Source organism: Sus scrofa, chromosome 1, assembly GCF_000003025.6.
Source record: "Sus scrofa isolate TJ Tabasco breed Duroc chromosome 1, Sscrofa11.1, whole genome shotgun sequence".
Classification (NCBI taxonomy): domain Eukaryota; kingdom Metazoa; phylum Chordata; class Mammalia; order Artiodactyla; family Suidae; genus Sus; species Sus scrofa.
The window spans coordinates 97,755-238,647 of record NC_010443.5 but is presented as its reverse complement, the minus strand read 5'-3'; the positions used below and the strand labels follow the sequence as shown (position 1 = coordinate 238,647).

Genomic DNA, 140,893 nt, shown 5'->3' with positions numbered 1-140,893 from the left:
GAGCTTCTTGACCTGGGTTTCATGAGGCACATCAAGTGTGTCCACATGTCCCCACACACTCAAGCACACACATGCTTACACACGAGCACACACACTCACGCGCGCCCCGCATGTCAGCAAGCTTCCTTCCGCAGAGCAAGGAGGCCCCAGGGCAGACGCCCATCCCAAGAGCCACCTCCGCTCTGTCGGGACCTCTGCTCAGGACCCAGGGCTACAAGCCTCCCCGCTCAGCGCCCACGAGGTGGCAGGGACAGTCTCCTCTGGGAGCCACAGGCCTTGTGCAACAGCCCGAAGATAAAGGGGCAAACGACTGCCCCTCACAAAAGGACGGTGGATAACGTGTCCACCCAACCAGGAGCCTTTCGAAATCTCACGTTTGGAATTGGCTGACATCAATTATTTAAACACAAATTGAATTAACAAAATATTCAACATGTGTTCTCCTTAAACTCTGCTAAATCTGATGGGACATCTAGAAGCCGATCGAGGGGTCAGCCTGAGGAAAGAGGGGAGAGGCCGGGGGAGGGGCCGAGGGAGTAAGCGGCCCAAAGTGGCTTAATGCTGCAAGGGCCGAACTTCCCAACCCCGAGGGGCGGGTGATTAATGCTGCCACCAAATGTATGCCCGTACCTGACCCTGATCTCATCAAATCCTGCTGCCACCATCTGCTGTTTTTAATTCCTCTGCAATATTTGTATTTGCTGCCTCCCTCCAACAAAGGCGGGGGCGGGGAGGGCTCTTCCCCGCTCAGGGTGGTGTGAGCTGGTTGGCTGGCGGAGCCTGGCCAGAAGCATCTGTTGCTCATAGCCCTGCAGCATCTGCTACTATTTCTCACTTTCCCCGCACGCTGTGGGATACGGTTTCTCCCAAAGGTGGCCTTTCCACGCTCACTGTCAATCCCATCATTGTCCGCCCCGCCGTTCCCACGGTGCTGGCCTCGTTACCATGCTGCCGGCCTTTGCTCGCTGGCTGTCTGTAGCCCGAGATATTGTGTGATTGGGTTATGCCGTTAACCCTTTTCCTACGCGTCAGGACGTTCATTAAGCCTGGCAGGAGAAGCAGACTGAGAGGGAGGGCCCATTTCTAGGAAGCGAGAAAGTTTACAGGGATAATGATGACAGCAACCAGCGAGCACCGTCAAAATAGCACTTACGTTCAGGGAGCCAGAGAGGCTTTTGGACAGGCAGCATGCTCCTCTCTCCCGCTAACTGAAAATGCTGTCAAAGGGTGCCCTGTTTTTCTCCTGAATCCTGATGCAGCCATTAAGCCCTGTAATAAAACGTCTGTGTCAGTGCTGTGATTTATGAGCCTGGTCTTTGAACACCTTCTGCTAACGGTGCAGCCTGATGCTTACAGCACCCCAAGCTCTCATTTTTCGTGTCCTTCTGTCAAACCCGAGCGCATCAAGGGCGACTTTGGAGGCGATGCCTTTCGCTCCCGGGAGCACAGGCTGAAGGCAGAGAATGACGTGCCCGGTGCTCGGGCAGCTCCGAGAATCCCACCCGTGCCTCCCTTGCCAGAAGCCCTGCACTCCACCCTGTCCCACGTGAGAGGCCGTTAGACCCCAGGTGCCCCCTCGCGCCGTCAGTGTGGGGCTTTGTTTCAGGCTGCTGATTTTAGGCCACGTTCAAGGTCAAGGTACAGGTAGATTTGGAAAGTCGGTAGTGAGAAGGGAAAGATTTTCTTAACCTAAAGCATGTTTACTGCTCCGAGGGCACACCGCATTGGGTGTCCGCTCTGTAATTCCAGATGCTCTAAGTGTGGGAATAACTGGCAAGTTGAAAAGGGGCATTTGTACTAAGCTAGCTGATCCGCAGAGGTTACTAAGACTGTCCCTGGCCTCTGGCAGGGTAATGTGGTTGTGTCCACGCTTTCTCAGAGGCAGAATCGGGGGCAGAACTGCCATGCCAGGGTCCGGGACCTGCTGCTGTGAGCACAGCCAGCCCTTCCCACGGTCTTTGCTGTGTCGCCCTGCAGGGTTCTGCTTCCAGGAGGGATTTCTCGCTGCGGCCCCAGCCCGGCCTCCTTGGGAGTCCCGGGCCCGGCCCTGGGGGGTGCAGCGGGCGTGAAAGGAAGCCATTTGCATGGTGGCTGTGCCCCCGCCCAGGTGAGAGCGTGGGAAACCACCTTTTACAAGTTTGGTTGTTTCCCTCACAAACAACGTGTGATCGGCCACTCGGGGGTCATTAATCCCAGCGTGGCGGGTCCCAGTTGGCGTTTCACTGCTGTGTAAAAGGCCGCATGAGACCCAGGATCTCCTCTGCCCCATCTGCGGCTTCTCACCCGGAGCGTTTTGGTGTCTGGGAAAGGAGCGCCCCACTCAGACCGTGTGCCTCTGTCCCAGCCTCTTTCCATCTTTGCATCTAACTGTGTGACAGACAAGAACAGGAAAGGCGGGGCCTTCCTGGCGGATTGGCGGCGGCAGGAAAGACAGCGTGTGGGCGCCGAGGCCCGTCTCTGGAAACCATGCGGGAGCAGATGCCAGGGTATGGCTGCAGGCTTTGTCGGGTGGCGGTCACGGGGCTGTAGCGCCTCGTGAACTTAGCCCGGACTGAGGGGCCGAAGGGCCTGTGGCCGTGAATGCTGGCGGCACGCACAGGTCCACAGTGGCCTGGGGAAGACGGGGCCCAAGGTTTGACTCCAAGTCAAGCAGAGGTCACCACAAGCAAGAGTGACTCGGACAACTGAGGGTGGAGAGCTGGGAGGGGGGTCGTCTGCCCCGGGACCCCCCCAGGCTCTCAGCCCTCAGCATTCCAGTTCTCCCTGATGGCCCCAGCTGCTGAGCCCCCACCCTCAACCTCCCCTGCCTCTCCCCCCACTCTGTCTCTCTCTACCTCTCTCTCTCTCTGTCACACACACACACACACACACACACACACACACACACACGCACGCACTCTCCCCTTTTGAAGGGCAGCCCGCCCCTCCCAGAACCTGGACGGTGCCCACCCCAGGCCTCCTCCCCCCGCCTTGTCACCCCTTCTCGCCTGGAACCGCACAGACATCCACATCTCCAGCCCCCGGAGGGAAGGGGGAGGCTCTGACTCCACCACCCTGCCAGCCCCGGCCCCCAGCGGCCCCCAGGGTCAGGCCAGCACGTGTGACCGTGAGCAGAGGGGGGTCCGTTGCACAGCTCTCAGGCACCCCTTCCTCCAGCTGTCCATCCGGTGGCTGGGGTCCCGGGGGCCAGGGACTTAGGTGGTCAGCCTCTGAGCCGGGAGGTGAGGAGAGGCCTTGCGCTCTCCCCGTCTCCTCATCTCTCTTTACAGGGATCGGGAGGAGCCCTCTGTCCACAGGCCCTGGACAGGCCTCCATCTCCGCACTCCACTGGCTGCTAAACACTCTCATCAGGACCCCCAACCCGGAATCCAGATGGCCTTTCGGGCCCAGGCCTCAGGAGACACAGACCAAACCCCAAAGCCCAGACCAAAAGCCAGCCTGAACAAGAATCGTCCCATAAGCTGGGAAGGATTTAGCAATGGTGCCACCACGACAAGCTGCCGTGGCCAGCGCTCGCCACACGCCATGGTCTCCGTGGAAGATGCTCCTTGCAGAAGCCCACTCCCATGAGGGCAGAGTCCCAGGACCCAGTCACGACCTTGAGATGCCTTTGTGGGGAGGAGGCGGCTGTGGGCCTGTGGTTCGGCTTTGCAGTTGATGCGTTTCTCTCTGCTTCACTTGTCTGCTGTGAGAGCTGCCTGTACTGGGTTCTATGGAGGCAAATTCTGCTCATCTTCGCTTTTCCAAGACCGCCTTGCAACGGAGCAGCACCTTGCAGAAGCAAAGCACCTGTGTCCTGCCCTCCCCTGCCCACCTCGGGCAGGAGGACCGTGGGTCTTGCCCAACCCGAAAAACCGCTCACCCACAGGCCTTGTCTCTGGCACCAGGGAGCTTTCTCATTTCCCTTAAGAGCTGTTAGAATTTACCTAAAGAAAAATAATTTTTATTTACTTAACTTTGTTAATGTTCCCGCTGGACACACTTTACTTTTCAGAAAGGCATAGAGTCATAACTCCAGGCTCAGAGACCAGCCCCTGGGAACACAGGACCCATCGGTGACACTGAGAGGGTCAGGATCACCGTGGAAGACACGGGACACGGACACAGGACCCAGACCTGAGACACGGACACGGGACATGGACGTGGGACACGGACACGGGACCCGGACATGAGACACGGACACGGGACATGGACGGGACACGGAACGGGACCCAGACATGAGACACGGACACGGGACATGGACGGGACACGGACACGGACCGACATGAGACACGGACACGGGACATGGACGTGGACACGGACACGGGACCCGGACATGAGACACGGACACGGGACATGGACGTGGACACGGGACACGGACACGGGAACCGGACACAGGACCCAGACTGAGACACGGACACGGGACATGGACATGGGACACGGACACAGGACCCAGACATGAGACACGGACACGGGACATGGACATGGGACACGGATACGGGACCCGGACATGAGACACGGACATGAGACACGGACACGGGACACGGGACACGGACAGGGGACCCGGACACAGGACCCGGACATGAGACACGGACACGGGACATGGACATGAGACACGGGACGCGGACATGAGACACGGACACGGGACATGGACATGGGACACGGACACGGGACATGGACACGGACCGGACATGGACACAGGACACGGAGACATGAGACACGGACACGGGACATGGACGTGGGACACGGACACGGGACCGGACATGAGACACGGACACGGGACATGGACGTGGGACACGGACACGGGACACGGACCGGACACAGGACCCGGACATGAGACACGGACACGGGACATGGACGTGGGACACGGACACGGACCGGACATGAGACACGGACACGGGACATGGACGTGGGACACGGACACGGGACCCGGACATGAGACACGGACACGGGACATGGACACGGGACACGGACACAGGACCGGACACGGGACATGAGACACGGACACGGGACATGGACACGGACACGGACACGGGACATGGACACGGACACGGACAGGACCGGACAGGACACGGACACGGGACATGGACGGGACACGGACACAGGACCCAGACATGAGACACGGACACGGGACATGGACAGGGACACGGAACGGACCCGGACATGAGACACGGACATGAGACACGGACACGGGACACGGACAGGGGACCGGACAGGACCGGACATGAGACACGGACACGGACATGGACATGGACACGGACGCGGACATGAGACACGGACACGGGACATGGACATGGGACACGGACACAGGACCCAGACATGAGACACGGACACGGGACATGGACATGGGACATGGACACAGGACCCAGACATGAGACACGGACACGGGACATGGACGTGGGACACGGACACGGGACCCGGACATGAGACACGGACACGGGACATGGACGTGGGACACGGGACACGGACACGGGACCGGACACAGGACAGACTGAGACACGGACACCATGGGACACGGACACAGGACATGAGACACGGACACGGGACATGGACGTGGGACACGGACACGGGACCCGGACATGAGACACGGACACGGGACATGGACGTGGGACACGGGACACGGACACGGGACCCGGACACAGGACCCAGACCTGAGACACGGACACGGGACATGGACATGAGACACGGGACGCGGACATGAGACACGGACACGGGACATGGACACGGGACACGGACACGGGACATGGACATGGGACACGGATACGGGACCCGGACATGAGACACGGACATGAGACACGGACACAGGACACGGGACACGGACACGGGACCCGGACACAGGACCCGGACATGAGACACGGACACGGGACATGGACATGAGACACGGGACGCGGACATGAGACACGGACACGGGACATGGACACGGGACACGGACACGGGACACGGACACGGGACACGGGACACGGACACAGGACCCGGACATGAGACACGGACACAGGACCTGGACATGGGGTCCAGACATGAGACATGGACACAGAACATGGACGTGGGACATGGACACAGGACCTGGACACGGGGCCCAGAAATGAGACATGGACACAGGACCTGGACACGGGACATGGACACAGAACATGGACACGGGACATGGACACAGGACCCAGACGTGGAACCCAGCCACAGGACCCGGACATGAGATATGGACACAGGACCTGGACACAGGACCCGGACATGCGACATGGACACAGGACCTGGACACAGGACCCGGACACAGGACCCAGTTGCCCACTATTTTGGCCTCTTTCAAGGGAACCCACAAATCCTGAGGCTCTGGTCCTCGCCAGTGATCCTCCCAGCACAGGGCAAGCGTGTGAGCCACAGAAACCCATGCTCCCAGAGGCCAGGGTGGCTGCAGGTGCAGAACCAGGAGCTGGCGCCCTGCTGGCCAATCTCCCCCTGCTCTGCTCGTTGGGACCCACGGATGCCGTGCAGACCTTGGTCAGCCACCAGGGCCAGGGCCGGCTGTGCCGTGAAGGCCTCCACAGCACGCAGGACTGCTCTTCACCCTTGAGGCCTCCTGGTGGCTGTGGCGTGTTGACCCCAAGTTCAGCGGCCTTGACAGATGGCAGGGGCTCTGGTCATTGAGTAAGGAGGGCCCTTGCCCTAGGAATGACACACGTGTCTCCAAAGACAGGCCGTGTCTATGGCGGCTGGTCTGCCATGTGAGAGGGGCTCTAACCCAAGAGAGAACGCCCAGGAGACCTTGGGCTGGGCAAGGGGCCAGCCCCCGCAACAGGTCCTCCGGCTGCACCTCCCTCTGAGGAGGCCCGGCAGTGCAAGCGCTATTCCAGGAGAAGCTGGGGAAGTCACTCCAGCTCTGCCTGGGACCTCCCACGACCTCTGACCCCCGTCTTCCCACGACCTCTGTCCCTCGTCCTTCCATGACCCCTGCCCCCCGTCCTCCATGACCTCTGTGCCCCGACCTCCCATGACCTCTGTCCTCCTGTCCTCCCACGACTGCAGGTGGCCCAGAGCCGGGCTTCAGTCTGAAGACCTGCACTGCCCGGGCCCCAGGAGGCCCCTCCGAGAGGCTGGGCTCTTCTCACAAAGGTGAGAACATCCCCACAATTCCATCCGAGCACACGTCTAAACACGCCATGATAAACAAGAACAGCAGCTACATTTTAAAATTGCACATTTACACAGCCCAGCCGCAAGGCACCACTGGCTATGCTTGTAGAGGGCAAGAGGTCCATCAGCATTTATTAAGCACCTACTGTACACCACCTTAGTCATAAACACTGGAGATGAAATGTAAAAAATAAAATAAGCTCCCCACCAAGGAATCATGACCTCACACCATCCCCGGGGCAACTCCAGGGCCGGGAGACTCTCACCCTTCCAGTGGTAGATGGACCATGTGGGGCCTGAGCACTTGGGGACCAGGCAGGCGTGGGTGTGTATCTGTGAGCCAGCCAGTCACCCAGGACAGACCCTCCAAGAGTTCCCAGTGGTTTGAACTGTGCGGCTTCCTGAAAATTGAGCCCCAGCACCTCCAGGGATTGTGCTGTAAAGACAAGGCTCGGGGGGAGCCTACACACCCCATGAAGCTGAAGCCTTGGGGTAGTGAGCCAGGGGGCAGAGGGGGGCTGGGAAGGTCCCTCCAGACCCTGGGGGCAGAGAACCTCCCGGGAAGCAGCCACAGAGGTGGGGGATGAGCAGCCCAGGAAGCTCTTACCTGCTCAGAGCTTGGCCTGCAGGGTCCCTGGAAGCTGGGTCCCTACAGCTGAAGGGGGGCTGATCCAGGCCCAGAATGGCAGAGGAGCTAGGCTGGGCACACCTGTGCGTGGGCAGTGCTCCCCCCAGGTTCTCCAGTCTCTGTCTGTCTCTGTCTCTGTCTGTCTGTCTGTCTCTGTCTCTGTTTCTCTTTCTGTTTCTGTCTGTCCTTATGCTCCAGAACAGGAGAAACTGCTAGACCCCAGATTGCAGGGCTGTTGTCATGGCTCAGCTCCGTGTCTGGTCACATGACCTGTTTTCTTACCTGTGAAATCCTACCTTCCTTGTTTTGAGGTTGGATACTTGGCATATTTAAATGCCTCCCTCCATAAATGTGGCCTTCCTGATAACCACTGCTGTTCAGCCTCTCTTCTGAGGCTGCTCTTCATAGAACAGGGTCAGGATGGGAGTTTCCCAAAACTCTGAGCGGGGCTGTCCATCCCTGGAAGAGGAGCGAGCGCTAGGCCTCCAGAGCTGGGGAGTCGTGCGCTCCAGGTTAGTAAAGCAGCTCCCTGGAGAGGCCGGCCTCGGCCACGAATGAGGTCCGGGTTGCCCGGCACAGCTGACGCCGCACACTCAGAGCCTTTCAATTATTTGCCAGAAATGAGTTCTGGTCACTGCTGGGCCTTGTGGTCCGCTGGCGCCCCTTGAAAGTGACAGGCAGACTCATGGTGCAAGAGAGTCGCTCCCTAGAAATAGGCCCGCCACTTCAGAGAGAAGAAACATGTGAAGCTCAAGTTAAGCCCTGTCAGTGGCAGACGCCTAAAATATCTCACCTTGTGTTACTATAAATCAGTCCCTCAGCCTTCCTGGACCTACACCCGTCAGTCAAATCTCTCCTCTGTCACCCGACACCCACCCCCCTCCCCGGCCGGCCCTAGGGGTCAGCTTTGTGTTCTGGGCCATTTCTCCTGAAATGAAGCTTCAGAGAAGGCCCTCGGAATAGTGGCCAAATTTAGAAATTAAAAATACAAGACATACAATTAAATTTGAATTTAAGATAAACAAAGCATTTTTTTTTTTTTTGTCTTTTTGTCTTTTTGCTATTTCTTGGGCCGCTCCCACGGCATATGGAGGTTCCCAGGCTAGGGGTCAAATCGGAGCTGTAGCCACCGGCCTACTCCAGAGCCACAGCAACACGGGATCCGAGCCGCGTCTGCAACCTACACCACAGCTCACGGCAACACCGGATCGTTAACCCACTGAGCAAGGGCAGGAACCGAACCCGCAACCTCATGGTTCCTAGTCGGATTCGTTAACCACTGCGTCACGACGGGAACTCCAAACAAAGCATTCTTTAGCATAACTTTGCCCCATACAATCCTGGGGTCACACGTTACTAAAAACTCTACAGTTTATCTGAAATTCAAGTTTAACTGATCTCCCATTTTCATCTGGCAGCCCTGCCCTGTCAAGTCTCTTCGGAGTCTCCTCCCTGCAGGTGGGGTGAGCATAACGGCCTCACCAGGGCCCTAAGGTGCTGCAGTTCACTGACCCCGAGCAAACATGAAACTGCAAAGTTGGTAGAGAATGGCAGTGCTCATGCCAAAAGATATATTGTAAATCAACTATACTTTAATTTAACAATAAATGGATAAAGAAGATATGGTACACACACACACACACAATGGAATATTACTCCCCCACAAAAAAGAATGAATGTCATTGCAGCATCGTGCCTGGGCCTAAAGTATGACACAAATGACCTTATCTACGACAGAGAGACAGACTCCCAGACGTGGAGATGAGACTTGTGGTTGTCGAGGGGAAGGGGAGGGGAGGGAAGGACGGGGAGCCCGGGGTCAGTGGAGGCAAACGAGTGTCTCTACAGGATGGAGAAACCACAAGGCCCTGCTGTAGAGCCAGGGAGCTCGAGTCAGTCTCCGGAGATGAACCACAGCGGAAGAGTGTGAAAAAGAACAGTGTGTGCGTGAGGGAGTCACTTTGCAGTACAGCAGAGACCAGCACGCCATTGTAAATCAACTATACATCAATAAAATAAATTTAAAAAACAAATTGTCTAAATTGGAATGAGGAGTTCCCGTAGTGGCACAGCGGAAACGAATCTGCTTAGGAACAATGAGGTTTCGAGTTCAATCCCTGGCCTCGATCAGTGGGTTAAGGATCCAGCATTGCCGTGAGCTGTGGTGTAGGTTGCAGACGCGGCTCGGATCCGGTGTTGCTGTGGCTGTGGTGTAGGCCAGCAGCTGTAGCTCGGATTAGACCCCTAGCCTGGGAACCTCCATGTGCCGCAAGTGCAGCCCTACAAAGCAAAAGACCAAAAAATAATAATAATAAATAAAAAACAAATTGGAATGACACAGGCCAGGAGGTGAGGGCCCCAAGGTGGGGTGGCCCACCAGACAGGCTCTGTTACAGCGACATCTGACTGGGCAAAAGCCACCCACACAGCACTGTGTCACAGGACTTGAAGAGGCTACTTCCAGGTGCGGCCAGGCCAGGCCCTGCCTCCACTCAAGAGCCTTGGGGATAAGGAGGGCTTTCTGCCCAGAGCCCTGTCCTCTGTGGGCCCAGCAGGCTGCATGTCAGCTCCCCCTGCCCCACCCCCAGACACAGGAAACAGCTTGTGTGCAGGCTGCACCCACCAGCTCCCAAGCGGGGGCCCGGTGCCTGAGCCTCCAGCAATGGGGACCAGTGTGGGATGTGCCCTCGGGCTCCCAGAAAGAGCCTGGAATCTAGAAATCTAGTTTGGAGGACACCTCACGTGCCGGAGGGGGTCCTAGGAACTGCCAGGACATCGGAGGAGCAGAGACAAGCTGCCCTACACGCAACCACACATAGGATCCCGAGGCTCCTGGTCCCGGTGACACTATTTGTGCTTCCTAAGCATCACGGGAATTAAAGGATCCTGGTGTCGTGACACATGGGCCTGGCCAGGACCCAATAAGTGAAGTGTCCCACAGACATTTCACTCACGTGGACAAGACCCAGCTGGGCAGGGTCAGCCAACGGCGCCTGGAGGACGGGGCGCTTCCCCAGAGCAACCTTGGACCGTTTGGGCTGCGCCTGCACCCGTGCTCACAGGGACCAGCCAGGCTTCTCACTGTCACCGTTCTCTTCTGGGCTGCCTCCTCTGGAATCACCATCAGAAGAAAACTCAGAAGAAAGGTCACAGTTCCCTGACCCCTACACTGACCAGCCCAGACCCTACCCTTGCTGCCCCCATGGAGGCCGCCATGGATTGGTTCTGGAAGCTTCCTCTCCCGCCCCCTTCCTTTGGGACTGCATTTCTGCCCCTGTCAGCTTTTGCTTGGCTGCGTGTCCAGCATATGTCCCAGCAGAGCCACCAACGGCGGGGGCAGCAAAGGTCACAGAGACGGGAGAGTCACTGCTGCTCAGGAGCAGGACTTCTCAGGCGCTGGGCCACTGAGGACAAGACACTAACCCGAGTGGAGACCAGAGGAGAGCCCTTCACAGCACTGAGCTTCATCAGCCCACTGTCTCACCTGCCTTCCGAGACACGAGAGACAGAGACGGCAGCTTCCAGCTCATCAGGTGGGGACAGCACTTTGGGCAGACGAGTCTGTGGTGCCTGGGCCTCGGGACTCTGAGATGCAGATCCGGGGTGGGGAGGCCAGATTCAGAAGCGGGGGAGGGCAGAGCCAGACTGGGGGCGGATCCAGACTGGGGTGGGTACAGATCTGGAATGGGGGGGTGCAGATCGGGCTTGGGGCGTGGGGGTGGGAGGTCCAGACTTGGCGGGGAGGGGAGGGAAGACAGATCCAGATTCGGGGTTGGAGAGGCCTGCATTCTGGACTCCCTCCCTCCCAGAGACACCGAGAACACGGACCACTCACCTGGACACTAGAAGACTGAGTGGCACAGTGTTCTGAAAAGACACGTTGAGAGAAAGACGAAAGGGGTTATGACTGTGCGATTACTCTATTCTGGAACTGATAGTCCTGCTCGCTAAACTTCTGGCTCCCCCAGGACACAGCTGGCCGGGGGGGACGCTGCTTTTGAAGTAGAGAAAGAGCAGAGGCGGGGTCGCCAGCCCTTTCTCAGCTCCCGACCTGAGCCCTCCCCCCCCGCCCACCTCCTCCACAGGTGAAGGGCATGTAAGATGCCCCCCCAGCTCCCCCCGGGGGCCACCTCCCAAGTCCAGGGGTGTGAGCTGCCAACACTGGAGGACGTGCTCGCCTGTGGGGATTTCATCCGGTTGGAAAGCGGGTCCCGGCGCTGTGCAGTCAGCTGCTCCCGTCCGTCCCAGGGCCAGAGCACAGGGTGGGGGGGCTTCGGCGTCTCCAGGGAGCTCGAACCGGTGGCTTCCTTCACCACAACGCGGCAAAAATAAAACCTCCCACAGTAAGTGACCGAATCAAAATAGCGTTTCTTTTTTTGGTTCATGGCTGCCCCACAAAGGCCTGGCTTCACGATCCGCCGACACCAGGGCCCAGAGCACCTGGTTCCCCCTGTCCCGGCCGAGGGTCCAGGTGGACAAGAGGCCTCCTGGGGCAGCCGCCTCGAGCTGCCAGCTGAGGACCTGCGGGGCAAATGTGCCCAGCCGCCGCGGGGGCGCTGCCCGGGCACAGACACGGGCGCCCACGGCCGCGCGAGGCCAGGGTCCCTCCGGCCAACATGCCACATGGACCAGGTGCAGCCACTTCAAGGCTGGGGCTGCGGGCTTTCCACGCGGACGCCAGCAGGCTTCCCTGGGCGCCTCACCGCTGGGGACGCGGGGCTGGAGACGCTGAGAGCCGCTCTGGGGGCAGAGACGAGAGTCAGCACACATGTCCTTCACGGAGCGCGTCCCCCGCGTCACCTCGCAGCCGCCGCAGCGGGAGACGGGCACCCCCATCCTCAGATGGGGCCTGGAGGAGCCACGCCCGGCGGCCAGCCTGCCCCCGGACTCCCGCAGCCCTTGGCTGCTGCCGTCCAGAAAGGCCTGGCGCCTGTGGGCCCGGACCTAAGGGAAATCAACCACTCCAGCTGCCGAGGGCTGGCCCCGCGGGGCCGGCGTGTCGCCAGCCCGAAGTTCAAGCCGCAGAAGCCGGCCGTGATTCCACCCACCTCGTCTACGCGGAGGCGGAGCATCTCGGGGCATTTCCACGAGCTCCCCAAAGCCCGAGCCCCAGCTGACCGAAATGAGTGCACGCTGGGGCTCTGAGACCGGCCCTCCTCACCACTTGGGGCCTGGGGGGCAGGACGGAGGGAGGGACCCCTTCTCTCTGTGCGCCCGCCCCTCAGGAAGCCAACATGCCGGCAGCACGTCTGCCTGTGTCCCCAGTGGTCACAGGAAGAGGATGGCACAGGTTGGCACCGCCTGAGCTGACCGTCTGAGACCCCAAGCCATTGTCCAACCGGCACAGATTAGTTAGAACAGGGTCTTTGCTTTTGGTGGAATTATGTGGAATCAGATTTGGGACACAGGCCATCCAACACTCCACAGCTGTTCTCTTTGGCAATGAAATATGCCTTTGATGGGCAAAATGGTAAAACATATCAAAGTAAAAATGAGCATAGGTTTATGAGGAAAATAATAAAAGTTCTTTGATGATGAAAAGATTGAGAATATCACTGTTCTTGATAAATTCAGATAACTCTAGGAAGCCTGAGGATTGGAGCAACTTTGAAAAAGGGGCCACTCCTGATGTGATGAGATCAAGCAAACGGGTAGGGAAACCGTTCCTATTTAAGGGTGAAAGAAAATTATGAACAGCCGGACTTGCTCATGATCAAATAATGTAATTAAAATCATCGCTTTACCCATTATGTCGTAAAATATCCATGATGAATTGTGGTAAACAGGCTTTTCATACCTCAAGGGCATTGACATCGGTTGTTTGGGGGGAAGAGATGTGACATTTGGCAATGAGTGCCAAGAACAAAGTCACACTCAGGCTCTTCGACTTAGTAATTGGTGTGGCAGCTGGGAGAGCTGTTGGCCGGTGTTATTATAGCAGCAGGAATTTCCTAAATAAATGCTTTATGGCATATTAAGCAGTCTTTTAAAATGATGTTTTGAAGACTGTAGTAATCATATGAAGACGTTATCATATGAAGCTGATGAAATTCCCATCCAGTCCAAGGCTTAGGCAGGAAGGCCCCATTAGTGCATGAGTGGCTGCAGCCTCTCACGAGCAAAGATTTTGAAACCTCAACACCTCTGACTTCATCCCAGCCAGAACCCAGATTGGGACTTGAACCCATGTGCCAGGACTCGAATCCAGCCAAAACCAAATTTGGGACTTAAACCAACAGTTTTTAATTAAAATCACTCACCCAGTGTCTGGACTTGCTGAGGTCCAGGTTCTCTGGGTCTCAGTGCAGAAGGAATTCAGCAGGAGACAAAGCGCCAGGCAAGCAGTAGATTCATTCAGACAAGATGCTTGTGAGAGGAGTTCCCGTCGTGGCGCAGTGGTTAACGAATCCGACTAGGAACCATGAGGTTGCGGGTTCGGTCCCTGCCCTTGCTCAGTAGGTTAACGGTCCGGCGTGGCCGTGAGCTGTGGTGTAGGTTGCAGACGCGGCTCGGATCCCGTGTTGCTGTGGCTCTGGCGTAGGCCGGTGGCTACAGCTCCGATTCAACCCCTAGCCTGGGAACCTCCATATGCTGCGGGAGCGGCCCAAGAAATAGCAACAACAACAACAGCAAAAGACAAAAGACACAAAAAAAAAGATGCTTGTGAGAGATGCCAGCGGGCAGGCATGGAGGCTCTGCCCCGAGGGTCAGGCGGGCTGCAGTTTATCCCCCAAGGCACGTGGGGAGGGGATGAGACGGCCTCGTCCTCGTCCTCGTCTTGGAGTCCACGGCAGGCCGACATCACCAGCTCCTCCTTCGCATCTGGTGAGAGCGTCGTGGACCCTGTGAGGTCAGACCAGGGCTGTCAGGGTGCTTGTTCCCATCCGCGGAAGGGCGGTAGCAGATGCTCAGATATGTAGACTCGTCTCGGGTTTCCGTCTAGTGAAGCTGTCCCCCTCGGAATGTCATCGTCCCCCAAACTCCGGTCCTTGGTCCTAAGGACCGTTGTCCTGCTGGACTCGAGCGCAGGCTGCACTGCATCTTTCACTTGATTACTCCACCCAGTCTTCACTGCTTCTCAAGCGGAGGATGTGAGTGGACCCCACAGCCTTCCATGTGTTCAACAAAAGAGGAGGTAAGGGGCGAGGGCCCGCACCCGAGCTTTCTCCTAAAAAGAAGGCTCACGGGCTGCGACGGAGGCCTGCCCCTGCCAAGGGCCATAGTGAAGCTGCTACTTCCCGTGGCTAGACTCCAGCCCCGTCAACAGAACGCCCTGTCTTCAAATATTCCAGGTTCTGTCTCATCCGTGCCATCGGTTAAAAACAAGGAAAAACCTTACTGGGGGGATAGTTATCAAGCCCAAGGCCGAGCCCAGCACAGCCCTTGTGGCCTGGCACCTGGAGCCTGTCACCCTCCGCTGGGCTGATGCCCCAGGCACTGCTCCCCTCTCTGTGCCAAATCGCAAGGAAGAGTCGGGGTTGTGTCAACCATCCAAACCGAGGCATCTGCGCACAGAACGGCCTGCGCTGCTCTGGCTTAGGCAGGACGTTTTCAGGGTCCCTGTGGTGTCAGTTTCGAAGGCAGATGTTCTGTTCTGCGGGGATGAAGCTGGCGGTTGGCGACGAGGACAGTCGAGCAGCGTCCACCAGCCCCGCTCGAGGACGTGGCCGGGTCTCCACCAGCAGAACCAGCAGAACCGCGGGACTCTTTCCATTTCCCTCATGTGGGTGGCCCCTCGGCTGCCAGGCCATCCCCAGGTTCCACAGGTGGAAAGTGTGGGGTGTCTGTCCCCCAAGCGACACCAAGACCTGAACACTCGCTTTGTGCAGAGACTCATGTTTCTCTGAGCTGTTACGGAAGTAACTGCCAGCTCTTCCCTTCCTGTGCTGACCCCGGAAGGAGCTCTCTTTCACACGTGTCCATTCTGAGGCTTCCGCTATCTCCTGCTGGCCGTGTACTCCCGTGGAAAGACCCAGCTGGGGGAGACCCTGGCTGTGCCACTCGGGGCCGGTGGCCGACACTCCTCATGGCCAGCTGGGACCGCAGGGCTGAGTCGGACAGCAGGAGTGGCCTGTCTTCCACCTGTGAAACGAGAGCCTTTGGCAGTGGTCACCCCTCAAGGGGACTGTCAGTCCTGGGGGCGGGGGGTGCAGGGGCTGTCTCTTAAACACCAGGGGAGGGAGGCCAGCCCTGCCCAGAGCAGCCCTCACACCCCCATGTCCCTGAAAGTCCATGGGAGGCCGAGAGTCCCTTCAGAAGGAACATTCCAGCAGCCCCAGCCCCTGGACAAGGGAATCTCACAGGTCTAGAAGCAGCTGTTATCCAATACGTGCCTCTTAACAGTGGCAAAGGCTTGACGATTTCCGAGAGAAAGTTCACCGTGTTAATTAGTGCATTTCCTGGGCATTACTTACCTTCAAAACAAAGCCTAAAGACCCCAGAACATAGGCGGTTGAGAGGGAAGAGGAGGAAAAGGTGGATCAGCTGCCCACCTCTGCTCCAGTGGGGGCAGAACAGCCCAGCGTGCAGGAAAGCCTCCCCCACCCCCACCAACACCCCATGTTCTCCGTCTCGGCAAAAGCCTCCCCTGTGCAGCCAGGGGCAGGGGCAGGTGGTGCCAGGCCTGCTCGCTGCTGACAGGCGGCACTGCCCAGCTACAGGCTCCAACTGGGCCCAGAGGATTCGGTCCATTTGATCGCTTTCTTCTTTGTCGTTCAAAGAGGTCAAAGGCTGCGGACTGGGGGCTGAAGAGACTGTGGATTCTGAGATGTGGTTTCTCAGAAAACAGCCCCCGCCCCCCGAAAAATACTTCTGTGACAAAATATCAATGCTAACGAGATGTCACTGGATTTTTGCATGTGTCCCTAACAGCTGGCAAGAACATCAACTCTGTTTATTCGCCACAAGCATACCCTTTATCTGCGTGTCTCCAGATAAAGGGATTTAAAATCCTATTTGTCAGTAAGGGATGGTGAAAGCTGTGAGATGGATTTTTTAGACTAAGAGAAGGGCGACTTTCTTCCCTCCTGCCTGGACGTGGTCTGGAGAGACCAGACGGCCGCTCCAGCCTCCGGTGATCCCAAGAGGTCCCTGGATGATGGCTCGGCCACCTGTGGGTCCTTCAGCTGACCCGGAGGTGAGGGCCTTTGCTACTGCCTTTTCCCTCCTGGGTTTTTGCTTTTTGTTTTTTGTTTTTTTGCCTAAGACCATTCTCCTGACAATTTAGAAGCTTCCCATCATTCCTGCAGTGTCTGTTGGCACACGGCCAGTCTAGAACACTCCATCGTGTGTCTGCTCACAAAGACTGTCTTGGGGTGTCCTCCTAGTTTCACATACAGCTTCCACATTCGTCTTTTCATGAAAATTGTTTTCTATTTCACTCATACTGCCTGCGCTTTGAACAAGTAGGTCCTCAGAAAATACTCCCTGAGGAAAATGTATAACAGATACATTTTTTTTTTTTTTTTTTTTTGTCTTTTTTGCTATTTCTTGGGCTGCTCCCGTGGCATATGGAGGTTCCCATGCTAGGGGTCCAATCGGAGCTGTAGCCCCGCCTACGCCAGAGCCACAGCAACGCAGGATCCGAGCCGCGTCTGCAACCTACACCACAGCTCACGGCAACGCCGGATCGTTAACCCACTGAGCAAGGGCAGGGACCCGCAACCTCATGGTTCCTAGTCGGATTCGTTAACCACTGCACCACAACGGGAACTCCAGATACACTTTCTTAAAAGCCATTTTCACGGATGGTAGTGACAGTATCTGTGCTTGCTTAAACAGTGTCCTCCAAATGCAGCACCTCAGCGGGGGAACTTGTCTGTAAACAGGGTCCTTGCAGACAATCCAGACGGGGACAGGCTCCCTGGACCAGGGTGGGCCCTGCTCAGCGAGCCAGGGTCCTCACAGTGGGAGGAGAAGGCCGCAGGGAGGGGCGTGGGGCAGAGACCACGCGCAGGCCCAAGGACACGGGGCTGGCCCCCACAGGGAGGGAGGGCAGGCACAGGGGCCCCTCGGCCCCACCAGGAGCCCTGCCCTAGGATTCCGGCCTCAGAGCTGTGGGAGAGCACATTTCTATAGTTTAAACCCACTAGGTTTGAGGTGATGTGTTACGGCGGCTCCAGGAAAGAATCCAGTGCCCAGGGAGCATGGGAAGGGAAGCAGCCACACCCAAGACAAGAGCCTTGGAGACCACCGCCGCTTTAGAGTCACCTCCCGAACAACCCTCAGGTCACCCCCTGCCCCGGGGGACCCCTGCAGCCTCACACCTCTGCACGAAGACCAACCCCAGCTCGCCCTCAGGGGCTGCCCTGTAGGGTGCGCTCAGGCCCTTCACGGCACAGGCTTGGGGGGGGACACAGGACCCCCCAGCACCCCAAAGTGATGGCCCCCCAGCAGCTGTCTAGGAGTTTGTCACTTGAATTAATTGGAGAGTTTCCCATTTCGCTTTGAATTGATCAGCAGCAGCAAAGGGCACCTCAATGCTTTTTCTCCTGCTTCCAAAGGAGCCTGGAGGTTTTAACTCAAAGTCAGAGATTTGGCTGCTGGTTCTTACCCACGCAAGACAACTCACAGACCACCGCCTGGAAGCCTGGGGCCTGGAGCTCAGGCTGAGGCCACGCGAGCAGCGTCTTGTTCTTTATCTCAGACATCCAAGCCCCTGCACTGAACACACCAGAACCGTGATAAACAGGCCACGCCAGCTACTGCAAAACACTCTGGAGAGCAGCCCCCGCCCTTTGCCAGTTAGCGTGTCCACAGCCCTCGCCCTGAACCAGCTGAGTGCCAGGGCCACGGGGTCAGGAGCGGCGTTTGCATCATCAAACCAAAGGATCAGCCTAATGACTCAAGTCCCACTTTTAGGAGGTGACAAAAAAGTGAAGGATCAGAGGTCCCTGGTGGCTCAGGAGGTGAAGGATCCAGCATTGTCACTGCTGTGCCTCAGGTCCCTGCTGTGGTGCGGGTTTGAACCCTGGCCTGAGAACTTCTGCATGCATAGGGCGGGGCCAAAAAAAAAAATGGATGAGAGAATCAAGTAGAAATTCTTGGTATTTGGTAGCCCAGAGTCTAAGAGGACAGAACCCAGCTAATAACAGAGACCCCAGGTCAGTGAATACCTAACCTGTGGAATCGCTGGTCCTGGGAACACAACCCTTACGTCTGCCTCAGGACCACAGACGCTCTGCCAGGAGCACCAGAATCCTCTTCGCTCTGCTCATCAAGCTTGTGGCCCAGCAGAGCAACACCGAGGGTGCCACCTGCAGCCCACCTGCCCTCAGGACAGACCCCACCGGACGTGTGGGAGTGCCAGAGAGCTGTGGCCCAGAGAGCATGCCAGCCAACCACAAAGGCCTCTGAGTCAGGACCCCGCGTGGGGCCTCACCCACCGACACCCGCGTGTGACGCCGCGCCGTTTACACAGCTCTGGGAGGCTGTTCCAGCCTGGGTTTGCCTCTCAGAAAGATGCCGGGAAGAGCCACATGCCATTTCAAAGCAACAGCAGAGGCTGCAGTTTCCATGCTCCTCTGACCCGTTGTTTCTCCAGCTCTGTTGCAGGTCCCATGAATCAGCTCATAAATATTAAAACTGTTGCTGTAATAAGAAAAAACAAGAAACATTCCTTGAATATTTCAGAGCAAAATGCTTCTGAAAGCCCTTGATTCCCCCACAGAAAACATATTTAAAGAAGGAGCGTCATGAATCAGTAGCAGCTGCTCCCGGCACCTGTTATTTGTTCCCATCATTAAGGTTCTCGGGGCGTTTCAGAAAGAACGGAGCATTTTCAGTGCAGAAACCCTCTGGGTTCTGGAGCACAGTTGACGGCGCCCAACTGCTGCTGAGACAAAGGACCTGTGAGGTGCGTCTCGAGCAGAGCCAGCCTCCCCCAGCCTGCAGGAGCCGTCGCCCCCCGCCAGCACCCTCACCCTGTGTGGGTCCCCACCCTCCACTCTGCTCCCCAGACACTGCACGTGCCTGTTTCAGCAAGGACTGAGGGGCAACTTATCTGGACTCTTCACTCCTGTAGGAGGTCTGGGGTGAGGAGACAGGGGACCCGACCCGGACCTTGGCTGCTGGTGAGGCCAGAGCCAGCTGGAGCCGTGTTCACCCCTCTCCGTCTGTCCTCGTTCCCTCCTGAGGAGACAAACCAGGGACCAGCTTCTTCTTGCTGCTGTAACAAATGGCCACAAACTTGGTGGCTCAAAGCAACAAATGTATCTTCTTACAGTTTTGAAGGGCAGAAGTCCCACATGCGAAATCTGAGCCTCAGCAGAGCTGATGCCCCTGGGACCTCCAGGGCAGAACTCTTTTCCTGCCTCTTTGGGCTCCCAGAGGCCAGCACATGGCTTGGCTCCTGGCCCCCCCGTCTTCCTGCCTCCATCTTCCAAACCTCCACTTCCATCGTCACATCTCCTTGGCCGCTACCCTGCTCTTCCCTTCTTAGGATTTAGATTGCACTGGGCCAGCCAGTAAACCAACAAACTCCCATCCTAAGGTCGCTGATGGGTCACAGAGGCAGAGTCCTGTGGCCACAGGAAGCAATGTGTTGCAGGTTTGGGGGCCTCTTCTGTTTGCCCTCTCTGGGTCAGTTTCTGTCATCCACGCCCCTAACACCCTTCACCGAACCGTTAGCTGGGTTCTATTTCTGTAGGACTCTGGGGTCTAGAAAGGACAGCCAAGAAGGGGTCTCTTCCATTTCCATCTTTCTGCCAATAATTTGTTCAACGCACACGGATGAGCACCCACACGTGCAGGAGGTGGGCAGGGGCACAAGGAGGCCTCAGAGCCCGGGGCTGGAGGCCCAGGGGGCAGGAGCAGGACACCACCTGAGAGACGCACACATGATATGTGTCGTCCGGCTTCCAGGACAGAGCTGCCCTGACACCGGCTCCCTGGCAACCTGAGCAGTGACGCCCCGCAGGCGGCACTTTCTCTCCAGTTCTGTGGGAAAATGCACCAACTCCCTGATCTGAATGAGTGTCACATGCTAATTGGGAATTTTCACTTCCTCAGGAGACCCAAGCAAGAAAGTGAAAGTGAAGCAAGAGGTCAGAGCCTACTTCCCAGAACTTGGCACATTTCGAGGTGGATCCACCTCCTTCAGAGGCGGAGGCTGTCATGGAGAGAAGAGCCCAGAAAACCCTGGGATGCCTGCCACGCCTCGGCCTCCCCGCCGTCACCTTGGTTCCAAGTCACGTCTACAGGGTCTCCCAGCCACCTTACGCGCTGCGGGTGATTGAACATGTATCCGGTTTTCCAGCTGTAAAGTGCCTAGCGCAGCACCAAGCCCCAGCGAGCTCTGGGTCAGGGCTGTCAAGTCCCAGGTCAATTCCGATCGTTTCCGGGAGACCTAGTCCCGGGACTCAAGGGCAGGAAGACCTTGCTGAGAAGATGTGCTCCGAGCTCAGCACACCCAATGGATGGGTGGACAGAGGACCAGCAGTGACCCCTCCCCTCTGGCAAGCAATACAAAGCCCAGTGTCGCAAGGAGAGATGAGAAGTTCCCTTCTTCTCCTTCCTCTCTTCCAGGGTTACCGGGACCCTACAGACGGCAAGCTCTCTGCGGCGAGGCCAGGCTCGGAGGGGGCGTGAGCCTCACGACCGCCATAGGGTACCGCGCCTCCTGGGCCCTGGGTGCAGAGCTCGGCACCACCCCGCCTGGAGGCTCGGGGAAGAGGGGCAGAGGGGTCAGCAGAGGATCGGCTCCTTCGGGGAGCGGGGAGAGTCACTGCGGATGGAGACAGGCAGACCCGCTCCCTGTCCCAACCCACGTCTGCCTGGTGACAGGGGGGAAACTGCACCTTCTGCTTAGAATCCAAGATTCTCACAAGTACCAAGGCTCTGTGGACCGAGCCCTTTAGAAAAGATATTTAAATGCGGCCCCGGCCCCAGGAAGTGGCAGTGGGGAAGGTCAGAAAGCTCTCTGTTGTCTCTGCTCGTGGTGTGGCCTTGAGAATGAGGACTCAGTGAAATCACTTGGTGGAAGCCCATGCAGGGCAGTGGCCCTGCTTCAGGGTGGACACTTGATGGCAGACTGGTGGCTTGGGAGGCAAGGAGGGGTCGGCTGGCCTTGGGAGGGCGTCTGGGCATAGCAGGGCACCTTGGACACTGCCCTCTGTGGAGTCATCTCAAGCGACTGGCATGGGGGCCGCTGATTCCTGCTCGTGCTGACACTGCAGCAGCTTCTGCCGCTTTCACTTCCAGTCCTTATGGGACCAAATGCTGACAGTCACTGTCGTTCTGAAACTGCTTCCCTCCGGCCATGGACACCTGACAACCCAGTTAGATCTCCATGAAATTGTTAGCGTCCCACTCCCGACTATTCTGTTTTCACCTGGCAATGCTGAGCACAACACAGGACGTTAGCAGCACGAGTTCCAAAGGGGGTTTGCAACACAGGTCCGTCAGTGGGATCTGGCCATTTGAACCGCAGTGCTGAGGGGAGAAATTATCCAAACGCCACCTCACTCTATCAGGTGCAAAGTGCTTGGGTGGTGGGAACTCCAGCCAGTGGTATCCCCTCTGCAGACACAAAGACCCCACTGGCATGTGACTGGCGCCACGACCCGGCCTGGGCACGTCACCCCCACCTCAGGCTTCGGGAGGCTCAGCATCCACCGCTCGACGCCCTGGCTGCCTCCTCTGCCCAGACAGTGGCACTGGCCTTGCTCCCCTGGCACCGCAGTGGCCTCGGCGAGGACAGTGCTGCCCTTCCTTTCCCTCGGGTGTGTGAGAGCTTCTCCACGGCAAGAGTGGCCAGGAGGCTGCCACCAGAAAGCTCATCCTGGCTCTGCTAGAGCAGGACAGCCTGGCCCCTCACTGCTTCCGTCTCCAAAAAGGGACAAACTTACCGCCCGACTCTGCCATCCAGCCTCGGGAAGGGCGACAGGCCAGGAAACCCCGCTTGTTTCCCTTTCCTGCGAATGTTCCTGTGCTCTCCTGCTGCTGGCCCCCCAGCTGAGAAGACGCAGCGCCAGGTCCCCCAAGCAGCTGGCGGCACATCCCACAGTGTCCGGAGCTCCGGAACAGCATGAGGACCCACAGGCTGGGCGAGGGTATGACTCAGCCGCGATCCCAGCACGCAGGTGAAGCCGCTCAGGCCCGAGGCCCAGAGGCTGGGAGAAGCAGGGGAGCACAAGCACCCTGATTTAAACCGAGTTAAGGTAAAATGGAATCCAGGGAGACCTCTTCTCTTTCACCAGACGGTCTTTCTAAACAGGTGTCTTTGTGTCACAAAAACCTTTGAAGGTGCAGAGGGGCTAGGGGTGGGCAGCGAGGCCAGGGGCTGAGCCAGGACTGCTGCTGGCCTGTGCTGAAGAGGTAGCTTCACACTTTCTCTGACAACAACCTGGAAGGTGGTGGGAGGGAGCAAAAAAGGAGAAGCACACTCTTTTTATTGCTGTCGGTGGACGTGTGGACTTTGGTTTATTCCACCCAAGCAAAGTTGCCTCCAGGCCTCCCCTGCCTCTGACCCCCTCAGCATGAGCCCCAGTCCTGCCTTCACAACCTGGACCCAACCGATCCCTCCAAGACCCTGTTCTAGGTGCCGATGGGTGACGGGTTACTGGACACCGTGAGGGACAGCACAAGGAACAGCAGGGCCACCACGGCTGCTTCCTAATCCCTCTGTGAAGCCACCTCAGAGAGGCCAGCTGCTCGGCCATCCCCATCCTGTCCTCCCAACGGCACCAGAGACCCCACTGGAGGCCCTGCCTCCACTAAGAGAGGCCTCCAGGAGCAGAACAGACCCAGCCTGTGGAGGAGCTGATTGCAGCCCCAGAGAGGCTCCAGGGGCAGGTGGGGACAGGAAAAGGAAAGCTGACAGGGCTTGGGTAAAACAATTCTTACAAAATTCCTAAGCAAGGAAAAGTGATGTGTGTGATGCGGGAGCAGAGCCAGGGCCCACAGGGTGGGAAGGGTCCCTGTGCATGGACCCCCAGCACCTCCGCTACTGGAATCCGCTGACTGTGGGTGGGATTGTGCAAAGGGCTTTCAGGTCAATGGGGGGATGGGGGGGCCTCCATCTGGACGGTGGGGCTGATCTCCTGACAGTCCGTATTTCTCAACTCGTCCAACTCTGTTTTTTTGTTGTTGGTGGTGGTGGCATTTTTATGGGTTTTTTTTTTTTTTTTTTTTTTGTCTTTTTGCCAGTTCTTGGGCCGCTCTCACGGCATATGGAGGTTCCCAGGCTAGGGGTCGAATCGGAGCTGTAGCTGCCAGCCTATGCCAGAGCCACAGCAACGCGGGATCCGAGCCGCATCTACGACCTCCACCACAGCTCACGGCAATGCTGGATCCTTAACCCACCTAGCAAGGCCAGGGATCAAACCCACAACCTCATAGTTCCTAGTCGGATGCATTAACCACTGCGCCACGATGGGAACTCCCCAACTCTGTTTTAATATGTGTGCATCTTATTGCATGTAAATTAACTGTGAATACAGGAGTTTAAGAAAAACAAGACTGGAGTTCCCTTGCGGTTCAGTAGGTTAAGATCCAGCACTGTCCCTGCTGTGACTTGGGGTTCAGTCCTCAGCCCAGGAACTTCCACATGCCAGGGTTGCAACCGAAGTGCAAACAAACAAACAAAAATTAAGACAAAAGTACACCCACCTATAAAATAAACCAAGACACCCAGAGTCCTGGCCCTGAACACACGCCGGGTGTGAGGGGAGAATGCCCACACCAGCCCTCCGGGGAGAAAGTATCACACTCAGAGCTGGCCCTTCACGGAACCTGGGGCCTTTCTGTGTCTCAGGAAGAGGAAATAATTCTTCCCACCCCAGAGCGTCATGAACTCAAAATGAAAAACGTCTCCTGGACACGTGATGCCCAACCGGTCCTCACTAGTGGACAGCAGGGGCCTGGCGCAGTGGGAAGGGTGGGGTCGCCAGGACTCAAGCTGAAGTTCAACGGATTAAGACGGAGTAACTCTGGTCACTGCTCACTAAGCAACTTGGCAAACGAAGTTTCTAATCGTGATTCATCTTGTTGGTGAGGGGCCCCTGGTAGGGTTACACATCGATGAGACTTTTCTCCGGGGATTTATAAACAGCCTTTAAGATGTTTATTCCCTCCCAAAGACTAATTCCGCTTCTAGAAACTTTTCGTAATGAAAAAGAGACCCAATCACAGTGATGTGTGTAGAGATGTTCGAGGAAGCCTCGTCCAGACTGACAACCGGGCAAACGGCTCAAGGCAGGTGACGTTCAAACACCCGCGGCCCGGACCGGGGCAGTGGTCCTCCTCTGACCGAGAATCCTGCCCGCTCCACCTTGGCGCCCCCACCCCACGACTGACGAGGAGAGGGCCCTCAGGAGCCAGGAGGGTCCTGGCCACCTTGCACCCAAAGGGACTCTCCTGGGCTGTCAGGGAGCAGCCCGAAGATCCCACAAATAGCGGACAAATAAGAATCGGACACTTGGCTTTGGAATGAGCTGCACAGCAGGAAGGAGGAAAGAGAGCTGCAACCCACTAACCTTCCAGCTTCTGTTTGGGTTGGTCCGTTAGCCTTAGTGTGCTGGCCTAGGAGGCCCAGCCACCAAGATGGACCCACAAGGTGGTCCCCACCTTGAGCCGTGGAGGAGTGAGCCCCCCCCCCCGCCCTTTCTCGGAAGTCACCTGGAAGAGTCCTACCTCCCGTGGGGCCCTCTTGGGTGTAGGACAAAAGGTTGTGCCTTTGGAATAGGGTGGGAGTCAGCAGAGGGGCCTGAAAACCAGGACCAGGGCCAGTGCCTGAGAAGACCAGGCCCGGATGGACGGGTCCCTGCATTTGGAGTGTCCATGACCTGCCCCTTTCCAGGGGCTGTGCTGTTCCTCTGTTCCTTCCCTGCTTCCCGCAGCAGCACCTGTGGGGTCAGGACTGCGGGTTAGGACTATGCCTGCAGAACCTTTCCCGCTGCTGACACCTGCAACCCTGCAGAGCTCACCAGCCTCCCTTCCCTCCCTGGAGCCAGAGCAGCAGGAAGGGACCTCACCTTTGCTTTTTCATCTCAGCTGAATTTCCTCCGAAATGTGCGATGTTCTTCCCTTATAAATGCACCCCTTTTAATATTGCACATAACTTAACTTTGTATTCCCAAGTTGTTCCTAAGCATCTAAGAAAGGGCCGAAATCCCAAAGCCCCGGAAACCCATTCTAATTCTTAAAGGGGCCATGCCCACACCCATTGAGAGTTCTTGTGCACCCCCTGAGCAAAAGGAGAGTACTTCCTCCCACCTCGGAGTGAGGGAGTGCTGCCCGAGGGGAACGTGGAAACATCACTGACGTTACAAAAACACGTCGCAAGTGTGTTCCTTAAAAGTGGAGGCGACTCTAGACATCCGGCCAAAGCTGTGCACGTTCTCCTATTAGAATAAAGGTAAAATAACATGGTCTCCCACTCAAACAATACCTACGTTTGGCTTCGTCCTATGGTCCCAAACCAGTAGTGACATTGGGAAGACTAAAATATCTTTCGTGACCAAATCCCCACACAGATGCACCCATTTCCCTCCCGAGTGTGCGAGAGTGTACGCAGATCACTGCTCCCGTGCGTTGGGACCCGGTCTCACTGAAGCCCCAGGCTGGGACTGGGCGCGTGAAGAGCCCTCACTCTTCCGGGACACCCGACCACACACAATCACTACACAGACTATTCAGCCACAGGCCAGCTGAGGAGGGCAGGTTGGAGAGGGCGCCCCCCCACCTGCCACCCTGCAGGAGGAGCCGGCCAGCAGGAGGGCCGCGCTTTCCAGCAGGTGGATCTGAGACAGAGGTCTCGAAACTGGGGAGAGGATACAGAGGCAGGTGCCAATGGCCAAACCAAAGGGGCAGAGTGGGGAAGAGCAGAAAGGGAGGCGGGAAGCCAGCCGGGAGCCAGCTTACATGCAGGCCCGACAGCCCAGGTTAAGGATTCTGACTTTACGCTGGAAGCAGGCAGAAGAAGTCAGCTGGTCTCAAGCGAGCACCTGCCCTCAGGTTTGTGCTTCAGGAGCCTCTGTAGCAACATGGAGACAGAGATCCTTGCAAGGCGACAGAGCAAAGACCATTACCGTCTTTCCTTTGTGGGCTTGACAGAGTCGATAGTCCCTGTGTCTGGCCAGCACGGGCAGAGCCTGGGGCTGGCACCAAAGCCCTAAGCAAACCCCACTGTGTCTTGACCTGTGGGATGTGCATATCGTTTGGTCTTATACGATTTCTCATCTGATCGTGCAGGGACGGGAAGCCTCCCTGTAACCCACTATGCAGCCTGTACGCATCTGCAAGACACACATTACACACACGGTGGTAAATTGTGGTGCCTGGGACATCTTCTCCCTGGGGAAGTTGTCCCAGGGCTTCTACTCATGGGAGTTTTGCACCCACACACAGGAGGGTGGGTGCAAAACTCCTCTCCAGCACCAGCCCCAGCGACTGTCCGCTGGTGGCCCTCTTGTCTCATCTGCCCCCTGCCGCTGCCCCCACCCCACAGCTTGCTGTTGTTAAGCAAGTACCAGGCTTAACATTGTTTCGCCCATAGCATTTCAGAATTTTTCTCTGAAAGTTAAGTCCTCTTTTTGGTTTGACCTAACGGTAATGACCTCTCACATCTAAAAAATGTCCAGGTACTTTTTAATATCATTAAAACATCCACTCAGTGGGTACACTTCTCCAGCTGACTCTGGAATTTTTCAAACTGTTTTTAGCTAAGTCTCTTCCAATCTTTGGGAGCTCTCCTCCCTCTCCCTCGCCCTGGATTCAGCAGAGTAGATCCTAGCGGTGTCCTGACCGCGTCCTCCAGCCCCTGGACGCCTGTAAGCCAGTAATAGATCAAAACATCTGACCGGGTTCAAGTCCAACTTTCTTGGCAAGAACAATTCCTTGAGGGCATGGCTGGGTGTCTACTCAGCCACGTAGAGTGTGCGTGAGAGTCAGTCACGCCCGCTCGCCAAGGCTCCACTTGGAGCTCCTACGTAGGTCACCTACTTATGCCCTGTAACTGCTGGCTGCTCCAAGGGTCCCAAATACACACATTGAGAAAGACGGTGAGTAAACCCTCCACCAGAAGGAGTCAGGGCTTACTGAGAAAAGGCGATTCCAGAGCAGGGGCTGGGGAGGGCAGATCAGGGCAGGCAGCCAGAGGGAAGGGAGCCACTCCACCCTGGGAAAGCAACTCGTTTCGAGCCGCCGACTAGGAATAATGCTGAGTCTCCACAGACGTGGGTGAGAGGGGACGCTCGTCCTGACTGCAGACAGCCTACGGTCCGTGCAGACGCGGGGACGGCAGTGACACCCACTGTAGTGATGAGCATTCTCTGCACGACTCTTACAACACGTCTGCCCGTCCAAAGTCATGTCCCTATGAAAAGTTAGAGGCAAACGTCTCAGGAGAAGTCTGTGTGACTCGCCTTCCATGTTCTGGGACGGCAGGAAAGGGTCTGAAGGAGAGAAGGGGCTGAGGTCTGCTGGGCTGGCGTCACCCACACTCGGTGTGCTCCTCGGAACCCAGGAGCTCAGGCCCACGCCAGCTTCACCCCCACTGAAGACTCCGCCTCTGCCTCATGTTTTAATGCACCATTGTGCCTTCCCTCCTGGTTCCTAGCGGCCAACTTGGAGAACACGACCCCAGCATTACTGGGCCTAGTGAACACAGCTGCTCTGGATACCCATGTTTTTATGCGGATGCTGTTGACTCCTGTACCTGAATTTCCTGCCGCAAATGACGTAAACCCTAAAAGCCGAGGAACCATCTGATTAAAGGTCGAATTAAAATGTGAGTCTCAGAAGCGACTCAGGGAACCGCTTGCAGCAAGGGCTGGGAATTGCAAAGCTGCCCTGGAAGTCTCCGGTTTGCTCATAAGCAGGCTGCTTGTCCAATGAAAGCTGACTTTATTCCCTGGTTTTACAAGAAAGCTGAGGAAGGTGACAGTGAGAGTATCTTTAGGCACTTTCAGATTCTTTCATGGAACAGGCTTCACAAGAATCCCAGAATATTCATATTCTTGAAAAGAGATAAGCCATTTAATTTATTACGCAAGTCAGGTCACTTCTGAAGGGGTGACAGAGCCATTAATTGCTCCAGGCTGGCACGTATAAGCTGGCACGGGGTCACGCCACTCCTTTACTGGATCCTGTGGACTCCTGAGAAAAACTTGATGACCCCTCAGTTATTCTAAAATGTGTTGCTACCCCTTAAAGTAAGCAGGGCGTGGTTTCAGGATGGTTAGGGTTAGAAGCCTAGATCTCCCTCAGGCACACATGGCCCTTCCACTGACTTCTTTCCAGGGACGAGATCTTGGCGCCGGAGTTCCTTCGCGTTAGCTGTCATTACCCGGGGGCTGGGGACAGACGGGCTGTGTCCAGATATGGAAGCTCCAGCCGGCTGGCTTCCAGGTGCGGTCTCGTTCTCCAGACGCTGCACAGGCATCACCATCCTTAATTCGCACCTGAACGGACGTGAGGACTCAACACACAGGTGCCTCGCTGTCCTTCACAGAAGATTCCAGAACTTCTGACTGTATAGGAACAACCAATGGGCTAAACCCATCACAGTCACTGGGACAAGAGCCAACGTCTCCCCTGTAATTAATTAAGCCCAGAAAGTTCGGGTTAGTCTCTCTGACTGTTCCCCTCTGATCCCAGAAATAAACCACTTTTTCCCAACAGTGACTTTCTTAGCTGACAATCTGCATGGATCCTTGGGACCAAATCGCACCATGATTGGGTCAGTTAAATCCCCATCTTGTTCTCAGTAAGAAGCTGAATTTCTGACAAATAATGATCAAACTGCGGTCTGAAGCTGGACTGCCCAGACTTGGACGCTGACGTTGCCACCTAGAAACTCCGAGCAAGTAACTTCACCTCCCCAGGCCTCGGCCTCCTCCGCCTGAAGACCAGGTCACAATATACCACCTCGGGGTGGCACCGCCGGTTAAGGAGACCATGCAGTGGAGGCAGGCCTGGCACGCAGTAACCACGCAAGAAGAAAAGGCTGTCCACCTCTTCTGTGGCCTGTCCCACAGCAACTGTGGGTGAATTAGGAGGCAGCGAACTCTTTTGAATGAGCTAGAAATAACCCCACAAACAAATGGATGAGTAAGTATTATTCTAGGACCCAAAGCCTTTGCCATGGCAACATAGATGTGCCTCCTGGGTATCTGATCCCAGATGAGGCTTTGTTCCAGTGCTGATGAAAGGAAGCCTCAGAAGGAAGGAGGCCAGCTCTGAGGTTCCCCGGGCACTGACCGCACGAGACGGGGTGGTGCCTGTGCGGCTGCTCGGGAAGCCCACCCACCAGCAGCCGAGCGTCTGCCCCTTTCCTCTTCCTGAGGGTCACCTCTGAGGTTCTCCAAAGGGGCAGAGGCGCGAGGGAGGTTGCTTTTAACCCATTCAATGAAACCAAGCAAAGGCCTTAGAAACGGAAGAAAAGAGGCCGTTTCTGTCCCAGGGCCTCAGGTAAGCGTGAGCGCAGGCCGCGTCCACGCAGAGGGGTAGCAAGTACACCTCTGGTGTTGTTCATAATATTTATTTTGGAAAAATATTTTAAAAAGCAATTTCTTCATTAACAAAACAGTAAAAAACTCAAATAACATTTGCACAATATTCCATAAATACATTTATATACAAAAAATATAGTCACATAGCCCCGAAGTGCCTTTGTACATATTTACCACAAATTTAAATTATAAAAAATGAACATCACAAAATACTCAAGCTTTACAGATATCATGAAAAATATTTTTACAAGTCCCAAAAATAACACACTTTTTTTTCCACCTAGAAAAACCACATTTTAGTATCAAAAAGTACAATAAAGGCAGTGTTTGTGATTCTAATTCAAGAAGACTGGCTCGTAAGAATCCAAAATATACACTTCAAGCAGTGCATGCTCCTTATGCAGTAATTAAGTCCATTCATTTAAATATATATATTTTTAAAAGCAACTGTCCATAGTGCAATGGAAACGTCCTAAAAAGGCAGTGCAACAGGCCCCCGGACGCCCGCGGCGCCCCCCGAGCAGGAGGAGGGCCTGGCTTCAGCAGCAGTCCTGGCGCGCTCCTCTCCTCTCTCAGCAGCATTCGTTGGGGCATAATCCTTGGAACTTATTTCTTCTAAGAGAAACGGGAATGTGCCACATCACCTCCACTTTACACCTAGAGGCCACAGACATGCGGCGTGAGCGCGACAGAGCCCCGCGCGGACCCTCGCCCCGACCCGGGCCGCCGCGCACGCGCACTGACCTCGGTGGCGATGACGCACTCGTCCTTCTCCTCGGATATGACGTACACCGACTGGTACTTGGTGTCCTTTGAAGCGGCGTACACAGAGTCCGGCCTCTTTCTTTCAGGTGCTTCTCCACTAGAAGGAAAATAAAAGAGAACCAAGTCAACACACGAAAACATTTCTTAACGGGAGGCTCGATGACCAGAGCTTGGAGCCACACCCTAAGCTGGTCTCCTGCCCAGCTAGCCTGGCCCCTGGCAGCCCCTGAGTGTGGGGGTGCCCTGCCCAGCTGACCCCCAGCACCTACTGAGTGTGGGGGAGCTCTCCCCAGCTTGACCCCCCAACACCCCGAGTATGGGGGCGCCCTGCCCAGGTGACCCCCAGCACTCTGAATGTGGGGGAGCTCTCCCCAGCTGACCCCCAGCACACTGAGCGTGGGGGCACCCTCCCCCGCCTGGCCCTCAGCAGCCCCCGAGCGTGGGGGTGCCCTGCCCAGCTGGCCTCCCCGCACATCCCCTCCAGCCCCCAGCACGCACCCCCTGAGTGTCAGGGTGCCCTTCTCCTCCCCCGCAGAGCCGTGGGGCTGGCACTTGGCATCGGGCTTGCTGTGTGGGTCCCTGGTGGCAGCAGCACCCTTGAGGTCCTGCAGCAGGTTATAGCCCACGGCGGGATCTCGAGCCTTGAGGCCATTCTTCTCCGAGCCGGGCTCTGCCTGGAGGTCCACCTTCTTGTTGGTGTTCTTGATCTGCGTGGCCCCAATGACGCTGACAGAGATGTCCTTCTCCCGCTGACAGTTGGCCAGGTTGTTCATGGTCTCAGTCTCCCCCCGGCAGGGGTCGGCGGGAGGCCGGCGCTTCTGCAGCCTTAGCCGCGTGCAGACCACCACAGCGGCACAGCCGAGCAGCAGCATGAGGACGAGAACCACGCCCGCACAGACGGCCACCCAGGGGAACGGCCCAGTCTGGCCCTCCACGTACTTCTCGGTGAGGTCCACCACCACGGGGCCCGGGGGTGGCGCAGGAAGCAGGAACTGGCAGTTGGGGCCCCCGTAGCCCCGGGCACACTCACACAGGTAGCGGAGGGCCCTCTCGTGGCAGGTGGCCCCGTTGTGGCAGGGCGAATGCTCACACCTACTGACGGGGGCGCTGCAGTTCCTGCCCGTGTACCCGGGGGGGCAGGTGCAGGAGTACTCGTTCACACCGTCCCTGCAGGCGCCTCCATTGGCACACGGGGAGGAGGCACAGTCGTCCACGTTGTCCTCGCAGTGCCTCCCAGAGAAGCCAGCCCGGCAGCGGCAGAGGTAGGCATCGCCGAGGTCCACACACTGCGCACCTGGAGCAGGGCAGAGAACACCCTGAAGCATCTGCTGCCTCTGCTCCTGCATCACACCAGAGTAGAGACACGGGCAGACCAGACGGCCAGGGCCTAAAGGAAGCCATTGCTTAAGACAACAAAGGTCAGATGCAAGCCCACGGGGGTAGGGGGGAGAGTCTGGTCTAACTCCACAAATTAGGAAACCACAAGCTGATACCGCCTGTCATGCACCATGCAAAACGCTTTGCCTGCATTACTATGTTCATCTTCACAGCAAACCCACTAGGGATCCAGTTTACGGAGGGGAGAAAAAGACTTAGAGAGCATGGCATGCTTGCCCACTTACAGCTAGTGAAGAAAACAGAAAAAAAGAGAAGAGAAAAAAGGAAGGGAGGGAGGGCACGAGGGACAGGTCTCTGTCATCCCAGAGCAAGCCTGCTAGTCTTCCTTTCTCAAAGGAAACATCCAAGTTTCCGTCGTGACTCAGTGGTTAACAGATACAACCGGGAACCATGAGGTTGTGGGTTCGGTCCCTGGCCTCACTCAGTGGGTTAAGGATCCCGTGTTGCCGTGAGCTGTGGTGTAGGTCGCAGATGTGGCTGGGGTCCCGAGTTGCTGTGGCTGTGGTGTAGGCCAGCAGCTACAGCTCTGATTAGACCCCTAGCCTGGAAACCTCCATATGCCATGGGAGCGCCCCTAGAAAAGGCAAAAAGACCAAAAAAAGAGGAAACACCCATGGCTCTATCCGTTCAGTGGCAGGAAACAAACAAGAGAAGGCGCTTGACCACAGGACGACCACACTTTCTGGACAGCACATGGAAAGCAGAGCAAAATGATTTCTCTCCACTGATTATCAAGTCTAGCAGAGAAGCTCCAGAAGCTTCCAGAATGGTCTGGCCTGCCTGGGGCCCAGCTTCCCTCCCTGCGAGTTTGCCTGGGGTATCCCACCACTCACAGAGACCACGCTTCCTCACACACACCAGACAGATGTACTTGGTGACAGAATACAGCTGCGCTTCCCTCCTAAAGCAGAGAGGCTGGGCTGGCACTGGCGCTGACTCGCGGATCCCTGGGGTCTCCCGCACCTGAGGCACCAGGAGAAATCACTGCATCTCTCTGCCTGAGGCATCCTCACAGAGAAGGAACACACCTGCCTGCCTTTCTCACTCCCTGGGTGTTCCCAGACTCCAGGAAAGACTTGCTAGGAAGTTTCTCACTGCTCAGACAAAAGAGCTCCTGAAATGCAAGGTAGCTCACAAAGTGATGAGCTCAGCATAAAACTAAGGTCCTGTGCTCCTGCCACGTCCTCGTCAGTGTCGACCAGCTGACCAAGTCTCAAGTGGGTCAGGTGGCCCCCTTACCATTGGAACAGGGTGAGGAAGTGCAGGAATCCATCTTCTTCTCACAGTTAAAGCCAGAGAAGCCCCCAGGGCAGCGGCAGGTGTACCCTCCCTCGGGGTTGTCAGAGCACCGGCCCCCGTTGAAGCAAGGGCCGTCCGCACACGCCATAGCACTCAGCTCGCAGATCCTGCCATAGAAGCCAGGTGGGCAGGTGCAGGAGAAGCTGTTCTCGAGGTCCTGAGGGACGGAGAAGTTGAAGAAAGCTTTTCCTATGTTGCTCCAGGGACCCACATGGTTGGCGTCAAACCAGGGCTCCCAGTTCAGCAGCAGAGCCCGCAGTGGCAGGACTCACCGTGCAGCTCCCTCCATTCCTGCAGGGGCTGGCCTTGCACTCGTCCACCTCTGTCTCACAGTTGGCCCCCGTGTACCCCGGCCGGCAAGAGCAAGTGTAGCTACCCTGGCCCGTATTGGTGCAGGTGGCCCCGTTCTTGCAGGGCTTGTGGTGTGTGCAGTAGTTCAGATCTGCCAGGGCAGAGACAGGAAGAGGAGGAGAAGGGAATCCCAGGGTTAAATTTGGGAGACAGGACTTCCCTGTGACAGAGTGAGGGGTGCCAGGCGGCCTGTAAGGGGACAGGAGACTTACCCTGGTTGCAGAAAAGGCCCCCCCAGCCTTCCTGGCAGTTGCATTGCCAGGGCTGCTGGCAGGTGCCGTGGAGACAGCCTGGGTACCGAATGCACTGGTCACAGTACCGGCCCTGCCAGCCCACTCTGCACCTTAGAAGAGAGGACAGAGTCAGTGGATGCTGCTGCTACTGGTTCACGAGGACACCGTTCCCACTGATGAGAGCCTGGCTTCCAGCAGCATGCTGGTCCTCAACTAGGCGGAACACTGGACCATCCTCGGGAGCTTTGAAACACACGGTACCTGGGGGCCCCCCCTGAGGGTCTGAATCCTGGCTACCAGAGCAGCATCTCTAGGTGATTCGAATGAGCTGGCTGCAAAGTCTGAGAACCAACTAACCCTTCTCCTTCTGTGCCAATTCTTTTTAAATTTCCATCTGTAAGTTCCACAACTGCTGAAGAGCTCAGGTGGACGACAACCCTTGACGTTACACGTGCCCATGTATCTATTAAGCAGAAACACCAAACAGACCCCCCTCAACCAGCTCATCTTACCTGAGCTTTTCAAAAGATCATCTAGAGATGCTTTACAGACACACTACGTGTAAAAGCGCAACAAAAAGAAGGAGGAAGAAAACAACTTTTACAAACTTACTTGCATTCCCCTGGCTTGTCACAAAACCCATGCTGCTCGTCGCACCCCGGCAAACAGATGGCTGCAAGAAGAAAAGGCGCAGGGTCAAGCCCACCAGAGTGCCCCCCAGCTTACAAGGCTGCAGGCCAGGCCAGCCCATCAGCGAGCCCCACGAGGAATCCTGGTAGCGACCATCCTGCCTGGTAACCTCGGCCTTTACTCAGCCCAGGAGGAGCGTTCTTCTTAACACCGGGGCTCAGGGACAAAAGAGCACGGAAGCCCCCACCCCCACCAGCCCCTTTTCTTCTAAGAGAGGGTCAGAAGTCCTTCCCCCTCCTCCTCCCCCACTTCCCAATTCTATGCACAAAGCTCCACCTCTTAATACCCAGAAAGTGTGTGCGTAGATAAGGGTGGACAGCTGGTGTGCAGAGTACCAGGGCAAGACAGCTGCTCTATTGTCTGTCCTCTCCCAGCAGCTGCCCCAGTGCAACAATACCAGCCTCCCCCTCGCCCCCGTGCCCCCACCCCTCTCTCTCTCTCACACACACACACACACACACACACACACACACACACCACGCACGCGCGCACACACGCGCGCGCGCCACCACACACACACACACACACACACACACACCACGTGCACCCTTTCCGCCAATGGCCACGGGCGCCCTCCCAGCCGCCTATCCCTGGAGAGAGCTAATGCAAGGCACGCGCGAGCTGGGGGCGGGGAGACTCCAGTGTTTGAATAAGAAGAAAAAAGTTTAAGTTTATGGCTACCCCAGGGCGAAGGAGAGGGAGGGGAGCCAAGAGGGAGGCAGCAGGCAGGCCAGGTTCCCGAGGGGGTGGGGGAGGCCTGGGCCAGGCCTGAGCTGGCTCCCTTCTCAGGGTCAGGAAACTCATTAACAAGCCGCTCCACAAGTTTTTAAGACAACAGAGCCGCTCAGGCCAAGGCAAGCTCAGAGGAGCTGTGGACACTCAGCTGAGCGCCTCTGACCTCCCTGCTGCAGAAGCAAAAAAAAGTGGAGAAACTATAGCTCCCAGAGAGGCTCTGTCCCACAAGAGAAGATTCCCTGCTCTGGGCAGAAGGTTTCTGGGGAGCTCCAGGGCCCACCCCCTTGCCCCCAACTATGGAGCCATCCGACCCGGGGAGTGTGGGGGTGGCAGTGAGGCAGCGAGGGTCCAGACCTTCAGGGGCCTCACAAGCCCCTGCCCAGGCTTCCTGAATTCTGGGCAGATCCCAGCCCACCCGGAGAATGCAGAACTGCAGGCAGCAGGGCCTAAGTCACTTTGGTAAAGGTACTTCTTCCTCAGGCAGGGAGCTCCGTGAGCCCCCCCAGGAAGACAGGCAAGGGGCCCCGTCCCCACGGGGGCTGGCAGACCCGGGCCTCAGCACACACCCACCCTCAGCCATAGACCCCACGAGTGAAAAACGTCATAAGGAGTGTGTGTGTGTGTGTGTGTGTGTGTGGTGTGTGTGACATGGAACGTTTTTAAGTACACTGTCTCTGCAGAGAGGCCGGGCCCAGCGCCGGAGCGAAGATGAAGCACTTTTCCATGAAAAGCTGTCTCTCAGCAAAGAGAACTCCTTTGGTAAAAGTATGGCCTACACACAGCCTCCTCTCTGTTCCTCTTCCTTCCTCCCTCCCTTCCCTCAGGCTGACTTCCTGACCCCTGGCCCTGGCTCCAGAGTCCTCCCAGATGAAGAAAGGCAGCTTCCCATAGCGGAAGTTCAAGCGGCTGAGTAGACCCCAACCCACCACTGGCTCACTGTGAGGTACTAGCAAGGCTCTCTGGTTCCCTGGCCTCGGTTTCCGACCAGAACGCCCTTCAGGGCTGAAATCCCAGGACCCCAGCATCTCAGAAACACTGCCCACTCCCCCCCCCCGGGGGGAAGGGAGGGGGGCGGCGGCCCAGGGAGCAGGCCCAGGGCAGCGGTGGCCTTCCGCAAGGACTCACGCTCAGTGCAGTACTGGCCTTTCCAGCCAGGGTTGCAGACTTTCTCGCCTCTCTCCCCGCAGGTGAAGTGGCCAAAGGCGTCGTCTCGGGGGCGGCAGAAGACAGAGCAGCCCTCCCCATAGTAGTGCTCGTCACACACGAAGCGGTAGGAATACTTGAGGTCCGTGCGGCCACTGCTGTGCAGGTCCTGGGACCACTCCTCGCCCACGGTGAGGTGCCTCTGTGTGGCCAGGCGGCTGATGAGTCTCTCTGGGTTTTCTGTGGGGAGAGGATGCCTATTGGTTCTGACTGGGAACTAAAGGCTTGAGGAATGGCGGGAGGTGAAAGGAGGCCGAAGACCCTCGCCTGAACCTTCCAGAGGAACAGGCAGAATGAGAGATGTAGACTTTGTTTCTCAGGAGATCTGAAATCATAGCCATACTAACTGGAGAAGTAGTTTGCAGCTTTGGAGGTTTTTGGCTTGTTTTTACCTGTTGCGAGGTCATCGGGAGAATCCGTGTGCAGAGCTTCAATGATCAGAGAGAAAGTTCCCTGGGGAGGAGATGGAAGATAAACCAGAAACGTTTTTAAAAGAACCAAAGCATTTGGAACAATCAGGTGGTTGCACATCTGCGAGCAGAGGGTCCTGGGAAGGGTCTCTGTACCTGTCTTGCCTGATTTCACTTTTCTTAAGGAAATGGGAGAACTTTTAAAAGAAGGGTTTCTTGATGTCTTTTTTCAGCCTGATAATATAGGACATTGCGTTTTTACAAAGAAAGAAAGTAAAAACACAGCGCGGAGCAGGAGGGCCTGGAGGGGGTTGTGTGCACTCTTCCGGCAAAGGAACCCTGCAGAGGGGACTGGACTGCGAACTGTCAGGCTAAGAGGGTGACAGAACGACCAGCGGGTCCGGGAGCTGGGGAACTAGAACTTTCCCACGTGAAGGGGCCCATTCAACCTGAGAGCTAGGCACAGAGACCGGATACGGAAATGTCCCCGGTCCTCGGCCTCTCTGTCCACTCTACCCCGCTGTCATCCCACAACCCGCCCCGCCGCCTGCAGGTCATTCCGGGCGTGGAATCGGTATCCCCGGGCTCTGAGACCGCGGCTCCCACCCGCCCGGGCCCACCCGCGCGCCCCCGCAGGAGTTCCGAGCCGGGCAGGTCGTCGCCTCTTTCCCCACCTGCCGCCGGCCCCGCCCGCCCCGCCCCCGCAGGTGCGGCGCTCACCGGCCAGGTGAAGCCAAAGGGGAAGCGGATGGGGTTGCTGAAGGCGGGGTCGGCGCCCGCGCCGTCAGGGAGGCTGAAGGAGTCGACGCCCAGCACCGGCGTGACAGCGCTGCCGTAGGTGCAGGGCGGCTCGGGAGACACGCTGGCCTGGTAGTGCTTGAGGCACACGCGGAAGAAGGTCCTGCAGGCGCACGGCGGCGGCCCCGCGCCTCCGCGGCAGCAGTTGCGGTTTCCCAGCAGCCCCTTCTTGTTGACGAACTCCTGCAGCTTCAGCTCGAACACCCCGGAGCTCCAGACCTGCGGGGGAGGTCAGGGCGTGGGGCTCTGCGCGCCGGGAGCCCGCCCTGCCGCGTCCTGCCCTCGGCCCAGTGCCCCTCAGGGTCTGCGCCCCGGGTCCCCACCTGACAGCACAGGGCTCCGGGGCACCCCGCGGGCAGCCTGCGGGACAGCGCGGCCCTGGGGACTTCACCTGGCAACTTACCTGGCACAGCAGGGCCGAAAGCACGGCGAGGGCCAGGGCGCACCGCCGGCCCATGGTGCACCGCTGGACGCGCTCGCTCTCTTCGCGTCCCCTTCTTCTTAAGTCAGCAGGGAATGCTTGGGGAGGAAGGTGCCCCCAGGAGCGTGGGCGGGAGAGAGCGGCCGCTTTGCCTCCGGCTGGTAAAATCCGGGCTTCTCTCCTCGAGGGTCCGTCTCCGGCTCCTTTGGAAGCCGAGGTCCCTTAGATCCGCCCAGCGGAGACGATGGCAGCTCCGGGGATGCACGAGAGAAAAAGGCTCCTGGAAGAGACTGCTCCTGGAGCAGCAACTTTCGGTTTTCCCCTCTTTCTTCCAAGCCACCAGTAGGTAGGGGTCGTCTGCTTCCTGGTTTTGTCTTAAGCTTCTTCGCAGGAAAAAAAAAAAAAAAAAAAGAGAAGGAGAAAGAAAGAAAAAGGAAAAGAGAAAGAAAGAAAAGAAAAGGGGGAGAGGAAACGTCCAAATATTTAGCTCAATTCCCAAGGAGCTGCAGAGCTGCCCGCGAGTCCGATTAGCGAGCTGCGTTCTGGAAATCCCACGCGCGAGGCGGTAATCCGAGGCCGGCGAGCACCCGCGGGTGCGGCCCGGCTGGCTCACTCGGCGGCCGTGGTCCGGGAAGCGCCCTGGACCTGAGTCTTTCCCAGGGACCCAGCCAGTGCCATCCAGGTCAACACCCGGGGTCTAGGACCGGGTCGCGGCGAAGGCTGCGCGCCAGGCTGCGCGTCGGGTGCGGCGCCGGCCGGGGCTCCGCGGGCGCGCAGGGGCTCGAGCTCACCCCGCGCCGCCGCCTTATATCCAGCCGGCCGCCCGCATGGCTAATGAGATGCAAATGAGCAGCCCCCCAATCTGGCGAGAGCTGTCACAAAGGAGCCACTTTTCCAAACCCTCCTCTCAATGGCTCGCCAAATGGTCAGTGAGCTGTAAAATGTGCAACCCTCCTCCCCGCCCCCACCCTCCCCGCCCTCGGCCCTCCCCTGCCCCCGCCCCCGCCCCCCCATCCCACGAAACGCACTCATTTACATTCCTGCAAAATGTTCACCGCAAGAATCCCCTCTGCGCCCGAGGCTGGTGCCGCCGCCCGGGCTCCTCGGCGCTTCCTCCCGGCCTCAGACTCGTAGAGGCCCGGGGACGCGCGGGGGCGGCGCTGCGCCCCTGCCCCGCCGCGAGCAACCCGGCGGGTGAGGCCGCGTCCGGCCTGGGGAACTCTCCCGTCGCCGCGGCGCCCGCCTCCGACCCGCTCTCTGGCCGCGGCCGGGGCCTGGGGGGGCGGGTGCGAAGTCCGAGGCCCAGTTCCCGGTGGGCCGCCCCTTCTCCCGGGCAGCCTCTTCCTAAGGAGGAGTCTCCGGGGCGGGGGACCGGGGCACAAGAGGGAGGGGGCGGGCCCGAGCAGTGGGCAGAGGGTGGCGAGAGCGCAGCGGCAGTTTCGGGAAGTTTGGGAAGGTCTGACACCCAGACGTCTCCCGGACGAGGACCGCGACTCCGCGTCTGGGAACGCAGAAGCGAGCGCGGCGCCCCGGGGACCCTGTTGCCTCGCGCCTGGGGTGTTCCCGCACCAATCCGCAGCCGCTGGGGGGCGGGGTCCGGGTAGCGCGTCCCCCACTGCGGGGGGATCCTGACGCAGTAAACTACCGCCTCCCCTCCATCCCCAATACACACACCCTTCCGGGCTCGATTCTCGGCCGCCGCCACCTTTCCGGGGTCCCCAGGACCTCTCTCCTGGGTATTCCCCCCTCGGCCTCCCTCTGCTTGGTAAAAAGTGAGTTTGGTGTGTGTCGTTCGCGTGGCTGTCATTAAGGCAGTCTGTTATTGTGCGAGGCTGAATCAGTGGCTCTTTGTGCGCTCAGCTGTATGGTAATGCAGACCGCACCTGCTCCCCGCACAATGCAGAGAGAAAGAGCTCCCCTCCGCGCGCGCCGCGGCCTCTGCAACAATGTCCGGCACATGTTCTAAAGACCCTCCAGCCTGCCCCCCCAACCCGCAACCTTTGCACAACCATCACCTTATTAGGTTTTTACACGTCCATCAGACACTAGAACTTTTGTTTTCATTTTTTTTAAAGGGAAATGAGTTTATTGGGAGGGCCGAGAACACACGTTTCACACAATGAGGATCTAAATTGCTCTCATGCTTGCGGCCGCGATGCAGAATTAAGGTGGGCCATGGACTCCTACTCTGGCATCCAGCTTCGTGCTGGGCGGCTTCTATCCCACCCATATCTGCTCCTCCCTTGACCTCCCCCTCCCCGACACCTAGGGCAGCTTCATCCGGAGGAAAGGTGTGAGCGCTGGAGTAAACTCCACTTTGTTGGCAGCACAGCTCCAGGGCGCCGGGCCACAACAGCCTCGCTATAGGAGTGCTACAGCCACCTTACTGGTGAGAACGTGCACTGTCCTGGCAAAATGTGACTGTCATTGCAGCAGATGTTCAGATCACAGTGTACCGTCTAATGAACAAGAAGAAGGAAAATTCTCAAATACCAAGTAAAACCACAGTAGACAGCAAATCTAAAAATCAGTTGAAGTCTAGGGCCATCCCTCCACTAGTTAGGCAGCAGGCTCCCGAATACCTGTCAAGATTCAGGATCAACAGATTTTAATTGTTCCACTGCTGCTTCCCGAGGGAGCAAAGAATGAATTGAAAGTAATGCGTGTATAATGTTTAAGGCTGAAGTGAGAAAGGCAGACTTGGACCCCACAAGAACCCCATACAGTTTGGTGCAGAACAAATGGAGACTTCAAAACCTGCTCTGCCCCACCCCCCATGATGGTGGCAGTACAAGTGTGGCCGCCCTGTGGGGATTTTGCAAGGACTCGCTGCATCACCACAGGACCGGGCCAGATCGAATCCTAATTTAATCTTGCCACCTAGTGTCAGCATCCTTTTTTCACTATATCCATGTTTCCTCTGAAAGCTCATTTCTGAGAGCTCTGCTCCCTACTGCAAGGAAGGTGGGGGTGGGGGGGAGAGGTGGGTGGGAGAGAGGTGAGGCAGTTCCTGGAGCAGGAGAGGGCAAAAGAAGAAAGGAATGTGAGTTCTAAATCCTCTGTGCTCTGAGACTGAGACTAGATTTCAGTAAGAAATGAAATATCAGGAACCTTTTAATTAGAAAATGGAAGTGAGAAACAGGCTTATTTGAATGCCTTTTTAGAAAACTGAAATAAAAGTTCCACGCGCAAGGGCTTAAACCTTGGGGGGGGGGCGGGAAGACCTGCCCCAAATCTTTAACAAACCCCCCTCAGTATCAAGTATTTGTTAAATTGACATGGCACAGATTTCTCGATTACGGCGGCAAAGCGGAACTGAAAGGCATCGTAAAATCCATCAGAATCCTGCCCAAAGCGTTCATTCTTTTCCAACTTAATTTATGCCACACAATTCTGTATTGGGGAAATCAAGCAGAAAGCCCTTTTCTTGTCTTTCCTCCTCCTCCTGCTCTTCTTTCCTCTACTTTATTCTTCCTCTTCTCTCTCCCTCCCTCTCTCTCTCCCTCCCTCCCTCCCTCTCTCTCTCTCCCTCTCTCTCTCCACCCACCCTATGTTGGTTCCTCTCCCCCTCTCCCTTTCAAAGCTGAGCTGGGAGACTGTTTAACTTCAGTGTTTCTATAGGAGTCTGTTGTAGTTTAACTCCTGCACACCAGTAGCTGAGATGAACAAAGGAGAGACTCGAGGTCCAACTATTCATCCTTTCTTTGCACTTTAATTTTCATTGATTGGAAAGACAAGGGGAGCCCTTAGGGATTCAGGCTGAAGGGGGATGACACGCCTTTAGACGCCATCAGCCCCCTAGCCAGCCATCTGCTCCGAACCAAATGGCGTTTTTTCACTCCCTAACTGCATGTCTGTATACTCCTGCAACTAAGCGCTCTGAACCCCCCAAATGCAGGAGGGAGCTTAAGCTAGAGTATGTTAAATAGACTTGCCTCCATGTTGGCCATAGCAGCCAGAGTCCCTCCTCCCCACACACCATAAATCCTCACCTTGCTCATTAGGAAAAAGCAGGAAACTTTCTTTTAAATACTTTTTGATGTCTCGGCAAATTTACTGTACAAAGTGAGGCTCATTAGGGCTTAGAAGGCACCCAATATATCAGACATAGGAGTGGAGAGAGGGATTTGCCGCCTGGTGTTGGTGTTTTATTTTTGCCAAGCATGCATAGCTTATGGCCTGAATGACCCCAGCGGCCCGGGTAGCCTCGGTTGTATAATCAGAACCATGGCCACAACAGCTACAGCTGACTTCTGTTTGTTGGAGACCCTAAGTATTTTACCCACCATTTTATTAGGCCACTTGGAAATAAACACCTCACGACCATCCTTTTACCAAATTAAATACGCCCATCCTCAGAGGTGAATGTAAGCTATAACTCTGGTCACCCAATCTGTCTCCACCCCCCTGGGCTAAAGAAAGGTTCTATTCCGGAGATGTGTGTGGGGTGCAGGTTGTGACTGGAGGGAGGAGGGTCTGGGCAGATTGCAGCAAACAATGCCTAGAATAGGCTCCAGACTCTAAGCCAGCCCCAGGTTCAGTTTTCTGTGTAAACAAGTCTGGAGACTTGAGTGGAGTTTGTGTTTTCTTAGACCAACTGAATACTGTATACCCAACAGAGAGGTTCTCTAATTCCTTAGAAGAATTAGGGTCCTTGTTTAGAACAAGAAAATGAAAAACTTCCAGGCAGAAAATCTGGTGTTGATCAAACATGCCAGCTTATTTGAAAAAGAAGATGAAGGGAACCTAAAGCAAGTTTATTAATTGGTATTAGTTTCACACGCCCCACCAGCACACCCTTCTGCTGATTCTCCATCAGTCACGGGTTTGGATACAACAGCAGGGAGAGTAGCAGAGGAACTGGCCTGCTTGCTGGGCACGTGGGAAGCTCTTACTGATGTCTATGGGTAAAACCTCACCTGTGCCGGTCGCCAGAATGGGTATTTCCTTACTTCTTAAGGACGGAACCCCGTAGACACATGAACGTTTACAAGACACACTGATCCGAACGTATACACGGTGTGTTTGCACCTGATAAAGGTATGTCCCTATCGCCCTGCTGGAGATACGTCCTAACCCAAGCAGTCCATTTGTCCAGTCTACGGCGGGAAAGAGGGGCAGGTCTGGCTTCTGTTCAGGCGCCAAGGCTTTCTTCTTCCTGAGGATAAATGCTACTCAGCACCCAGGGAGGCCCCACAACTCAGCCTCCCCAGCCCTGCCTGGGACATTTCCCTCGGAGGAAGGGCTGTCCTCAAACATCTAGGACCACGACCTGGCTGGCAGGTTCGCGCGGGACAGGGGGGCGCGGGGACCGGAGCACCGAGCCAAGGATGACCCGGTGGGCCTGACGGTACCGCCCCCGCCCCCTCCCCCCGCGGTCCCGCGCCCTCCCTTCACCCGCCGGCGCAGACAACCGCGGCGAGGGGAGGAAGGACAGCCGGGCCACGTGGTCTGGAGCGGGAATCCCGCGCCCTGGGGCGCTGCGCGGGCCTGGGTTGCGGAGGCATGCGCTGGTTTGCATGAGAAAGGCGGTCGCGTGGCTCAGCTGGCGGCGCGGAGGCCGCTCCTCCGACCTCGGGATCATCTGCCCGGCGGTCCGCGCTCATCTCCATGACAAAGCACTGTTTACCTGGCGCGGCTCCGGGAGCCTTTGTCCGGATCGGATGACCGCGCAGCTGCTCCGCGCCGGTCCGAGCGGCCCCCGACTGAACGCGCCGGACCGGGCGCTCCGGAGGGCTGCCTGGAGGGGAGGCGGCGCCGGTGGGCGCTCCAGAGGGCTGCATGGAGTGGGTGGTGGCGGCAGGCCCGACACTTACCGCAGGGGCGCGCGCGCTGGATTGGGAGGGCCAGGTGTGTGGGTGTGTGGGGGGGTCACCCGGTCACCTGCACCCAGGCGCGGCTCCACCTGGGAGTCGCAAGCCCCCGACCGCGTCAGACAATGACGATGGGAAAGAAAGGGCGGCGAGAGCGCCGCGGGCCCTCCTGAGGCCTGGTTCCAGGACGCGCCCCACCCGGAGGTCGCGGGCACCTGTCGCGGGTCCCGGCGCCCGTCAATCACCCGGCCCGCGGGGCGGAGCGCGGGCCGAGCCAGAACCGCCCGGACGCCGCCCCGCCCGCGTGTCCCCGCCGGACCGGAGCAGCCCTGCGCGACTGCGCCGTCCTCCCCTGCCTCCCACCTCCTTTCTGCGAGCATCTGCCCGCAGAGGAACAGATGTGGGCACCTGCGGTGACAGGCTGCATATGTTCCATCCTATTCACAGGCATTCAGACGTGGCTACAATGAGCGGCCTTTGTGCGCACAGTCACTAAATATATTAATCTGCACTCCCCAGAGCACCGGGCTGTTTAATTTTTCACCAGCAATAACATCTGATCTAATCCTTAAATCGGCTCCCAAAAGCCTGCCCTCCCGCCCTCCTTTTTTCCTCTTTCTCCCCTCCCCCCTCCCGAAAAACGTGTGAAGCTATTCAACCTTCCACCTGTTGCCTGCTGAACTGGGCGTGGGTTCCTGCAACATCTGATGTTGGTCCGCGCAGGGGTGGGGGCGGGGTGGGGGCGGGCGTGGGTACTTGCGGGGGACGCTGCTGGGCCACATGAGCACCACGAGGGCATGTGTACCAGAAGGAAAATAAACACAACGTGCGAGGGTGGCTCCCAAATGTTGTGCAAACAAAGAACGACGATTATGAAACAGCTTTCAAAGCAACCCAGCAGACCCATCCTCTCTGTGGAAGCGCCTTAAAAATGTACAAGTTCCCATTTATCTTTTTGTTTATTAAACTCTTGTGGTTATTATAAACACCGGTCAATAGGCCACACAGCCAAAAGGTAACATAAATCTCAGATGTACGATCTAGATTTTTTAAAGCAATTTTGTTGCATGACTCTTTTATCTTAGCATCCCCGTATTCTGTTTTGGTTTGTTTTCGGTCACAATGAGTCCCTTAGTGCCATTGTGGGTGTCACAATGCAGACGGACATCAGGCTGTGAATGAAGACAGAGGCAGTTTAAACAAACCAAGCTCTTTCTTTCCTTTCCGTCCATTGTACTCTGAATGGGCCTTCTGCATCGGCTGCTAGGAGACGGCTTTGCAAAGCCCTACTCCAGTAAATGGGCCGGAGAGAAAGGGACCCCAATAAACAGCCTAAGTATTGGAGAAAAAAGGGGGACAAATTTTTCACCTTCACAACAACATATTTCCTGATCTCAAAATGTAAGACATACTTTCTAGCCTTTGGGTTTCCTTCCTTCTGTCATTTAAATTCTTACTACCTCCCCTCTGCCACCTCCCTGGAAACACGGAGTAGGGGCAGCACTGGCTCCCCGTCAAGGTCGATTTTCAGAATACTGTTTTATCTTAGGAAAAGGGAAGGGAGCACAGGACTGGTTTTCATGCATCATCCCCAATAAATGGTTGTAAAATGCTCTTGGAGAGGACGTACAGTGGTGCTGCTAAGGAGAGGCCTGGCTGGTGGGTCTGGATATTGAAGGAACACTCATAAACTATAAATTGTTTTTCCAGTAGTTGGAACTGTTCCTGCTAACATTAGTGGGTTAATTGAGGCAAGAAATGGAGCAGTTTTCAGGTCAAGGGCCTGGCCCGAATGTGTTATAGGAATGACCCACCATCACCACCTGCATTTCTCCGGGGCTAGAACCAAGTTTCGGGCCACCACTGCACCAAACGCAGTTAAGACAAATAAGAAAACCACCACTGGCTCATCTCAATCACAGTTCACAGATGGGGCTAGGGTCAGACCCAAGCACACGGCAGTGAGAAGCCCAGTTCATTTACTCATTGACTCACTGCTCACGGGGCTGGAAGCCCAGAGTGAAATCAGACCTGCTGTCTGCCACCAGAGGAGTTGTACGCCAAGTAGAGAAGGGTTCCTTGGTCTTTTATTTTCGGAAAGAGTTTGTGTAGGACCAATACGTCTCACCACCAGTGAAACCCCTGCGGCTGGAGTGCGGCTGGAGTTTTCTTGGTTGGAAGGTTTTAACTTACAAATTCAACTTAATAAATCAATATAGGGCTTACAAAATACAGGGATACTCAGCGTTTCTATTTCCTCTTTGGTCAAGTTTGGTGACTCATATGGTTCGAGGAATTTCTTCATCTCATCTAAAGTTGCGCAAATATTGGGACTATATCTAGTCACTTATGATGGAGCATGGTGGAGGATAATGTAAGAAAAAGAATGTATATATGTATGTGTGACTGGGTCACTTTGCTGTACAGTAGAAAATTGACAGAACACTGTAAACCAGCTATAGTGAAAAAAAGAAAAGTCATTTAAAAACTTAAAAAAATAAAGTTGTGTAAATAGTCTCTTTTTAACCCCTTCAGTGTGAGTAAAATCTGTGAAATCATCTTTTATCCTTTGTATGAGTAATCTGTATCTCCTTTTTTTAATCAGGATCAATGTAGCTACAGGCATATCAGTTTAATTGACCTTATCAAGGAACAGTCTTCTTTTAAGAATCTCCATCCTTCACTTCCAGTTGTCTACGTCTGAAAACAGTAATTTCACATACTTTGTATAGTGTTCAAGCTGTTTAGGTACAAGGGCAAGTTCTGTAGGAATTATTCCTTCATGGGCAGAAGCTGAAACAGAATACTTTTGGCTGCAAGTAACAGAAAACCTGAATTCAATACTCTTAACTGTAAGGAAAAAACACCACCTCATAGAATGAGGAGGCAGAGCGGTCTCAGTTAATTTTCAGCTCAATCATGTCATCAAGGCGCAAGGTACCCTCCGTCTTTGTGCCCCACAGGTCTTGCTGTGATAGCTTCCAACGTGGGTTCACTCTCTTGTGACTGTAAGAAGCCTGCAGGCCTCCAAGAAGCTGCAAACAGACATACAGACGACCCCTAGAGGAAGAGGGACAATCTCTTTCTATGTGACCCTCTTTCTCGGCAATAAAACAGTTCTGTAACAGTTCATGTGTATACCATGTAGAAGTGTGTTTTTATGGTTGCGACTATTTTTCTTTCCCAATTTTTAAGAAATACTTTACTCTCCCTTCATTCCCAACTTCTCCCTACTTTCAACCTAGAGTTTTCTTTTCTCTTCCTTCCTTTCCTCCTTGTTTTTCTCTTTTATGTAAATCCTTCCCCCGCTTTTAGATTCTCCCCTAAACCGACAAATCTGATGTGTACGACAGGGTATGGGAAAGGGCCCTCAGGTGGCGACACAGGAGGAGGGAAAGGAGAAGGATGGGAACAGCCACGTGCACATTTTCTTTTTGCTCCTTTTACACTGCTTTCTGTGTCCAACTTCCAGTCTCCCAGAAAAGAGACATGGAAGTAATCTTTGGGTTTTCCTTTCCGTCACTGTGGTCATAAAAAAATTCTAAAAAGCCTTCAGGATTTGGACAGATTTGAATTTGAGTAATAACTGTGCCACTCACTACCACTTGTACTACTTACTAAATCACTTTTTAAAACGTAAATCAACTCTTTTCCTTTTATCAAAATAAGGTATTTAGAGTTTAAGATTCAAATAGTACTTCCAGACTTACAACAAAAAACAGCAGTTGCCCACACTGTGTATTCTCACTCCCAGTTTTTTCCTTTACAATTAAGTCTACACGGGCTGCATGTGTGGCACATGGAAGTTCACAGGCTAGGGACCAAATCTGAGCTGCAGCTGCTAGCCTACACCACAGCCACAGCAACAGAGGATCCGAGCTGCATCTGACACCCACACCAGCTCACGGCAACGCCAGATCCTTAGCCCACTGAGCAAGGCCAGGGATCAGACTCCCGAACCCCGGTCCTCACGGATACTAGTCAGGTTGGTTACTGCTGAGCCACAGCAGGAACTCCATCTCATATTTCTTCATAAAGAAATTTATAATGCTGTGTCTTTCTTTTTTTCAGTTGTGTCAATTGCTTTGGGCTTCCTAACTCTGGAAGATAAAGACTTAACACTTCCACCTGATCTCCTAGACACATGCATGTTTATGAAACCATTTTAAAAAAAATATTTATAACATCCTTTTGATTAAATTGCCATTCAGTATTACTTCACTAAAATTACGGAATCATTATTCACAGGGAGGCATACGCTAGGATAACATTTTCTTTTTTTTTTTTTTTTTTTGCTTTTTAGGGCTGCACTCGCGGTATGTGGAAGATCCCAGGCTAGGGGTCCAATCGGAGCCATAGCTGCCGGCCCACGCCACAGCCACAGCGACCTCAGACCCAAGCCAAGTCTGCGACCTACACCACAGCTCATGGCAACGCCAGATCCTTAACCCACTGAGCAAGGCCAGGGATTGAACCCTCAACCTCAGGGTTCCTAGTTGGATTCATTTCCGCGACACTGCAACGACGGGAACTCCTAGAATTACATTTTCTCTTTGCTGGATTCAACAATTGCCTAATTTATTTGCTTATTGACTTTTCTTTGTACCTGTTATGTACTGTCACCAAACTCTGAAGAAATCCTTTTAAAATACTCAAACACATCAGGCATTCCGTGGACTGACTTCTTCCTGAAGCTTGTCTGCAGAAGGCCTCCTACCTCGGTCTGCATGGCATCTTGCTTCCATCCTGGCATTTCTGACCGCTCTCTTCGCTTGGATTCGCTACTGTGTGGGTCCTAAATATTCCTTTTTCTTGACCCCTTCATTGTAGAGAATATCCTCCAGCAGCTTTCAGATATAAAGTATTTGGTAGATATTATTTTTGGGCTGTGTATCTGAAGATATCTTTTTTTTTGTCTTTTTAGGGCTGCATTCGTGGCCCCAGGCTAGCGGTCGAATTGGAGTTGTAGCTGCAGCTGCTAGCCTATGCCACAGCCATAGCAACAGTGGACCTTTTAACCCACCGAGCGAGGCCAGAGATGGGACCCACCTCCTCATGGATTCTAGCTGGGTTTCTTACCGCTGAGCCATGATGGCAACTCCTGTATTTGACGGTATCTTCATTCTACCCTCACACTTATAACCGGTATTTTGATTTGAAGTAGAATTTCATGTTAGAATTTTCTTCCAAATTTTGAAATTTAGTGCTCCATTGAATTTTAGCTTCCCGGAATTCTGTTGAGAATTCCATGCTGTTCTGATTTCTATCCCTAAAGGTGATCTGTTCTTCCTCATGGAAACTCTTTAGGATGCTCTCTCTATCCCTGGGGTCCTGGCATTTTGTGGTGATGTGTCTCCTCATGGATCTTCATGGGTTTGTTGTGCTGGGCTTTCAATGCACCCTTTTCATATGAGAACATGTCTTTTAGATCTGAGAACTCTTAGATTATTGCTTGAGTAGTTTTTTCCTCTTTCTGTTCTCTTTCGTGTAACTATTTTTCAGACATCAAATTTCTTAATCTTTTAATTTTGTCTCTTTCTCCCTTTTTGTTCTAACATCTGAGAACTTATCAAATTTATCCTTTATCAATTTTTAAATTTAAATTAATGCTTTAGGAGTTTCTGTCATGACTCATCAGGATCCATGAGGATAGAGGTTCGATCCCTGGCCTTGCTTCATGGGTTAAGGATCCTGTGTTGCCGTGAGCTGTGGTGTAGTTTGCAGACTCAGCTAGGATCCTGAGTTGCTGTGGCTGTGGTGTAGGCAGGCAGCTGCAGCTCCTATTCGACCCCAGCCTGGGATCTAGCACATGCCGAGGGTGTGGCCCTAAAAAAAAAGAGACTAAATCAGTAAATAAATTATTGCTTTAACTTTCAAGAGCTCTTATTTTCTGAATATTTTTATATAACTTTTTCTTTCACTGATATATTATCTTCAGAGACTGCAGATAATAAAGTTTTTCATAACATTTTTTCCTCTTCCTAGTGTTCTGTTTTCTCCCCCCCAACTTCCTCAAATGTCGTGGACCCTTGGTCATCTGTGAATGTGTAGAAGGAGGCAGACAGTGCTCTTTGGAAGCTCTGCGGGGTAGAGCTAAGTGCTGCCAAGGGGCAAGACTCATACAGGCACTCGGTCGGGGCTATGGTCCGCCTGCCTCCTCTGCCTCCACAATCTGGCCCCACGTCTGCGCTGTCTGTCAGTGAGGCTTCTGCTCCTAAAGCCTGGAGTCCCTGGCTGCTCCCTCACACCAGCTGAAACCCTGGCACTCTCTTTCCTAGGTTGCTCCTTCTGCCTCTCAAGTCGTTCCTCCGCTGATCTTGTCTCAGATCCTACCCATCCTTCCAGGCTCAGCTCTCATGGTCTTTTTGCTGCCTTCTTCACCCTCCATGTTATAAAACTTACTCTACGTTTCACTTGTTCCCTCATCTTTGAGGTGGGTATTTGTCTCCCCAACCACATGTGTGCTGAAGACTAGAGACAATTTCACACACTTGTTGGTGTTGACCCTATGGTGCCCAACAAGTATTTGGTGCTGAGAACTGTTTTCTTGATGTTAGGGGGAAAAAAATCGACAGGAAATGAAAGCCGAATGCAGAGATTCCTTTCCAAACTGTCTAATACACACATACATCCGGTGTCACTTCAATTTGGTAATGCTTTTTGAGTGCTTGATCTGCAAGAGACTCTGCAGGAACAATATCTGACCATCTTACTTCCCTGATTGTAGCCTCTAGCCCCTGGTGCTTACGGCAGCCCTCCTGAGGTATGCCATGTGTAAAGACAGGTTTTCCGATGTACCTTAAGTAACTTGACATTATTAATACATTAAACATTATTTACTTAAAAAATAAAAACTAGATTGGCTGCCAAAATGTTCTTTTGGTTGTAGAGAAAAGGGTGACATTGTGGCCAGAGGAATGGCAACTGTGTATAATCGGAAGCCTGCCTTATCTCCCAGCCTACTGTGAACTTTACTGGTCTTAAGGCAGCTGCAGAAACGAGGTCGAGGTGACTCGCGTCCTCGCCTCCTCCCCTGCGGCGGCTGCTCGTCCGGAGCTCTCGGCTCTCTCGCCCCGTTCCAGATCCGCAAGCCTGCGCATCAACAGCTCTGGGCTCCAGGGCCGTGGTCACAGCAATGCTCAGAAGCTCCCCTTCATCTGGAGCTTGCCGTGCTCTGCTGTGTTCGTCGGCGCGCTCCGGGAAGCGCTGTCCTCAACGCAAAAGGCCATCGTCTAACCAAGGTCCCTCGGCCGGGAAGCCCACGCGTTCAGGCCCGCCTGCCTCCTGCGAGGGCCGGGACTCAGGGACTTTCTGCCTTCTCCCAGCAGCGCGCCCCGCCCTCCGAGCGCCCTAAAGCCGAGCCGCGGTGTCAAGACCCCAGCCGGCGCGGCCGGGCGAGCCTGCGGAAGCCGAGCGAGGTGCGACCCCGACCTCGGAAGAACCGCGAGGTTTCCGCGGCGACGGCCGCGGCGCCCGCGCATCTCGGCCCTCCCCTTCCTCCCCCCGCCCGCCACCCGGCGCCTCCCGGGTCCGTCTCGCAGGCCCCGCCCCAGGGCGGTCCTTCGAGCGGAAGCGCCCGAGCGGAAGCGGAAGTGCGAAGCGACTGCGGCGGGCCGAGAGCGGCGCGGGCGCATCTCTGTGCTGGCGCGTCTCTAGGTAGGGCCGGGCCTGCGGGCCCAGCGCGTCCGGACCGGCTCTCGGCCGTCGCCTCCGCGCGGTTGGCCGAGCTCGCGGTTCTGCGCCGTCACGGTCCCTGGGCCGCGTGTCCCTGACCGTCCGACCCCACAACCAGGCACCCTGCCTGCGCCTTCTGGCGCCGTCTTGGCCCAACCCCTCCCCAGAGAGAGGTGTGCAGTTCCGGGTCGGCGTGCGGTCCCTGGACCTAGTGAGCCGCATCGCTGCTCCTGCCGTCCCCTAAGGAGGCGTCCTCTGATCTCTCCGCTTGGTCTCCGAACTCGGGCGCCTTCCCTCACTCGTCCAGCTTTGCTGAGCCGGGGTCCCAGCACCCAGCAAGCACCAGTTCTCCAGGGAAGGAAAGGCCGGTGGGATGACGCCCCAGGAGCTGAGAGGATGATTAGTTCAAGTTGGCCGACGAGGGCCCAGAAGTTTCTGTATGGGGGGGGAGGGTTGAGCTGAATTTCCCATAAGAGTTGGGAGGTGCTGAGGAGCAAGAGGCCGTTGATTTCCAGCAGAGGGAACAGAAGACATGTGGGATTGAGACAGTCTGACGTGTTCCGGAAAGAATGTTGCTTGGAGATAGGAATGGAAGGATGCTCAAGAGATTTGGGAGCAAGGAAGTGATGTGATCCGGGTCCTAATGTTAAAAGGGTCTGGCAGGTGTAGGGTGGTGGTGGGGTGACTGCACTTGGTAAGAGTGTGTGTGCAGTCGTTTAGGAAAGAGAAGTTTCAGAACTGAAGATCTGGAAATGGTAGTAGAGCTTGGAGATGAGATTGATGCGAAAAAAGAGGTGGTGGTATTTCCATTGATTTCCAGATTTTCGGCCGGAGCATTTGAGTAGATAATTCAAAGAGTGAGGGACATGGAATGGCAGATGTGCAGCATCAGTTTCCTCTCCTTTCACCTCCTAAATATGGCCTGCAGCTGTGCTCTGTGCTTCCTCCGTGTCTGGTGTCATCCTTGGCTTTGTCCTCCAGTTCTCTGTCATTTCTGAGTCGTGGCCTCCCATCTACGTGCTGACCATGTTTGGACCATGCTGTTAGGAGCTACCCTCTCTGACCACCACAGACTTCACACCACGCATTCTCTGTATGTTGATCTCCCCATCACCCCGGCTCTGCTATCTCTAAGCTGTGCCACAGCTGCTCACCGCCGCCCCAAACACACTCACCTTGCCGTCCCTCTGTCTCAGGACTCCAGCTGTGCATTCCTTAGTGCTTGTGTTCAGGGAGACATTGAAAACACTTGGCTGTGTTAGGTCGCCCACTGCTCATCTCCACACATACCGTTTCTTGACCACCTTATGTGCTAGTGTAATTTCTAACCACCTCGTCCTCCAGACATGGAAATCTGTAATCACTCCTGGCCCACCTGTGAACTGAGAAGACTGCAGTAGGTGAGGTCTGAGGACACTTAGAGTTTTTAGTATTCTGAGGTTCAACCCCCCTCCGCAAGCCTAGACTTGGTGTCATTTATGGGGCAGATTTAAAGCTAATGATGTTCAGACCTCAAGGGTCCTTACTTTACCTGGCCCCTTCTAAAGCACTGGGAAGGACCTCAGAGGTCTTGTGTTTATAATTTTGTATTCTTTTTAAAAAGAGGAACTTCCAGTTTTATAAACTTCAAGCCCTACACGACTTGGATCCCTGTGGAACTGACCATGAGTCACATCCTGCTGTCTTGGTTTTGTGTCCTTGTCCTTCAGAGTTTCTCTTCTCCACCTCCTACTCCTTACGTGTGCTTCCTCTTGAGGTTTAGTGAGAAAATATGAATGAATGGAGCTGTTCAGGTTCCTGCTGGAACCTGGCTTTAGTTTCCTTTTGGGTCAGGAAGAGATGTCAGAGATTGGCAACCCAATACAGTGGGCAGAACCTTTGCAGCCATGCATGTATTTGATTTGTTTTCATTGCTGGATTGCCACCTCCTTGGAGAAAAGGCTGAGAGTAAGAAGGGAAGTCCAGTTAATTGAGACCATAAAAGCAACTCTTATGTCCACGGAAATTCATTCAGAGGAATGAATTGCATCCTTATTTTAGCAGTTTGAAAGTGAGGCAAACCTTACGCTATCAGTACTTTTATAGAACTTCATGGCAAGTGTAAATAACTACATTTTCATTTGCTTTTAGGAGTCAATTACTGTTTCTTTGTAAGGTGTTCTGTTGGAAAAGTCTTTAAAAAGTTAAAACATGTTATTTAAGGTTTAAATTATATAAATACAATGAGATTTCTGAAAAACGTTATAGTAGTAGTTTAAAATTGGCCAAAATGATAGGTAAATCATAGTATTTTTGCAAATGAGGGAGTTCTCATCGTGGCGCAGCGGAAACCAATCCAACTGGGAACCGTGAGGTTGCAGTTCGATCCCTGGCCTTGCTCAGTGGGTTAAGGATCCGGTGTTGTCGTGAACTGTGGTGTAGGTTGCAGTTGTTGTGGTGCATATCGGCTGTGGTGTAGGCTGACAGCTGTGGCTCCGATTAGACCCCATATGCCATGGGTGCGGCCCTGAAAAGCAAAAAAAAAAAAAAAAAAATAACAACCCCCCCAAAAAAAAAACCAAATGAGGAGCTCCGTGATGCACAAAGAGCAAATGATTTGTCTTTAGTCAAACGGTGAGTGAGGACCATTGCTTAGCCAGGTTAAACACCCTTTCCTTTTAAACAGGTATTACTGAAATAGGAGGAATCCGTTTAAGTCAGGTCACTGCGGAACACTTACTGTAACACAGACCAAGTTCATCCTCTGTACTGTCCAGCTGCGTAGCCGCAGTGTGCAGGAATGGGTGCTCTTCCCGTTAGTACTTTAACTCAATACAGATTCATACAGATTACTGTAACTTATTTGTAAAAACACGATCCTGACACCCAGCACAAGGGAACAGTAACTGTTCAAATAGCAGAGCTTTCTTTCTAAAATAGAGGGTTTTCCTGCTTGCTTGCTTTCTTTTTTCTTTTTTTTTTTTTTTTTTTTTTTTTTTTTGCTTTTTAGAGCTGCACCCGTGGCATATGGAGGTTGAATCAGAGCTACAGCTTCCCTGCTTTCTTAATAGAATGTGCTGAATGTGATATAAACCTTCCCTACTGATCTTAGGTAAACATTTTAAACAATTTGTTGTGATGTAGACATTAGGGCTTACTGGGGCACATAGGGTTTTTTTTCCCTGTTACTTGTTTCGAGTATTTAAGCCTCTTTTATCCTCTTCTAGTTTTTCTGTCCCTTTGCTTTCCCCAGGTCAGCTGTCAACAGTTCTGAGCCCCCGTCAGTGTGCACAGGCCTGCCTCAGCCCTTTCCATGCTTTTCTCTACTGTGGACATAGGAGCTAATAGTTAGAGCTGTGTAGAAGAATCATTTATAAATGATAAATCAGAAGCCTGAGAAGTCTCTTATGAATAAATAATTTTAGTTTTACCTGTGAATTTTAAAATTTATATTAGAGTCTTACTCTGAATTCTGGATAAACGAGGCATACCTTTTTGCAGGTCGCAAGCATTTCCTTTTCTATGTTCGCTGACCTGTGAGGGTTTTGGGACCTGTGTGGCCTGGGGAAGGGCCAAGGGTCCAGCCTCCTGGTGTGCTCCGTCAATCTGACCTTTCTGTCAGGGCCCCTTCAGGAAGGCGCACCCCAGGCTGGCTCTTTGCAGTGATTCAGTCTTCCCTGTGTGCCACAGCTACCAGATCTCTCTGAAGTGCCCAGTATTGGGAATGGGGGGTCCCCTAGTGACAGAAACTGGCTTTGGAGGCAGGTGGATTCAAATCAAGGCTTTGCTGTTACTGTCTTTGACCTTGGGAAGGTGACCTCGCAGCACACACTGCTGGCTGCCGCCCCGCAGCTGGCTCTGCCTGCCTTTGGTGGCAGGTGTGCCTCACAGTAGAGTCTGAGCAGAGCTTGACGGCTTGCCAGTGGGACCAGAGGGGGTGTCTGCTGTGGGAAAATGCACAGCTTGGTGCGTGTTGGCAGGTGTATCACAGCTGCAGGCTGGCTTCTCTCCTGATGGACCCTGAGCCGTTTCTCCCTCTTGAGGATGCATGTCCTAGGGACTTGGTCTTGTTGGTCACTGGGTCACCAGAGGAATGTTTGTGGAGTGAATTTGGATCTCATGCCTTTGGTGTATTGGAGGGCAGTGCATCAGAAGAGGCTCTGTCTGCCTCCTTTGACTTCTGCAGTAGGAAGCAGGACTTTGCATCCCCCTGTGTTGGGGCTCTTCCAGAATCGGGAGATTGTTGGCATGTTGGGCTGCCAGGATGAGCGAGTCTGGAGCAGATCCTATCCCCAGGCTTGCCTGCTGCCAGCCCTCCACCAGCGCACAGGCAGGGCAGCCCCTCTGAAACATATTTGCTTAAGCGCCTTGAGCAATGCCTCAGGTGTGCCCTGGAATGAAGTGTACTTTAGGATGAAGTGTGCCTTAGGAGGACGTGTGCCCTGGGATGAAGTGTACCTGAGGATGAAGTATGCCCCGGTGTGATGGTTTGGAAACCTGGTCACTGCACCTTATCACCACACTCTTCTTCCCTTGAATCACAGGTTCTGGCCATAATGAAGAGTCGAGGGGTCCCCCTGCCCTGTTTTCTAAGTTGAAGAACACTATTATAATATAGCAAATAAGGTTGCAGATTAAAGTATTTAATAGTACAGATGTTTTAGGCACCTTAGAAACATACATGTAGTAGTAAAAAAAAGTTCCCACCTCATCCTCTGGGTCCGTACCTCCCATGTGCCTGCTTTTCCTTTCTCCATCTGGCTGTGCCTGCCAGGCTTTCTGCCTCTCGTCAGGTGCACTTGGAATGCCCTTCCTCAGGATGGCCTTGCAGGTCCCAGGTGTGGCCTGGGGCTTCCTGCTGTACAGTCTGTGCTCCCTGCCTTCCCCTGCTCTGCAGTAATCCCAAGTGCTGCTGGATGGCAGGCACCTATCTGTCTGTCTGTCTTAGTCATGGCTCCTTGTCTGGTGTGGTGTTGAGGTAGAGGTACTTGCTGAACGAGTAAACTCTATTTATGTCCAAATAAAATCACTTGATATTATTGAGAACTCAGTGTGAATGTTACCTGCAGCTGGAGAAGAATTAGCAAAATATGCTTTTGTGTTGACTGTAGTCCTGAGGAAATGGTCAGAGATAAGCTCAAAGACTTATATTCTCTGGTGTGATTCCCATCCTGATTTGTGGCTTGCAGTATTGGAGCTGCCTAAATGTTTGGCAGGCGGGTGGAATAACGCTTGTTACGTCCACGCCATGTACCGGTTGCATCGCCGCCGGGCATCCGTTATGTCCACGCGATGCATCTGTTCACAGTGACACCGTACGGGAAGGTTAACGCAATGATTTGGGATTAAATTCATGACAAAGGAAGACCCAAAAGTAGATGATAGAACAAGAGTGATAATGAGTAATAAAGACTAGATATACGTACTCAAATGTTTTTGTAGTCATCTTTGGAAGGTGAGATTATGAGTCTTTTTTTTTTTCCCTTCCCCTTTGTGCTGTCTTTGAAATTTCTGTAAAGAAGATGGCTACATGTTTTCGTGGCTGCTTTTTTTTTTTTTTTTTTTTTTTTGTCTTTTTGTTCTTTGTTGTTGTTGATGTTGCTATTTCTTGGGCCGCTCCCGCGGCATATGGAGGTTCCCAGGCTAGGGGTTGAATCGGAGCTGTAGCCACTGGCCTCCGCCAGAGCCACAGCAACGCGGGATCCGAGCCGCGTCTGCAACCTACACCACAGCTCACGGCCACGCCGGATCGTTAACCCACTGAGCAAGGGCAGGGATCAAACCCGCAACCTCATGGTTCCTAGTCGGATTCGTTAACCACTGCGTGTGGCTGCTTTTTTAATCAGAAAAAAAGTATAAATAAGTACATTCTGATATTGAGAAGTAATATAGCTTGTAAAAATCATAAATACTGTAAAGCCTGACTAAAATTTATATGGCTTTGTTTTAAATTTTGAAATAATTTAATAATTTTGACTAAACTTATTTCACTAAACTTTTAGCAACTAATGAGAAATGTTTGACGACTAAATTTATATTATAAATAAAATTGTCTCCCAACAATTGAGTTTTATAAACCTCATTTTGCAGATAAGAAAAATGAAGTCACTTGCTCCAGGTTTCACTGCTAATAAGTGGAGGTTAGAATTTGAATTCAGCTCAGTTTTGTTCTAGAGCTTTCCTTCTGTCAGCAAAACTGTGCTGCTCAGTGTTCTGGCATTTCCCTCAGACACAGATGAAAGGGGTCGAACTGCCAGCTCCAGCCACCAGTTTCTTGAATCTCAGTGCAGTGGCCATGGCCAGACTGTGCTCTGGAGGGACCTCCAGGCCACCTGATGGCTGCAAGCTTTCCGTCTCTCCTTCACTTCTTTGAGACAGTAGTCTGATGCTTGTTAAGACAGACAGTTTAACCCTGAATGGGGAGGGAGGTGAGCTCAGGTTTGAACACAGCAAAGACACCTGGGGATGGAGGGCCTCCAGTGGGGTGAGGGTCGGTGAGAATCAAGAGTCGGGGGAGCAATTCGAGCAGATCTTGAGGGTGATCATGCGTCAAGGAAGTGGGTGTTCTCGTAAACCGACTCAGCAGGAGTCTGATTGAAATTGGCAGGGGTGAACTTGGAGCCCAAGGTGACATCCTGGAGGGAAGAGGGCCCGGGAGCCCACCTCAAGTGTGATCCAGGAGCATGTCTTGGCCAGTGGGTCAAGGTAGGAGCCTGGAGCAGAGGCCCAGCTGAGTGTTGCCCTGGGGTGGCTGTGCCTTCGTGCATTCCCAGTAAACAGTGATCACTGGCTGTGTCCGTGCACTGGCCTAGAACACAGAGCCTCCTTTTGGAGTTTTCAATCCCTGTTCTTGCCCTGCTGTGTCGAAAGGATCCCTATAAGCTCCTCTTGTTAAGTGGGGTTAGTGGGGTGGAGAGGAGAGAGCAGGCTTCATATGTTCCACCTCAGGCTGTGAGGGGGGCTCCCCAGAGGGCCTGGGCCCAGCCGGCATGTTGCCGCTGAAAGAAAATTACCCAAGACTCAGGAAGGAGGCAAGGGTAAGGGGGACTGTATGTTTGTCACTGAAACCTGGGCCGTTGTCCCAGAGTCCCCGAGATTATCATTCAGTTTCTAACAGGAGGCCCCTCTCAGTTATACTTTGCTGTTAGGCTCGGTCAGGGCCTAGACACTGTGATGATGCACGTTAACGTGTAGACGTTCGTCTTGTAGAGATGCAGGTTGCTTCTGTCTGATAAAGCTGGCTCTCTTGCTCTACAAGACGGTAACCTGGTTTGTCTCCTCCTTAAAAAGCTCATTTTGGTCAACCGGCTCTTCAGGTTCCCTTGGAACTGCTTCTGATCTTACGGTCTCCTTGTTGATTTGTGTTTGCCTGGGTCGTGTCTCTTCACCTTTGAACATTATGTTTGGGTTGCTGGATGTGCCTCGAGGTGGCCACAACTGCTAGTACTGGTTCCCGCAAACGTGGCTCCACCGGCTGGTGAGCCTGGGGCTGTCCCTGTGTCCAGGGTGACTGTCCATGTGTAGCCTCTGGCCCCTCTCAGTGGCAGGTAGGGCACGTGTGAGGCCTGCCTCTCTTCACGTCTCTGAGTGTGTGCCAGTTGAAAGATGGTAAGGAAAGGAGCTCCTGGGGTTCTCTCTTCTCTTCCCTCCATGTCCTCACGTGCTGGTGACCCAGCACGCTGGGGTTGGTCTGGCTGTAAAGAGAAGGAAGCCTCGGCTGGAAGTGAGGCCTCCCCCTGTGCAGAGCCTGCCACTGCTCCTTCCCAGACCCCTGCACTGATGCTTGTTTCCGGACCAGCGTGTCAGCTTCATGGGGCAGACTCTCCTGTGTATGCTTTCTCTGCCCACGGTTGGAGTCTGTAATCTTGTTGATTCCTGATTTCTCTCTCTCTCTTTTTTCCCTTTTAGGGCTGCCCCAGCACCTTATGGAAATTCCCAGGCTGGGGGTCGAATTGGAGCTGCTGCTGCCAGCCTTCGCCACAGCCACAGCAACGCCAGATCCTTAACCCACTGAGCAAGGCCAGGGATTGAACCTGCATCCTCCTGGATACTAGGCGGGTTCACTACCGCTGCGCCATGATGGGCTGAGCCCTGATTTCTCTCTATATGCCTGTCCTTTGCTACCTTCTTCTGTTCACTCATTCACAGATACCTGCTGGGCCCTCACTTGCCTGACACTGCTGGGTGTTGGGGACCTGACAGGGTGACATCTCCTGTTCTGAGACCCACATTCATGGAAGTGAATTTAGGGCAATAAGACTTCTACCTAACAAGACTTAACTTCTTTCTAGACAACAATTGTCTAGATAATGAAAATTTCCCGTATAATTTGCAAGTAGAATAAATGAAATTTTATATATGCGTGTATATAATTTTATGATCTATATTTACATAATATATAGTATTTATATTTTATATATATTTGCAGTCTTCTTAAAAACTACCTTTAGAGAGTGTAAACCCTAAGTATATGCTCTTAGCAATAAAAGGGTTTAAAAAAAGAAAATTATTTTAAAAGGTACGTCTGTAGAATTTATCTTTTTTAAGCATTTCATTTCATGCCACACTAACTGCATTGATGGCTAGTGGTGTGAGTATTTAAGCCTTGAAGAGCTGAGATACCGGAAGCTACCCCCTAATGTCCCAAGTTCACAAATCTTTGCCTATCCCAGGTTTTCTTTGTAAGTACCATAGAAGAGCACATTGTAACGTAACATTCCTGAGGTAATTTGTGATTCAAACTGTGAGAAATTGGCAGTGTGAAAGAGAGGAAAAACCAGTGCATGTTTAAAAAATAGTGAGCTTTTCACTACTGGGGTAAGAAAGGAGAAAAAACATTTGAATAAAATCAAAGCAGAGGCTGAGCCCGACTTCTTGCAAAATAAAGAGGAGAGTGTTTCAAGAAGCTCAGTGCTGTCACTTGCAGTTTTAGTAGAAAAATGCTTGAAACAAATGTCTTTTTATCTGTGAGGGAAGGCAGCCAACGCAAATGTGGCCGAGCTGCCTGACAAACCGCCCAGGTCTGCGTGGAGTGGCAGCCAGGGCGGGCCTGTGCTCGGGGCTCCCAGCTCCGTCTCCAGGGGCTGCCTGCGTGAGAGGGTCCTCGCCCCCCGGGGAGCTGGTGGAGGAGGCAGTGTGGAGGTGGCCAGAGGCCCCTGGCCCTCTTCCCGTCCACAAACCTTGCTGCTTTTTTAAAAATCCGTTCTGTTTCCTTGCCTGTCCTGACCACTCTTCTTTGTGTTCTGAAGCATATCCCCTTGCACACCACGCCCGGAGGGCCCTACTGGAGAGCTGCCTGGTGGTTGAGACAGTCCTGCTCTCAAGTCTTCTTTCTGCTGCAAAAACACACACCTTCCCTCCTAATGTTCCCAAGATCAGCCTGACACTAGGAATAGGGCTGCAGTGGTTTGGGGTATATGGGTTTATGGATAATAATTTAATGAGCAAGGCCTCACCGCATTTCATCTTAAATGTGTGCTGTTTAGGTCCACTCAGTTTTTAGACTCTTTTTTTGGTCAACGGCTCTTAAACAGATAACTTCAAATTCTACTGTTAGGAGCCAGTGTCCATTAACAGGCAGTTACTTCATAAAAGATACTCTATGAGGGTGTCGTTCCTCAACCTAATAATTTATTTACAGTGTCTTCATTTGTGAAGTAGAGCTTATGGTTTTTACCCACCAGGGTTATCGACAGAGTGCCTGGCTCGGTGGGAGCTGTCACTGCTGTGGCAGGCAGCTGGGGGTTCAGCCCTCAGTCCTCAGCCTGGGGAGGCACCGTTTGTTCTGCTGCTGCTGTTTGCATAATAAGGCTTGTTTTGTTTTATCAGAGGGTAGGGGACCCCTGATGACTCTGAAGGAAGACCAAAGCTGAAGAAAAGGCCTTTAAGATAAGAGATGCCTGGCCATTGCTGGGTGTTACTACCTGTATTTCATCTTTCATTATGTAGAAGGAGTCTGCTTAGATTTTCCCAGATTTTGAATTCTAACTCTTGGAACTATGGGGTTTTTTTTTTTAACATTTTAAAAAGGTAGTTTTCCATCCAAGTCATTCAGTTCCATCTCAAATGATGCTGAATTTGGCCTAGTGTATTTTCCTGTAGTTTTCTTTTGAACTTTTTTTTTTTTGCTTTTTAGGGCCATGCTTGAGGCATATGGAGGTTCCCAGGCTAGGGGTCCAATCAGAGCCACAGCCACAGCAACATCGCGTCTGTGACCTACACCACAGCCCGAGGCAGCACCAGATCCTTTTTAACCACTTAGCAAGGCCAGGGATCGAACCCTCAACCTCATGGTTCCTAGTTGGATTTGTTTCCACTGCACCATGATGGGAACTCCTGCACACCTTTATTGAGATACAGTTGACACAGAGAAAGCTGCTGTGTGCACAGTGCACAATCTGAAAGGTTCGGCGTGTGTTCACTGTGACACCATCACCACAGCCAAGATAGTGCCCATGTCCCACAGCTCTTTGCTGCTCTCTGCTCTCTAAGTCCCTCCCTCCCCCTGCCCCACCAGATGGCTCTCTGGCCGCTGTATCCGCTCAGCTCTCAAGAGCTAGAGTCTTAGATAAATGGAGTTCTTTTTGGTCCAGCTTCTTTTACTCAGCAAAAATATTCTGAGAAACAGCCATGTTGCATGTATCTGCTTTATGGTTTAGGTTTTCCAAATGAACTTCTCGTTGAGCTCCTGGATGGGGAGTGTTACTTCTTTGAAACTGTTAACCTGTTTTCAAATTTTATTGAAGAATCTCTTGAATGAGAGTGAGAAGCCTAAGCGTGCTGTCCCGTGTTGTCCTGGGAGGAGTCCAGCTCAGTGCTTACTGGCAAGTGGGAGGCTCCCTGTTGTGTTGGAGGCACAGGGTGAATGAATGTTCAGTGCTGCCTTGTGTTTGCTTTGAAAGGTGACAAGGCCATAATTACTCATTTCTTTTCCTTTCCAGATCCTTCTCAGGAGTTCAGTTATGGGTGTGAGAGGCTTACAGGGGTTTGTGGGAAGTAGCTGCCCACACATATGTACAGTAGTAAATTTCAAAGACCTGGCAGAGCAGCACCGAAGCAGACATCCTGGAGGTACTCCTACCATCGTGGTCGATGCCATGTGTTGCCTCCGGTACTGGTACACGCCGGACTCTTGGATCTGTGGTGGCCAGTGGCGGGAATACTTTTCTGCTCTGCGAGAATTTGTAAAAACTTTTACAGCTGTTGGCATCAAATTGATATTCTTCTTTGATGGCATGGTGGAGCAGAACAAGAGAGACGAGTGGGTGAAGCGCAGGCTCAAGAACAACAGGGAGATAGCCCGGATCTTCCACTATATTAAGTCCAACAAGGAGCAGCCTGGCAGGAACATGTTCTTCATCCCCTCGGGGCTGGCCGTGTTCACTCGCTTCGCTTTGAAGACCTTGGGGCAGGAAACACGGTGTTCGTTGCAGGAGGCCGACTATGAGGTGGCTTCCTATGGCCTCCAGAACGACTGCCTTGGGATTCTGGGAGAAGACACTGACTACTTAATTTATGACACGTGCCCCTACTTTTCCATCAGCGAGCTCTGCCTGGACAGTCTGGACACCGTCATGCTCTGCCGGGAGAAGCTCTGTCAGAGTCTGGGTCTTGGCCTGTCCGACCTTCCTCTTCTGGCCTGCCTGCTTGGCAATGACGTCATCCCGGAAGGCATGTTCGAAAGCTTTCGGTACAAGTGCTTGTCCTCCTATACCTCTGTGAGGGAGAACTTTGACAAAAAAGGCAACATTATTTTAGCTGTGGCAGACCACATAGCTAAAGTTCGTCGACTGCATCAAGGTGAGAAAAAGCTAGAAGAGATACTACCTCTGGGAACAAACAAAGCTCTTTTTTATAAAGGAGTTGCATCGTATCTTTTGCCAGGACAGAGGTCTCCATGGTTTTTCCAAAAACCTGAAGGTGTAATAACTTTGGACAAGCCGGTGGTATCCATGATTTCAGGCCCTGAGTCCCATTGGGAAGTTCCTATGTGTACAGATCCTGAGTCCAAGCAAGAAGTTCCCATGTGTACAGATCCTGAGTCCGGGCGAGACGTTCCCGTGTGTACAGATCCTGAGTCCGGGCGAGACGTTCCCATGTATACAGATCCTGAGTCCAGGCAAGACGTTCCCGTGTGTACAGATCCTGAGTCCGGGCAAGACGTTCCCGTGTGTACAGATCCTGAGTCCGGGCAAGACGTTCCCGTGTGTACAGATCCTGAGTCCGGGCGAGACGTTCCCGTGTGTACAGATCCTGAGTCCGGGCGAGACGTTCCCGTGTGTACAGATCCTGAGTCCGGGCGAGACGTTCCCGTGTGTACAGATCCTGCATCCGGGCGAGACGTTCCCATGTGTACAGATCCTGAGTCCGGGCAAGACGTTCCCATGTGTACAGATCCTGAGTCCGGGCGAGACGTTCCCGTGTGTACAGATCCTGAGTCCGGGCAAGAAATATCCCTGAGTTCAGATCCTGAATTCAAGCAAGAAGTTCCCATGTGTATGCGCTCTGAATCCAAGCAGAAATTACCTGTAGGTACAAACCCTGAATTTAATCCAGAAGCACCCATGTTTACAAACCCTGAAATTAAACAAGAAGACACCATAAATACGGGGCCTGAAATGAAGCAACAAGTAACCATGGTTTCAGATCCTGAAATCTTACAGGTATGTGGATGTACCCACCCAAATCTAATATGTCATGATGGAAAATGTATCCATTGATGGTGTTATCAGCGAATATTTATGGATTACCTGCAGTGGTTAAGATACTGTGGGGGACACAGGACAGAACCCTTGGAGTTGAGGGAGGAGATGTGGTTTAACGCGTGTGCCTGTTGTTACATGACTGTTAGAGGAGCGAGCGCTAGGAATCTGAAGAGGCGTAACGGAATCCAGGTCTTCATGGACCCTGCTGTTTGCTTGGAGCAGGCAAAGCCTTGGCGCAGGGGTGGTGCTGGAGGGTGGTGTGGGCACAGTGGTAGAGCATAAGCTGGAGCTTGGGGTTTGAAAGGAGAAGAAAGGAGAAGAAAATTGGAAAAGATAAGCTCCAGCCAGATTGTGGCGATTACTACATGCCACATGGGGAATTTGGAATTTTCAGATGAGGTGAGTATGTTAAAAGTTTTTTGAAGTGTGGAATGCTGTATAGTTAAGGGCAGAGATAAAAGACATTAAGATAATGAGATAATTAATGAATTAAAATTATAGTTGTAGAGAACTTCTCTGAAAACCCTGTGTACACCCAGAAAAGAATGTTACATCTCAAATTCTGTACAGTTGCCAACATTGAAGATTTCTTGGTAGAGTGAATATAATTTATTATAACTTTATAAATAAATTTCTCAAAGTACCAACTCTTTTGAAATAATAGAGTAAGAAACGGAAGGGGAGTAAGACGATAAGTTAGAAGCTCGTCTTGCCTTGGGAGGGTCATGAAACCTTTAACTAAGTGGTTCCCGACAGATTCTGTACCCAGAGCGGCACTGGGGAGAAATAGGTTACTTCTACTGATCTTCAGTTAGAGCATCAAGTAACAACTTGGGATCCTTATTGACTTACAGTTGCTTGCTTTTCTGTGTTTCTCATTTAAAGAAATTTTCACAGTGAAGGTGGATCCTCCGTGGCGTGTCTGCCTGACAGCAGTAATTCACGCCCGTGGCCATGCCTTGTGTATTAGCTCAGTTAATCCTCGAGACAGTTCTGTGAGGTCAGCACCTTTGTTAAACCTATTTTACATGTGAAGAAAGTGGGGAGTGAAAGGGATTAAGACTCAGATCTGTAATAATAAGGTGGCCTGACTGGCCCTGCTTCCTGGGTGTGCATAAGGGGTCACTGACCACAGAGGTTTTGCCGTTCAGGTATCTTCAGCAAGTTTGAAGTGCCATTAGTGGTAGACTGGTTTGAAATTCTGGACAGTAATCTAGGCGAATTTATTCCTGCAGTGGTGAGAATGTTCTTTACAGGAAACAAAACCTGTGTGTAGGTTATTATAGGCCTTCTGACCTTAGCTTCTCACCGATTGAGAAAGTGGTCCCCATTTAAATCAGCATCTCGTTCAGTCATGGGCCAACACTGTGCTACATGCAAAGCAGAAAGAAGTGAGTTTTCAGCATGTAGATTTTTTTCAATAAAAACTTTTTGAACAAGTGAATGAAGGAGTTTATGGTTTAATAGGAAAGATGAGCCTAGGTAACCAGTGAGGGTAAATGTCAGGGGAGCCCTCTCAGGCTGGGGAGGGGAGTTCCTGTCCAGAGAGGGCAACAGGGTTTATGGAGAGGTGACCTTGAGGGTAGATTGAAGGAGCTGCTTGGGAAGGGCTGAAGGAGCCAGTTTCCTGGAGCACATGGGGGGGTTCTTGCAGAAGGTGAAGGTTGGGCTCCACGTGTGACGAGGGCAGTGGCGTACATGGGAAAGGAGATGGGGACTTGGGGGGCTCCTCCCTGCCAGGCTGAAGCAGTGTAGTCATCCAGGTGCTTTTAGCGACTGGGCCTCTGTTGCCAGGAAGATGGAACATCGCTGGTATGAAGGGTGTGCTGCAGAGAAGAGAGACCGGGCAAGGGGAGCTGGAGCCCTGTGTCCAGTGCTCGCTAGCAGGTGGACAGAATGATGGGGTGATGCAGCAGTAAGAGTGACGGGCAGCAGGAGGCGGAAACCTAGAGGAGGAGGAATAGCGAGTTTTGAGCTAGAAGCCCAAGGGCCAGAAAGCACAGAGGCCAGCTGGACGTCAGGAACTTGAGTGACATTTACTCCACTTCTGAGACCTTCAAAACTCTGCTTTGAGGAGGTGCTGCGATTCCCACTGAAGGTCACCAGTTTGTTTCCGGCTGTCGCATTTCTGGCAGGTCGCCAGGGCGCATCACGTGCAGGCGGAGAGCTACCTGGTGTACAACATCCTGAGCAGTGGGGAGGTCGAATGCAGCAACAGCCTGGAGGATGAGCTGGACCAGGCTCTGCCCAGCCAGGCCTTCGTCTACCGCCCCGTGCGGCAGCGCGTGTACTCCCTCCTGCTGGGGGGCGGCGGAGGTGAGTGCGGCGTCTCTCGGTTAGTTTGAGAAGCAGCCAGACGAGCTAGAGCACATCCTCCCTGGGCTCGGGCTTTGTTTCTCTGTGACAGCTGGAGTGGCCAGTGCACTCACATCTGGGCAGAGTTAAGAGGAGGTGCCGTGGGGCATCTGCATCTGATTGGCAAGCGGCTGAGCAGCATCCACGAAAAGAAGAGTGCGTTGTTTCTGTAAAATGCCATTTTTTTATGACTTAAAAGGATTCATACTTTTTAAAAAATATGAAAACCCTTCCTCCTTTAGCAGTGTAGGGTCTGTGTATTATTAGAGGACAATGTCTAGTTAGGCTCCCTGAAATGTGACTTTCATAAAATGATTACATAAAATCTAGTACAGCGTATTTTAAAATATAAACAGAATTTTCCTTTGGAGTTTTTTGTAATTAAGTTCATGTTTTTCCATCTCTATTTCAATTGTGCAGTAGGTACAAGAGTATAAGGAGAGGACTGTCCAGGGCTAGACCAGTAAAACCAGGAGGACCTTTACCACCAGGTGGGAAATTAACCAGACCCTTTGAAGCTCCGTTAGGGACAGTCTGGGGGCACTGGGAGTGCCCGAGAGCACTCCTAGTACAGACCGGTGCTGCTGTACGCACACAGTCACCTCTGTGCAAGCCTGCTGACCTGAGACAGGCTGCTGCAGCGTCACCGTCTGATGGGAGGTGCTGGCTTGAAAAACGGGGTCCAGCAGGGTCCGTCAGAGCAAGAGGTAGAAGAAGAAAAATCCTGGTGAAAGGATGCCTGTGGCTTTTTTGCCTAAACTCCATTTTCTCCAAACCTACCAGTATTACTATTAATATTATTCCAGAAGGCAAACACTTCCATAATCTAAAGGTGGGATAGAGCCATCCGCTTGAAGTGCTGTGATTGTTCTTTTTTCTCTGGGGGCGGGGGAGGGAGTGGCCAGTTCTTTGCACCCAGTTTTATTAGCTTCCCAGCACCAGCTGGTATGTCCCGCCTTCTCCCATAGATGCTGTGAGCGATCAGACACCGACGTGTCCTGAGGAGGACTTGAGAGAGATGTTTACACTGATTTGGAAACAGAAACAGAAGAACCTGTATAATAAACTTTGAAACCAAATAGTTTTGAAATAATTTTTTCCATCTCTTTATCTTATGTGGCTCTGCCCATATTCTTTCTTAACATGAATGATGGCACATTGATGAAGAAAAGGTACCTTCATCATGAGAAAATTTTATGTTATAGAATAATATTTGCTTGTAATCGTTTTTAGAGGTTTTTTCGTTTTTGGTTTTTTTTAAATGGCTGCACCCAGGGCATGTGGAAGTTCCCAGGCCTGGGATTGAATCTGAGCTGCAGCTGTGGCCAGATCCTTTAACCCAGTGCCTTGGGCCAGGGATGGAACCCATGCCTCCACAGCTACCTGAGACACTGCAGTCACGTTCTTAACCCACTGTGCCATAGTGGGAACTCCAAGAGTATTTTGATAAATGAGATTAAAATATATAAACTTCACTAACTTAAATTTCATACTTTGTTAATGTAATTTATTGAGAGCCATAAAGGTAACTTTATTAGGAGTTCCCATCATGGCTCAGTGGTTAACGAATCCGACTAGGAACCATGCAGGTTCAATCCCTGGCCTTGCTGAGTGGGCTAAGGATCCGGCATTGCCGTGAGCTGTGGTGTAGGTTGCAGATGTGGCTCGGATCCTGAGTTGCTGTGGCTCTGGCGTAGGCCAGTGGTTACAGCTCCGATTCGACCCCTAGCCTGGGAACCTCCATATGCCGCAAGAGCGGCCCAAGAAATGGCAAAAAGACAAAAAAAAAAAAAAAAGTGACTTTATTGCATAACCACAATAACAGGAAAATTACATAAATTGAACTTATCATCATAAATGATCTTCACTTTTCCTTTTTCTCAGCTTTTTGGCTATCTTCATGAACTTTGCATTATTAGAGTGCAAACATAAAAAGCTGCTATTGCAGATACATTTATGATGAGGGTAATAAATTCAGTGCAGCTTGCTTGAATGCTGACTTTCTGTTGCTTGTGTGCCTAAGGAGATGTATTTTCTGCTCTTGTTGAGTACAGTGTTCAGTAAATACCAGGAGTGCTAAGAGGGCTGTACACATCTACCGACTTTTTGTCAGCTTGCTTGTAGTTCTTAAGAGAATAGTGTTGAAATCTCCAGATTCTATCATGGATGTTTTTTATTTATTCGTTCGGCTCTGTTTTTACTTGAGGTATGTTTGAGATTCTCTTGCTAGGTGCATGTACATTGAAGAGTGTATGTTTCTTAATGATTTGACTACAACTTTATGAGTTTTCCCTTTTTTGGAAAGTCTGGTTGTACTCCCTGTTTTGAAGTTGGCTTTGTCTGGTACTGACATTCATGCCCCAGTTTTTTATGATTATTTGCTCTCTTCTTTCTACCCTTTACTTTCAGGGTTTTTTCTCTTTTCTTTTTGGCCATCCCCACAGCATGCGGAAGTTCGTGGTCCAGGGATCGTACCTGAGGCACAGCAGTAACCTGGGCCAGATCAGTGACAACACCGCATCTGTAATTGATAGGAAACTCCTAAGCTTTTTTTTTTTTTTTTTTTTAAATGGCTACACCCACCGTGGCATATGGAAGTTCCTGGCCAGGGACTGACTCCAAGCCACAGCTATGACCTGTGCTGCAGCTGTGGCAGTGCCAGATCCTTCAGTCCACTGTGCTAGGCTGGGGATTGAACCCATGCTTCCACAGCAACCCAGGCCACTTCAGTCAGATTCTTAACGTACTGTACCACAGCAGAAACTCCCTAAGCTATTTCTTTATACTTAAAGTACCTCTCTTTTAGCAGCATACCCAATCTTTTAATTTCTGTCCTTTAATTGGATTGTTTAGGCCATTTATGTTTAATGTACATGTTGACATGATTGGATTTAAGTCTTCATTTTCCCCTTTGCTCTGTTCTTTTTTCCCGTTATTTTCTCCTTTTCTGACTTCCTTTGTCAGAATTGTGTTAATGGAATATTTTTTAGTATTTTATTTTATATTGGATTATTGTTGGATTTGGATTATTAGATTTACCTGTGTTTGTTTGTTTTTTCCAGTGGTTGCTCTAGGGTTTATAAAATACATCTTTTTTTTTTTTTTTTTTTTGTCTTTTTGCCTTTTCTAGGGCCGCTCCTGCAGCGCATAGAGATTCCCAGGTTAGGGGTCTAATCGGAGCTGTAGCTGCCAGCCTTCGCCAGAGCCACAGCAATACGGGATCCGAGCCGCGTCTGCAACCTACACCACAGCTCATGGCAACGCCGGGTCCTCAACCCACTGAGCAAGGCCAGGGATCAAACCCATAACCTCATGGTTCCTAGTCAGATTCGTTAACCACTGCGCCACGACGGGAACTCCTATAAAATATAATTTTAACTTGTCATATTTTATCTTCAGTGTGATACCATGTAATGTATACTGCAAAAAACTTACAATGGTGTACTTTCATTCTCCTTGTCATTTTTGCTATCCTGTATATTTGTAAAACTTTTTATTTTGAAGTAGTTATTTACTCACAGCAGTTGCAGAATTAGCACATAGAGTTCCATGTACTCTTTACCTGACCTCTGTCCTTGTCCCCCGGTGACCACCAGTTTGTCCTCCAGCTCTATATTTTGGTCATTTTGCGTATGTCGCATAACTGGAAACATAGTAGGAGCCTTGTGAGATTATGCATCTGTTTTAAACCCCGTAATACATGACTCTTATTTTTACCTTAAACCATGGGTTGGCAAGCGTTTTCTGTGGCGGGTCAGATAGTAATAAACATTTTAGGCTTTGGACCAGCTGCTGAGCTCTTTGCTGTGGAGCCATGTCGCCATGGACATTGCGTCCAGAAGATGGGGCTGTGCCAATGAAGTTTTATCTAGTTTCCCCATGTCACAAAATTTGAATTTTACATTGTCATTCTGTGTTGTGGAATATTCTTTGATAACTTTCCAATCATTTAAAACTATACAAAAAAAATGGAGTTCCCTTCGTGGCACAGTGGTTAGTGAATCCGACTAGGAACCATGAGGTTGCGGGTTCGACCCCTGCTCTTGCTCAGTGGGTTGATGATCCAGCCTTGCCGTGAGCTGTGGTGTGGGTCGCAGACGCGGCTCGGATCCCGCGTTGCTGTGGCTCTGGCGTAGGCCAGTGGCTGCAGCTCCGATTCGACCCCTAGCCTGGGAACCTCCATATGCCGCGGGAGCGGCCCAAGAAATGGCAAAAAGACAAAAAAAAAAATAAAGTAAAATAAAATAAAATTGTACAAAAAGCATTATTAGCTTTCACACTGTATTAGAGCAAGCAAGCCAGATTTGGCACGTGAGCTCTGATTTTCGAACTCTTCCTCCGAACGGTCATTTGTCTTTCAGAATAACCAGGAGATGACGTCTCCTCTGGGCACTGTTTCTGCTGCTCTTTCTTTCAGAAGTGTAATTTTGCTGGATGTAGGAGTTGAGGTATTTTTGTTCGTCACTTCCAGGGTGTTCTCGTGTTGTCTCTGGCTTGTGTTTCTCATGAGATGAGATGTTCCTTCTGAAACAGTTGTGCCCGCAGGTTGGAGTGTGTGTTTCCCTGGCTGTCTTTAGGGTTTCTTCTTGGTCACTGGTTTTCAGCCTTAGTTCAGGCTGAGTTTGGCAGTCTCCTCCGTGTTTATTCTGCCTACGACTCTTGAGCTCCTTGGGTCCGTGAGTTTATATTCCGTACTGACCTTGAACAAAGTGGAGCATCATATCATTGAACACTGTTTCCTGTCTCTCTCCCTCTCACTTTGGGCCCCTAGTTACGTGCATGGTTCAGAGCTCAGTGTCCCGCAGGCACCACCCTCCTTTTGAAGCCTCTTCTCTGTGCGTCGGTTCAGGTCGTTCTTACTGCTCTGTCTTCACATTTACAGGCTTTGCTACTAACCCATCCAATGACGTGGTCATTTCGGATATTGTGTTTTTCAGGTTTTTAAACAAATCTTCCATTTCTTCTTCCCTGTCTTCATGGTGTCCTTTAAATCCTTAGACTTACTCACAGTAACTGTTTTCAGGTCCTTGTCTGCTAATTCCATCACCCCCATGTTGCTGGGTCTGTGTCTGTTTATTGATGACTTTTCTCCTCGTGAATCCATGTGTTTCTGCTTATTCCTAGGGCCCGTGTTTTTATTGTGTTCTAGAAGATTCTGGATCTGTGGAGAGTCTTGAGTTGAGTTCTGCCAGGCAGTTCATTTTCCAGACCCAACAGGGCTTGCCTTAGCCTTGATCGGGGGGTCTCTAGACACTAAAAAGAGACAGAGCGGCTCTGCTCCTGAGGCTCGGCCTTCCCTGGGCTGCTGCCTGAATGCTAGCGTTTGACGAGGCCTCTGCGCCTCGGCCGCTGGGGGCCCAGGGTCGGGGAGCCTTAGGCAGCTCTAGGGTCGGTCCATCGGCCTCCCCATGGTTGTCCTGCCTGGCCCCACTGAGCTTTGCCCTGGTCGTGTAGGACTGTCCTCAGCCAGGCCCTTAGGGTGCTCCTCTGCAGGTTTCTGGAGCCCTCTCTTCTGCCCGCAGCTGTCTCAGCAGCCAGGTCCCCTCAGGACTGGTTTTGCTCTGCACGGTGCCTCCGGGCAAAACCTGCCCCCAGGAGAATGCCTTGGCTTCTGGATTTATTTGGCTGGAGGAGTAGTCAGCAGGCCGTCCCGTCTCAGCCGCCCACCCTCCTCTAGAGCTCTGGGCGCTGACGAAGTGGAGTGCTGGTGTGATTCTTGCTCCTTTTTTGGTGACTTTTCTTCTGATTGGAAAGTTTTATCCTGTATGCTTTTACGTTTTTCTCTGTCTGCATGTCTCTTCCTTAATTGGAACTGCTGAGAGGTGCTGTTGGACTTGCTGGACCCTGCTGTGTTTCTTCATCTTCTACTTCCTGGTTTGTTCTTCCCCCGTGTGGGAACATCGCACGGCTTCATCCTCAGCTCTTAGAGAGATGCTTTCCTCTCCTCCCCCTTGAAGCTCCTCCCGGGCAGTCAGATTCCTGCTGGAAGCCTCGGGTTGCCGGCCCTGCACCTATCCGGGCTCCTGCTCTTTGTGACTCCTCAGTGGGGAGCCGTCAGAGCTGGGTCTGCCCCCTTACACCCGGATGATTTTGTTGGCTTTCCTTGTTTTAAAAAACAAATCCACGCTGACAAATAACAAAATTTATTTTTCTGGCTCAGGCCATTCCTCTGATCAGTTCTGTTAATACTGCATGCCTTTAAAAACTAATTTCCCCAAATTCCTCATCAAAAGGAATTTCCTCTCTTGGAGTTCCCGTCATGGCACAGCAGAAATGAATCCGACCAGGAACCATGAAGTTGCGGGTTCGATCCCTGGCCTTGCTCATTGGGTTAAGGATCTGGCGTTGCCATGAGCTGTGGTGTAAGTCGCAGACCCAGCTCAGGTCCTGAATTGCTATGGCTGTGGCGTAGGCTGGCGGCTACAGCTCTGATTAGACCCCTAGCCTGGGAACCTCCATATGCGGTGAGTGTGGCCCTAAAAGGACAAAAGACCAAAAAAAAAAAAAAATTATTTTCCTCTCTGAAGGCACCTTGTGCTTTTCGTTCTTAAGCTTATCATGGTTTGGACTTGCAGCCTTGCCCGTGGGTATTGTCTGGTGGCCCTCCTCCCTCCAGGCTGTAGCTGAGTGGGCAGGGTCTGTTGTGGGGCATTCCTCAGCGTGAATTAGGTGACTGTTAATGAATGTGTGGAGTGTGTTTTTAAAATATTCCCATTTCGGTAGTTCCCATCTTGGCTCAGTGGGTTAAGAATCTGACTAGTATCCATGAGGATTTTTTCTTTGTTGGCCACACCCTGGCCTCGCTTCAGTGAGTTAAGGGTCTGGTGTTGCCGTGAGCTGTGGTGTAGGTCGCAGATGTGGTTCAGATCTGACGTTGCTGTGGCTGTGTTGTAGGCTGGCAGCTGTAGTTCTGATTCAACTCCTAGCTTCAGAACTTCCCTAAAAATACAAGTGTAACCTTTTCAGCAATACTTGTATATAGTAAGGCATTCCTTAGAGGAGGGTTGCTCTAATTAATGGTTGAATTTCACACATGGGAGGAGAGCAATGGTCTCAAATCCCACTAGGTGAGCAGCTGTCTGACAGGCAGGTGGGGCCCACAAGTTTGGAATGAGGTTTAGAGGAGAAGGTGCCTTTTACTCCCTGGTCATCAGCTCTCAGTGCCAGGGCTCCTGCAGGTGCACAGCTGTGGACACGAGCTCTGAGCCAGAAGGCAGGCACTGTGTTAATGGCTTTGTACCTCAGACTTCCTAATCATGGGCAAAGTGTGGGTAACTGATCTGTTGGATGCTCTGGTTCATCTAGAATGCTGGAGAGTGCCTGCCAGGGAGCAGTTGGTCACTGTCACTCCTGTGTATATTTTATATAGTTGAATATATGGTGTTTAGACAGCTCAACGGCATTGTGGCCAAAAGGGCGGAAGAAACCCCGAAATCGCCCAGTCCTCAGCCCGTCCTTGGCTTCGCACCCATTCTTACCAATGATTTTAACTGTATTTTTTTAGTTTCCCTAATGGTAAGATTAGCTTAAATCACCGTGAAACTTGATACATTTTAGGAAATAGAAGAAACTCAGAAAGATGCCGGCTCTGTTCTGTTCTCCCACCTCGCTAGTTCACTGCTCCAGAGAAAGGCTGTGCTTATGGCAGCTTTTAATGGTGAAGGTGAATTGTCCTTTTTTTCTTGTCATTCTCCCATGGGAGTTGCAGCAGGCTGATGGTCTCGTGATGGGCGGCTGGGGAGTTGTGGCACCTTTACAAAGTGCCTACAGGGCATCAGTTCTTACAAATCATAGAGATTGACCTCAAAGGTGACTTTTTTTTTCAAAAGTATATACCCAAAAAAATGGACAGCTTTTCTGTTTTTTTAAGGACAAAAGCCACACATAATTATAGATTAAACCAGCAATATAAAGAAAATACCTGTCTTCTACCTCAGCAAAAATACTCGTTTTTTGTTTTGGTTTTTCCCTTTTTTGGCCACATTGGCAGTATATGGAAGTTCCCAGGCTAGGGATCGAATCTGAGCTACATGTATGACCTACGCCACAGCTGTGGCAACACTGGATCCTTAACCCACTGTGCTGGGCCAGGGATCGAACCCACACCATCAATGTGGTGTTGTGGAGACAGTGATGGATCCTTAATCCGCTGTTCTACAGCAGGAACTCCAAAAAATACTCGTTTTTTCTTTCTATTTTCCTGTATTCTTCCCCACAATTTCAGGTAAGATTTTATTAAGGGAATGAACATTGATAGCAGCTGCTCTGATTTAACTTTTATCCTCTGGCTTGTTACTTGAAAATTAAGAGTCCTCGTCAAAGCTCTGAGTAAATAAATAGCTGTAAGCACGTGGCAGGTTCATTCTTGTCCTGAGCACTCGTCCATCTCATCAGATGTGCGTGAACCACTTTACAAGCAGAATCTTTCTTTTATTAAGAAATACTTTGTGATTAGTATGCACTTCACCCTCACTGGCCTAAACTATGGAGAAAAGAGAGTCTGCTCTCGGTGCTGGTCTAAATTATGAGGAAATTATTGGGTGTTGGTGCTGGTCCACATTGTGAGAAAAGAGAGATTTGGGACCTGTTTTCTTTTCCGAGTCTGATGTTCTTTCATTGAACCTGATGCAAGTTCATTGGCCCTGATGGTCGTTCATTGAGCCTGATGCTTCCTCGTTGATGCTGAAGCAGGTTTATTGAACCTGATGCTCGTTCATTGATCCTGTTGAATTTGTCTTGATGGGCAGCTCTTTGCTTCTCAATTGGAACTGAACAGCTGACGCTGTGTGGCATTTCTCTTGGAATATTTGTCCAAAAGATGACTTCCCTGGGTCTTGAGAAAGAAAATAGTAGAAGGTCTCTGGGGTTTCTCAGTAAAGGTGCCAGCTCCCACCGTGAACCTGTCTTCGCATTCTTTGTGTGTGTTTAGAATTAAAACTCGGAGATGTTAACGTTCAACTTTGGTGCTATGAACAGTTTCAGATGAAAGAAGGTCATTTCCATGCGATACGAAATGAGTTGTTTTTTTGGTTGTTGTTTTGTTTTTTGTCTTTTGTCTTTTTAGGGCCGCACCAGCAGCATATGGAGGTTCCCAGGCTAGGGGTTGAATCAGAGCTGATGCCGCCAGCCTCCACCACAGCCACAGCAACGCAGTATCCAAGCTGTGTCTGCGACCTACACCACAGCTCACAGCAATGCCGGATCCTTAACCCACTGAGTGAGGCCAGGGATTGAACCCACATCCTCATGGATATTAGTCAGGTCGCTAACCACTGAGCCACGACGGGAACTCTGAAATGAGATTTTTAAAACGTTTTCGTGATTTCTCAAGAAGTCAGCTGGCAGGCTAGGTTAATGGCAGTGGTTGAGTGTGAATTTTTAAAACTTAGTAAAGTTTGTCTTTTGGCATGAGAGACCTCATTCCTTTCTGAAATAGCGGTTTAAGACAGCATTCACTCAGTTGGCTGTATTTTGTTCGTGTTTGTTTTTTCTTTTTTTTTTTTTTTTTTTTTTTTGGCTGTATCCACAGAATGTCCCAGGCCAAGGATCGACTCCAAGCCCCAGCTGCAACAGTGGGAACTCCACTTGGCTATATTTTAATGTAATGAAAACCCAGGCCAAGGGGATTACGCAGAGAGGGGTTTTCTTTTTAACTATAAGAATACTCCTCAGATGTTCCTTCTTTTTTATTTTTTTATTTTATTCACTTATTTATTTATTTTTTGCTTTTTAGAGCTGCACCTGCAGCATACGGAGGTTCCCAGGCTAAGGGTCCAATTGGAGCTACAGCTGCCAGCCTACACCACAGCCACAGCAACACAGGATCCAAGCCGTGTCTGCGACCTACATACAGCTCACAGCAACGCTGGATCCTTAACCCACTGAGCGAGGCCAGGGATTGAACCCATAACCTAATGGTTCCTAGTCGAATTTGTTTCTGCTGCGCCACACCACGATGGGAACTCCTTCTTGCCTCTTTAAAAATTTTTTTGGAAATTTAGACCGAGTTGAATTGCAGTTGAGCATTCGCTGTGAGCCTGGCGTTATGTGAAGACACAGGTTTTGCTGTCCGGAGCTGACGTCAGGGTGGGGAGCTAGAGGAAGTATGCAGGCCTTCAGGGCCTCTGGCCAGAGAACTGGGGGAAGGCGCTGGGAGGCGTCTGAGCCCACAGTGGAGGAGCTGGTGCCTAAGCTGAGAGTGAGGAGGAGGAGTTAGCTAAGTGGTCCTCACAGGATGGGGGGTCGAGGGGGCATAGGTAAGGGGAGGCCAGGTGAGCACAGGGACTGGGGCCGAGGCCGAGTGGAGCAGAACCCAGGAGCTGGAGCTGTGGTTCTCTGGGGTCCCGGGAACAGCGGCCTCGGCTCCCCTGGAAATGGGTTAGAAATGCGCTGTGGAAGCCTGGCCCGGAGCTGCAGAGTTGGGGGCACGGGGAGATCACGCTCTGGGTCAAGCTGAGCACGAAGCCTGGAACTGCAGTGGGTGTAGGGGGTCCCTGGGCAGCTGCCAAGGCATCTTCTTTAGAACGACTGCCCTGGTCAGATTTTCATTTGTAAAAAGGCAAAACCCCCAAAGCCTCCATTTATGTGGAGAGTGGCTTAGAAGGGGCTGTGGCTGAAGAGGGGCAGCAACCAGTACCAGAAGGGAGGTGGCGAGGCCCCAAGGGGGACGGGGCCTGCAGGTGGCGGCGGTCCTGCTGCTGCTCCGCGAGGCTCAGGGAGATGTCGCGGAGGACGCGCAAGACGAGGGGAGGCCGCCAGGCTTGGGCAGCGAGGCGTCCTCTGGCCTCAGACGGAAAGGCCGTTGCTGCAGGCGATTTCTACCAGCTGTGAATTGCCCAACGCGGCAGAGGCCTCGGCAGTTGCATAAAGGGGTGACTTTGAGAACAGGAAGGCCTGTCGTGTCCCTGCAGTTCCCCCAAGGGTTTTCTGGGACAGGGAGAAGGTGGCAGGGAAGGGAGGCTGGACGCTGCAGTAGCCACTTAGGTGGTGACCTCTCTGCCCCGATTGTCGCTCACCCAGGTTCTCGATCTTGCTGGGATAAGTGGATGACCCTCAGGCCAGAGGGTGGGGCACCCATGCCAGATGCCCCGGGTCTGCCAGTGGCCTGGGCTGCGGGAACTCCCTGTGCTGAGAGCACGGGCCTGGCCCTGGCTGGCGCTGCATCGGTGCTCGCGCGCGTCCACTCACGCGGCTGTCTTTGTGCAGGTGACACCAGCGCCTGCCCCACTGTCAAGGAGTGGTTTGTGTACTCTGGGAACCCGCTGAGGCACCCGGACCTCGTCAGGCCTCTGCAGATGAACATTCCAGGTACAGACGACCTTGACCTAAACGGGGCGCTGATGGTTCACTGCGGGAGGCGGGCCCAGGGGTGGCCTCTGTGGGACATGCTTTTCCAGAACAGCACCTACGCTCGTTGCCGTTGCTCTCGTGGGCTCAAGAGCAGTGTGTCTAAAGTTCTGAAACAGCAGAGGCAGGGGCACTGTGCACATTTCCCCGGAGACAGTCCACCAAGTCGCCCGGCCGCGCGCCCCTGCCTGTGGCCCCGTGTCCTCACAGCCCAGGCCCCAGGATGTGGCGTCTGGTTGCCGTCATGGGTACCCGCCGAGTTCCGACAAAGTGGGTTCCTGATCCTCTGCTTGAGCCCGTGTTTGTCTTGTCTCTGCTGCTGAAGGTGGATTTGACGAACCGGGAAGGGAGGTAAAGGAAAGTTATTTTCACTGGAAAAATAAGTTTTTTCAAGGGAGAAATCTTACAACACATGATGGGAGGGAAGCACAAACAAAGTTCTCCTAAAAATCAGTTGGAGTAAATCCTTCTTTCCTTTGAGTTCTTAGGATCTGAGGAAGGTTAGCTGGGGGGGGGTCTCCATACAGACAGGTGGGGCGGCTTGGCGTCTGTTCCCAGTGGTCCTCGTTACTGTTTCAGAGAACAGATACTCTTACAGCATTTTCATACTCTGTTCTTATGTGTGTTGAATTCTCTCAAGTCACCATTGTTTTCCATCACTCAAGCCTGTAATTTACTGCAAAACATTTCTTCGTAAGTAGAATTCTGTAGGAAGAGAAGTGGAGGAATCTTCCCTGTTCTCTCAGGTGGTGAGGGATGTACACAAACCTGAAAAGGTGCTTATCACGGAAACAAATTAAGATGAAGCAACATTCGATTTTACAACAAGAAGTATTTGTGAAACATAGCCAAAACGATTTTCCAGAAATGGCTTGTAATATTTTCATTTTATAGGATCTTTCCAAAATTAATGTGGAAAGGGATTGTGTTAGTTCTTTCCCTGGTTTGAATTAGACAGAATGTCTGGCTGCTCATTATGTGAGTTAATCTTAGAGGCCACTGCATACAATGTGTGTAACCTCTGGAAGTCACTCAGTTATCCAAGGGACGGCTTCTGGGGCTGGTGGACACATCCTCCTTGGCACTGCTGACCTGCAGCCCATGCGGGTGGCGTGTCCAGAAAGAGCCGTGGTACCCCACCCTGAGGGAGGGCATGTGCCCTCCTTTGCCAGGAAACTGGAAATGGGGTTTTGAGCTTTTGTTGCTGATGGTCAGGTGAAGGATTCTGTGTATGTTAATAGCAATACAAAATGATAAGTTTGTAATATATAAATGCTCTTCTGCATCCATGAGAAGTGTCAAAGGCTTTTACACTAAAATGGGCAGATTCCTGTGGCAGGCAGCTTCCACTGCCCTGACAATGTGGGATTAAAAACTGGCTGCCATCGCATGACTCTCGCCTTGCGTGGGCCCCTCAAGCCCAGGTGCAAGGTGTCCTTGCTGCCAGGTCGGAGCCGTCCTTCCAGGCAGGGCCAGCAGCAGAGCTGTCGTTGGATCGTTGCCTTAGGGCACCATACCTGAGAGAACTTAGATTAATCTCGTGAATGTTACATTTTCACCGAGTCTCCCAAGGTAGTGGTCAGTGTCCTTTTTTTAAAAAAAGACTTTTTCCTCTGTCAGCACATATGATTTAACGCTTGCTTTCTTAAATGGTAGAAATAAAAATCAGAGATACATTTTTTAACAAAGTGGAAGAGAGATATAAGGAAGTGGAAAAATTATAGATTGCCTAAAAATTAGGAAGGGGAAAGAAATAAAATTGAACAGCCAGGGAGCAGGAAAATAAATTTCCTTACTGATATATTTTACTCAGGGAACTCATTCGCATGCTCATGTCCTACCAGTGCCCCGTCTTTGTGTGCAGAGTGGGGGGGCGCAGGGGTACCATGTTCAGATACATTATATGTATTTCATGTATAGTATTATAGATATTGCAGTTCACTTACCTTTCAACGAGATCATGGAAGATGATGTTCCTGATGACACAAAACGACTGTACCTCGCCACGCCGCTTTCCTCCCCAGACCTACCCTTACGGGATCCTTGGGTCCACATGGGGTGTTCATTCTCTACACGCGTCACTTACTCCGGCTCCAGCCTCTGCAGGGTGGGTCTTGGACCACACAACAGGCAGGCATGTGAAGGAGCCTTTTGTCTCCAGAACTGCAGACTCTTCTTCAGACAAAGTGGGGGTGATTTTTTTCTCTTCATGGAGCCATTTTTCAGTCATAATCAGCTTTCACACATCTAGGAAGGCTGAGTCTAGTTGGGAATGCACCTCTCTAGAATGATTTTTAAAGGCCGTTCAGAAATCAGCGTAGTATTTTTGGCCACGTGAGGACGTTTCATTCCCAAGAGCCTTGCAGACCATCCTGGAAGACTGTTTTCAAAGTGAAATGAAGCGGAGGGCATATCTACGATGGGAAGGGCCAGATTCGTCTCCTTTCCTCGTCTGCTACACAACTGTGTGAGGTTTCCTTGTTTCAGCTCCTCCTCCTTGAACTGGTGAAGGTTTTCCTCTTGACACTTGATGATACATACAGGTCAAGAAAGTCTTAGAGTTCCTGCTGCGTTGCACGAGGTTAAGGAGCTGGCATTGCCACAGCTGTGGCATAGGTTGCAGCTGCAGCTCAGGTTTGATCCGTGGCCCAGGAACTTCCATATGCCGCGAGTGTGGCCAAAAGATTTAAAAAATGTTTCGAAAAGTCCTGTCAGGCCTTAGAGGTTTCCGTGGGTGGTAAACAGCTATCTCCATGGCTCTGTGGTGAGAGCTCGTGCACCTGCTGAGGAGGTGCTGTCAGCGCACCAGCCTCTGGAGCCTCCGACATGCTGTGGATCAAGAGCGAGGGTTTTAAAACCTCAGTGCTGTTTTTCTCCATTTGTAGAAATAACTTGAAGCTTTGTCAAATAAATGTGTTACAGATACACATTTAAATCACAAGCCAATGGTTGAATTTTGCACTGACTGCTTTTTATAGCCACAGTCACTGTTTTGAGTGTATTAGGTAGGAGCAGTGTAACACTGCCATTGTGCAAGCATGAAATTAGACATCCTGGTCCATGTAGACTTTGGTATATTGAGATACCAGTGCATTCTGCTCCATTTGTATCTGAATGACTATGTTTGCTTACTATAAGTAGTTACGGAAGTTTATCCAACCAGAGTAAAGATTCAGTATGAATGCGATAGTCGGTTTTTTGTTTTCTTTTGGCCAGGGGTGCTCTATCAAACCGAATGCTCTAAGTAAATAAATTTTCACTTAAATTGAGCTTATGAGTTAAAACCTTCACAAGTAAATTTGAGACATAAGATGTATGCATATTAACTTGCAGAAGTGTCGCCTCTCATGTTCTGAGAGTGGACACAAGCCGGATAGTTTTATGGTTATTACCCTGGGAATAGGCAAGGAAAATAGTCATAAGATATCTCTGAAACCTGGTGATTGTATTATTTCCATATAGAAAGCACTCAGAAGTGCCGTGGCTTGGTGTGTAGGAGTGTCCTTATTCTCGTGTGTTTCTACTGTAGAAGCACACACAGGACCATCGCTTTGCTACTAGAGGGGCGTCCAGCAGCCTGTGCCCTGGGTCGGGTCCTCCCAGGCACCTCAGACAGTCTGCAGAGTGGTTATTCACAGAAGTGGCCTCCTTTCCTGCCCCTCTGCTCGGTCCTCCAGGGCTTCATCTCTCTGGATAAGTCCAAGGCTTTGCTGCCCATCAGTTCACACAAAAACCTTTGCCAAATGACGTTGTTTGGTTTGTTAAAACTGATGTGTTTCAGATGCATGTAGTTGATGACCTACAGACTAGATTGCTTGCTTAGATCTCTGGAATGTTCATTGGAACATCTCAGCTGCTCATGGGACTCTGGGTGAAGTGCAGGAGCTACCTTGCTCTTTGCTGGCCGGGTCTCAATCCCTGCAAGCTCAGTGAGTGAGTACCGACATGTGTGCCTGTGTGTGAGTGCGTGCGTGTGTGCACCTTTGCCTGTTTGTGTGTGCCTGTGCATGTGTGCTTGTGTGTGTGTGCACCTGTGCCTGTTTGTGTGTGCCTGTGCGTGTGTGCCTGCCTCTGTGTATGTGTGTGCCTGTGTGCTTCTGTGTGTCTCTGTGTGTATATGTGCCTGTGCATGTATATGTCTGTGTGTGTGTGCCCGCACATGTGTATGTCTGTGTGTGTGTGCATGTCTGTGCCTGTGTGCCTCTGTGTGTGTGTGTGTATGTGTGTGTGTTGGAGAGCAGAGCTCTCTTCCACACAGGGTAGTGTTAGCTACTCTTACTGTGCCAGTCTGCCTTCCAGTTCTGATCAAAATAGATTTCTTTTAGGGAGTTTCTGTTGTGGTGCAATGGAAAATAACCCAACTAGTATCCATGAGGATGCAGGTTCAATCCCTGGCCTCACTCAGTGGGTTGGGGATCTGGCGTTGCTGTGAGCCACAGTGTAGGTCGCAGACACAGCTAGGATCCCGGTTGCTGTGGCTGTGGTGTAGGGTGTAGGCTGGCAGCTGCAGCTCTGATTCTACCCCTAGCCTGGGAACCTCCATATGCAGCTGGTGTGGCCCTGAAAAGCAAAAATACATACGTACATACATATATATATATATATATTTCTTTTAGGCTGAATCTGCTAACAATTTTCTGTGTGTTTGGTGGGCTCGGCCCTTGCAGGTTATCGCAGCAGACTTCAAAACCACTTTGCTTGGTGACTTCCTAGCAGAAGAGACCTGATCTAAATAGTCCTGTAGAGAAATTCCCACCCAGGGTCCTTGCTTCAAATGAGGCTGGAAGATCCGTTAACTGGGAAGTTAGTCTCTGTGTGTGCCAGGGAGGAGCTGACATTCCACTGCACTTAGGAGCAGAAACAGCCTTATGAGCAAGGCCCTTAGGGAGCAGGATCAGAGGGTCTCCACGTTCTATGACATATTATCTGAGGCCTCAAAAGACAGTCGCCTCAGAATATGTTCCCTTCCACTAAAGACCCTCCAGTTCTGGAGAGAGCTGTGGGGATGTTAACACACAGATGGGCATTCACTACATCTTCCTTGACTAAATTATCGATTGAATTTAGGGTTAAAATTCTCTGATATCCAGAGATTTTTGAGGACATGGTTCTGGTGGTGTTCTATAATCTATTATATCATTAGGCCTTCTCAAGAACCAGTTTCTTTTATTATCAGTAAGTTATTCTTTTTTTCATTAGTACAAGTGATTTCCTGGGCTGTTTTGTGAAAAATGTTGAGTGATACTCAGACTTGACCTGCATCTGAATCACCTGGAGGCATGTTGAAATAGTTTGCTCCCGCGCCCAGAGTTTCTGATTTAGAGGGTCTGGAGAGGAACCCAGGAATTCTCATTTCTGCAGCTTCCCAGATGGCACTAGACTGTTGATCTGATAAAGGATAAAGCGAAAAGAAAAATAAAACCTGTCAATCTGTAAGTTGTTCACCAGCTTTTTCCCCGTACGTGTCACACCTTCGGGAGGCTGAGGATCCGTTCATTCCTGCCGTGGGCAGGCCCTGGTGCGTGTCGCGCTGGGTGCCCAGCCAGGCCCTGTGTAGCCCCTGCAGAGCCCGTGCCTTAAACTGTTCTCCACCCTTGAACAGCACAGGCTGGAAATGCTCGGGTCCACTTAGTGTTTCAGTAAATACAGTCTCTGTGTTTTCATTGTATGAATTGTGAATGTAAGTTTTTCCAGAAACCTTATGCAGGACTATAGCCTGGTAGGCAGTCTCAGTAGCTCTGAGGAAGCTGCCCCAGAGATGCTGGCTAAGCACACAAAGAGCAGACATCCCAAGTAAGTTCATGCTTTTAGTGCTTTCCTTTGTAAGGGAGGATGCAGGAATCTGGGTCCGTTAAACCCCTCCTGGAATAGACATCTTACATCTGAGGGGCCTCTGGTCCTGGTCTCCATCCTGAGCCCCTCTCGGTGCCCGTTGGGCAGCACAGCAGTGGCTGGGACCTGACCCTCTAGTCCAGGCCGGGGAGGGGTGAGCTCAGCGGGGAGAACGTGTGTTCAGTTGGAGAACCCCGTCTGTGGGGTGGAAGGAACTGGGGTTTGAGTCCCGATTCTGTCCACATGTCTTGGTTTCCTGCCCTTGTCCAAGTCGCTCATCAGTTCCTTTGTTTTCGAGCAGAGATAGCAGTACATGGATTTTCACCCATGGGGGCTCAGCAGCCCCTGCCCCTCTGCTTTCAGGGGTCATCTGTTGGGACCTTCTGTGTGGTGGTGAAGAAGCCACACGCCGGGGGTCCGCCTCCCCGCAGCCTGTCTCCTGCTCTTGGGTCCATGACTCCAGCCCATGCCTGCTGCAGCCTGAGTCGTCTTCCAGGCGGACCGTGCCCTTTCTGGGTTAGCCCGTGGGTTTCTTCCCATGGCCTCAGGGCGGAGACCCTCGCCAGTCACTGTACTTCCTCGCGGCCGCCTCCAGGTCACGCCCTCTGCTTCCTGCCCTTGGGGGCCTGCTCCTCTGTGGCACTGTCACTTGGAGGCACACTCCCCGAGGCAGACAGCCGGCCCTGCTTGTTCCCACTCATGGCTTCAGCACCCATCCTGATGGCCAGGGCGTGGTGCCCCCAAAGTCCACGTGGAATGCGTGGTTTGGACGTTTGGGTGCATGGGAGGGGCGGAAAGCAGGAAGGGTCTTAGCAGCTGCCCCTTGCTGCCTCCTCTCAGTCCCCAAAGAAACCTCCGTCATGGAGCAGAGCTCAGCCAGAGGCCCCGGGTCTCCCCTCTGTGAACAGCCCCTGGTGCCCCTGCCTCAGCGCGCGTGTGGCTCCTCCGCCTTCAGTGCTCTTCTGGGGAGACCCTCACAGCTCGTGTCGTGTCCTGCTTGCTCGACCTTCGCTCCCTCGCTTTTCCGAAACAGCAACGTTGATCTCCGTGTGGGCACCCGGAAGCAGACTTGGGCAGCGCAGGTGAGCGGGGGTGGCTCACAGTCTCCCCACGGAGTTCTTCCCCCCACCTGGCCCAGACGGAGGCCAGCAATGACTGACCCGGCGGTCCCTCACCTGCATATCTAGCCCGTCCCCCCCCCCCCCCCCCGTTCTGTCCCTGCTGGCAATGAATAGCAGGTCTCAAACACTGCCACTGCTAGTCTTCAGGGAATCCCAAGTTTACCGCTTCCACTTGGTTTCAAGGACTTTTTGGGTTTTTTGTGTTAAACTCTTACAGGTAAGCAGGTGAAACTCAGGGTAAATGCTTGCACTGTCTGTGCACTTTGAGGGGGAGTGGACCTCTCAGCCGTGCCATTAGGATGGGAGCAGAGTCTAACATAGGTTTTAACTGGGCAGTAGCATTGTAGACAACTTTTATTTTCTTTATGTTTTCTGTGTTTCTGTATTTTTATAATGCATGACTTTTTATAGTCAGAAAAATGTTTTTCAGCGTTTTAGTATTTAGTGCATTTGAAATAATTGAAATAATAGAATATTCATCACTTTCCTTAGGTCTGGGGTTGGCACACTCTTCTGGAGAGTCAGGTAGGGTATGTTTTAGGCTTCAGGGGCAAGAGAGTGTCCGGTGCAGCTGTTCCATCCTGCACTTAAAGTGCGAAGGGTCAGTACACACATGAACAAGAGTTTTCGGTGTGATGCAGGAAAATTTTATTCAGGGGCACTGAAGTGGGAACTTCATGCGGGTTTCTCCTGTTGTGAAATATCATTTATCTTTTGCTATTTTCAACCATTTAAAAATGTTAAAATTATTCTTAGTCTGTGGGTTGTGCAAGAACAGACAATGAGCAGAATTCCACCCAAGTTTGCCCAGTTTGCAGAACCGTGCAGAATGATTATTTTCCCGAATAGTATGTTTCTAAGAAGTAATAGCTGGCCCTGTGACTCTCTTTGAGTAATATCTCTACCTTAATAATTTCTGCCATAGTTTTTTGTTTTTGCCAATTATCTTCATTTTCCTTCTTCCAAGAGAATATAGTTTAATAAATAATGAAAAGTATATGGGGGGTAGGGGAGGAACACTTCAGCCAATTCAGAAACGCAAGCAACTTTTGCTGGGTTCTTTCACTTCTGATGGTGGGAAATACGCAGCTGAGAATATTAAATGACATTGTGAGAAGCGTAAGGAAAACGGGAAAAACTTCCTTTTTTGTCATTTAATTCTGATACCATTTGGTTAGCGATATTTTTTTCCATAGTAAGCACAGGACAGGTAGTTCCAGCTGTCCTCGTGCTTCCAGACGTGCTGCGGAGAATTGCGCCTGTGGCCCTGGCGGCCCAGGGCTGGCCTTCTGTGGGCGCGGGGAGCAGGCCTGCTGTCTCCCCCACTCTGCTGCCATTCATTGGGACTTAGGTAATGAGTGAGAGGTTTTCTTTTTCCTTGATTTAGTAATTTAAACGTCCATATAAAATGTAGAAATGTAACGCTGAAACTATTTTAGGGATTTCTGTTTGTTTAATGGTTCTAGGGATATGCTTCCCAAAGCCTGGGGCCCATAGGCGCCCTGCTGACCCCAGTGCAGACTCCCGGGCAGCTCAGCTAGCAAAGCAGAATGCTGCATGCAGAACCCAGGAAAATGTGTTTTTTTAAATCTCCGCATTTGGTTCTTTTGCACACTGAAGTGTGACAATCACTGGTCTAAGGAAATAACAGAGAGCAGACTGACAGACAGTAAGTCGGCGGTGTCTGGTGTTTCTGCAGAAGCTCGTGCAAAGAATAATGGCAAACGGGCTTTTGTTTTAACAGGGGGAACGCCTAGCTTGAAGCTACTGTGGCTAAGCCAGGAGCCAGGAGTGCAGGCCCGGCGCTTGGACACACTCCTGGCCTGTTTCGACCTGTCTTCCTCGAGGGAAGAGCTGCAGGCCGTTGGGAGCCCCTTTGAGGCCCTGTGCTGCCTCTTGATCTACCTCTTCGTGCAGGTAACCCCGCCCTGGTTGTCACTGCCTCGTCCCCGGCCCCAGCCCTTGCCTCTCTCGGGGTGCCGTGCCCTGGGTGTGGCCCAGCGTCTATTCCATAGACACCAGGCCTTTGGAGCGCACGATTCCAGTGAGGGGTCTGCTGGTGCACATTCGAGAAGCCCTTTCTGCTGCCGGACGCAGAGGTGGGCTCTGCACCCAAGGAGGAGAGGTCCGAGGCATCAGGGAGCTGCGGGAGCCCTGTGGCACGTGGCTCATGTGTGCCAAGCTTTTTGGATGGGGGTGTTCTCGTGTCCCTGTCTGGCTGGTTGTTGCTGGCGGTGGCTTTCTTGTCATGGTGAGAAGGTCCAGCACTGCAGCCTGGCTGACCTGGCGGGAGTGCCAGCTTTTCCTCGGTAGCCCTGTGCTTCTGGACTGATGACTTCAGCTTTCCTAGGTCACAGGCCTTCATTCATCTGGCAAATGTTTACTGAGCACTTGGCTTCGTTTTCCAGTCTGAGCAGGGGGTTACCTCCCTGAGGTACTGGGGATGCCTGTGTAGAAAGCACAAAGTGGAAGCCCGCCACTGCGGTTGTCACCGTCAACCCTCCTCACCTGCTGACCGAGGGCCGCGGCCACACACAGGGGTGTGGCACCACGTCCTCATTCATACGTCTGAGTGGTTTGCGTGTGATGCTTACAAAGACCACTGAAAAGACTCACCTTCTGCTAGTTTCCACATAAATGACGATACTGGCGCGTCTCAGCTGAGGAAAGGCTTACGTCCCTTCCACCTCCACTGCCCTCCCCTGGGTCTACTGTCCTTTGCTAGCAGATATCTATTTCTTGTTTCGTCTTTTCCGGCTGCACTCTCGGCATACAGAGGCTCCCAGGCCAGGGGTCCAATCAGAGCTGTAGCTGCCGGCCTACACCACAGCCACAGCAACGCAGGATCTGAGCCGCGTCTGTGACCTACACCACAGCTCACGGCAACACCGGATCCTTAACCCACTGAGCAAGGCCAGGGATCAAGCCCGCAACCTCATGGTTCCTAGTTGGATTCGTTAACCACTGCGCCATGATGGGAGTGCCCCAGGTGTCTGTTTCTCTAGCCATCTGACCTTCTCGTAAATTCTCCTGACCCCAGCATCTTGTCCCCGCTCATCTCTGAATGTGATGGGTCTTCTCTTGCTTTAGCATAACCGTTAAGTTTTTGTTTGCTTGGAATAGAAAATTATATTTCTGTTTTTCAGACCTGAATTCACCCTGAATTATTGATTGTCATTGAGAAACCCTTGCAGTAGAATCACATTTCAAGGGACTCGTGTATGGATTTTGTCCTTTCTCCCAGTCCTCTGCCATGTTACAGCTAGTTCTGCGTTTTACCTCTTGTACAAACGCACTGTGGTTAAATACTTCTCAGACATGTTACTGCTTTCTCGTTGGTCTCCATGCACCAGTTTAATTTTTAGTTTTGTCTTGAGTAGAACTTTCCTTTATTTGCACCAGCCTCAGCAAAGTATAAATTAATAAAGGATGGAAGGCTTATTTAATATTTAACAGTAAAAATACATTTCCTTAGTCTTAACTATTAAATATGCGTGTAACATCAGTTAATACTTTCTGTCCGTTGTTCATTAATCTGTAGGTGGCTGAGGTTGAGCCGCAGTGGGCACTGGGAAGTGGCAGACAACCAAAAGCTGAATGTTCTCATCAAGAAAAAGAAGTGTTTTTCTTCTCAGTACTGTGTGTGATGCCGGGAGTTAGCATTCCTGGGACTGCATTTTGCATTGTTTTTCCAGCAGGAGAGAGGGTTCTTGAGCCTGTTCACAGTCGCTCAGTCCAGCACTGCTTCCTTGTCCGCTGTGCAAATGACTGTCAGCCACACTCCCAACAGAAAAGACCCCAAAACAGAACAATTGCTTTACTTCACACACATTTGTATAAACCTGAAGCAAGACAAGCATCAAGAGGAAAATTTCTCCTTTTGCCTTCTTTCTGCTAGTAATTACCGTTTAAATCAAAATCTGCTTCATATAGGTCAGCATGAGATGGACTCAAGGTTGGTTTGACTTTAAAGGATGCGTTCAGTTTGAAACTTTTTAAACCAGAAAACAGCAAATGGACACATCAGTGTTGTCCTTTTGGTTAAAAGTTATTGTGTTGTTATTTACAGGGCTAACTATTCTCTCAGGATTAAGAAGGCTAAAAAGGTAAAATGTTAAAACTACTGTGCTTTTATATAATTAAGCCTGAAGTAGATGTTGGATGTGCAGTATGGGATGAATGCACACGTTCAGTGCCCTAAACCTGCAGGGGAGCAAAACCCTCTCATTTAATGCCACCTTCAAGTTAAAAGAACAGCACTTCCTAGTAGAGGCTTATCTGAGAACATTTTCTGGAAGGATGAGTTTGCATCATAGAAAATGTACATGTCTTTCATAATCTGCAGTAGAGCAAGTACTTTATAATAATCATATCTATTCTGTGAAACCCTAACTAAAAAAATCAGTGTTACTGAGAGTCTTGCCTTTGATGTTTTAGATTTGTTAACTACAAAGATGGTGGCAGAGCATGAAATAGGTTTACTGAAAAAATATGACTTGACATAATTACTCTTTTCTCAAAAGTCGGTCTTTTAAAATAGTCCCCTTTGGAATTCCCTGGTGGCCTAGTGGTTAAGGATCCAGCATTGTCTCTGCTGTGGCACATGTTTGATCCCTGGCCTGGGAACTTCTACATGCCATGAACACGCCCCCCCCCAAAAAAAATCAGATTCCTTTAAAAGTTGCTAATGGCAAGAAGTAGCACCAAGTATATGCAACAAACCTGTCTAAACAGAGCGAGATGAGGGTTTATGAACTTAAAATATACTGTGCTTGGTCTGTCTTCTTGGTTGTGAGGGCTGCACTTCTATAGATGTCTTGTTTTTCCTGAAGTCATTTATACAGAGGAGCGACTGCTTCGGAGTAAATATGGGCTCGGATGGTGACAGGACCAGCATAGATGAGCTTGGATCCAGCAGCACTCTGCGTCCCCCCACCCCCAGGAAGGGTGCAGCAGCTGTGGTCAGGGAAGCTGGAGTCCCCAGTGAACAGTCTTCCTTTTAGGGTGGGAGCAGTTTTTATCAGGAATAAGCCTATTAGCCATTTTTACCTTCTAGGAAGAATCGATATGGCTCACCTTAGGTTTGTTATTTTCCTGGTTTTTTTCCCTAAAATGTTTACTTGCCTTAGAATGCCTTCCCCCGCGACAGCAGTGGAATCATTTAGCAAGTGGTTGCCATCGCGCTTTTATTCACCGGCAGCACTTGGGGGCTGAGCCTCGCCATCCTGTGAGGAGTAGCAGAGGTGCTACCGTGGCCAGGGCTGGACTGGCACAGGCCTGGCGCTGTCTTTGCTCTCCGCCCCTTCCTCATTTCCATGGTCCGTCTCGTTCTCCAGGACTGTCTCTCCTTGCTTCTCGCTCACACTTTGGTTAGCCTTTCTGCTTCCACAAAGGATGTGGGGGGGACTCGTATTTTGGGAATCCCAATTTCCTTTAAACTGGGATCCGAGGACACAAGTTGGCCTCTGGGGCTGGCGAGGGCGGGTGTTTATCCCAGCTCTGATTTTGTGGCTCAGGCTCGCTGTGAGTCTTATCATCTGCAAACCCGTGAACTCTCAGCCCTGGAAATTTTTGTCAAAGAATGCTCCAAGATTCAGACTTGACCGTAGCTCAGAATTCCTCCAGCTGTTTGGAGCATTCTGCCTTCCTAGTGAGTAACCAGGCCCCTGGCCAGCTTGGCCCTGGGTGTCATGGAGGTTTTTACCCTGGGGACTGTGGACAGTGGTAGAAAAGACCCAGCTCACTGGTGTCTCTTCTGCCGTCCAGGGCCTGTGTGTGCGTGCCGGGGAGCACGTGTCAGTGTGCCTGTGTTTGGTCAGAGAGCTAGTCTTTCCGGGGCTGACGCTGCTCTCTCTCCCTTGCAGGTGGACACCCTTTGCCTGGAGGATCTGCACGCCTTCATTGCCCAGGCCCTGTGCCTCCAAGGAAAGCCCACTGTTCAGCTTGTGGACCTGGAGGTACCAACTGTCCCTTCTGGGGCTAGCCCGCCCAGGCAGAGGGGCAGCACACTGGCCAGCCTCTTTGAAAACTGGGTTGACGTTTCACGGAAAAGATGGGACGGGCTCTTCAGACAGGATGTTTTCATGATGCGGTGCTGTGGTGCACCCAGAGCCCTGCTAGGGTGGTGAAAGCCGAAGGGTGGGCCTGGCTGGATCACAGCGCGGCCTCCCTCCAGTCTGGGGAACCTGCAGTGCCTAAGCCTGTCTCCATGGGCTCGTAACCTGACGAGAACAGCTTATTTGCTCCTTTGTAAGCCTTACTAACTTTAGGAAAAGGTAGCTGTCTGTGCATTTTCCTGGTTGTTGGTAGTTTGGCCCATGCCCATGCTGTCCTGCGTGCTCTGTCCGTGGGCCCGGTCCCCCAGGACACAGTGTCCCCGCCGGCGGGCCCTCCCTCGTGTCATCCGCCAGCGCCTGGCCGGCCAGTTGTGCGGGAAAGAACGCTTGACGGCGGAGATGACGCTTCATCCTGACGTCCACATCCCGTGTTGTTTATTCAGACCCTGCCATTCATGAGTGTTTGCTCATTCCTTTAATTTCACAAAATGGCCCATTCACAGCTTAACGAGCAGCGCTTCTCTGTGGCCACGTGCTTTTGGAGCCGATAGTTATTTCCTATGGGAAACGGCAGGGCCCGGTCAGCTGTGATGGACACTTAAGACCTTCCTTGTAAACGTCTTTGGATAATGATCATGAGTTTTATCCTTAGCTTTCAGTTAATTGAATTAGTGTTTACTTGTCTTTCTAGTGAAAAAAAAAAAAAAGAATAAATTTCATTTATAAACCACCTTTTCATCTAATCTCAGAACTCGAACACACTGAGTTTAATTCACATACTGCTTCTCACAGCAGTCCAGTTAAACAGTGACATTGTGTTTGCAGTTTTGCTACATCATTTTCAAAACAAATTATTTTCAAAAGTGAATCTTGTGGGCATTCCCGTTGTGGCTCAGTGGAAATGAACCCAACTAGTATCCACAAGGATGTGGGTTTGATCCCTGACCCCATCAGTGGGTTAAGGATCCGGTGTTGCCATGAGCTGTGTTGTGGGTCACGGAGGCAGCTCCAGTTTGACCCTTAGCCTGGGAACTTCCATATGCAGCCCCAGTGTCCCTTTAAAAAGGAAAAGAGAAGTGAATCTTGAGTTCTTAATAGGTTAATACTAATTTTTTTATTGAGGTATAATTGACACACAACATTGTAGTAGTTTCATTTCAGTACTTGTGTATATTGAAAGTAATCACCACAGTAAGTCTATTTAAGGTCCATCACCACACATAGTTAGGGCATTTTTTTTTCTTGTGAAGAGAACTTTTAAGATTGAATGTCTTAGCAACTTTCAAATACGCAGCACGGAATTGCTATGTATATTACCTCATGACCGACTTCTTTTATAACCGGGAGTTTGTTCCTTTCTGACCCCTTGACCCGTTTGGCCCACCCCCACCTCTGCCTCTGGAAGCCCTCAGTCTGTGTTCTGTGTCTGTGAATTTTGTTTTTGTTTGTTTTATTTTAAGATTCCATTAGCAGTGATCCCGTGTGTCATCATTTGTCTCTGTCGGACTTGACTTAGCATCACACCCTCAATCCATGTTGTGGCAAAATAGCAAGATCTCATTCTTGTAATGACAGATGATGTTCCACTGAGTGTGTGTATCACAGTTTCTTTATCCATCCACCCATCAGTGGACACTTAGGTTGTTTTCAAGTCTTGGCTACTGTAATTAGTGCCTCAGTGAACATGGCATACAGATCTTCTCAAGATAGCGTTTTCATTTTTTTCAGATAAATACCCAGAAATAGAATTACTGGGTGATACAGTAGTTCTGTTTTGAAGTTTTAAGAACCTCCGTACTGTTTTCCAAAGCGGCTGCACTAGTTGACATGCCCACCAGCGGTGTAGGAGGGTGCCCTTTTCTCTACACCCTCTCCAACAGTTATTTCTTGTCTTGATGATGGCCGTTCTCACAGGCGTGAGGTGATCTTATTGTGGTTTTGATCTGCATTTCCCTGGTGATTAGTGGTATTAAGCATCTTTTCATGTGCCTGTTGGCCATCTGTATGTGTTCTTGGAAAAGTGTCTCTTTAGATCTTCTGCCACATTTTAAGTCAGATTGTTGGGCTTTTTGTTTAAGTTGTATGAGTTATTTACATATTTTGAATACTAATCCCTTGTCATATATATGATTTGCAAATAATGTCATTCAGTAGGTTGCCTTTTCATTTTGTTGGTGATTTCCTTTGCTGTGCAGAAGCTTTTTTTTTCCCCCTTTTTGTTGAGGTATAGTAGATGTACAGCATTTTATGAGTTACAGGTAAACAACAGTGATTCACAATTTTTAAAGCTTCCATTCCATTTATAGTTTTTATAGTTGTTACAAGACACTGATTTTATTCCCTGTGTTGTGCAATATATCCTTGTAGCTTATTTATTTTATACACCATAGTTTATATCTCTCAGTTTGCAGAAGCATTTTTTTTTTTTTTTTTTTTTTTTTGGTCTTTTTAGGGCTGTACCTGCGGTATGTGGAGGTTCCCAGGCTAGGGGTCGAATTGAAGCTACAACTGCCAGCCTACACCACAGCCACAGCAACATGGGATCCGAGCTGTGCCTGCGACCTACGTCACGGCAACGCTGGATCCGTAACCCACTGAGCGAGGCCAGGGATCAAACCCACAACCTTATGGTTCCTAGTCAGATTCGTTAACCACTGAGCCACAATGGGAACTCCTGCAGAAGCATTGTAATTTGATGCTTTCTCACTTGCTTATTTTTGTTTTGCTGCCTGTGCTTTTGGTGTCACATCCAAAAGTCACTGCTAAGACTGATGTCTGGGAACGTAATACCTGTTTTCTTCTAAGAGGTTTATGGTTTCTGCTCTTAGGTTCAAGTCTTTAATCCACCCGAGTTGATTTTTGTGTGTGGTGTAGATAGTGGTCCAGGCTCATTCTTTTGCATGTTGCTGTCCAGTTTTCCCAACACCACTTACTGAAGAAACTATCCTTTCCCTGTGGTCTATTGTTGGCTCCTTTGTTGTAAATTCTTTGACCATTTCTGCTTGGATTTTTTTTTCTGGGCTCTATTCTGCTCCACTGATCTGTATGTCTGTTTTTGTGCCAGTACTGTTTTCTTTACTGTAGCTTTGTAGTATGTTTTGAAATCAGGGCATGTGATGCCTCCAGCTCCTTTCTCAAGACTGCTTTGGCTATTTGGGGTCTTTTGTGGTTCCATATGCATTTTAGGATTGTTTTTCCCATTTCTGTGAAACATGCTTTGGGTGTTTTGATTGGGATTGCATTGAATCTGCAGATTGCCTTGGGTAGTATGGTCATTGTAACAATAGTAGTTCTTCCAATCCATGAGCATGGTGTGTCTTTTCATCTGTTTGTGTTGTCTTCAGTCTCTTTCATCAGTGTCTTATGGTTTTGTTGTACAACCCTCCCCCATCCTTGGTTAAATTTATTCTTAGTCATCTTTTTTTTTGATGCAGTTGTAAATGCGATTGTTTTCTTAATTTCTTTCTTACAGTTTGTTATCACTGTATAGAAACACAGCAGATTTCTGTGTGTCGATTTTGTATCCTGCTACCTTACTGAACACAGTTATTAGTTTCAAAAGTTTTTTGTTGGAGTCTTTAGGGTTTTCTACATAAAATGTCATGTGATCTGCAAATAGTGACAAATTCCTTCCCAATCTTGTAAGCTCTTTTTCTGCCTAATTGCTCTAAGACTTCCAGTACTACATTGAATAGAGGTGGAGAGAGTGGGCGTCCTTGTCTTGTTCCTGACCTTAGAGAAAGCCTTTCAACCATTCTCTCTTGAGTGTAAATAGCTGTTTGCTGTTCCTTTGCAAAAACAGTTGTAAAGCGTGAGTTTCGAGTTACTATTAGAGCAGCCCTACGTCTTAATACGAGTCTGCAGCCCCAGCCGCATGTCTTCCTTCTGGCCTCCTCTCCCGCCCACCTGCTCAGCACCCAGAGCCTGGGCCCTCACTGCTCTCCTCTTCCATCCCAGTGAAACCAAACAGCCAGGCAGAAGGAGAAAGGAACCCGGCTCCCTGCTGTCTCCTGCTGCGTCATGCAGATGGGAAGCTGAGGTGTTTAGGGCAGCAGACTGAGCTGGTGGTTGGGGTCGTGCAGGTGAGGGTAGGTTCTGATTCTGTCACTTGCTGCGTGACCTTGGACAGGTTCTCATGAAGGTACAGCAGAACCTAATGTGCCTCTTTCATATATCGAAGGGGACACCACCTTGCTTGCTACCAGGTTGGGGCGCGTGGCCATGGGGGTGTTGTCAGCCTGGGATGTGTGATCCCCCCCGCCTGGTTACTGGCAGAGCTGAAGCGGAATCAGGCTCCTGGTGCCCAGCAGTCTTCTGCGTCTGCCCTTTCTTGTGGGAAAGGACTGCGGGAGCATCACGGTTGATTACAACTACCACCCATCCAGACGCACTGGGCCCCTTCCCCTGGTGCTGGCGTTTCCAGCACAGAGGGGCCTGGGTAGCTGTCACTGGTCACTGGTTCTCTGAGTCCTGCGACTGGACGGCTTGTGCTCTCCCCACTTGATGCCAGAGCCACCATGGGAAGTGTTTCAAGGAGGATGATGGCTTTTAACCACCTCCACTCTGGCCCTGGAGGCAGAGTGCCCTGGGTTGTCTGTTCCTGGCTCCCCACTTGTTGGAGGAGAGGCTGGTCCCTCCCCAGGTCTTCCTCTGTTCTGACTGCTTAAGGAGCCCGTTAGCAGGAGCAACGGCCACGCAGCTGCTGCGCCTGGCCTTCCTGCTCACTGAGGCTTGTGGCAAGTTTTTTGAATGCCCTCTTAGTTTTTTACCCAATATTATTTTTCCTGTCTAAAAACTAACATACAGCTTTTAAATGGTACCTGTATTTACATGTTTGTTAAAAATCCGGGTGATTAATTTAGACGTGTGAAGATCATATCATTTATTTATTTATGTAATTTAACGGCTGCACCCAGGCACATGGACGTTCCTGGGCCAGGGATTGAATCCGAGCTTCAGCTGCGACCCGTGTAACCCATGGCGCTGGACAAGGGATCTAGCCTGCTTGTCTACAGTGACCTGAGCACTGCAGTCAGATTCCTAACCCACTGAGATGCAGCAGGAACTCCTCCCATATTTGAATATATACACACACGTTCACATACGGATGGGGAAGTCTGCTGTACATGGAGTCAAGGACTGCAGGCTCCGCATGATGCAGAGAAGGCAGTGACCGGGGACCCTGGCCTCCTGAGAGCTGAGGGCCTGGTGGGGCCGGGCCGCCCCTGTCAGTCAGGTTCCAGCTGTTGCTCTGTCCTCTCTGTCTGTGCTCGCTGGTCTTCCCGTCACGTCCTAGCCGTCCGTGTGTTCTGGAGGGTGTGGTCTGCACAGCTGTGTGAGAACACACGTGTCGGCATCAGGAGAAAGACACAGGAGCAGGGCTGGGAGGGCGCCTCTGTCGGCGGCAGACTGAATACAGTGCCTGGAAGCAGCTCTGAGGGGGCAGGTGGGTTCTCAGACCCTTCGCCCCGTAATTTCAGACAAGGCTGCCTAGGCCGGAGGGATAACCAGGTACCGTGTCACCAGGTATGTGTTGCTCTGGACACTCGCCCTGGGCCTCTCCTGTTCCTGCCCATTCAGGGGTGGGAGGAGCCCTGGGCCTCCAGGAATCCCGCCTCCTGACTGTCCTGTGAGCAGACCCTCCAGCTTGGCTCACCTGTGCCTGTCTAGGGTGTGAAAGGGGTGGACGTAGCTACCTTGTTCCCCACTACCCACCCAAAGCATAGTGTTTTGTTCGACTTGGGCAGGTGCCCAGAATACTGTATAAAGCTCATCTGTAAAACATGCTGTCACTGAGCCAAGCAGAGTGTGCCCCAGGCTGGCATCCACAGCCAGATCAAGTGCTCCCAGAGCCCCTGAGCTCCGCCCCAGGGTGTACTGCGCTGCAGATCTGCTCTCACTCTCTTTGGGGAAGAGCCAAGGGGCACTGTGGCTTTCTTTGCCCATCATTTATCTCTGCTGTATTGGGTCCCTGAAACCAGCAGAGCCTTAAACCGTCACCCACCCCCTGCTTGGACTCTGGCCTCCTCTCAGGGGGAGGTTCCCAACCGCTGGGACACAGGGCTCGCCTCCTCCGCCCCAGGGACTCAGGATCCCTGTCGGAGCCGCCTGAGGCTTGGCTCACAGAAGACGGCTACCACCTTTCCTGGCACTGCTGTGGCTCCTTGGAAAGTTCCAGGTCGTTTTCCCTGAAGGAATTAAAAGGAGAAGCATTATGAGTTAGTGGAAAGGAAATTCTGTTCTAAAATTTAAGCCAAACCACACTGGAAGGGAGTCTGCGTACGCATTACGTTTTGCTGCCCTGGCGAGGGCTTAGCCCATTTACTGGACATGAGACTCTGGGGCTTGTTGGCAGCTGGACCCTCTCGGCGCCTCTGGGGTGCCTGCTGGCCAGAGGGCCAGTGCCCAGCAAGCCTCAGCATTGAAGACAGTGTTGTCCTTGGAGTGGCGTGTGGGACCCAGGGCAGACCAGTCTCAGCCCCCTGCGTCTTGGGCTCAGACCCCAGAGCAGGTCGGCCGTGGGAAGGAGCCAAGGCGCTTTTCCCCCATGGGGTCCCCCGCTTCACACGGTCTCTCCGGCGGCCACGCAGCTCTGGAGTGGGTGCAAACACATCCCGGGTACATCCCAGAGTCGACGTCTTCCATTGAAAGATCTCTGCGTAATCCTGCCTGGGCTGGTGCATCTTCATGTCCCAAATCAATACTTTAAATTCCACGGAAAGAAATCAAAGTGCTTTGAGGACATCAGAATAAAGCCCTGAGGGTGACACTTTGCTGATTAAATCACTGGAGCAGCCACAGCAGCACAGGATCGTGTAAAAGAGATTTGGAAAAAATGCTTTCATTATTAGGCAACTCAAAGTTAGATGAACGAATGAACAGTAGAATTAGAGTCTTTTGAGAGTTTGAGAAGACTGTTTAAGTTGCTGTGTAAACACGTAATGAGGGCTCCCAGTCGGAGAAATGGGTCAGAGGCCTGGGTTCCGCGCTTTCTTCATCTTTATTCACTCTGCTGCGTCTACGACTTTCGGAGGCTTCTCCTGGGCAGAATATTGTTGAGAGACTTTGGGAAGGAAGAGAGGTTGGTGCAGGGACTTTATCTCAAGGCTTCAGGTGCCTGGAACCACGAGGCCAGTAAGGCCAGAGAGCCCAGCACCTGGGTGTGGCCGTGCAGCCTCAGTTTCATGGGTGTTGCCCGATGTCCCCTGTAGGTCACATATCACGTGGTCCAGAAGGTACGTCTGTGAGCAGGAGCGCTGCAAAGGACGCCCTGGAGGTGGCGGTGGAGGTGAGCCTGGGGCAGGAACAGGCCGCAGCGGCTGGTCGCGGTCCTCCCTCTGCGTCTCGCCCCGGTGTGCAGACAGGTTCGCTGGGCAGGGCTGGCAGGAGGGGTGGTGGCTCTGGTTAAGTAGGGCCACGCAGGTCAAGCGTCGGGAGGTCAGCCCCGCTGGCCTGGCCCAGAGTGGCGCACACCGGCCCGTGCACTGCAGGGTGAGGAGAAGCAGGCCAGGCCCAGCCTGCCACCCGCACAGCCGCGCCCGCTCCCTGACCCGTCCTCGGTGGACACCCGCCCGCCACAGCAGCAGAACTGAGTGGTTGCGAGAGGTGCCGCGTGGGCCATGTGGCACGAGGGGCTGTGCTGTGCCCTTCTGTCTCCAAACAGCTGGCCAGCAGGTCCTCCACGTGGACCTGAGCTGGTGGCCGGCCCACACCGAGCTCACAGCCAGAGGAGGGTTCCCCCGCCTGAGTTCCTGGCGATACTCAGAGCGGCTGGGCTTCACATCAGAGCGTCCAGGTCGGGCTTTTCGGCCTTCCTGTTTGCCCTCAGTCCTAAGCAGATGCTACCCGCCTCTCCGCTTCGTACTGCAGACATTCAAGTGTCAGGGCTCCCCCACTCCGACTTGAGCCTGGTCTCTACCTCTGGTCTCCCCTTTCCAGGCCACTCATACCCTAGTATAGACTAAAGATTTTGATGCTCAGAATGGGCACTTTTGCAAGTGGCCTGGCCTTCCTGGCCCTCCGACCTCTGTCTCCCAGTCCCTGTCCTCCAGTCCAGCGCCCGCAAAGTGGGCCTCCCCAGGCCCCAGCTTGCCATGCCCACCAAGACCCAGCCTCGCCGCCTCTTTCTTAAGCCCTTGCAAAGGTGACATCTCTCCAGGTTACCTGTGCTTGGCAGTTGCACAGGTGCCGGGTGACCCCGTTCCAGTGTTGCCAGGCCGCCCTCAGAGCTGTGTTCTTCCCTTGCTCCGCGGGGTCTCTCTTAATCTAACGCTGCTCTTTGTGCACATCCTCCTCACGTGCTTCCAGCCGGCCTGAAACGCCTTGGCCTGCACCACGGTTCAGGGCAACACCGGGTCCTTCACCCACTGAGCGAGGCCAGGGATGGACCTGCATCTTCATGGATACTAGTCGTGTTCATTTCTACTGCGCCACAACGGGAACTCCTGGTGTGAGGCTTTTGAAAGTTGGAGGTCAGAACGTGAGAATTTTACCCTTTCCTGTACCTGGGTGTCGATGGCTCAGCCTTAGTGATTGAAGTGTTAAGACAGTCAAGGGAGAACGGTGGAATTATGGTTAATAGTTCAGGTATTACCTCACTGAATTTCGTGTAAAGATTCGCTTTTTACCATTCTTTTAAATCTGGGTCCTTTCTACGGTTTTATACTTACACATAACCTTGTCAGCTCAGGGTAGCCGAGGGTCCCTGGAGCAGCCCTTCCTTCTGACTGGGTCCCTGTGCGGCTGGAAGGCTGTCTGAGGCGGGCTGGAGGAGGAAGAGCCGAGCTCAGCTGTGAAGCCATGGGACATGTGTGGGCTGTGCAGGTAGGAATATGTCTGTTCGGCTGGCTCCGAGTCTGAGATCAGGGCCAAGGAGACGGTCTGGAGTGGGCGGTGCAGGTAGTAATACTGTGGGTAGAAGAGGCTTCGCCCTGCAAGCCGGGTCCCCCGCGCCTGGACGGTGCTCCTCCTGTACCTTGTCACATCAGCCTGGCCTCAGACCAAGCTGCATCTTCTCTTCTTTCCTCTGTTCTTCGGTCCTTTCTGTAAGCCACCAGAAGACACTCTGGACGGCTGCGGTTTCACCGCTTTGTTGTCTGGGGTCATCCACTCTGACCCTCAGGTGTAGGTCAGGGTCGCAGTGGAAATGACACATGTGTTCAAAGGATGCCTTCGTGCACTGCATGCCGTCGGGCTGCAGGTGAGAAAGTTAGGGTAGCAGGCTTATTACCAGTCCCGAGGCAACCACAGACCTGGGCCGGGCGGAGGTTTTGTCTCCATGCTCGGTAAGCTCAGAGAACCTGCAGCTATTTCTTCTGGGCATTGTGGGTATTTTAGGGACATTTCAAGGCTGCTGGAGCCAGCCCATGTCCTGTGACAAGCAACCCTTGTCAGCTTCTCATTTATTTCATTTTACCTCTTCTCCATTTGTTCTTTGCAAGTGTCCATTTAAATTCTTGGGATGGGAGTTCCTGTCATGGCTTAGTGGTTCACGAGCCCCGCTGGGATCCATGAGGACACGGGTTGGCTCCCTGGCCTCATTCAGTGGGTTAAGGGTCTGGCATTGCCATGAGCTATGGTGTAGGTCACAGACGTGGCTCAGATCCTGTGTGGCTGTGGCTGTGGTTCCCTTAGTCTGGGAACCTCCGTATGCTGTGGTGTGGCCCTAAAAGGATAAAAGGCAAACAAACAAACAAACAAACTTGGGCTTCAGGTCAGCATTCAAGAAAATCAGTTGCTCCCCCCTGCCCCCCCACCCCGGCCTGTGGAGTTGCTGGACCAGGGAACAGATCTGAGCTGCAGTTCCGACCTACATGGCCTTTAACCACTGTGCCGGCCGCAGATCAAACCTGGGTCCTAGCACTGCACAGATGCCGTCAATCTGGTGTCTCCGCAGCAGGAGCTCCCCAAATGGCATTTCCGTATACTAAAATTTAAATGATGACCCCCCTTAAATTGTTCCTCAAAAATGAATTACCTAGGTATAAATCTAACAAATGTGTAGAATCTGTATGCTGGAAATTATGAAATTCTGTAAAAGAAATCAAAGGAAATCTGAGTAAGTGGAGGGACAGACTCGCTGTGCTTGTGGCTGCAGGGTTCTGTGCATTGTCAAGAGGGCAGGTGTCCAGGTTGGTATACCATTTCCAGCAAAGTTCCAGTGAGAATTTTTTTCTGTAGATGAGATTATTCTAAAATTTATATAGAGGGGCAGAAGAACTAAAATAGCTAAAACAGCTTTTAAAGAAGGGTGCAGTGCAGGCATCATTGTACCTGATAATACGGTTTGCTGTGTAACCACACGAATCCAAGCAGTGTGGATGGTCAGAGGGCCAGACGCAGATCAGCGGGAAACGGCCAAGAACCAAGAAACAACCAAGCAAGTCTGGTCTGCTGACCCTGGCACCATGCAGAGCCTTGCCAACAGACCATGCTGGAGCTGCTGGGCAGCCACAGACAAGAAAGGACGCCTGGCCCAACCTCGCCCTTGGTATAGGGCTCCAGTAGAGTCTAAATGTAGTCCAAACAGAGCCCTATAAAACTTCGGGAAAGAATAGATCTTTGGAATCTAGGGCAAGGCAGAGTATTTGTGAATTTCATGCCAAATGCATCGTCTGTAAAAGAAAAAATTAATAAGTTAGATTTCATCAAAATTTAAAACTTTTGTCTATAAAGATGAGGAAGAGACAGGCTATGCATGAACTCAAAATATTTGCAAACACATGTCTGACAAATGTCTTAAATCTAGAAAATATAAGGAATTTCAAAACTCAGCCATAAAAGCAAGCCACTTAGAAAGTAGGCAAAGGAACATGTCAGTGGACATTTCACTGAAGAAGATGTTCAGAATGCCGAGAGGCACGTGAAAAACCGTTCAACATCATGAGCCGTCAGGGGAACGCAGAGCCCCAGTGATAGATCACTGCGTATGGATTAGAGCAGCCAGGGTTTGAAACAGTGATGGCAGCAAGTGAGGGCCAGGAGGCAGGTGTGTAATGTCAGTGTCTCTAATCTTGCTGGTGGGGACATAAAATCTCAGTTGTCACCCTAGAAACCAGTTTGGCATTTCTTAAAAAGTTAAACACGCACATACCACGGGACCTAGCAGTCCCACTCCTGGCTTTTGTCCCCGAGGAATGGAGATTTATGTTCATACAAAACCTGCAGGTGGATGTTCACAGCAGCTATGTTGTAATAGTGGAAGTCGGAAACAGCCCGAACGATTTAAATAGGTGACCGTGTAACCCACAGTGCCTCTGTCCCCGGAGCAGGCTCTGCGGTAAAGGAAGAGCGAGCTGATGAAACTCCCTGAATGGGTCTCAGGGCCCTTGTGCTCAGTGAGAAAAGCCAATCCCGAATCATCCGCTTTCCGTGATTCTCTTTATCTGGCATCTTCCCAATGATACAGGCGGGAACGGAAGGAAGACTCAAGGCCTCCAGTGCTTCGGGGCGAGGTGGGAGGAAGGGCAGGACAAGGGGTCTTTGTGGTGCTGGGTCAGGTGGCAGCTGTCCAGGTTACCCCTGTGCAGAAACGGCATCGCGCACCCACGCGTGAGCATGTGGCATGTCTGTGGCTTGTACCATGGCCGGTTTCCTGCCTTTGATGCCGTGCTGTCGGGGGTAAGAGGTTAGGATTGAGGAAAATGGGTGGCAGGTCCATAGGACTCTCTGCGCTATCTTTGAAACTTCCTGTGAATCTGTAATCGTTTTCCAAGAAAAAGTTGAAGAACATGGAACCAGCCCTCTGCTGCCTTCAGGATGCCTGCCTGGGTTGGAGGGACGCTCAGGTGCTGACGCTGAGAGGTGGTGGCACCTCATCCAGAGACTGGCTCAGGTGCTCGTCTTTTCAAAGAAGCACCTTAAAAGTTTATTTTGTTCCATTAGTTCCTGTTCTTTTCTATACTACTTCCTTCCTACCTTGGCTGGATTTGCTCTTTTCTGGTTTATAGAGATGTCTGCTGAGTCACGGATTCTCAGCCTCCCTTCCTTTCAAATATATTAATTTAAGGTAACTGTAAATTTCCTTCTGAGAATAGCTTTTAGCTTCCTGTTAAAAGTTTTGAAATGCAGTGTTTTCACTGCCATTCAGAAGATTTTGTAGTGCCCGCTGTGTTTTCTGCTTTCACCCACAAGTTATTTAGAAATACATTTGATTTTCAAGTAATTAGAGTTTTAATTTTTTGACGTTATTGATTTCTGGCTCCTTTCTACTGTCAGAGAACGGACAGAGGATTCCAAGGTGCGACTCCTGGGCAGGCCTGACCTGCTGCCGCGTCACCCTCCAAGAACCCACGTGCACTCTCAGTGCCTGCGGGGCGGCCTCGGGTCAGTGCTGACTGTGTTCAGACCCCCCGGGTCTGGAGTCTTCCGTTGGCCTGTCCTGTCAGTTCCGGAGGGAGGGGTCTCAGCAGGGCTCTTGGACCTTATGGCTCTTAGGCTTTCTGCTGCATGTTCTTTCTTTAAAATGACCCTTTAAAACTGTGAAAAACCATTGTCATCTCATAGGATCTGGCCTTCCACCATGGACTGTGGAGACGTGTGTTTTCTTTTCAGTTCTGTTCATTTTCATTTTTGTGCCTTCGTTTGAGCTGGACATGCCACGGTAAGGTTGGATAGTCCTGGGAGGCACCCATCCTTAGGACGGACGTGCCCCCTTTTCTCTTGGAAGGAGCCCCTTTCGGCTTGAGGTTTACTTTTGGACACAGAGTTGCTTTACCGTCTGAAAGCCAGTGCGATGCACTTCGCTGCCGCCCCACATGGTGCAGAGAACGTATTTGGTTGACTCCAGTTGTCGTGGTGAAAAGCCTCAGCAAACCAGGAGCAGAAGAGAATTTCTGTAATCTGAAAGAGTCTCCACAGCAGAAATCAGACCTTGTGGTGAAATAGTGGAAGTGGTTCCTCCGTGGTGGGAGTGCGTCAGGGGTGTCGTCTTTGACTGCTTTGTTAAACTGGAAAAAAAAGGACACAGAACCGTCGTTGACAGCTGGCGTGTTTGTCACAGGGCAAAATCAGGAGGATCACTGAGCAGGTTTAACAGGCTGGGCGCAGAGTCCGCGTACACGGTCCAGATGTATTCTGCAAAAGCGGTGACAAAAATTACCCACACATCTAAGAAAACACATGAACTGCTTAGGAAACAACAGTAGCTGGGCACTTAGGACAGAGTGTGCTCCTGGGCAGGAGGAAAGCTCCCTGCTTACAGCTGCACACTGGCCCCAGAGGGAGCCCCCCAGCTGCTCCCGCACAGCGGGGTGAACCCTCAAGAAGCCCGGGCAGCAGCCGGGCAACACTCTGCATGCTGGAACCCGTCCATCAAGTCACCAGCGCACAGGCCTGTCCGTAGTTTGCCGATTGCCACCTTCGGGGGGCCGTGGGTGTGGAAGGGAGGGGCAGAGGGGCTTCTGCGATGCTAGTGACGTTGGCCTTGTGGCCCAGGCGTTGGTTGCTTCATTTGCTTGTGAGAAGTCAAGTGGCCCACGTAGGATCTGTGCTTTGGAGGATGGTATACTTCATTTAAAATCGAAACAGACAGGTATAGAAGAAGTGAACCAAAATTGACTGTTCAAAATCTGCTTCCTTAGAGAATTGCCCCCAACACTCGGAAGACACATAGCGTCTGTGTCCGTCCGTCTGGTGTGGAGCAGCGGTGGTAGGTGCCCTGACCTGCGGCCAGGCAGTTTGTCGAGAGGGGCACGAAAGTCCACTCTAGACCACAGCCATCCAGGGGTGGACGGCTGGATCTGTGCCACACACATGGCCGCTGAGCCTTGAACCGGGGCTCGTGCATCTGAGGAGAGGAGTCTCTCCATCCGGTGTCTGGCGTGGACAGCACAGCGTAGACCTGAGTGCTTGGCTGCACAGTGCCAGGGCTTCCTGCATCAGAGACACGCAGGTGGTGGAGAGTGCCGACGATGGCCAGGAGCAGCCAGGGGTGGCCTGTGCCACAGACACACTCCATCCACCCCCGCTGACCCTGGGGGAGTCCTTGTTCATGACAAATGTCTTAAAGTGGTGGTCGGGTTTCTTTTCTTTCAGTGAGGTGAAGCCTGCCTTGGAAAGGCTTATAAATTTCAGTTTTATAAACTATTAGACACAGATGACGTTTAAATTCACTGCCCTTTATGTTAAGCAGCAGACATGTTGACATGACAGACAGGCTTGAATGTCCCTCATCAACAAAACTTTGGGGACATGTACAGGCTGGCAGGTCACTTTGCATGGTCAGCACAGGCAACCAGTTTCAGAAACACAGTGACCCAAGGGTGAAAGGCATCTTCCGGTTCCCACCAGGCAGAGTCCCTCTCTGTCCAAGAACAGGAGGGATGTTGACAGCAAAAAAAAGTGTTTTGTGTGTGTCACTTTAATTTGTAAGAAGTATCAGCCCATCAGCCTTATGAGATAATAACCGCTTTATTCTTAAATGATAGGCATTCATGTAAAATGGTGTTTTTAATAATTAGTGCTCACAGTTAGTTTCTCGGAGGAAGGTAGGCCCCCAAGGCTGCAAGCCCGTCACTTCCTGGTGGATCAGAGCTTTGGCCGCCGCAGCTCCGAGGGCCCTTCTCACGACCTCCGTGTCTGTCTCCACAGCTCGACCACGTCGACCCCAGGGCTGTACAGCTGGGCTCCCTGCTGGTCCGCGGCCTCACCACCCTGGTGCTGGTCAACAGCGCCTGCGGCTTTCCCTGGAAGACAGCTGACTTCATGCCCTGGAACCTGTTCGACGGGAAGCTGTTTCATCAGAAGTACCTGCAGTCTGAGAAAGGGTGCACAGTGGAGGTTCTTGTAGAGCAGAACGTGAGTTCACTGTTTTCTTCACATTTGGGAGCAGTGAGTGGGCTTGAAGTCAGTTGTTGAGATGCGTCATGAAAACTCAGTGTTCTTGACGGGATGTCAAAGAGTCAGTGACCCTGTCCTGAAAGTCCCTTTACTCCAGGAACAGACACCAGGCATCCCTCTGCAGAGCTGGATGGCCCAGGCTCTGAAACTGACGCAGACGACCCAAGGCTGCTGGTGGCCTTCCCACTCCAGGGCTGTGCAATTCCAGGAGGCCAGAGGCGTGAGCAAGGCCTTGGCCTCGGGGTCACCATAGCTGAAGCTCCTGCGCAGACATGAGCTGGGGGGCTGAGCAGCGTCCCACCCAGCCTCACAGTTTTTACTTTTTCGAGCGTTTCACTCCTTTCCCCCCTTGAATTCAGAATGCATGTTTCCTGCAGAGGCAGACTCATCATTGTGGCAGAGGTAGTGAAGATTTAGTACTTGAAAATAGTCCCTGGAGGCTGACAGGTTCTGGCTTTGTAAGGACAATGCTCCGTGGTTCCTGGATGATTCCCAAGTCAGGCCGCCCCAGGCTCATCTGGAATGTGTGCTGTTACTGTTGCCCCAAGACCTGGGAGCAGAGAGAGCTGGTGGCCTGTGCGCTGCTGTGCTCTACCGCTCACATCGGAGAGCAGACACTGCTCGTGTGTCCAGAGCGCTGTCTCACGCACACACTATCCAGAGTTCATAGGAGTTTGTGTTTAGAATTCAGAAGCAGCCAAGATGGTGTACCATCAGCAAAGCCAAGTACTGACAACAAAGTCCCATAGATACAGCTTCTCAATACAGAATCAGCAGAAGCGAACGGTAGGCCAGGCTTATGCCACAGCCTGCACGTCACCCACCAGCAGTCCCTCCCCACCCTCCCCTTCCTTTCCTCTCCCCCCCCGCCACATGCACACACAAAATGATTCCCTCTTACTGGTTTAAAACAAGTCAAGGCAGATGAACTCGAATATTCAATAGCACAGAGAAAGTTGGGCGGGAAGGGAAGGTCACGTGTTCCCGTTGTCTGTGGCACTGCTGTTTCCATTGTCTTACAACGTAGAGGAGTTGACGTGATGACACGTCCCCGGCACAGGTTTTTAGGCACGACTGTGTGGTGGGGATGTAGGTGTCACAGCAGAACTTGAAGGCCCTTTTGGAAATGCTCATCTGGCCTCCTGAGGACAGAGACGTCGCTGCTTCTTGGCCCTTCCAGGGCACAGGAGAAGGTCAGGTTCTGGGAGCCTCTTATTATCGCAGTGTGGAGGGAGACTGCAGCCAGGTACTTGGGGACAGTCCCTCGTGCGCTGCGCCTCCCGAGGGCCTACCCATGTCTGACGCTGCCTGTGTCTGGTCTGTTTGCAGAGGTCCCGACTCACCAAGTTCCAGGCCCTGAAGTCGGCCGTGTGCAGGGCCTGCGTCAAGGAGAACAGACCTATCAGCAGCAGGCGGCACTGGCGACCACACCACTCAGGTGGGCCTCGCGGGCGACCCCCGCCATGTAGCTGCTTGGTAAGGAAGGCCAGGCAGAGGCTGATGGGACTGGAAGAAGACACAAAATTCAGCTGATAGCCTGCTTCCGGGCAGTTTACACTCCGGTCCTGCTAGGAAGGAGTTTTCAGAAGCTTCGCTTGCTGAGAGTGGAGCGCGCTCCCCTGGGGGCAGAGCCTCTCTCCGGGAGGCCCGAAGGGCACACACAGCTTGCGACAGTCCCTTATTTGACAGAGGTGTGGATTTACTCTTCCTCATGGTACAGGCGTATGAGAAGAACTTGCAAGACAGAGAATATCATCAAAAGGGAGCTCTAATAACCTTTAATTCTGTCCCCAGGAGGAAGCAGGTGTGGTAGATGACGCACCATTGCCATGTTTTCTGTGTTCACTTTGCGCTTGTGTGTCCTGTTCCGCGTGCACTTGGCTTCAGGGTGATCGCGGCCACCGGTGCGTCCCTCTCACCACTAACAGCCCCTGCCTTGAGCTTCCGTTTTCCTCTCCTCACATAATGCTTTTCGTTTTGAGTGGCGTTCACAGAATTACAGATTGAAACCTGACGAATTTTAGATAAATTTGCAACTTGTTTTCTAAAAACACGTGATCACGTCACAGCTTCACCAGCAGGATTAAGAGTTTCTGTTTCGCGAATCCTTGGCAGCATTTAAAAGTTGGTTTTTCTAGCTAATGTGATAGACGACGAAGCGTATCGCACTGACTGGGTGCTTCTTTCTCACTGAAGTTGGCATCTTGTGGAGGAGCTTATTTGGCTAATGAGTTCATTTTAATTACTTTTCCATGTTCTCATTGGGTTAGGATCTCTGCCTTAACTAGAGCAGCCCCATTTTTTCTTGATGGAAGAAGAGAATCACCCAAATCCCAGCCCCCAGACTGTCTTTAGGAGCCTGCTTTGCACATTTCCCCCTGAGGGCGTTGTGCTCTGAGCCGTGTCCCGCTCCTGCTGGTCAGTGCGTGGGCAGGGCCTTCCTGAAGGGACCGGCTGGCCCGACCCTGGCCTCTCTTTCCCTTTACCTTTTGCCGCCGCCTGGACACTGGCAGAAGATCACACCTCACAGACTCAGGGGGCAGCACACTCCATGTCACCTCTTCCCCGAGGCCGTCACTCAGGCCATTGGCCCTGTGAGCCCTGCAAGGCATTGTCATGAAGGGGGCGGTTGGCAGGGCAGGGACGGGCTGCCTGGAGATGCAGACGGCAGGATGCAGGCTGTATTCAGCTACAGTCGTTGCTAGAGTCTGATGCCTGAGCCCGTTTGCGTTTCAGAGTCGGGCACCCAGGCTTGGGTTGTACGCGTGGCCTTGCCCGGGGCCCCTTTCTGACGCGTGGACATGTAGCAGACTTGGGTGACCCATCAGATTGTTCCCAGTTATGGAGGAAACCATTTCGGCAGATATGACGAGCCAGCTCACATGGTTTGGAAACTGTCTCATATTTTGTCCCCCAGAAAGTCATCATTTTCTTCACAATGAGGTGTAGCCTGTGATTCTGCGGCTCACCCACCAGGCCTTCCGTGACTTGCCAACTCCGAGCAGGTTCTTGGTGGCAGAATGCAGCCTCTCACCCCTGGCTTGGCATCCTTGAGCCCCAGCACCCACGTCTCTGTGCTGGAAGGGCAGCCCCCCCACCCCCACCCCCAGCTGAGTACCATGTGCTGCAGGGCTAGGCACAGTGCTGGTGGTGCCTGCAGGCTTTACCACCTTGTCCCGTGCTGTCCTGTGCTGGCAAGGAGAGCCAGGCACAGCTACCTCTGGCGGGGAGGGGTTGGGGTGGGATGCTGCTTGTCCTCTGGCAGGTACATAGGACAGCGGGTGGTCTCGCTCAGGCAGGAGGGCCGTGGCCCTGAGCCCCTGTGGACTCTGGGTGCTGGGAGGGGGAAGGAGCTGGAGCTACAGCAGGAAAGACTGGTACCCCTGAAAGGTGGTGTTAGACCCGGGGACCCCGGGGCCAGGAGGGAGCCATGAGTAGGTGGAGGGACGGTGGGGGCGGGGGTGGGGCGTGATCCCAGGGATGCTTGCAGGAAAGCCCTCTACCCACGGGGCTGGAGGCCAGAGACCAGAGGCGAGTCATGGGTGCAGCTGGGGGTCGCGTCTTGTCCTGCCTTCTGCCCAGAACCAGGCTGGTGCCAGTGACCAGCACCTTCCGCATCTTCAGCGCACTGGGGCCAGATGTGGGGCAGCCTTGGCCTCCTTTATTTGTGGAGTAGCGTGAGATACCACGATGCTCTCAAAGTCACATATACACCTGTCCCTAGACTTGCCCGTGCTGACTTCCAGCAGGGACGCACAGGAGAGGGTCGTCAGGGCCTCGGGGTTTAGCGAGGGAAGGTGGAGGGGATGAATAGGTATTGATGACGTTGGCGGGGAGGACAGGTGGTCGGGGTCACCGAGCCCGTGAGCCCTGAGTGCTGGTGGCCATCAGTGTGGGACCACTGCCCAGGGATGCAGAGCTCAGAACTGACTGCTCTGCTTGAGGGACCAGTAGACCCTCCTAGACAGGTTTCAGTGACCGCCCCCCCCTGCCCAGTGCTCGCCCGACCCCAGAACCTGCGCTTTTCGCGGGCATCCCTGTGATTTTAAGGACGCCAGCCCGGCCCAGGGCCACCTTGCCGCACACTTAAATGTGATTTTCTTGGGGTTAGGTGCCTGGGTGTTGCTGACGTGCCAATCACATGTCCCCACAGGGCGGTGGGGACGGCAGGAATCCAGCTCCCACAGGACGAGTTCCGGGCACAGCCGGTCTGGCCAAGGGCAGCACTGGAGAGACCAGGGCCCAGGTAAGAGGTCTGGAGTCTGCCTCACACCTGCTTTGGACATAGGTTGTGTATTTACATAAACAGGTAAGTGCTTCAACGGAAGGCGTTCCTGTGCCTAGTGAGGTGGGGACAGGATTTCTGTGCCCAGTGCTGGTCTGCCTCTGCTCCTTGCTATTCTTCATCTGTTCAAGACCCCACTTTTTGTTTTTTGTTTTTTTTGTCCTCTTTGCCTTTTCTAGGGCCGCACCCACAGCATGTGGAGGTTCCCAGGCTAGGGGTCGAATCAGAGCTGTAACCACCAGCCTACGCCAGAGCCACAGCAACGCGGGATCCGAGCCACGTCTGAGACCTACACCACAGCTCACGGCAACACCGGATCCTTAACCCACTGAGCAAGGCCAGGGATCGAACCCGCAACCTCATGCTTCCTAGTCGTATTTGTTAACCTCTGAGCCACCACGGGAACTCCAACACCCCGTTTTTATAATTGACTCAGAGGGAGGCTCTTGTAAAAGGTCACGTACATGTTCACCCTTCCAATCAGATGGGAGCACAGACAGCGGCTTTCCAACAGTGGTAGAAATTCTGATAATTTCTGTGACTTGGCTTATGTACCTAAGAGCCTTCCAGTGTGATCTGGAAAATAAAACGACTGCTTTACTTCTTTTTTTTCTTTTCCTTTCTTCTTTTTAGGGCTGCTTCCGCGCGGCATGTGAAGGTTCCCAGGCTAGGGGTCAAATCGGAGCTGTAGCTGCCAGTCTACACCACAGCTCACGGCAACGCCAGATCCTTAACCCACTGAGCAAGGTCAGGGATTGAACCTGCGTCCTCATGGATGCTAATCAGCTTCTTAACCTGCTGAGCCACTGCGGGAACTCCTCCTTTACGTCCTATGCGTGTGATACAAGGTAAGCTCTGGTCCATGAAGCACAGGGCCTCTTCCACCTCAGCGCCCACTGAGCCGTCTGAACTCTCACAGGCAGGAATTGGCGTCCTCCTGTCATCTCCTGTGTTTGAGCTGAACTTGATTGAGAAGATACTGTAGCTTGTTGGGCTCAGCCACAGACAGGGCGCCCAGAAAATGATAGGGTCCTTGTAAACGAACCTAGAATCCAAAGGTGACACCCGTGCTGTGGGGTCACTGCCACCTTGTCTGGGCACAGCCCTCCACGCCAACTGGCATGATGAGAGAGGGCCCATCCACCATGCCCTCGCAGCCACACGCCTGCCCCTCAGGGTCGGGCCCAAGAGAGCACGGGGCCCAGGGAGGCTGGCAGCTGAGTCAGGCTGGCTGACCTGCCAGGGAAGCGCCCTGCCTAGCATCCCGAAGGCCCCTCTCTGGTGCGCAGCCAGCTGTGAATGGCAGCCACCCTCGCACTGGCCTCAGGAGGGCGGCAGAGCCAGGGTGGGCAGGCTGCAGGTTGAACTGGGCATGGGTTGGGAGGGGCTGTGACCCCGGGTGGACGGGCGCCTCGGCCTGGGACACATGGTGCCTGCAGTGGAGCACGTGGCCCCATGGGCGCATTTATACTTCAGACTGTCCGCCAGCAGGCCCACCAGCTTAGTCAGCTCCTCCACTGCCCCTGGGCTCAAGGCAGGCATCCAGCCAGGTAGCCAGTGGGGTCCTTCACACTCTGGGTCCCCAGGTCCCTCGATGCTGCTTTTTCCTGGTGGGTCAGTTACCCCTCAGAGCAAGAGGCAGGCCTCATCTTGCCCCGATGGGCAGAGTCGGATCTGGTGGACCCTTGAACTTGACGCCCCTTAGAATAGCACACATCACGGCTCTTTTCTGCTTCACTCGGAAAGCAGCCAGCGTCTCCAGTTCTGGGTCCACAACCTCCAGAGGCCAGGCCTGAACAAGTCGCAGAGCCCCCAGGGCGGTTCCCTGAGCTCTGGGCTGGGCCAGGCTTTCCTGCAGGCTGTTGTGAGGGCAGGAGAGGAGGGGCCGGGGCCTCAGCCTTAGGTCTCATTTCCTTTCTGGCATCGGCTCAAGTGTTTTCTTCGTATTTTACGTTGATCTGTTTTATTAGAGTTTTTTCTGTTAAAAAGAAAAATCAGGAGTTCCCATTGTGGCTCAGTGGTTAATGAATCTGACTAGGACTCATGAGGTTGTGTGTTTGATCCCTGGCCGTGCTCAGTTGTGTTCGGGATCCGGCGTTGCCGTGAGCTCTGGTGTAGGTTGCAGACGCGGCTTGGATCCCGCGTTGCTGTGGCTCTGGCGTAGGCCGGCAGCTACAGCTCCCATTAGACCCCTAGCCTGGGAACCCCCATGTGCTGCGGGAAGCGGCCGTAGAAAAGGCAAAAAGATTGAAAAAAAAGAAAAAGAAAAATCAGTTATATCTCAGAGAAGCTGTGTTGTTTTTTTGTTTTGTTTTTTCTTTTTTGGCTGACCTGCAGCATATGGAGTTCCTGGGCCAGAGATCAGACCTGAGCTACAGCTGCAACAACGCCAGATCCTTAACCCGCTTGTCAGGCCAGGGCTCAGGCCTGCGTCCCAGTGCTCCAGAGACGCTGCTGATCCCACTGCGCCACAGCAGGAACTCCTGCTTTTTAAAAATAAAATAAAGCAACAAATAAAGCAAAGCCTGCCTGTGGGCTGGCCCACGGGCTTTCAGTCACCACTTGAGCAGAACCTGTCGCACAAACCCCAGGTCCTCGCCGGGGCGCCGCCCTCCACCTGCTCTGAGTTTTCTAGTTGCCGGCCGAGGGCCGAGGAAAAAGGCTGTGAATGTTGGCTTCCTCTTTACTTCTTGTGATGGCAGAAATTTCAGGAGCGTGCCTACCCTGAAGAGGGAGACGCCATTTTCCTTGGATCAGTAGTAACGAAGAGTTGGGTTTCCTTGTCTTCTGTGGGCAGGAGGTGGTATCAGTGTCTGGACGTTTCTCTTCATGCCGATTAGAAACAGAGTCACTTCACTTGGGGTGGAAAGCTGACACTCATCATTGGCCCCAGCTCCCTGCCAGGGAGGCTCTCACTCACTCTTGAGACCCCACACGCTGAATGGCCGGCCCCTGGGGAGCAGCCGAGGCCCTGCTGGTCGAGTGGAAGCCCGGGCTCTGCCTGTGGCCGCGTCCTGTGTGAGTAGTCCCCAGGCAGGTTGAGGTCAGGCTGCTGTCAGTGAAAAGAGTGGTGGGGGTGAGGCAGTCGATGCAGCAGGGAGGCCTAGATGCCGAGGCCTGTGAGAGGCCGGGGTGGTGGCTCCCCCGGGACTGGACCAGAGGGGAGCCGGGCACCTGGCAGCTGGAGACTGGGTCTCCGAGGACTGGGCTGGCGAGGAGGGTGATGGGCTCTGGCAGAGTTTAAAATTCCTGGAGGGGCGGTTCGGGAAGTGATTGGGTCTGTGGAGAGGGAGGGTGGGAGGTTGTCCCCTGGGAGAGCAGGACACCTGCCGGAAGGCCCGTGCGTGTCTGTGAGTCCGTCCAGCCTGGAAGCAAGCCCCCTTCCCCTCTGCCCGAGACCTGCGGTGACTGCCGGGCCTCGAGAGCAGTCACAGGACCCTGCACTAAGGAGCCAGCAACTCAGCAGAGGCCGGAGGCACAGGAGTCAGTGGTTCCCGCGCTGGGCCGGCGTCCTGGGGGAGCAGGGTGCGGGCTGTGCGTGGGGTGGATGCAGTGCACACATTCACTGGGGGTCCTTGAAGGAACACCTCCCCTCCGCCCTGTAGTAGCCACACGGAGTCAGGGATGGTGGTGCCGGAGCGTTTGGGCTCCAGGAGGCCTCCGGTTGGAGGCAAAGTTGAGGGGATGAGCGCTGAGCTGGTGTCAGATCCCGGAATCTAGGGATGTGGTAGCGGGAGAAATGGGAAGGACGCCAAGCACGCCGAGTGCATACATGTGCATTTAGCTTGCACGGTGCTTGCTCACCTTCAGCACCTGTGGTTCCTGGCTGCGGACGTGCCACATGAAACCTGTGTCGTGTACACACACACAGTCTTAGTAGGACAGAAACATGTTTTGGGGGTCATGCAACCTACTTTTTCAGTTTCATATTGTGATTGGATTACGGAAGCTTCATTTGACCAGCGTATTTTTGGCTGGGTTATATCCACCTTTGAATTCTTAGTATTTTTTTGGAGATACTACGGTGTCAAAGTAGAAAATTGTCACTCTTTCCTAGACACAGTTTACAGGCCAAACTATTTTAGTGAAAAACTAAACTATTTTTAGTGAAAAACTAAAAATGCCTCCAAACAGTATTTTGGCAGGATTCAGCTACTGCCAAAAGTTGGGAGGTTTCCCACGGCCGCCCAGGCCTGCTGAGAGCCGGCCGCCCCATTTGGGCCTGGTGGGGAGAGGTGAGAACCACAAAAGCCTATCAGGCCTTTCTGGGCCGAGATCCAGTAAACTGGGGTGGGGACCCTACTCACTGAGGGGTGAACATCAAAGCTCTCAGAGCTGTTAAAATGCTAGCCAGCAGCTGAAGTGAGAAGAGCCACCTCTTCCTGCAGTTGGTGAGAAACGATGTGCTAAATTCCACAGTCAGTAGCCACAAGCTTGCCTGTGATTTCTTCAGTTTTACTTGTCTGGAGTAATTCCGTAGGAGGCCCAGGCGTTGTAAAGCTGCCTCTGGTCATCTGTGATAACAAGCCTGGGGCCTGGAAACCTCATTCTGGCCACTGCTGTGACCATCCGCCCCCCCCCCCCCCCGCCCCGGGGAGGTGTCAGGGACCAGGCTGCCCACCATCAGCCAGCAGAGCGCAGAAGGTTTCCCAGGACACGTGTGGCACTGTAGCTGTGAAAGGCATCGCCTTTGCCATGGAGGATGGTTCTCTTCTGATGCTCGTGGGACGCGGACAGCGGACAGCCGGCCCGGGCTGGGAGGGGAGGCTCTGGGCTCCACGCTGCAAAGAGCGTCTCTGCACCGAGCGGGGTGTCTGTGAGCCCGAGAGGTTCCATCTCCCTGCAGCGCTGGCAGTGGCGGCCTTTAGACGCAGGGCGGTGGCCGGAACTGCAGGGCGGAGGAGCACGTGTGACACTGCTCCCTTCCCCCAACAGGATGGCCTCACCACTGCTTCCCACCTGAATGGGACAAAACATGCATGACAGGTGGCCACACCTGAAAAGAGGATACAACTCAGATGTTGTTACATATACTTAGAAATGTGCGTCTTTTTCCGTTGGAATTGTAGAGAAATTTAATACTTAGTGTTTGTTTTCGTGTGTTTGGCGCAGGAAGTAGACAGTACGAGCCTGACCAATGGAGAAAGTACTAGTCATCTGGGTAAGTCCCCACATCAAAGATCGAGGTGAACCCGACTTTGTACCGTGGATCTTTCCTGTCAAGCGCCAGACTTAGAAAGAATTCAGATTGAAATCCTCCCAACGTGGAGCTGAGTTAACTCGGTTTCAGGATGGGTTTGCTTCTTCAAGAAAAAGTGTGCGTGGGCAGAATCCAGCCCTCCCCCCGAGGGCCTCCGTCAGAGCAAAGGAACGGGGCGCCACCCTCTTCTCCGAGGAGAGATGGCCTGTGGGTTCAGACCTGGTGTCACGTGAAGAGCAAAGCATTCTTTCCCGTCTCTTCCTTAGCCATTTTTAGAGTCTGTGCCTGATCCATGGCCCCAGTGTACTCGCCTCTTCATGCTGGTCTCCTCATCTGTGTGTACAAGGAGTGGCTGGTTTCTTTTAACGAGTTGGAATCTTACTGTATCCCGCTTTTTAAAATGTTAACACCGGGTCGTGAGGGAGTTTCCCAGACCACCTTGTCTCAGAAGACATGGAGTCTGACAGCCGTCTCATTTTCAGGAATTGTTTTCCAGCTATAAGGTCTAACCAGGAGTAAACGCCCACCCCTGTCTGTCCTTGGTCCTCGGGGTGTTTGCACAGAGAGAGGGCAACCGCCCTCCTCCTCGCCCTCCTGGTGGGAGAGGTGACCGCGTTGTCTTGGCACAGCACGCAGCTCACGGTCTGTTTCTGCCGTGCATCCTTTTCATTTTGCGTTGCCAGGCTTCGGCCCAGAGCTTTTACAGCAGCGCGGGGGAAGACTCCTGGGTCCCCACAGACACCAGACACCAGACGGGAACCCCGCCGGCGCGAGGAGCAGAGGCCGCCGCTGAGCGTCTGGAAGCCGCAGGTTCAGTGCCTCGGGAGCGGTACATGTGTTGCTCTTTTTCTGTGAGCCCTGAAAGGCTCTTGTTAAAAAGCATTTTAAGTGAATCCAAGTTCAGAGAAATCCTGTTCCTGGAAGAATTTGCAGATAATCCAAGAATTGAGATTTTATGCCCCCAGTTGTCCCGAGCTCAACCCCTGGAGTATCAATAATGGAAAACGTCCAGATTCAGCTCTTGGTGACCCCTGTCCCCTTAGCCTGGAGCTGGGGTGGCTGCCCACCCCTCGGGCCACACCCCACGCCTCGGAGCCCAGGACGCCCAGTGCTTACAGACCTGTCCTCGCGGGGTGAGCCCTGAGGCCTTGCAGTCCAGGCCGTGGCGCTGCTTGCCATGTGCTCCCCCAACTCACGGCCCTGAATGCCCAGCTCGTGCTCTGTCAGGTGTTAAAATCCCATTAGTATTTACCAAAAAGGGCTACAGCCTCCTCTGTGTTACTGTATTTACATCTCTTATGGTTGAAGTAGCCTCGCTACTGCTGCAGTTCCTTCTGAAGGAAATTGGCGTGTTTAATTGCTTTTCACGTGGTCTTGTAGGACACAGAGCATTATCTCCCAGCTTTGGAAAATTTCACGTATGAATGTCTCCTATCTAAATTTTAGCACCCTGTTCTTTCCCTTTTGCTAATTTGAGACGACCACTGCTTCTAGAAGTTTCATTCCTTTGCTGCTTATTTGTGTAACATTGAAATAAATTTCTCATTCCTGAGACTAAAAGAGTAGACTTCCGTGACTATTATCATTTTCCCCTTATAAGTAAACTCTAACGTGTCAGTCAGATATTGGTGTTCTTTTGGCAAGCTTAAGTAAGCCATTGAGTTGATATACTCTTTATTACGTTTGAAGAACAATGCAGTGATTGTTTGTAACATTCATGTTGTTACAGAAATTATCTCTGCAGTGAAGTCTTCTAATGAAAGTTCCATGTATCAGTTTAAAAATGAAAATAAAATGATATATTTATTACTCGTAATTAAATGTAATTTCGCATTTCTTTAATTGTTGGGAAGACATTTTACCATCTAATGTGTTGAGATCTTTGCGAAGAAAAAGGATGTTGAATTTTGTCATTTGCTTTTTCTGCATCTATCAAGATAATCATGTGATTTTTATTCTTTATTTTGTAATGTGGCATGTATCACACTGATTGGTTTGGGAATGCTGAAACATCCTTGCATCCCTGGAGTGAAGCCCAGTTGGTCGTGTATGACCTTTTTCGTGTATTGTTGAATTCGGTTTGCTAATATTTTGTTGAGGAATTGGTATCAGTGCTCGTCAGGGATGTTGGCCTGTGATTTTCCTGTGATGTCCTTATCTGGTTTTGGTGTCAGGGTGGTGCCGGCCTTGTAAAATGAGTTTGGGAGTGTTCCTTTCCCTTTAGTTTTTGGAAGAGTTTGAGAAGATTTAGAATTAAGTCTTCTTTAAATGTTTAGTGGAATTCGCTAGTGAGGCCGTTGGTCCTGAGCTTTTGTTTGGGTGGTTTGATTATTGACTCAGTCTTCCTTCTCTTTGATTGGTCTGTTCAGATTTTCTGTCTCATCATGATTCGGTCCTGGTGAGTTGTACGTTTCTAAGAATGTATCCGTTTTCCAGGTTATCTAGTTGTGTAATTGTTCTTAGTGGTCACAATTCTTTGTAGAGCTGTGGTGTCAGTTATATATCATCCCTTGTTTGTAATTTCTTCGAGTCATCATTTTCCTCTTGGTTAGTCTACCAAGATTACTAATTACTAATTACTAATCTACCAAGATTAGTCCATTCTGTTTATCTTTTAAAAACCAATGTAGCTTCTTATTGCTGTTGCTCCCTTTATTTCTGTTAACATTTTCTCTATATATTTACATGTATACATTTATATTTATATATGTGGTTGTGGTGTAGGCCAGTGGCTGCAGCTCCAATTCAACCCCTAGCCTGGGAACCGCCATATGCTGTGGGTGTGGCCCTAAAAAGACAGGAAAAAAATGAAAGGGCAGAATGGAGAAAATATTTGCAAACCGTATGTGATAAGGGGTAACATCCAAATATGGAAGGAACCCTTACAACCCAGTAGCAAAAAGCAAAATAATATAGTTGAAGAATGGGCAAAGGGACTGAATGGACATTTTCCAAAGACATACAAATGGCCAACAGTACATGAAAGACACTTAATATCGCTAATCGTCAGGAAAATGCAAATCAAACCCACAATGAGATGTCACCTCACAGCTTTCAGAATGGCTGTCACCAAAAACACAGGCGACAGCAGGTGTCAGCATGAGGAGAAAAGGGAACCTTGCACCGTCGGTCGAAATGTAAATTGGTGCAGCTACTGTGGAAAACAACATAGAGGTTTCTCGAGAATTAAAAATAGAACTACCATTCGATCCAGCAGCCCAGTCCTAGGTGTGTGTGTATCCAAGAGCAGTGGAGTCTGTGTCTTGAAGCTGCAGCTGCACTCCTGCGCTGCAGTGTTCATTGCAGCAGTATTCAGCAGAGCCTGCTGGGGGACAGCCTAAGGGTCCATCAGCGAAGGAATGGGTCGAGTGTGGTGTACCCACCAAAGGGACACCGTCCAGCCCTAAGAAGGAAATCCTGCCACTTGTGGCAGTGTGGCTGAGCTTGCGGGATGTTAGGCTACGCGAAATAAGCTGGGCACCGAAGGACAGATACTGCATGGTATTACCTCTAAGTGGAATCTAAAAGAAATTGAACTTAGAAAGAGCATAGTGGTGGTTTTCAGAGGTGGAAGGGTTGGGGAAATAGGGATATGTCGGTCAAAATGTATGAACGTGCAGTTATAAGCCGAAACCAAGTTCTGGAGCCCCAACGAACAGCACGGTAGCCACGTTAATAATGTGTACTTGGAACTTTCTAAGAAAATAGGTCTTCTTCAGTGCAATCCCTATCAAACTACCCATGACATTTTTCACAGAACTAGAACAAACAATCCAAACATTTATATGGAACAACAAAAGACCCGGAATCGCCAAAGCAATCCTGAGAAACGAAAACCAAGCAGGAGGCATAACTCTCCCAGACTTCAAGAAGTACTACAAAGCCACAGTCATCAAAACAGTGTGGTACTGGTATCAAAACAGACAGACAGACCAATGGAACAGAATAGAGAACCCGGAAATAAACCCTGACACCTATGGTCAATTAATCTTTGACAAGGGAGGCAAGAACATAAAATGGGAAAAAGAAAGTCTATTCAGCAAGCATTGCTGGGAAACCTGGACAGCTGCATGCAACGCAGTGAAACTAGAACACACCCTCACACCATGCACAAAAATAAACTCCAAATGGCTGAAAGACTTAAATATACGACAGGACACCATCAAACTCCTAGAAGAAAACATAGGCAAAACACTCTCTGACATCAACCTCATGAATATTTTCTCAGGTCAGTCTCCCAAAGCAATAGAAATTCGAGCAAAAATAAACCCATGGGACCTCATCAAACTGAAAAGCTTTTGCACAGCAAAGGAAACCCAAAAGAAAACAAAAAGACACCTTACAGAATGGGAGAAAACAGCTTCAAATGATGCAACTGACAAGGCCTTAATCTCTAGAATATATAAACAACTTATACAACCCAACAGCAGAAAAACCAATCAATCAATGGAAAAATGGGCAAAAGACCTGAATAGACTGTTCTCCAAAGAAGATATACAGATGGCCAGCAAACACATGAAAAAATGCTCCACATCGCTGATTATAAGAGAAATGCAAATCAAAACTACCATGAGATACCACCTCACACCAGTCAGAATGGCCATCATTAATAAGTCACAAATAGCAAGTGCTGGAGGGGCTGTGGAGAAAAGGGAACCCTCCTGCACTGTTGGTGGGAATGTAAACTGGTACAGCCACTATGGAGAACAGTTTGGAGATACCTTAGAAATCTATACATAGAACTTCCATATGACCCTGCAATCCCACTCTTGGGCATCTACCCGGACAAAACTCTACTTAAAAGAGGCACGTGCACCCGCATGTTCATTGCAGCACTATTCACAATAGCCAGGACATGGAAACAATCCAAATGTCCATCGACAGAGGATTGGATTCGGAAGATGTGGTATATATACACAATGGAATACTACTCAGCCATAAAAAAGGATGACATAATACCATTTGCAGCAACATGGATGGAACTAGAGAATCTCATACTGAGTGACATGAGCCAGAAAGACAAAGACAAATACCATATGATATCACTTATAACTGGAATCTAATATCCAGCACAAATGAATATCTCCTCAGAAAAGAAAATCATGGACTTGGAGAAGAGACTTGTGGCTGCCTGATGGGAGGGGGAGGGAGTGGGAGGGATGGGGAGCTTGGGCTTATCAGACACAACTTAGAATAGATTTACAAGGAGATCCTGCTGAGTAGCATTGAGAGCTTTGTCTAGATACTCTGTTTGTGTTGCAACAGAACAAAGGGTGGGGAAAAAAATGTAATGTATACATGTAAGGATAACTTGATCCCTTTGCTGTACAGTGGAAAATAAAAAAATAAATAAATAAATAAAAAATAAAAGGTAGAGGGCTGAGAGAAAAAAAAAAGAAAAAGAAAAAAAGAAAATAGGTCTTCTGACCACATGCACACAAATGTCAACTACGTGCTTGATGGTGGTGTGAATTGGGTTGACAGAGCTTATCTTCCCACGAGGATCAGTTTCCCGTGTACGTATCCGCTAGAACGGAGACGCGTGTGAGACAGTCAGGTGTAGGCATCAGACTGATCCACAGTGGTTGTCTTTATGGTGGGGATGAAATTACAAGAGACTTTTCATTTCTCACATTCCTCTATAGTTTGAATAATCAGGAGAGACATTTATTTGAAAGGGACCCAAAGATCAGAAATGTGTCTTTATTCAGCGTTCTGTCATCAGAAATGCCCGCTGGGACACATGCACTGTGAGCCACCTCCTTTTACAGAGAGATGGAGGCAGAGGCTCTGATTTCGTCATGTTACCTTCTGAGACCCCGACACCCCTTTCCCCACCTCTCGGGGGTCAGTTTCCACTGGTATGTAAGTATGCTGACCATTCCACCTCTCACTGTACTAAGACCTTCAGTCTTTTAAATTTTTACACGTTCTTGGTCAAAAAGTGTATTTCATCAATTTCGTTTGCATTTCTATGAGATTTAGATATTAGATTTTTACAGCATTTATTTTTTTCACACACATTGGCTCCTAGTATTTCCTTTTGTGAATGACTTATTCACAAAATAAGTAGCATCCTTGGCCAAGTTGTTCCTGGCCAATGTTTTAATATCCATCTGTAGGACCTGTTTACGCATTACGAATACTAACCCTTTGCCGGTGAGTACGTGGCAAGTGTTTCTTCCCTGTTCCTTGTTCCTGGTTTCCTGGTGTTGGAAATCTTCAGTCGCTCCATGCATCCAGTCTGTCGGAAAGAGGTAGATCTTGAATTTATACTCCTTTTAGTATGTCCACTGCTGCCACCGTAGTCCAAGCCTCTGTCCCCTCTGCAAGCGTCCCTGTCTCTGTGGCCTCTGAAATGCCACAGAAATAAAGAGGAAAATGCCTCTTCTCTGGCTATGCCTTCACGTCCTGCTCTGACCGAAACCTGACATCCCCTTAAGTAGCTGCTTCCCTGTACCTTCATAGTTCTCATTCCCGCTTCCAGACTGTTCCTGTGATAATCAGAACTTGCTGACAGACTGTGCGCACCCAGCAGTGGGAAGCGTCCGTGGCGAGCCCTCGACTCTGCGTCAGGAAGGCTGCCAGGCGCCCCCGGTCTCAGCTCCGCCGTGTCCGCAGCCTCGGCTGGAGACGTGAAGTGACACACACGCTCATTCACTCCGTGCCTGGCCGATGCTGGCTCTGCCCTGGGGCCTCTGTTTCTCTCCACGTGAACCTCCGCTGCCCATGGGGCCTAGTGTGGGGCTACTTCCCAGCATGGCCACTGGGTACCACAGACAAACACCCCAAGAGCTGAAGAGCCAGGCAGATGCCACATGGCCCTCTAGCACCCAAGCGCACTCGTCACACCTCAGTTCCCCTGCCTGCTCCATCCAAAAAGGCAGCCTACACGCCTGTCCAGATTCAGGTGGGGGTCAGGGGCTCTTCCTCTTGATGGGATAGGAGTGGGTCTGGAAGAGCACAGGGGACCGGAGTATCGCTGTGGCTGTTTTTGGAAAATAGAACCTCCCACACAGACCATTGCCCCTCCCTGGAAACAGTGGCCTTTAAATCTCTTGTCACCACCCGACTACCACCCTTCCTGATGGCCCTCAGATTCTTCAAGATTCAGGCTCCTGGCTCGCTCTTCCCAGCCTGACTCTGGTAATAACCTGCGGTGACTTCATAGCCTGTAGCTTAATGTTAATCCCTCGACCTCCCTCTCCAGTGACCGTGTATTCCACCTTGGCCTTCTCGTTACCAGTGGCCCAGCCCCTTCAGAACTTCGGTTTCAGACACGTGCTGTCCACCCACACAGCTTCTTGCTTCTTGATCCGGGTGACCCTTCGGTCAGGTCAGGACTCCAGGCCGCTGGGCCTCCCATTCCTTCTCACCCGTCCCCCTGTTGACCTTCAAAGGCTGGTAATCAGAGTGACTTCCTTGTATCCAATCCCGACTGTTTGCCTCTCTCACTACTCCGTTGATGTGGTAGGACCACAGACCTAGGCTGAATCAGACCCTCTGCATTCGGAATGGGGCTGGAGAGAAACCCACAGTCATCCTTACCAGCCCCAACCTGAGTGCTCACCCGTGACTGCAGAGAAGGCGTCCCCACTCTCCCAGTACCCAGACTTTTCACATCCTCTCTGCCTAGTCTTCCAACCCTTCTTCCCCACCCTCAGTCGCAGCCGCCAACCTTGCTTTCTCTGCATTCCTGTAGCCGCCTTTGCCCTCTTTCAAGCGTCTATGTATCGTCAAACATAAACTGTGTAACTAAGTACCAGGAGAACTAGACGGTCCAGACTAAGAGGACGACGGCTGACCTGACCCCGAGTCTCCAGTGGTGCACTCGGACCCACCACCTGGTCAGCAGCACCCCTCCAACCCCTGCAGCATCAGTTACATCTTCCCCAGTGGCTTTCCCTCCCATTTTGCAAAAGCCTCTCTCTGATCTATGTAATGTCCAGCACTCCTGTCATTTCTTTGCTTTCCTTTAGAGAAAAATAAGTTTGAGTCCAGAATCCTCCTGTCAGTCAAATTAGCTTTCTGGCATCAGAGCAAAAATTAATGCATTTTCAGGAACCATAAAATTTTGACTAACATATCTTTTCCAAAAGAAGGTGGACATGCTCTAGAAAAAAAAACGAACACTTACATCGAACAGGACTGCATGGGAGGTAAGAAACAGTGTTGAACAAAGAAATTAGAATATATAGTTGTTGCTAACAATTACTAACTGTAAAAAGCAGGAGGCAGAAACAATTGAAGACTAAAATCCCAGACTATTACAAGGAAAGTGATGAGTGTTCCTGGGGAATAAAATCAAAGAACAGGGAGACTAAATGTAACTTGCTTGGAGGATAGATCCTGAATAAATCTGGAGGCTTTTAGAAAAAGCAGATTAGCGAGTGTAAAGCACAGGGCACGCTCTGGAGGAAGGAAGGAAAGGGAGCAGGAAGGAAGGTGGTAGAGGAGCGTCTGCCACGCGCTCCAGCGCCTGGTCTCGTAAGTCAGATCACACGCAGACACGAGGGAAAGCAGACCTGACAGCAGTGTCTGACACACCTCCCTCAGAGAAGAACAGATCGAGTCGACAAACAACGACACCGCGAATAAGCCCATTAACAAGTTTATTCTAATAAACTTACAGAACAATAGGTGCCTTTTTGTTTATATTACTTTCAGACACATATGGGCAGTTCACAAAATCCAAGTATGTGTTACAGGCTCCAGAGTAAATCGCCGCCAATTTAGTGAAAAGCAAAAATCCCACAAGCCGTGTTTTCTGACCACAGGAAATAACTTGAGAAATCAACAGGATGGAAAACAAAAATTTTCCCACTTGGAAATTAGTTCATCATTCTACATTTTTATTGAGGAAACCGATCAAAATTACTTCAGGAAATAGTAATAAAAGGACTGCATTTAAGAGTTTCTGGGAGGGGAGCAGAGGGGAGTGATGCTGGGAAGACGGTGGAGTAGGCGTCTCTGGGGACCCGTCTCTGCCTGGACAGCTGTTGTGCTGGCAGAGACCTCTGAAGGAGTGATTTCGGAACTCTGGAGCCTGTTTGAAGGCTTGCAGCTTCCGGGGGAAGGCTTGCCTGGTTAGTTGTGGTTAGTTTCCACCCCTTTTGGCTGCCCATCCTCTTTCCTCTTGGCAGTCAGCCGTGCCCATGTTGCTGATGCAGCTTACTAGAGCCAGGATGGGCAGTGAGGTCCTTGGCCACGGGTCGGGCTCCTGTGCAGTGGGGGTTGCTCCTGATCGCAGCGGGGCAGGCACGGGCCATCACTGTTTCAGCCCCCAACTTGCTGAAGTGGCTTCCACAGCATTGAAAGGAGCAGCACCTGTGGAGGGTTTTTCCCCCCTTTTTGCTCCTTTGGAAGCCAGACACTTCAGGATTAAGACATTCAAAAGCAAGTACTGGCGCCTTGATTCCCAGGTTTACCAGAGGCCGTGCTCGGGCTCTGGCTGGAACCGTGTTTCGCAACCAGTATGACAATGATGTCACTGTTTGGAGCCCTCAGGGCCACATTCAGGTTGAATGTGCAGTGGAAGCTGTCAAACAAGGTTCAGCCGCAGTTGCTATGACGTCAAAAACCCATGCAGTGCTGGTGGCATTGAAGGGCGCAGTCAGCGCTTGCAGCTCCTCAGAAAAGAGTTCTCCATGTCGATAACCACATCGACACCTCAGTTGCGGGACGTACTGCTGATGCTAGACTGTCAGGTAATTGTATGCGTCAGGAGTGTTTGGGTTCCAGGTTTGTATCTGGCAGACCTCTGCTGTGTCTCGTCTCGTGCCTCATTGGAAGCAAAACCCAGATCCCAATGCGACGACGTGGCCGGGGACCGTGTGGTGCTGCGCTGCTTATCGCTGGTTATGATGATGTGGGCCTCACATTTTCAAACTTGTCCATTTGCTGACTATTTCAGCTGCAGAGCTGTGTCCATTGGAGCTTGTTCTCAATCCGTTTGTGCTTACTCGGAGAGACGTACGTTGAAGGTTGTGGAACGCACTTTGAATGAACTGGTTAAGCACGGTCTGTGCGCAGAACAGGACCTAACTACAAAGACCTTTTCCATTGGAGTTGTTGGTGAAGACTTCGGGTTTGCGAGTCACGACGATGATGTGTCTCCACTCCTGGAAGGTCTTGACGAAAGACCACAGGGAAGGCGCGGCCTGCTCAGCCTACTGATGAGCCTGCAGAAAAGCTGATGAACCAGTGGAACCTTACGTGGTAAACCAGTGTACACGTGTCTCACCAAGCGTGTAAGAAGCAGGAACACAGTGCTGATGACAGCAGTCTATACGTTGAGCCAAAAGATACAGAATGTGGGGTAATGGTGTGTGTTAGGAATTGGTCCAGATGTGAGTTTTTCCCAAGCAACTCCACCAAGGCCATATAATGGGTTGCATTTTTCTTTAAGAGGGTCTGTATAATCGTTTTCTGGAAAGTATAGTTGTCTGTACTACTGTTTTTACATGAAGAACATACTGTCTTTGTGGTTTTAAAGACAACTGTGAAATAAAATTGTTTTACCTGCCAAAAAACAAAACAAAGCAAACAAAAACAGAAGCAAGTACATACACAGGAGTTTAGGAAGCCAGCACACTTGGCCAGGGAAGGGCGCAGGCTCAGAAGAGACAAGCAAAGACCTTACTTACGTGTTCCCTTCAGGCCGGTCAGCACAGAGACAGCAACAACCAACCGCAGTCATAGAAGCCGGGCAGCATCTGCTTTCCGGAATTAAAACAGTGTAAGGTTTAAATGGCCAGCTTTCAACAAAAAAAAAAATCACAAGGAATACAGAGAAATAGGAAGGCATGGCCCATTCAAAGTAACAAAATAAAAGAAACTCTCCCCGAGGAAGCCCAGATGTCATAGTTACAAGATAAAACTTTAAGGAAACTGTCTTAGAGATGCTCAAAGGACTAAAAGAAGACATGGACAAAATCAAGGAACAATGAGCAAAATGAGACTATCAAGTGATCTAGGGAGGTAAGATTTAGGGAAAAAAAAAGATTCTGGATCAGAGAAGTACAGAAACTGAAATGAAAAAATCTCTAGAGTGGTTCAAAGGCAGGTATGAGCAGGGAGATTTCTATTTGATTTGAGAGACAAAATGGAAATTCAGTTATTAATTTGAGCATAGTGTATAAAGATGTAATTTGTGGGAGTTCCTGTCGTGGCTCAGTGGTTAATGAATCCGACTAGGAACCATGAGGTTGCAGGTTCGATCCCTGGCCTCACTCAGTGGGTTAAGGATCCGGTGTTGCCATGAGCTGTGCTGTAGGTCGTAGATGCGGCTCGGATCTGGCGTTGCTGTGGCGAAGGCAGGTGGCTACAGCTCCGATTGGACCCCTAGCCTGGGAACCTCCATATGCCTCGGGTGCGGCCCTAGAAGACAAAATAAAATTAAATTTAAAAAAGATGTAATTTGCGATAAAGGTAGCAGAAAGGGGTATGAAGCGGCATAGGAGCAGGTTAGGCTATCAGAGTTAAGTTGGTATGGATTCTACTTGGAATGTTCTAACTTGAGGATGCTCAGGGTAATCCCTGTGGTCACCACAGACGGACACACAGAAGAAAATGAGAATCAAAACATGTCATTACAAAAAACATCAACCAAACACCAAAGAAGGCAGGATTGAAGAAAATGAGAGACCCCCAAAAAGCTACACAGCACATAGAGAGCAAAGAGCAAAACATCAGAAGTTCCTCCTTATCAATCTTAATTTAAATGAATTAAACTCTCCTATCAAAAGACAGAGATTGGGCCAACAGATAAAACAGATAAACAATATATGCTCTCTGAGAAATTCACCTAGATCCAAAGACAAATTGGTTGAAAAGGATAGGATGGGAAAAGATACTTCATACACAAAGTGGCCAAAAGACAGCTGAGATGGTTTTTCGACTGTCGGACAAAATGGACTTTAATGGTGGGAATGTACATTGGTACAACTACTATGGAAAAGTGTGGAAGTACCTCAGAAAACTACACGTAGAACTACCATATGATCCAGCATTCCCACTCCTAGACACATATCCAGACAAAACTTTCATTGAAAAAGATACAAGCACCCGTGGGTTCATCGCAGCCGTATTCACTATAGCCGCCACATAGAAACAGCCTAAGTGTCCATCAGCAGATGAATGGATTAAGATGTGGTACATATACACAGTGGAAAACTATTCAACCATGAAAAAGACCAAATAATGCCATTTGTAGCAACATGGGTGGAACCTGAGACCCTCATACAAGTAATTCAGAAAGAGACGAACACCATGTGATATCCACACACAAGCGGAGCCGAAAATGGCACAAACGATCTCTCCAGAGCAGAGACAGATCGTGGACATGGGGAGCAGACTTGTGTTTGCCGAGCGGGCGGGGGAGACAAGGGGGCTGGCGGGGAGTTTGGGGTTGGTAGATGCAGACTGTTTAATTTCAAACGGTTGGACGAGGGGGGTCCTGCTGTCCAGCACAGGGCACTGTGTCCAGTCTCTTGGAGAAGAACCTGATGCATGTGTGACTGTACAGCAGAAGTTGAAGGAACGCTAAATCAACCATACTTTGATAAAATGTTTTTAAAAGTAGAGTTAGTAAGGGTTACACAGGGCAGAGGACAGTATCTGTTAATACAAGTCTCAATACAGCAAGAAGAAGTAACAGTTATAAACATTTGCTCACCAAGTAACAGACCCTCGAGATAATGTGAGACAAAAACTGACAGAATCGAAGGGAGAAAGAGTTCAGCAAAAACAGTGGGACGTCATTATCCCACTTGGAAAATGGACAGAAGGATCGGAAGACAAGGACGGTCTTTCACGCGAGAAATGGCCCTGGTCTAACAGGCGTGTTGAGAACAGTCACCAGTGGCGGCGCCTGCACCCACGTTCTCGAGTGCGCTGGACGTTCTCCAGGATGTGCCACGTGCCAGGCCATGAACACGTCGCGGTAGGTTTTAAAACAACATGTGTCGCATAAAGGATCTTCTCCGATCACCCTGGGATGAAGTTAGAAATCAGTAACAGAAGGTATACTGGAAGTTTCGCAAGTATGTGGAAATTAAACGGAATACTACTAAACAACCGATGGGTCAAAAAAGTTACGCCTTCTGTGTACCAGGCACTATAATGGAGCAGAAATAATTGTTTCAAAATAGTTAGCTAATAAGCATTGACTTTCTAAAATTTTTTTATTGTAGTTGATTTACCAGAAAAAAAAAATTACTGAAAGACTTAAATATACGACAGGACACCATCAAACTCCTAGAAGAAAACATAGGCAAAACACTCTCTGACATCAACCTCATGAATATTTTCTCAGGTCAGTCTCCCAAAGCAATAGAAATTCGAGCAAAAATAAACCCATGGGACCTCATCAAACTGAAAAGCTTTTGCACAGCAAAGGAAACCCAAAAGAAAACAAAAAGACACCTTACAGAATGGGAGAAAACAGCTTCAAATGATGCAACTGACAAGGCCTTAATCTCTAGAATATATAAACAACTTATACAACCCAACAGCAGAAAAACCAATCAATCAATGGAAAAATGGGCAAAAGACCTGAATAGACTGTTCTCCAAAGAAGATATACAGATGGCCAGCAAACACATGAAAAAATGCTCCACATCGCTGATTATAAGAGAAATGCAAATCAAAACTACCATGAGATACCACCTCACACCAGTCAGAATGGCCATCATTCATAAGTCCACAAATAACAAGTGCTGGAGGGGCTGTGGAGAAAAGGGAACCCTCCTGCACTGTTGGTGGGAATGTAAACTGGTACAGCCACTATGGAGAACAGTTTGGAGATACCTTAGAAATCTATACATAGAACTTCCATATGACCCCACGATCCCACTCTTGGGCATCTATCCGGACGAAACTCTACTTAAAAGAGGCACATGCACCCGCATGTTCATTGCAGCACTATTCACAATAGCCAGGACATGGAAAAAAACCAAATGTCCATCGACAGAGGATTGGATTCGGAAGATGTGGTATATATACACAATGGAATACTACTCAGCCATAAAAAAGAATAACATAATGCCATTTGCAGCAGCATGGATGGAACTAGAGAATCTCATACTGAGTGAAATGAGCCAGAAAGACAAAGACAAATACCATATGATATCACTTATAACTGGAATCTAATATCCAGCACAAATGAATATCTCCTCAGAAAAGAAAATCATGGACTTGGAGAAGAGACTTGTGGCTGCCTGATGGGAGGGGGAGGGAGTGGGAGGGATCGGGAGCTTGGGCTTATCAGACACAACCTAGAATAGATTTACAAGGAGATCCTGCTGAATAGCATTGAGAGCTTTGTCTAGATACTCATGTTGCAACAGAAGAAAGGGTGGGGGAAAAACTGTAACTGCAATGTATACATCTAAGGATAACCTGACCCCCTTGCTGTACAGTGGGAAAATAAAAAAAAAAAAAAAATTACAAGGGAAGTTAGAAAATACTTGAGGCAAATGAAAATGAACACAAAACATCAAGACTTACGTGATGCAATGAAACCAGTGCCCCCTGCGCCCGCCCTCCGCTGGGCAGCTCCCTCCCTCCCTCTCTTAACCTGCCTTTGGTTTCCCACTGGTTAACGTGCAGTAACGGAAGTATCAACTTCAGAACGAATGTTCCAGATTCTTGTCAAGGTTTTGCCGTATCTGTTTCAACTTCCCATGTCTTTGCTGATTTAATTCTCGTTCACGTTGTTAAAAGACAGACTAACGCATACGAAATTTTTAAGACTTTATTTGAGAAAGAAGTCAATTCAGACTATGCGGCACCAAAGCAGAATCTGTTAGGAGGCTTCACAGACAAGAGCCGCTTGAGGAGGCCGTCACTCCGGTCACCTTGACTGTTTGTGATGGACTGTCCCTAGGTTTTGGTTTCTGAGTGTTGAGGCACTTGGGTTACAGCTCTGCTTGGCATAGTTGGGCTTCTGAGGCCTAAGAGCTAATGCGGTGTAATGTAACGGCCCCTGCTGAATTAACTCCACGCCTTCTGCAGGCGTAGTAGGTCTGCCTCTGGCCTGTGATGGGGAAAGTGGGGCTTCCCTTCTCTCCCTAAGGAAGAGGTGCAGGTGAGCTTCCACGGAACGCCCTTAGGTGTGGCTGTCCTGACGGGCCCAGAGCCGGGAGGTCCAGCCCCCACCCCAGTTGTAGGCGCCCAGGCGACCACCCACCAGCAGGAGCTTCCGAGGGAGCCCCCTGCTGAGAGAGCCAGTGGGGGCGCCAGCCAGCCCCCAGCGCAGCCCCTGCACAGCAGAGGGCGCCAGGAAGCTGGTGCCCGTCGTTCAGATGGGAAAACTTTCTCGAACGATTTCTGGGACGATTTCCTCCTCATTTCCTCTGCTCTCAACCTCAGAGCTTGGACACGATTTCTGTTTTCTCTCCTGATACCTTTTTGTCTTTTGACTCTACTCTGCGGGAAATTTCTTCCACTTTATCTTCCATCCTTTCTATTAATTCTTGAATTTTTCTGTACTTAAATTCTGAGATCTCTGCGGCTTTTTTCTCATTTGTGTGGCGTCCTCCTGTGTCACGATTGTGCATTTTCTGTCGTATCTGACATTAATTACACCTGTAGTTTGTTTTATTTTTTTCTTCTTCCTTTATAAACAGTTTCAAGGTTCTTTTTCTATGTGTTTGTTTTGATCTCTGTTTTTAGTCTAGTTTTTTTTTTTTTCTTTCCTCAAACACTAAGTGGCCTGCTCCTGAGCGCCCGCTCTTGTTGACGAGTGAGGCATTAACAAGGTGACCACATGTCTGTGCTGGACGAGGCTTTGCTGCTGTCTCCTCAGTCCCGGAGCCATGGGGCAAGTCCTGGCGCTGGACCCCTTCCTCGGGTTGGTCAGTGTCCTTAGAGGAGGCATGGAGGGAGTTAAAGAGTCTGAAGCTCTGAGTGCCCACTGGAAAGGGGGCCGGAGGCAGTGGCGAGGTGCCCTGGGGTAGCCCCAGCTTTCTAGCCTGGGTGGGTAAGGAGTTTGGTACTTGACTTGGAAGCAGTGGGAACTGGGTTGTTGCTACTGAGGCACCACCTGTGCGGCTTAGGAGCCGGAAGGAAGACCCTGGAGTGGTTCCTGTTCTGCCACCTGCTCCGTGGGTGGCCTTGGGAGCAGCCTCTTACCTCCCCCGAGAGAGTGTGTCCACACACCTTGAGCACGTGCCCCATTGCTTCCACAGCTGGCTGGGGGCGGGGGGGTCGGAACATTTGCAGAGACGTGGGAACAGTGCCTGCCCCCCCACCCCTGGCACCTGCCGACTGTGGAGAAGGGGGAGGCTGAGGGGAGCCATGGGTGGAGGAGGGGCGGGGGGGTGCAGGAGGCAGGGAGGTCGGGGTTGGGGAGGAGAGCCGCAGGGGTGGGGCAGAGGGGTCAGTGCTGTCCCTTGTGACCCAGCAGATGAGGACAACATTGAGCACTGAGGCCACCAGGGGCCACACAGGAGGAGTGAGTGGTCCGTGGTGTCCAGTCAGCGGAGCAGGCCTGGCTGTAGCTGCGGGAGACCCTCAGCGGTGCCTCTAGGGCTTCTGCTCCTGGTGAGGGGCCTCGGAGGGCAGCTGGCAGAGCCCACCCAGCCTGGGCACTAAAACATGACTGCATTGGAGTTACTGTTGTGGAGCAGGGAAACAGCCGGACTGGTGTTCAGGAGGATGCTAGTGGGTTAAGGATCTGGCATCGCTTTGAGCTGCAGTGTGGGTCTCAGATGCTGCTCGGGCCCTGCGTTGCTGGGGCGTAGGCGGCAGCTGTGCTCCAGTTCGACTCCTAGCCAGGGAACACCCAGATGCCTCTGGGGCGGCCGTCAAAAGCAGACAAACAAACAAAAAACACGGCTTCACAAGAAGTTATTCTCACAGTGGTGGCCCCGCCGACAAAAATCCTTGTAGAATATGCATTGTGTCCGGGGGCAGCCGTTGGTTTTGATTCCATGTTTTAAATTGGTTAAAAAGGTCATGTGGGCATGAGTTTAGAGTTTTCCACTGGTGAGTGGAAATGACTGGCTGTGGTTGCCGTTTTTGCTTCTAGGATTAGCCAGGCATCCTCACGAAACGAGACGCATGCAAGAGCCGGGAGGGAGGAGGCGCGCGCTCTGCCCCGTGGCCCTTAGGGCAGGTCCTCGAGGGACCCGCAGCAGGGCAGACAGTCGTCTCCATGTACCGTCTCTCCTGTCCTGAGCGCGACGTGTGGCACAGGGTTGTGGTTTGTGCCACATATGAGTGATGGATGTTACTCGTGAGAAGACATGACTGACTGCTTCTGTCACTTGGACCTGTCAGAGCTCTGGACCTGGGAAGGCCCTGGGCCTAACACCAGCCTGGGAGGCTGCCGGCCGTGTCTGGCGAGGTTGCCGTGGCAGCAGCAGGGGGCCCAGTCCTGGCTCTGCTTGGCCGCCTCCTCCTTTTTGGCCCTGGTGTTGCCATCCTCAAATGTAAGTCGCATGAACACCTTTTTTTTTTTTTTTTGGCTGCACCGCCGCATGTGGAAGTTCCCAGACCAGGGATGGAACGCTGGCTGCAGTTCCAGCCTGTGCTGGTGACCCTCAGCCCACTGTGCCACAGGGGAACTCTGCAAAGGAGAAAAGTGATTCCTGTGTCAATTTGTTTTTCTTCTAACATTACTTAAAGTCGCGCACCCATGCATTAGATTCCTTAGGTTTTCAGCTCCTTAACACAGCTTTTTAAAATTTTTATCATGGTTGATTAGCAGTGTTCTGTCAGTTTCTGCTGTACAGTAAAGCGGCCCAGTTATACAAACATTACACTTTAATTCACGTGCTCCTCCATCGTGTTTCATCACAAGTGACTGGATCTAGTTCCCTGGGCTGTACAGCAGGACCTCATTGCTATGCACTCCAAAAGTAATAGTCTGCATTTACCAACCCCAACTCCCAGTGCCTCCAGTCCCCCCCCACCCTTGGCAAGCACATGTCTGTTCTCCATGTCCACGAGTTTGTTTCTTTTCTTTAGACAGGTGTGTTTGTGCCGTATATTAGATTCCAGACAGAAGTGATGTCATATGGTACTTGTCTTTCTCTTTCTGACTCACTCAGTACGAGAGTCGCAGGTTCCATCCATGTTAGCACAGCTTTCAATCTAAGATAAATGAAACTAAATTATAACACAAGTAATGTCGTTACCATAAGCCCAGCAGGGACTGTGTGGCCTGTGCTCAGAGGGGTGCTTTGATGAGAGAGTGGCAGTCAAGCCTTTGTGGAGCCTCTAGTGCCAGCTCTGAAGGCAGGACCAGGGGAGGGGGACAAGGGCTGCAGAGGGCCCTCCCCGAGCACCCCAGCCCCATCCTTGAGGCTGTAGTGTCGGGTCCTCCTGCCTCTCACACCCCTCGGTACCCAGGCTGGAGCCCCCTTTCTGCTTCCGTGAACTAGCAGAGCATCCGGTATGGCCTGCACCAGCAAAGTCATTCTGAGACCCTCAGGAGGGGCCCCTGCTGGGGGTGCTGGATTTAGGAAGCCTTCTGCCTACACTGTGCTGTGTGTCTGCAGCAGGAACGCGTGTTATGGGAGTGACACTGTTTACGTCTCAGATAAAGTGTGTGTTTTTAAAGTTCTGATTACTTGGATTTAATCTGATTTTTTTTTCAGGTTTCAGCACCCAGGTGATTGGTCATGTTCATTTTTTCCCACCCTTTGAACTTTTTGTTTAAAATTTCAAGTTCTTCAGGCACCTGCTGCAACTTAGAAAGAAAAATAAGTGGGCAGGAGTATTTCCTGACTATTCCAATAAAGAAAATTTTACGTGAGTTCCCTTGTGGCACAGAGGGGTGAAAATCTGGCACCGTTGCGGCAGCAGTTCAGGTTGCTCTGGCATGGGCTCGATCCCCAGCCCGGGAACTCAGTATGCCTTGAGCTCAGCCCCCCCAATTTTTTTTTTCACAAAAGGCAAAGTGCATGTGGTGTGTGGTGGGTTCTTGTTTTGTCTGTGGTGGTGGAGCTTCAGCTGGTAGCAGGCAGGGGGCTGTGCATCCTAGTGGGTCTTCAGCATTGGGCTGGCTCTGTGCCCAGTGGGTGCTTCGCCCTCCTGTGCTGCCGTCTCAGCCACATGGACCATGACCTTGTCAGACCATGACTGAGACCTTTGGCTGGAAGAGGGACCCTAAACACGGTGCCTGCAGCTCATGTGCGGAGAGGGGACCCTGGGCCGCTCACCAGGGCCTGCGTTTGCCCTTCTGAAAGATATTTGCGACCTCCTCCTGTTTGGTACCAACCTGACGCACATCCAGTTGGGCTGCCTTCTGGTTACTTTACTAAAAGCTGACTCAGAGCTCCCGTTGCAGCGCAGCGGAAACGAATCCAACTAGGAACCATGAGGTTGCAGGTTCAATCCCTGGCCTTGCTTATTGGGTTGGGGATCCAGCGTGGCCATGAGCTGTGGTGTATGTAGGTCACAGACGGGGCTCAGATCTGGTGTGGCTGTGGCGTAGGCCAGCAGCTCTAGCTCTGATTCGACCCCTGGCCTGGGAACCTCATGTGGCACGGGTACAGCCCTAAAAAGCAAAAATATAAAATAAATAAAAAATAAAAACTGACTCACGTCCTTTCTTCTGTGACTTGTGGGAATTCTTTGTGAAGCATTAAGGACTGGAGGCCAGCTCTTCAGACCTGACCGTGAAATTCCATCACACAGAGGTGACACAGCCCCCCAGCTGGTGACATCCCCTCGCGTTGAGCCGAGTGCACAGGAAGGTCCTGTTTGGTTAGAAAAGCTCTTCGGCCATGTCGCCTTCATGGACTCTGGTGATGCCCATGGGCCTGGTTCGCCCCCAAGACCCTCACTGCCCAGTGGCCTCCCAGCTAAGCCCTGCCTCCTGCAGAAACAGCCCTGGTCTGCAGGGTGTTCACGGCTCCTAGTGAGAGGGTGGATGGTGAGAGTATCTTCATTTGACGCTAGATAAGAGATAAAGTTAGCTTTGACCCTTTCTATTTGGCAAGTCATCCGAAGCAAAAAGGAGGAGAAGCAGCAGCCTCTCAAGCCAGATTGGCAGAGTTCCCGTCGTGGCGCATTGGAAATGAATCTGACTAGGACCCATGAGTTGTGGGTTCGATCCCTGGCCTCCCTCAGTGGGTTAAGGATCCAGCGTTGCTGTGAGCTGTGGTGTAGATCACAGACGTGGCTTGATCGGATCTGGCATTGCTGTGGCTGTGGTGTAGGCCGGCAGCTACAGCTCCAATTAGACCCCTAGCCTGGGAACCTCCATATGCCGCAGGAGCGGCCCTAGAAAGACAAAAGACCAAAAAAAAAAAAAAAAAAAAAGCCAGATTGGCCTTCGCTTCTTTATTGTTTCCCGAGAAAGCCTTCCTGAGAAGCTGGGTCAGGGCCAGCGGGCCGTGCGGAAGTCCTGGGGATCCGTGTGCTGATGACCAAGCACAGGAGAGGCAGGGCCTTCCCAGGGCCCCGCGGCACCCCCGCTTCCCAGCGGTCACAGCAGAGGAGGAGGATGGTCGGGGGCAGTGACTTGTGGGTGGCAAGGAGCAGGGTCCCCTGTTCACAGCCTCACGCCTGTGCGCTAGTCTCCACTAGAGGTGATTGAATTGTTAAAAATGCTTTTATTGTAGTTGATTTATAATGTTCTGTCAATTCCTGCTGTACACGGTCATTGAATTTTAATGGAGTTTATAGTAAAACTGATGAGCCAGGAAAGAAACCTCTTCCAGGAGGATTTGAGGGGCTCTGGATTTTCTTGCTGGCTGTTTCTCCAGTTTCACTGTCTCCTAAACCCTTTTGCTTTGTGGCAAATCTAGTACCAAGAGCAAAACTCTGTCCAAGATCTGTTTCTTGGTGTTGATTCAGCCTGTCCGTCCTTTGCGTCACAACTGGATCACGAGTTTGTGTAAAATGACATAGATATGCTCTCCCTTTTCTTGATGTTAACCACGGGAAAATCTGATCATTCAAGTCAGTTAAGCCACCAATCTGTCTGTTGAATCAAATGTTTCAAGCCACAGCCCTTCACTTCAGATCCAAATCAAGCTAAGACTGTCTGAGCCTCTGAGGCCCTTTGCTGCGAGCCCAGCCGACTCTGCCTTCTGTCCCAGGCTGCAGGTGTTCAGATTGCCCTGTGCCTGGAAGAGGGCAGTGCCAGTTGAGTTTGAAAGGAGGAAGTTCTCTAATCACTTTGGCGTTGGCCTCAGAAGAAGCCACTTCTGAGAGGAAGGTATTGCAGTGGCTGAGGAACCATGAAGCAACAATACTTATTAGGTCCTAAAGGAGCAGCACCAATGGAAGGCTACAGAATTTTATTTCATTCTGAAGGAGTTTTACCAAAGCGCCATACTCTTTCTTCCCCGCTCAGAAATCCTCCTCTTCCTTTGCTCTTTTCTGATATTTGGAGCTTCTACCAGTGGACCTTCCCAAGCCTTGAGCTGATCTGAACTCGTTTGAATCGAGGCCAGCGGGTTGCCAGTGAGGCTCTGTCCTTGGCTCCTCGTAGAAGTGGCTGCAGCTGCAGTGGGGGTTGTCAGACTGAGCTACTGTCAGGACACATGTCAGGAAAGTCACCTTCTTATTTCTTCTGGATGCAGAAGGCTTCTCTTTCACAGAGAAGCAGCAGGTCACCGAACGGTCCTCTCCAGGTTGCGATGGGCCGTAGCAAGTGCACAGAGAGCATAGGAAACGTGCTTTTCATCGTCTCGAGCACCGTTCTCATTCTTGCTGGCTTAGACCCTTTACACCTAGAAACTGTGGAGGACTCGGTTACCGCATTGAAAATTGAAAATGAGGAAGACTTTAAATGTGCACTTATTCATTTAAAAGTAAGAATACACCACACATGAACACTTTAAAATAAATTTTATTACACACGAATATTTTTTATTCCAAGGTGACTCCTCTCGTTTCCCAAAAGGAACGAGTGAGAGCAGCAGCCTGGTCTTACGGTTTTGCAAACCCATATTCAGGGCCCGGGTTTGGGAAGAACAGCAGCCCTGTGCAGCCAGGCTGTCTGGCTGAGAGAAGAGGAGGACCGGCTCCAGGCCTGTAGCTTTGGGGGCCTTTTCAGAAACGTGTGGCTAGAATCACCCCAAACCCCACGGAGGGGCGTTCTCTAACAACTGCGGTGGAACCCAGAACGGCGTGTGCAGGTGGCCCAGCCAGTGTGTGTGACGCCGTCGGTCTGCCCTGTGCCCTGGGCTCCCTGTGTGAGGTGGCTGGTCGCTGGGAAAATTCTGGCTCACTGAGTTCCCCAGACCTTCCAAATGCTGCCCTGTTTTTTATGAGAGCCTCACGCTTGCTGCTGTCGCCGGCAGTCCTGCCTGAGGACCAAGTGCCCTGCAGGTGCTGGAGCAGCCAGGTGTTCAAGGATGCGCGCCTCTGATCCTGGCCTGGGGGTCCCTGCACGCCCCCTGCACACACGGGGGTGTGTCCCCACCATGCAGGTCAGCCCCGGGCCTGGGAGGGCGTTGGTGGGGCTTGTGGGAAGTGTCCCAGTCACACGCCTGCCAGGGCTGCATGTGGAGGACGCGTTTGCAGCTGTGGCCGCCCTGGGCTCCAGTCTGTGTGTCCCGGGCACTTGTCTTCCTGGGTCTCTCCCTCCAGCCCAGACGCGCCCGTGCCTCGCGGGAGCCCCTCGGGCTTTTCCATGAAGAGGAAAAGTGCCAGACCCGAGGGTGGCAGAGGAGCAAGCAGCTCACCGCAGGGGAGGACAGAAGGTGTCCAGGAACCGCAGCGGCAGGCAGGCATCGGGTAAGAGGGGAACCTGCTGTGTTCTCCAAAGGTAACAAGCCCGAGGCGGCTCCTTGTCTCCCTTCGTCTCTGCCACCCTTCGGGATGTCGGGTTGGAACAGTCTCAGGGAAGTGTAGGCTTTAGAAAGGGTCAGATTAAATACCAAAATATGAGAGATTCAGACTCAGAACCACCTCCAGCTTCAAACTTCATGCAGATACATTAACTTGCTAAAAAGCAGATCAGCGCTGACAGCCCGACCCTTAAATCCATCAGTTTGGCTGCCCTGCCGCCTGCACGCGCCTGCCCCGAAGGACTCGCCCTCGACCAGACCTGCTCCCGGTGGGCGGCCTGTCTGGTTGTCGGAAGACAGTCTGCACGGAGGCTGCCCCCCGACCTTCCGATCCTTGTCCTCCGTCCTCGCGTTTACTGTGGCCACGTGGCCTGCCAGCTGCTGGTCTGTCGTTGAGGTTGGCCCAGCTCCTGCCACCCAGTGAGGTGAGCCTGGCCCTCCGGCCTCCCCACATGATGCTGAGTTTAAACGATTTTCTTTAAATCATTTTTACTAGGAATCAATATTAATAACTGTTCTCTCTCTTTATTTTGCAAAGTCTAATAACTATTTAAAGCAAGCCAATAAGAAAGAGCAAGACATGCTTTTTTAAAAAGTCGAAGGATAGTTGAACGATGCTGTGTTAATTTCTACCGTACAGTAAAGTGACTCAGTTATACGTTTATATGTGTGTATATGTATTCTTTTTTATGTTCTCTTCCATCAAGATTTATTACAGGATATTGAATGTAGTACCCTGTGCTACTACTTCATTTTTTATTTTTTTAGTCTTTTTAAGGCCATACCCACAGCATGAGAAAGTTCTCAGGCTAGGGGTCGAATCGGAGCTGCCGCTGCTGGCCTACACACCAGCCACAGCAACACCAGAGCTTTAACCCACTGAGCAAGGCCAGGGGTCGAACCCCTGCCCAAGACCAGCCCTCCTCCCGGCCAGGTGGTGGTCACACCTGCCTCTGGAGGCCCGAGGCCTCTCGGGATGTGGGTGTAACCAGACAGCTGGTGATTTCCAGTCACCCCGAGGCCCTTTCTTCCAGCACCGAGGGCTCCTACAGGCTGAGGTGGAAGCCGACACTTAACCCTCACAGCAAAGGGTCAGACCAAATGCAGTGACTCTTTGCAAGCAGCACAAGACAGAACCACAGGGTCACACCCTGGCCGGGGAGCAGCCAGCGTGACCATGTGCTTCCCGACCTTGAGTGTGAAAGTTCCCCGCTCCGTGCCTGGCCCCAGCTGGGACCTGCCCCACCCCCGTCTCTGAAACCGCTAGGGGAGATGTTTCGTGCTCTCCATCCCCAAAAGGAACCGTGCTGCTGCTGTAAAGGCCGCAGGAACAGCCCAGAGGGCAGGGCTGTTACCTAGGCCCTGGGCCTCTGCTGTTGTCCAGGGGCCAGGGTCCTGCTCACTGACTGGAGCCCCGCTGCCTGGAGTCGGAGCAGCCTAATCTCCGTGACGCAGCGCCAAGGGGAGGGCAGCGGAGGAAATGTCAGGTTCCCGGAGTGCGCGCCCTGCCCACCCTCCATCTGTGCCCACGTCAGGGTTTAGGGAGCATATGCTGCCTGTTGCTCACTGACCATCTGCTCGAGCTGATGAAGTGTCCCTGTTGCCGTGGCGACAGAGTCCTTGATTGGCGGTGGCACCACAAACACACCCCGCTCAGGTTTCCCTTTTATCTGTGCTCTGGAATGGGGCTGGGGGAGGGGCGGACGGGCTCTGGGCCTCCTGGCTCAGACCCTCAGCTCTGGCCTGGCCCCTCGGCTCCCAGTTCAGAGCAGGTACAGTTGGGAGTTCAGCTGACAAGTGGGAGAGCTGGGCGGGGGATTATTTCTGTTCCCCTGATGGGCGACTCCAGGAGAGAAGATTCCCCAAGTTTCAGGCTGGTGTCTGAGCGTGCCAACTGGCTGGGACGCTGCCCCTTGGCCAAGGAGCATCTGTGCACTCTTGGGGAGCTAGTTTAGGGGGACAAATGGGCAGGCTTTCATCAGCCGTTAGCAGGGTCTCCTGTGGGCCCAGTTGCGGGATCCCGTCCCTCCCAGTGGCACCAGGAACTTCCCTGGGGGGCAGCCATGGGAATGCTGCCCCCACACCCCACACCCCGCCCCCAAGGCTGCGCTCTCAGCTGGGTCTGGGAAGCTGCAGGAGGGAGTGGGCAGGGCACGCCCAGCCGCCCAGAGGAGCAAGGTGTCAGGCACTGAGGCTGGAGCCCCCAGGGAGGCGGGAGGGGCCTCGGGCAAAACCAAACCCTTGGCATGTTGCCTAAGAACCGGGCTCACCTCTTGGTGGGCATTGAGCCAAAATACACAGGCCAGCCAAAACGGGGAGGAGAACTGGTTATTTGCAGCAAGTAAGGAGGACTGGGGGCTCTTTCTCAGAGCAGCAAAACGGGGGGGATTTTAAGCTAAGGTGCATGAGCAGAGAATTCAGCATAGAATCAGGGCCGAGGCTGACAGAGT

The 140,893-nt window shown here is 51.8% G+C and overlaps 3 protein-coding genes and 1 pseudogene across 14 annotated transcripts; 3 read left to right on the top strand and 1 right to left on the bottom strand.

Moving 5' to 3' along the window:
- LOC110259813 lies at positions 9,998-13,935 on the top strand. The gene is made up of 2 exons (XM_021085535.1): positions 9,998-11,265; positions 11,818-13,935. The coding sequence occupies exon 2, from the start codon at positions 12,116-12,118 to the stop codon at positions 12,875-12,877; it is 762 nt and encodes a 253-aa protein (XP_020941194.1). The 5' UTR covers positions 9,998-11,265; positions 11,818-12,115; the 3' UTR covers positions 12,878-13,935.
- On the bottom strand, positions 27,302-39,833 carry DLL1 (delta like canonical Notch ligand 1). 4 transcript variants are annotated; one of them, XM_003353151.4, is made up of 12 exons: positions 39,515-39,833; positions 38,469-38,869; positions 37,988-38,284; positions 37,250-37,310; positions 36,780-37,037; positions 34,842-34,902; positions 34,209-34,339; positions 33,918-34,087; positions 33,586-33,802; positions 31,447-32,242; positions 30,928-31,045; positions 27,302-29,266 (listed from the first exon to the last, which is right to left on the bottom strand). In XM_003353151.4, the coding sequence occupies exons 2-12, from the start codon at positions 38,520-38,522 to the stop codon at positions 29,240-29,242; spliced, it is 2,190 nt and encodes a 729-aa protein (XP_003353199.2). In that variant the 5' UTR covers positions 38,523-38,869; positions 39,515-39,833; the 3' UTR covers positions 27,302-29,239. The 4 variants fall into 4 exon arrangements, with proteins under 4 accessions (XP_003353199.2, XP_020941181.1, XP_013847870.1 ...); XM_021085522.1 differs by having other exon boundaries at positions 38,469-38,866; XM_013992416.2 differs by having other exon boundaries at positions 39,523-39,833.
- Positions 51,865-117,505, top strand: FAM120B (family with sequence similarity 120B). 9 transcript variants are annotated; one of them, XM_021085520.1, is made up of 11 exons: positions 51,874-51,955; positions 62,893-64,614; positions 66,792-66,972; positions 78,217-78,318; positions 87,055-87,227; positions 91,175-91,267; positions 105,956-106,162; positions 107,534-107,642; positions 110,358-110,450; positions 115,602-115,650; positions 116,373-117,505. In XM_021085520.1, exons 2-10 carry the CDS (start codon positions 62,914-62,916, stop codon positions 115,640-115,642), a joined length of 2,700 nt encoding a protein of 899 aa, XP_020941179.1. In that variant the 5' UTR covers positions 51,874-51,955; positions 62,893-62,913; the 3' UTR covers positions 115,643-115,650; positions 116,373-117,505. The 9 variants fall into 9 exon arrangements, with proteins under 9 accessions (XP_020941175.1, XP_020941169.1, XP_020941172.1 ...); XM_021085516.1 differs by lacking the exon at positions 78,217-78,318 and having other exon boundaries at positions 51,865-51,955; positions 116,373-117,256; XM_021085510.1 differs by lacking the exon at positions 91,175-91,267 and having other exon boundaries at positions 51,865-51,955; positions 116,373-117,256.
- Positions 125,005-126,691, top strand: LOC100624421 (annotated as a pseudogene).

Bases quoted from the DNA above. Each gene is read 5' to 3' on its own strand.
- FAM120B (XM_021085520.1), top strand. From the start codon at position 62,914: ATGGGTGTGAGAGGCTTACAGGGGTTTGTGGGAAGTAGCTGCCCACAC. The intron at 66,973-78,216 runs GTGAGTGCGGCG...GTCTTTGTGCAG, and splicing joins CCTGCTGGGGGGCGGCGGAG to GTGACACCAGCGCCTGCCCC. The intron at 91,268-105,955 runs GTACCAACTGTC...CTGTCTCCACAG, and splicing joins TTCAGCTTGTGGACCTGGAG to CTCGACCACGTCGACCCCAG.
- LOC110259813 (XM_021085535.1), top strand. From the start codon at position 12,116: ATGGCTGCCCCACAAAGGCCTGGCTTCACGATCCGCCGACACCAGGGC.
- DLL1 (XM_003353151.4), bottom strand. From the start codon at position 38,522: ATGGGCCGGCGGTGCGCCCTGGCCCTCGCCGTGCTTTCGGCCCTGCTG. The intron at 34,340-34,841 runs GTAAGTTTGTAA...CTCTCTTCTAAG, and splicing joins GACAAGCCAGGGGAATGCAA to GTGCAGAGTGGGCTGGCAGG. The intron at 29,267-30,927 runs GTCAGTGCGCGT...AATTAATTACAG, and splicing joins AGTGCGTCATCGCCACCGAG to GGGAGACGTTGGCTCTTGTC.